The 112,674-nt window shown below is 47.5% G+C and overlaps 28 protein-coding genes across 28 annotated transcripts; 11 read left to right on the forward strand and 17 right to left on the reverse strand.

Moving 5' to 3' along the window:
- Positions 1-19,396: 19,396 nt before the first annotated feature.
- Positions 19,397-20,101, reverse strand: F5J12DRAFT_783040 (uncharacterized protein; the record flags this gene model as incomplete). Its single annotated transcript, XM_051742813.1, has 4 exons — positions 19,397-19,483; positions 19,536-19,592; positions 19,824-19,856; positions 19,907-20,101. The coding sequence occupies 4 exons, from the start codon at positions 20,099-20,101 to the stop codon at positions 19,397-19,399; spliced, it is 372 nt and encodes a 123-aa protein (XP_051599748.1).
- A 1,007-nt stretch (positions 20,102-21,108) lies between these two features.
- On the forward strand, positions 21,109-23,438 carry F5J12DRAFT_783041 (uncharacterized protein; the record flags this gene model as incomplete). Its single annotated transcript, XM_051742814.1, has 4 exons — positions 21,109-21,300; positions 21,486-21,638; positions 21,696-21,801; positions 22,039-23,438. 4 exons carry the CDS (start codon positions 21,109-21,111, stop codon positions 23,436-23,438), a joined length of 1,851 nt encoding a protein of 616 aa, XP_051599749.1.
- Positions 23,439-26,039: 2,601 nt separating this feature from the next.
- On the forward strand, positions 26,040-28,166 carry F5J12DRAFT_905740 (cytochrome P450; the record flags this gene model as incomplete). The annotated part of the gene is made up of 11 exons (XM_051748705.1): positions 26,040-26,232; positions 26,287-26,622; positions 26,673-26,813; positions 26,865-26,980; positions 27,033-27,138; positions 27,193-27,206; positions 27,255-27,444; positions 27,493-27,571; positions 27,632-27,757; positions 27,866-28,024; positions 28,085-28,166. 11 exons carry the CDS (start codon positions 26,040-26,042, stop codon positions 28,164-28,166), a joined length of 1,542 nt encoding a protein of 513 aa, XP_051599750.1.
- A 278-nt stretch (positions 28,167-28,444) lies between these two features.
- Positions 28,445-30,562, reverse strand: F5J12DRAFT_905741 (uncharacterized protein; the record flags this gene model as incomplete). The annotated part of the gene is made up of 7 exons (XM_051748706.1): positions 28,445-28,763; positions 28,897-29,135; positions 29,212-29,354; positions 29,389-29,649; positions 29,760-29,854; positions 30,015-30,296; positions 30,360-30,562. 7 exons carry the CDS (start codon positions 30,560-30,562, stop codon positions 28,445-28,447), a joined length of 1,542 nt encoding a protein of 513 aa, XP_051599751.1.
- A 763-nt stretch (positions 30,563-31,325) lies between these two features.
- On the forward strand, positions 31,326-34,028 carry F5J12DRAFT_113425 (GH3 auxin-responsive promoter). The gene is made up of 9 exons (XM_051737997.1): positions 31,326-32,091; positions 32,143-32,179; positions 32,228-32,469; positions 32,544-32,687; positions 32,747-32,929; positions 32,985-33,122; positions 33,177-33,184; positions 33,243-33,409; positions 33,470-34,028. Exons 1-9 carry the CDS (start codon positions 31,474-31,476, stop codon positions 33,748-33,750), a joined length of 1,818 nt encoding a protein of 605 aa, XP_051599752.1. The 5' UTR covers positions 31,326-31,473; the 3' UTR covers positions 33,751-34,028.
- Positions 34,029-34,099: 71 nt separating this feature from the next.
- Positions 34,100-34,513, reverse strand: F5J12DRAFT_721151 (uncharacterized protein; the record flags this gene model as incomplete). The annotated part of the gene is made up of 3 exons (XM_051741292.1): positions 34,100-34,166; positions 34,231-34,245; positions 34,320-34,513. 3 exons carry the CDS (start codon positions 34,511-34,513, stop codon positions 34,100-34,102), a joined length of 276 nt encoding a protein of 91 aa, XP_051599753.1.
- Positions 34,514-34,614: 101 nt separating this feature from the next.
- F5J12DRAFT_113447 (uncharacterized protein) lies at positions 34,615-36,019 on the forward strand. The gene is made up of 3 exons (XM_051737998.1): positions 34,615-35,615; positions 35,743-35,900; positions 35,951-36,019. The coding sequence occupies exon 1, from the start codon at positions 34,753-34,755 to the stop codon at positions 35,566-35,568; it is 816 nt and encodes a 271-aa protein (XP_051599754.1). The 5' UTR covers positions 34,615-34,752; the 3' UTR covers positions 35,569-35,615; positions 35,743-35,900; positions 35,951-36,019.
- A 288-nt stretch (positions 36,020-36,307) lies between these two features.
- On the reverse strand, positions 36,308-36,800 carry F5J12DRAFT_721193 (Cyanovirin-N; the record flags this gene model as incomplete). The annotated part of the gene is made up of 3 exons (XM_051741297.1): positions 36,308-36,348; positions 36,411-36,517; positions 36,589-36,800. The coding sequence occupies 3 exons, from the start codon at positions 36,798-36,800 to the stop codon at positions 36,308-36,310; spliced, it is 360 nt and encodes a 119-aa protein (XP_051599755.1).
- Positions 36,801-39,544: 2,744 nt separating this feature from the next.
- F5J12DRAFT_927585 (uncharacterized protein) lies at positions 39,545-40,112 on the reverse strand (the record flags this gene model as incomplete). The annotated part of the gene is made up of 4 exons (XM_051749414.1): positions 39,545-39,627; positions 39,736-39,843; positions 39,900-39,929; positions 39,977-40,112. 4 exons carry the CDS (start codon positions 40,110-40,112, stop codon positions 39,545-39,547), a joined length of 357 nt encoding a protein of 118 aa, XP_051599756.1.
- Positions 40,113-42,001: 1,889 nt separating this feature from the next.
- On the reverse strand, positions 42,002-42,814 carry F5J12DRAFT_833400 (Cyanovirin-N). The gene is made up of 3 exons (XM_051745805.1): positions 42,429-42,814; positions 42,269-42,375; positions 42,002-42,207 (listed from the first exon to the last, which is right to left on the reverse strand). The coding sequence occupies exons 1-3, from the start codon at positions 42,638-42,640 to the stop codon at positions 42,164-42,166; spliced, it is 363 nt and encodes a 120-aa protein (XP_051599757.1). The 5' UTR covers positions 42,641-42,814; the 3' UTR covers positions 42,002-42,163.
- Positions 42,815-44,967: 2,153 nt separating this feature from the next.
- On the reverse strand, positions 44,968-46,513 carry F5J12DRAFT_921232 (uncharacterized protein). The gene is made up of 3 exons (XM_051749287.1): positions 46,102-46,513; positions 45,860-46,040; positions 44,968-45,800 (listed from the first exon to the last, which is right to left on the reverse strand). The coding sequence occupies exons 1-3, from the start codon at positions 46,456-46,458 to the stop codon at positions 45,235-45,237; spliced, it is 1,104 nt and encodes a 367-aa protein (XP_051599758.1). The 5' UTR covers positions 46,459-46,513; the 3' UTR covers positions 44,968-45,234.
- Positions 46,514-47,254: 741 nt separating this feature from the next.
- Positions 47,255-50,020, forward strand: F5J12DRAFT_833407 (uncharacterized protein). Its single transcript, XM_051745806.1, has 4 exons — positions 47,255-47,534; positions 47,601-47,977; positions 48,079-49,777; positions 49,855-50,020. The coding sequence occupies exons 2-4, from the start codon at positions 47,619-47,621 to the stop codon at positions 49,879-49,881; spliced, it is 2,085 nt and encodes a 694-aa protein (XP_051599759.1). The 5' UTR covers positions 47,255-47,534; positions 47,601-47,618; the 3' UTR covers positions 49,882-50,020.
- A 47-nt stretch (positions 50,021-50,067) lies between these two features.
- F5J12DRAFT_113583 (uncharacterized protein) lies at positions 50,068-54,874 on the reverse strand. Its single transcript, XM_051737999.1, has 3 exons — positions 54,427-54,874; positions 52,409-54,355; positions 50,068-52,355 (listed from the first exon to the last, which is right to left on the reverse strand). The coding sequence occupies exons 1-3, from the start codon at positions 54,817-54,819 to the stop codon at positions 50,211-50,213; spliced, it is 4,485 nt and encodes a 1,494-aa protein (XP_051599760.1). The 5' UTR covers positions 54,820-54,874; the 3' UTR covers positions 50,068-50,210.
- A 482-nt stretch (positions 54,875-55,356) lies between these two features.
- Positions 55,357-56,561, reverse strand: F5J12DRAFT_113656 (uncharacterized protein). Its single transcript, XM_051738001.1, has 6 exons — positions 56,299-56,561; positions 56,220-56,252; positions 56,051-56,164; positions 55,933-55,989; positions 55,419-55,852; position 55,357 (listed from the first exon to the last, which is right to left on the reverse strand). The coding sequence occupies exons 1-5, from the start codon at positions 56,362-56,364 to the stop codon at positions 55,523-55,525; spliced, it is 600 nt and encodes a 199-aa protein (XP_051599761.1). The 5' UTR covers positions 56,365-56,561; the 3' UTR covers position 55,357; positions 55,419-55,522.
- On the reverse strand, positions 56,502-57,590 carry F5J12DRAFT_833432 (uncharacterized protein). Its single transcript, XM_051745807.1, has 6 exons — positions 57,321-57,590; positions 57,157-57,264; positions 56,977-57,103; positions 56,853-56,911; positions 56,753-56,791; positions 56,502-56,689 (listed from the first exon to the last, which is right to left on the reverse strand). Exons 1-6 carry the CDS (start codon positions 57,556-57,558, stop codon positions 56,526-56,528), a joined length of 735 nt encoding a protein of 244 aa, XP_051599762.1. The 5' UTR covers positions 57,559-57,590; the 3' UTR covers positions 56,502-56,525.
- Positions 57,591-57,696: 106 nt separating this feature from the next.
- On the forward strand, positions 57,697-58,520 carry F5J12DRAFT_113690 (60S ribosomal protein L44). The gene is made up of 7 exons (XM_051738002.1): positions 57,697-57,764; positions 57,824-57,837; positions 57,899-57,929; positions 57,993-58,113; positions 58,176-58,261; positions 58,313-58,361; positions 58,421-58,520. Exons 1-7 carry the CDS (start codon positions 57,748-57,750, stop codon positions 58,421-58,423), a joined length of 321 nt encoding a protein of 106 aa, XP_051599763.1. The 5' UTR covers positions 57,697-57,747; the 3' UTR covers positions 58,424-58,520.
- Positions 58,239-60,322, forward strand: F5J12DRAFT_833441 (uncharacterized protein). The gene is given in 9 exon segments (XM_051745808.1): positions 58,239-58,507; positions 58,518-58,856; positions 58,918-58,954; positions 59,005-59,044; positions 59,095-59,257; positions 59,310-59,513; positions 59,572-59,672; positions 59,726-59,788; positions 59,841-60,322. The coding sequence occupies 8 exon segments, from the start codon at positions 58,700-58,702 to the stop codon at positions 60,192-60,194; spliced, it is 1,119 nt and encodes a 372-aa protein (XP_051599764.1). The 5' UTR covers positions 58,239-58,507; positions 58,518-58,699; the 3' UTR covers positions 60,195-60,322.
- Positions 60,323-60,492: 170 nt separating this feature from the next.
- On the reverse strand, positions 60,493-61,189 carry F5J12DRAFT_692144 (ribonuclease-III-like-domain-containing protein; the record flags this gene model as incomplete). Its single annotated transcript, XM_051740397.1, has 3 exons — positions 60,493-60,621; positions 60,674-61,002; positions 61,063-61,189. Coding segments are annotated over 3 exons (585 nt in total), but the record flags the coding sequence as incomplete, so codon positions are not given.
- A 309-nt stretch (positions 61,190-61,498) lies between these two features.
- F5J12DRAFT_913247 (kinase-like domain-containing protein) lies at positions 61,499-64,921 on the forward strand. Its single transcript, XM_051749088.1, has 14 exons — positions 61,499-61,761; positions 61,811-61,981; positions 62,033-62,110; positions 62,163-62,372; positions 62,425-62,634; positions 62,685-62,993; positions 63,043-63,213; positions 63,265-63,342; positions 63,395-63,604; positions 63,657-63,866; positions 63,924-64,015; positions 64,066-64,099; positions 64,156-64,352; positions 64,402-64,921. The coding sequence occupies exons 1-14, from the start codon at positions 61,552-61,554 to the stop codon at positions 64,841-64,843; spliced, it is 2,622 nt and encodes an 873-aa protein (XP_051599766.1). The 5' UTR covers positions 61,499-61,551; the 3' UTR covers positions 64,844-64,921.
- Positions 64,922-65,291: 370 nt separating this feature from the next.
- On the forward strand, positions 65,292-70,476 carry F5J12DRAFT_940055 (kinase-like domain-containing protein). The gene is made up of 20 exons (XM_051749675.1): positions 65,292-65,661; positions 65,713-65,883; positions 65,934-66,011; positions 66,065-66,265; positions 66,317-66,526; positions 66,578-66,886; positions 66,936-67,106; positions 67,158-67,235; positions 67,288-67,497; positions 67,551-67,760; positions 67,812-68,120; positions 68,170-68,340; positions 68,392-68,469; positions 68,522-68,731; positions 68,778-68,987; positions 69,045-69,054; positions 69,120-69,138; positions 69,198-69,231; positions 69,284-69,480; positions 69,531-70,476. The coding sequence occupies exons 1-20, from the start codon at positions 65,464-65,466 to the stop codon at positions 70,006-70,008; spliced, it is 3,552 nt and encodes a 1,183-aa protein (XP_051599767.1). The 5' UTR covers positions 65,292-65,463; the 3' UTR covers positions 70,009-70,476.
- Positions 70,477-73,506: 3,030 nt separating this feature from the next.
- Positions 73,507-74,667, reverse strand: F5J12DRAFT_833482 (uncharacterized protein). Its single transcript, XM_051745809.1, has 4 exons — positions 74,292-74,667; positions 73,895-74,243; positions 73,789-73,842; positions 73,507-73,697 (listed from the first exon to the last, which is right to left on the reverse strand). Exons 1-4 carry the CDS (start codon positions 74,305-74,307, stop codon positions 73,637-73,639), a joined length of 480 nt encoding a protein of 159 aa, XP_051599768.1. The 5' UTR covers positions 74,308-74,667; the 3' UTR covers positions 73,507-73,636.
- F5J12DRAFT_114090 (uncharacterized protein) lies at positions 74,506-76,126 on the forward strand. Its single transcript, XM_051738004.1, has one exon. It carries the CDS (start codon positions 74,704-74,706, stop codon positions 75,637-75,639), a length of 936 nt encoding a protein of 311 aa, XP_051599769.1. The 5' UTR covers positions 74,506-74,703; the 3' UTR covers positions 75,640-76,126.
- F5J12DRAFT_833487 (uncharacterized protein) lies at positions 76,103-78,879 on the reverse strand. Its single transcript, XM_051745810.1, has 5 exons — positions 78,792-78,879; positions 78,591-78,766; positions 77,396-78,538; positions 76,909-77,342; positions 76,103-76,856 (listed from the first exon to the last, which is right to left on the reverse strand). The coding sequence occupies exons 1-5, from the start codon at positions 78,856-78,858 to the stop codon at positions 76,298-76,300; spliced, it is 2,379 nt and encodes a 792-aa protein (XP_051599770.1). The 5' UTR covers positions 78,859-78,879; the 3' UTR covers positions 76,103-76,297.
- Positions 78,880-78,923: 44 nt separating this feature from the next.
- Positions 78,924-79,894, reverse strand: F5J12DRAFT_833489 (uncharacterized protein). Its single transcript, XM_051745811.1, has 2 exons — positions 79,485-79,894; positions 78,924-79,403 (listed from the first exon to the last, which is right to left on the reverse strand). Exons 1-2 carry the CDS (start codon positions 79,776-79,778, stop codon positions 79,221-79,223), a joined length of 477 nt encoding a protein of 158 aa, XP_051599771.1. The 5' UTR covers positions 79,779-79,894; the 3' UTR covers positions 78,924-79,220.
- Positions 79,895-80,928: 1,034 nt separating this feature from the next.
- On the reverse strand, positions 80,929-81,540 carry F5J12DRAFT_721328 (uncharacterized protein; the record flags this gene model as incomplete). Its single annotated transcript, XM_051741306.1, has 1 exon — positions 80,929-81,540. The coding sequence occupies one exon, from the start codon at positions 81,538-81,540 to the stop codon at positions 80,929-80,931; it is 612 nt and encodes a 203-aa protein (XP_051599772.1).
- Positions 81,541-83,772: 2,232 nt separating this feature from the next.
- F5J12DRAFT_833504 (S-adenosyl-L-homocysteine hydrolase) lies at positions 83,773-86,039 on the forward strand. The gene is given in 11 exon segments (XM_051745812.1): positions 83,773-83,887; positions 83,940-83,986; positions 84,040-84,079; positions 84,208-84,299; positions 84,352-84,386; positions 84,438-84,492; positions 84,512-84,617; positions 84,671-84,906; positions 84,958-85,169; positions 85,218-85,367; positions 85,420-86,039. 11 exon segments carry the CDS (start codon positions 83,869-83,871, stop codon positions 85,706-85,708), a joined length of 1,281 nt encoding a protein of 426 aa, XP_051599773.1. The 5' UTR covers positions 83,773-83,868; the 3' UTR covers positions 85,709-86,039.
- Positions 86,040-100,044: 14,005 nt separating this feature from the next.
- Positions 100,045-100,549, reverse strand: F5J12DRAFT_783059 (uncharacterized protein; the record flags this gene model as incomplete). Its single annotated transcript, XM_051742815.1, has 2 exons — positions 100,045-100,395; positions 100,493-100,549. 2 exons carry the CDS (start codon positions 100,547-100,549, stop codon positions 100,045-100,047), a joined length of 408 nt encoding a protein of 135 aa, XP_051599774.1.
- A 2,570-nt stretch (positions 100,550-103,119) lies between these two features.
- F5J12DRAFT_783060 (uncharacterized protein) lies at positions 103,120-104,012 on the reverse strand (the record flags this gene model as incomplete). Its single annotated transcript, XM_051742816.1, has 3 exons — positions 103,120-103,325; positions 103,573-103,714; positions 103,761-104,012. The coding sequence occupies 3 exons, from the start codon at positions 104,010-104,012 to the stop codon at positions 103,120-103,122; spliced, it is 600 nt and encodes a 199-aa protein (XP_051599775.1).
- Between the last annotated feature and the right edge of the window lie 8,662 nt (positions 104,013-112,674).

The raw sequence follows: 112,674 nt of genomic DNA on the forward strand, positions 1-112,674 counted from the left end.
CTAGTAACTCCCTGTCATAGATATCATAGTTCCATTCAGCAGGGTTAAACAATTGGGAGAGGAAGGCACAAGGTTGCCATTGACCATTTGAATCTTCTTGAAGGAGAACACCTCCTGTTGCATACTTGGATGCATCGGTAGTTATGGCAAATGGTTGAGATGTGTCAGGCATTCAAAGAGTCAGTTGTGCCATGAAGACCTGTTTCAGGATATCAAAGGCAGTTTGGCACTTCTTCAACCAGTCCCAAGTGACTGTTTTCTTGGTGAGGTTGATCAAGGGTCAGGCAATGTCTGAGTAGTATGGGACAAATCTTCTATAGAAGTTTGTGAATCCTAAAAAGGATCTCACATCTTTGACCTTTTTTGGGATGGGCCATTCAGCAATGCCTTGGACTTTGACAGGATCCATGACTATGGTATTTTCCTTGATAATCATTCCAAGGTATTCAACCTTGGTTAGATCAAAGTGACACTTCTCTAGCTTGAGAGGAAGTGACAGTTCTTTCATTTGTTCAAGAACTTGGCAAGTTCTTTGTTTGTGTTCTTCAGGATCAGTGGAAAAGATGAGGAGATCATGCATGTAGATGATCAACCATCCTTCAGCAATCATGTCTCAGAATGAGTCATTCATGAATCACTGGAAGGTGGCGGGGGAGTTACATAACCCAAAGAACTTAACAGTCAGTTTGAAGAGGCCCTTATGTGTGATGAATGTGGCTTTCCACTGGTCTCCTTCCTTGATACAGATGTTGTTATAGCCTGGTCATACATCCATTTTTGTGAAGATAGATACTCCTTTGAGTTTATCAATGAGATCTGAAATGAGGGGGAGTGGATAAGTGTCCTTTACAGTGTTCTTGTGCAGATATTGATAATCTTGGCAGGGATGAAGGGAGCCATCTTTCTTTCCTACAAAGAAGAAGGGTGCAGCCTGAGGGGACTTTGAGGGGCAGATCTTTCCTTCTCGAAGATTCTCTTCAAAGAACTTTTTGGAGGACTCTCTTTCAGAGGGAGAGAGTGGGTATGCTTTAGCCACCTTGGGGACAAAGTCCTCAACCAGGTTGATAACATGATCATAGGGTTGTGATGGAGGGAGAACTCCATTGGAGGGTTTTTTGAAGACTGAGCCAAACTCTTTGTAGTCTTCTGGAAGGATAGCCTTCAGTTTTTTTTTATGTTCTTCTTGGGCCAATTCAGTGGCCATAGTGATCTTTTGAAGAAGACTATTGTTTGGATTAATCTTCTTTGCTTCTTCTATGAGTTTTCCAACCAACATCACGAAGTGTGCACAGATGGTTTCATCTTCTGATTCCTCATAATCCAAGAACTTGTTTATCCCTTTCTTTTCAGTAGGGGACACAAGATTTACAACAGGTTCTTCAACCCCAATAGAAAGGATGTTATGTCTCAACTCCTTTGACCTGTCAGTCTTTTCATCAATGGATAGGGTACCCATTCTCCAGTCAATGACAGGGTTGTTCTCCTGGAGCCAAGGGAGGCCCAGAATAATGTTCTCCATTCCACAGTTGATGACATGGAAGAAGGTTTGATGGACGATTCCTTTGACCCTAAAGTACAGGGTGGTGGAGAACAGGATTTTTCCTTTGGAATTCTGGGTTCCATCCACATTCTTTGCAATGATTGGTTCGGTGAGCCATTGGGTAGGAATTCGATGCTTTCACACAAATCCCCAATTGATGCAGGAGATTTCAGTTCCTGAATCAACCAATGTGGTGGTTTTGATGACTTTCTCAGTTGTTTTCAATGCATAGAGGGAGATTGGAATTTGCATAGTACAATCTGGAGTAGAAGATACTAGTACAGGCACAATGAAAACAGGACTGTCCTTCGTTTTGGGAACTTCTGGCATCAATGCAGAGTTCCCTTTTAAAAATCCTTTCCAAGTGCTCTAGCAATGTTTACTAGAGCAATAGATGGGCCAGCAACTTTTTCTTCATTGTCACTTTCTTCAACTTCCACAATTTTGCAGATCTTTTTCACCTTTTTCTGAGGGGTTTTCCCTTTTTCAGGACATCCTTGAGAGAGATGTCCTTTGTTTCCACAGCTGAAACATCTTCCTTCTTTGATGTGACAGTCTCTTTCTTCTTTGGAGAGTCTGACTCCATCCATGTCCATAGTGTTTGGATCTTTTTCTTTGACAAGGTTGTTCTTGGGGTAGAATGTCCTCTTTTCTTTCTTTCCTGAAAGTTCATTTACCTTTCTCCACTTTGCATCAAACTTTTGTGCCTGGGTGTACCACTCTGTGATCTTGGTAGGGGTGGTTTCCATCATATGGATTTGGTTTGCAATGAAGGGTTTGAGTCCTTGTGAGAAGAACTCAATCAATGCAATGTCTTCCATGATGGTTGAGTTGGTGGCAGCAGGTTCTGAAATCAGTGATGTATTGTTCCACTGATTCTTTTTGTTTCATGGTGTGTAGTTTGGTAATAGCTGCACTGGCAGTGTCAGATGAGGTGAAAGAACTTTTAAAGTCTTTCATAAAATCAGCAAAGGAGCCAAAACTTGGGGGGTTCTTTTCCAGAGAAGTTTTCTGGAAGGTAGCTGCCCAGGAATGAGCAACGCCTTTCTTCATATATGACAAGGTGTAGACAACCTTTTTTGTGTCATTGTTGTAAATTTCTTCATTTACTAAGAGATAGGTCTGTACAGAGTACAGCCAACTCATAGCATTCTTTTGGTCACCATCAAAATCAGATGGGGCACGAATCTTCAATTCAGTGGCTTTGGTGGTGCAATAGTGCTGACTGTTGCCTTTGATGATGAACCAGACATTGTATTCAGTGGTGGAGGCAGGAGTGTAGGGAAAGTGGTGGTGGGTACTGGTGGGATGGGAGTACTGAGTGTTGCAAGGGACTGGGTAAAGAGATTCAAGAGGATACCAGAAGTAAATTCTCTATCTGGTTGTTCGGGTTCATTGGAGGAGGTATCAGTGATAGTGCTCTCCTGTTCTTTGTCAGATGATGATTCTTCATGAGTGGGCCACAATGGTGCCCAACATCGATTATTTCAGGGGTTTGTGGTGATGCACTAAACAGTGACCTGTTTGGCCAAAGGCTAGCAGACTTGAGCTTTTGTTATGCTTGACCAAAGTCAAGATGTAGGGAGAGCTCAAACACAGTCTAAGGTTTCTACTGAGCAAATGGCTGCAGTAACCTCTGTAAATGACAGAGGATTTGGGGGCAATGCCAGTAAGAGTGGTCTGGGTTAGGGACACTGAGGGCGAAAGTTCTGAGAACACTGCATATGATTGAGCAACTCAAGTCTGGGTCTACCAGGACTTGAGCTGACAGACTAAATACTGTACAAGAAACAGACCATGAGGTGTCCACATGTAACAAGGTAACTACACCATTGGTTGAACAATGATGACACATGTTCTACACATGTATCAAGAGGATAATGCTAGTAGTGGACATAAGGAGCCATCAGATCAAAGGGAAGATGGCTCAAAAAGGAAAGATAGTCCAATGGACTGAACCACGAGGTAAATGTTTAGGAGAAAAGAGTAAACAAGGGTGAAACATAACAACTTTACCATTTAGCTCTATCGATGTCAATACCTTAACACATGTCAGGGCATAAATACAAATGCAACTACACTGGCCTTGCACAATGCATGGTGCTGCCTTCTTATTACTGCTCAATCCCTGCCCACACATTCCCTTCCTGCTGCAACATTACCTGGGCGCTTTGCCTGGATTATGATGGTGAATTTGGATGCTATATTAGCTGATGAAGGTGAAACAAGATGTTTGGTATCAATATAAGTATGGATATGATTAGGCAAGCCAACTGACAGCCCAGATGCAAACCAGGAGCTAATCTGCCTTTGGGCAGGATCCTGTCAAAGAGATCAGCCTGATTGGATATTTCAGTCACTTCATGGAGGTCTGAACAAATTCCTTGGCATGACCACACTAGTACTAAAATGCATTGAGACCAAACAAGGGTACAAAAAAACTTAGTAGCCAACCATCTATTATCCATCATTATACATCATACCACATCATACTCCATACCACATCATACTCCATGGAGTCCCAGTACAAATCAGACACCTGGGATCAGATGGAAAGAGATGATGCTGATGGTGAGCAAGACATAGAACCATCAGATGTGGGGGAAAGGGAGGAAGAAATGTTTGAAGTGGAAGAGTTGGAGATCCTTGGGTGCTGACACCAGGAATGGAGGCAAGCAGGGAAGAAGAAGAAGCCTGCAGTTCTGCTATCCATATGGGAGGAGATGCAGTGATTGGACAGGAACAAGGAGTTGAGAGGGAGCAAAGTCCAGACCAAGTGCAAGGTATGCTCTAAAAGTTCTGATTCAGATGCTCACAATTCAAAGCACCCTTGTAGCTAATACAAGATTGGTTGAAAAAGCCCCTCCATTCAAAGAAGCCCCATATTACCCTTAGATCCAGTTACAAATACTCTGTGTGGGCAGTGGTTCATGAATTGTACCAAGAGCAAATACAGGAGAAGCTTGCAAAAATGAAAGTAGAGGAAGGCAATACCCATGGAAGCAAGCAGATCCAACAGCATCAGAATGCATTGACAGCTTTTATTCAGGATGACCTGACAGAGGAACAATTGGCTGCAGCTGAAGATATAGTGGAAGGGTGGAATGGGAGGGAATGCCCTGTGCCAGAGACAAATGCAAGGTGCAATTGTATGAGGTCAACTTCCTAGTCTTCAATTTATCCTGGTTCCCAGGAATGCAGCCAAGTATGGGTACAAGTATGTCTGAAACTTTGTGATGGAGATGTGGAGGTATTGCAGAATGCACATAGTGTGTATGGCTGGGTGGAAAAATGAGGAGGGAACTATACAGGCATGCATGTGAGTCCACCATATTCTCCTCTAGGCCTAGGTAAGACTCATGCAATGACAGTATGGACTTCAATAATGAAATCACAGATGGAATCCCCTTCAATGATGTCTGCACACTGGAAGGAAGCTGGTGAGAGTACCTTGGGGAAACATTTGAGGAACCAGGAACACCACCCAAGCATGATGGCAAGTCAAGTCCCAAATGTGCTCAGAAAAAGACAGCAGCCAAAGCAACAAGGACTGGCAAGGTTGACTCCATGACATTGGTGAAAAATGCTGATGGAGAGATTTGGATAGGAGAAATCACAGGCCTTAGCTGGGACCAACTACAAAAAATGGTTTGCAGATTTGTGACTGCTCACTACCATGAGTGGCCAGAGTATTTAGTGTCCTCAATCTCTAATGAGTGCTATCAGGATTAGCATGTGGAAATCCCTCATCAGCAGTGCCATTCAAGAATTTTGGTCATCATCAAGCAGAAATGATAGCAGCCTGCCATCTTCCTGAAGGATTTACCTTTGACCACAACCCAAGTCACATGTGGATGACAACAGCTACCCAGCTGCTGTCCTTTTGGCACAAGTGACAGGAATCCCATCCAAATGATGTGTTTGGATTTCAGAAATGGATCAATCAATCTGGCAAGCTGCAGCCACTGGTGGATAGAACTTTGGTACCCCTCCAGGTTGTGAGGCAGTGGAAATACCAGAAGACACCTGCCCCCAAATGAAAAAAGAATCCTGGAAGGAAAAATGTCAAGGGCAAGGGTAGAGTGCAGGAAGAGGGAGTGGCAGATGATAGTGCAGATGATAGTCCAGACAACAGCACAGATGACAGTTTGGATGATCACAGTGAGGCTGAGGTGAGTGATGTTGGAACAGATGGTCCCTCCACTAAAAAGGTGCACCATGTGTGATTTTCATGCATGACAGATCAGCACTAATGCAATTCTGGTCTTCAGGTATCTGGCAGGAGGCAAAACCATGCCAAGACACTATTCCCTTCTCATTCCTGCTCAAATTCTCCACCAGCTGATGGTTCCCATAGTGAGTGGCTCTCTGCACCTCCAGCCCATGCAAATACCCTGGTGCATCATCCATGAAATAAAGTGCTAACTGACTATAATGGGTGGGAAAGCAATGGCCATGATTCCAATGATTAAGCTGATGAAGACACTTATTTGCACACCCTATCCAATTCAAAGAAATCAGCAACATCCCTGAATAGTGAAGCTTCCCACTGTAACTTGTATTCACAGCAAACCCTGATCTGCACTCAGGGAACAAGTACACAACTGAACTACAGGACCACTCAGAATATGCAGATGAAGATGGATTGGAGAGCATTCCTTTCACTGACCACCCAACTGAGGAGGGGTCAATGAGCAGAAAAAAAGGCAGAAAGCTGAAACCCACCCTGAAGTGCACACACCAGGCAAGTTCAGTCATGTTGAATCAGCTGTTATGGCTAACAAGTTTGTGCTGTATATTAAGCAGGCTCTGTCAGAATTGAGTGAGCCAGACATGAATCAACATCAACCTGGGGCCAAATACTCATCCAAGTCCAACCATAATGGATCTGTGACCACCAATGCAGCATCTGCAAATGTGAAACAGGGTGTCCATGGGAGCACCTGGAAGTCACCTCATGTCAGAAAGGCCCCTGCAAGGCCAGATGCAGATGTTCCATCTCCTGATGCAAAGAGATTGTGCAAGCAAACAGGCAGCAATCAGAAGCAGAAGTAGTTGTCAAATCCCTCAACCAGTCAGAGTGGAAACCTTTTTTGGAACTTGTGTATGGTCTATAGAGGGCTTAGCCTAGTGTGACACATTAGAATACAAGTGTATGGCATGTATGGTAGCTCATGACACCATGGTGGTTGTGAGAGGCATCTTTGATATCAGAGAGAGGGATAGTTAAGCAGGACAGTTGAGCAGGCCAATTGAGCAGAGAGCTGAGTGGGACAGGTCTATGTATTGGCCATGTGGAGGTGACTGGTAGCTATCTATGTAGGGAGATATTGCTGCTCATCTTCCATGTATTGCTGTTACCCAAAATTTGGCTCCATCTGCCATTGTCCAACCTTGCTGAACCAAATATGGCTGTGTCCGCCATTGTCCAACCTTGCTTCCCACAGTGTGAATGATATTCTCGCCATTGTTCCTACAAGTTTAAATCTTGATTGATCATCAACCTATCAGTGAACCCATCATTGTCAAATATGTCTGCCAAACAGTTCTGCAAAGTTCGTTTCCATCATCAAGGTGAGGTTGTCTTCATTGTTGGATCCAGTGACCTAAGCCATCCACAGCTAATGTAAGACCAATTGAGCCAAGGCAATCTAGCTCCCATGTGAAGCAGTCCAAAAATCTGGAGGAGATGCTAGTACAACTGTGTGAGTTGCAAGAGCCAACCCCTCCACCAATTGTCTCAAGTGGAAGGGCAGATATGGCAGGGTCAAACATGGATATTGCAGCCAGTGAGTGAACATGATTTCTCTCCAAGCTAAACAACAAATGTTCTTTCACTATAGATTCATGCAAAAGCTTGCTGGATCAGTTCCTGCAGGAAAGGGAGCCAACCACTCTGGCAGAGGGTGGGGTGGAATCACAGCTGGTGAGTTGGCACAATTGCCCTTCAAGCTAATGAACAAACTAATTTTCTAGTAATAGATCCACATGACAACTTGATGAATTGGTTCCTGAATGAATGGGAACCAACTGCTCCCCCAGCAGATGGTATGAATGTGGATCTACTTGAGCAATTGCTGAATTCACGGGAACCATCAGCACCACCAGTCACACACAAGAAATTAAACAGGATGGATGGGTCTTCAACACCTGCACAAGACATTACTATGCAGGTCGATTTTCTGGCAGACTTGCAGAATGTGTGGGAACCATCTCCTCTGCCCATCACCCACAAATCATCAAATCTGAGGGACCAATCTCCTCGACCTGATTCTCTGACTAACCTGCTTGCTCAATTGCAGGATATGAGGGAACCAACACCTCCCTCACTCATTTTAAATGTACCTGTCAAATCTTTTGACTTGGCAGCAGATGAGGACAATGGCACAAACTGTTTGACTTTTGGCATGCCTGAACGATCAGAGCTGAGGGATCTTTTCAAAGAAATATGCAATAGTGAGCATATATTTGGTTCTATTCATGTGATTGGTGATATCCATTGATTATGTAGGTGAACTTCCATCTGCACAGCAATCTCTTCAAATGGAACAATGGGGATTGACACCTGTTCCATGTTGTAATCAAGGTATGGGCATGAGCTTAATCTGATACACCTTTGACATTGATAATTTTAGTCCTGCACACCTTACATGCCACTGGTATCTCACTACCATGGAAACACCACTCCCAGCAACATGCCATTTGATCCCACCCTCAATAGGCACCTTGTGTGGGCTGTGAATGCCATTGTGAGAGAATTGGGCACAGCTGCAAGGGACCAGTATGGTGCAGCCTCTCAGGGCCTTCAACTCATCAATATGCTTGATTTGATGGAAGTTGTTCATTATCCACATTCTGCCTTTGAAAATTGTCCCAAGCCATTCATCACCAGCCAATCACACCCATCTCACCAGTCTGTGGTAGAGATGGATATCCTCTACTTGGCATGCCAGATTGAGGTGGCCTCTGTACATCCAAAGCAGACTGCTGATATCATGGGATGGCCTGCACATTGGTTTGCAAACCTAGCAATGGACTTGGTAGGTTTTACATCAATTTTTCACAATGTGGGACTGATACATAATTCCTTCAGAATCAGCTTAATAGCTTGATTCTGGTGACAGTGTTGCATGACAGTTATACTCCTCCCCTCCCAGCATGCTACCATGTGTACCTCAGACACCAAGATGATGAAGTTAGCTTCCACAATCAAATGCAGCTAATTCCCCTTAGTGCATTTTGCATAATCAACAATATCAGCACCATCATCCCACATTGGACCCCACATGCAGCTGATCCCAATTCCAGCTTTGCATTCCCTTGGTGGCTATATCATTCTGAGGAATACACAGCAGATTCCCAAAGATTGCAAGACAAGGGATTGTTTTGGGATTTTTTTAAGGTATGCCACATATTCTTGTCACTGCAAATAGTTGATGATGGCCCAGGGCTTTTGGCCATTGCCTGAGGTGCCAATCACAGACTGTCTTGATGGCCATATTGAGGAGCAGGTAAACTACTGCATTGAAAATATTCAGAAATATGCTGATGTTGTCAACAGTCAGGGTCAACAAATTGACCATTTCTACACTAGGTGGTGAGCATTGCACAGGTTGTTGGGCATGCCACTTCAATAGTTTACATGTTTTTGACTGTGGAGTTGGTTGTATATACATTGCTGTGAATGTCAATCATTTATGAGATACTGCCCATTTGCATGATGTCTGAACCCCCACCCATCCACATGATGTCTGACAATCCACCCATCTGCATGATGGCCTGAGTAGGTTTACTTTTTTTGCAGTTTATGATGCACACCCTTTAGCTCTGAGTACCTGCCCAATCTATGATGTTGAAGCACCCAGCCATTTGCAAAATCTTGGCAACACCACCCATCCAAAGTTTGAGAGCCAGCATATCCTAATAACATACAAGACCTGCATCACCTACTAAATCTTACATTAAATTTTGCAGCTTCAAATCAACAGTTCTCCAGTTGCAACTGGTCTAGGTAGTAGGTCATCCATCAGCAGTGATTGACACATGGGAACATGCACTGACTGATGTACATTGGCATGCATGTAGTATGCCAGGCATGCTCTGTCACCATCTACAGCTCCCACCCCATGCTCCAATGCTGAACCTGAAAATGCAATGACCATCCCTGGGTTGTAGCACAGCCACAGATTCAATGTTGGAATGACAAAGTCCAAGGGTGGGTAGTCACCCACAGTTACCAGCATGCCACACCATGGATCCTGTCCATTGATATCCCTGTGGTAACAAGTTGCCTGATTCACCATCACAGACATGCTGCTATATGTGGAGCTCCATATCAGCAGTATGGAGCTCATATCCAAATCTGCCCACTGTTCCACCTGTTCACCAAGGTGGATCAATGCTTCCCTGTCATCTGCATACATTTGCAGATGGATGACATGCAGGATCACAGATAACAGGGCATTGGTGTCAGACATTTGGTCAACCCATTCCCTTGTAGAAGTGTTTTCTGTCCTGGATTTGAGCAGCTGTGAGGCTTCCAGGAAGCCATTTTGGGGCTTCAAGACAGATGAGCACTTTATTCACAAGGCAAGAAATGATCACCCACCCCATGACCCTGTTGAAACCATGTGGGTGACAGGTTGATGGCACCTTTCAACTCAGCATTATCACAGAAATATGACTTGTCTGTCCACCATGCCTGTGGGGAAGCCTTTATGCTCTCCTGCAGTGGTTCCCTCAGAAGATGAAGGCAGTTCCATACATTGGCCTGCCATTGCATTAAGTCAGTAGAATATGAGATTCTGCATTCCCTTACCCTTCTTTTTGGGCTGAGAGTGTCTGGCAAATACCAAATGCAGATGGTGTTTGAGTTGGTCACCAGAATGGATGGCTCAGTCACTTCCACATATCTCTCAGCAGCTTCTGCATTGCAGGTTTTTCCACCCTGATTTTTCCCAATGTTGACTGCAGAAAGATGAAAACTTCCATCACACTATTATGATGGACTTACTTTAGCAACAATAGGCCTGTGAGATTACTGACGATATGTGATCCACTTCACATAACACCAGAAATGGAATCGATATATCTGGAAGGGTGCAAGGTCTGCTGAATACCTCCTCTTGAAATCTGGCTTTCATGTATGATGTAATGCAGTCTGTTAGTTCCATTCACCATCCATGGGGGGGTTTTAGATGTGTCTTGCATAGTATTCATGCTTGGAGTGGATGAGGTCAGAGTTGTATAGTGGGCAAGCTGCTTGCAGCTTGTTGGAAAATTATGGCATGTCAGGATGCTTGCCTCAATATTTTACTGTGATCCAATCAATATGTTGTGACACTATACATGCTATTGGTGTTAGGCCTGTCTTATGTTGCAACAGGGGTGGATCTTACTAGACAGACCCATCCTTGTTTTATGGTGATATAAAAGATATTACTGAAGGGCCCATCCATACATTATGACCATATAAATAATACTGCTGAAGGGCCCATCCTTATGTTATGACTGCATAAATGATACTGCTGAAGGGCCCTTCCATATGTTGTGACACTATAAATGATATTACTGATGGGCCCATCTTTATGTTGTGACAGGGGTGCATCTTACTAGATGGGCCCATCTATGTGTTGTGACACTGTAAATGATACTACTGACAGGCCCATCTTTATGTTGCAACAGGCATACATGTTGCTATTGATGGGCCCATCCATGTGTTGTGACCATGTAATTGATATTACTGATGGGCCTGTCTTATGTTGTGACAGGGGTGTATCTTACTAGACAGGCCCATCCATCTGTTGTGACAATGTAATTGATAATACTGACTGGCCTGTCTTTATGTTGTGACATGGGTGCATCTTACTAAATGGGCCCATCCATGTGTTGTGACCCTGTAAATGATATATATTGAAGGGCCTGTCTTTATGTTGCAACAGGTACATCTTACTATGGATGGGCCTGCCCATGTGTTGTGATGGTATAAATGGTATTACAGAAGGGCCCATCCATATGTTGTGATGCTATAAATGACATTACTGACAGGCCCATCTTTATGTTGTGGCAGGGATGCATCTTACTAGATGGGCCTGTCTATGTGTTGTGATGCTGTCAATGATATTACTGACAGGCCCATCCTTATGTTGCAACAGGTGCACATCTTGCTATGGATGGGCCTGTCTATATGTTGTGACAGGGGTATATTATCCCAAAGACAGGCCCTTCCATATGTTGCCAACTCCATAATCTATCATAGAGGGGCCCCTCTTTATGTTGTGACCCTATAAAGCATATGACAGGCAGGCCTGTTCATATGTTGTGACCTTCTTCATGATACAATAGGTGGGCCCATCCTGATATTGTGACTGGGGTGCACCCTACCATGGACAGGCCTGTCCATGTCTTACAGTAGCTCAGCATACTTACTTGGTCATGGGCCCATCTATATGTTGCAGCATCCTTACCCTCCACATGCCCTCCCATATGTTGTGGAATTGTGCTTACAGGCCCATACATATGTTGCTCTCACTATAGGCCCTCAGGCCTGTCCATGTGTCATGGCTAATCTATTTAGACAGGCCCATTGCAGGGTCTATAAGTGTTGGCATTTTGGCACACAGGCTACCTATACATTGTGACTAAATGGACTACATGGGGTCCAGCATCCATTCATCTTCTCCTGTGTAACTTGTCAACAACTTGCACTAGGAGCACCTGCTATCACAGTTCCCCCCCCACATTAGATTCTTCCACCCTCCAGGTTCTGCAGAGGTACACCACCACTCACTCTTTATTTGTCTTTGGTGTTGGTTTTGTTTGGTTTTCACCAGCTTTCCACACTTTGACTCACACTGAGGGTAAACCCATACTTCACATAGACCCTTAATAAAGTCTCAGCTATCAAAGCTGCTGAATGAATTACTGAGGGACATTGAAAGTGTGAGCAAGAGGGGCTCTCTGATGTCTTCTTATTCAGCTACATATCTAAGTACAGTAATTTATATACAGTACAGGGGTGTTGCCTATGGAAAACAAGGTGCAAACACTTGGTAAGTGATTGGTAAGGGATAAGTAAGGAATGTAAGCAGTGGGTAATCATCTTAGAAAGCATTGGTGAGCATTGGTAAGGATAAGTAAGCCAAAAAGTGAAGAATCAGTAAGCAAAGTCAAAAGATTGGTAAGTATTGGTAATAGGTGAGTCAAGGATAGTCAGAATTTCAAAGTATGAGTCAAGCATTGTCAGAAACAGAGTAAGCACACTGGAATTGCATTAGGGGGAGGGTGTGCACATCACATCTTGAAGGAATTGCTTCTAGGCCAGGGTGGGATGACAGAGAGGCAGTGCTGATCTGATGCCAATATCGGACATCCAAAAGGGGATGGCAGGTGTCAGGCATCAGAAGGGGTCAAGCTTTGGGGGTCTGTGGGATGACAGGAGCATAGGGGATCACAACTTTCCCCCCCCAACTGTCCTCTCATTGAAGCAAATAAAAACTTCATGAATGAGGCTCTGTTGGAAGAGAGGATGAAGGAGGAGCATCTTCTGCTGTATCTTGCAACAAGGAGGTGAGATGTGATCAGGGAGAGTGGAGAACAGTAGATTATACTGTAGCTGTCACAATTTTGAAAGGATGATGGATGAGATTGGTATGAAGACATTGCAGGGAGCAGGGAGGAAGGATCCTGTTATGATACATACTTTCTTCCCTTTTCTTTCCTTTTCTTTTTGTCTTATCTAATCTCTTTATCTTATCTAATCTCTTTGGACTCAGTCCAGACTCTGGTCTGGACCTCACCTTGCACTTACCTCATGCCTGTCTTCTGGAATGTTCTGCTCCACAGTGATGTCATCATGACATCACTATGATGTCACAGACCTCATGTATGCCTCACCATTGCTGCATGTACCTTACTATAAGTACCATTGCTCAATCACCCAACTAGCTCTAAGCTAGTTCATTTGGGTCTATGAGTCCTAAAGTTGCCTGCTTCTAAAGCTGTCTCCTCTCTTCTTCTCTTTACTTCTCCTCTTGGTTCTTGGTGCAAGCCTACAACAAACCCTGTTGTTAGGTCTTGTCACAGATCCATATGCTTCTTGGACTGGAGAGACTGAAATGTTGGAACATAAAGTGCCCCTGTGGTACTTGACCACTGTGCGATGTTTTGGCTGCTTACATAAGCTGAAATAGCACACATACTTGTAGTATTTTCTACTAGTATTCCCTCAGTAGTTTGTTCACTACTGAGGGTAAGTCCATTCATATTACAAGTATTCTACTATACTGACATCCTGTAGTAGCCTACAGGTATATCTAATATATCAGTAGTTTGTTCACTACTAAGGTAGCCTACAGATATTTCTACATGAAATGACCACATAAGACCTTTCTAACCAAATGACAGACCTAAGGCAACCAAAGCACATCCTCCTAGAGTTCATACTGACAAAAAGAATGTGCTGTCCAAGCTGGATGGGCTGAGAGGGGGCCACCAAGGATGGGATGTACCAGGATGCTTCAGGACAGAAGCTAGTAGGAATTCCTGGTAAATATATGTAGCCATGGTTTCTAGCAAAGGGGACAAGTGAAATGATTGATGTGGAGGTGGCAATATCAGAAGAATTAGCAAAATGTGCAACACTTGGAGGGAGTGCTGTAGAGATGTGTGGAGTGCACAGATCCTTCCCAATTTTGGAAGGTAGGATCAGATGGCTGACCACTATAAGCAAGTGTGGGAATGGTGTCAATACCTGCAGAAATAGTGGCAATATGTTGAAAACTGGAATGCTGTACACAGGCACTTGAGAATTTTTATTGGCACTTAACTTGCTTCCTTCTTTTTTCTTTGGCATTGATGACTCATTCTTGTGTGAAGGATGACTGCTAACATTCTTGGCTGTCATTCTATGCATGAAGGCTATAGTCTTCATCTCCAGTCATCAACAGTATCCATGTCCACATCACCAAACACCTTTAATGTGTGTCAAGTTCAGGCCTATGCTGACCAACTCCAACACTAGACAAGGTCTGGGGAGAGGTATGGAAACAAGTCTGACACAGAAGCACAGAACTCCAACTGGCAGAGTGTTGGCAGGGACAAAGTCTGCCAAGACAGAGGTGGAGTGGAATGAGGGCATTGGGTTTAGCTTGTGTGCTACCCCCTTGCATGATCTCAGCCCTTGTATTTCAAAGGTAGAGACCGGATGGACAGTCAGAGATAACTCCAACAGACAGAAGATGGAGAGAGAAGGAGTAGGAACTAAGTTGATATTTGTACTGAGGAACAGTGGAGTATGGTACATGCTTTTATACTACTACAGAGGTACAGTAATCAGAATCAGAACTGACATATGGGGACTCATAAATTTTCAAGTAAAAACTTCCTAGACAATGAATGAAGGGAAGGCAGAAAACATGCAATGGGTAACATAGAACAAACAAAAAAGGAAACAGTCTAGGTGCTGGACCATGCAGTGTGCATGCTGCAGAGTACCTGACTGTGTGCTGTCAAGGAGAAGTCCAAAAGGAGGTCACATGACCCTTCAGGGAATGGTCTGTATGGTCAAATGGTAGACCAGTGCAAGTCTGACAGCAGTTGGAGCAGAGAAGGTTCATAAATGACAGAGGGTGGGTGGAGTTGGTGCAGAGTGAGTGAATAACCAGCAGAGCAAGGTGCAGAGTAAGTGAGGACCTAGGATAAACACATGGTTGTGACCGTGTGTGACACCAGGTTGGACTCAACTGAGATGACACTTCACAATAGCACTGCTTTGCAGTGCTAACCATGCTAGACTGACTGGAGGTAGAGTTTTGGTGAAACCAAGGCCAGACTGAATGAGTGTGAGGCCAAGTCCAGCCAGGGTCAAGACATGGCTATGACAAAATGCCACTGTCCATGACAGACACACACCCAATTATGCAGCTTAATGTCATCTGCCTGACATTCAAAAGCATGATGAACACAATACCCCAAAGAAATGACTGCCCCCTAAAGGTGCAAAAACCCATGTGACTGGAACAGTCAGTCCAGTGTGATCATTGCTCACAAAGAGTTTGGAGACCTGGGCCTAATAGCATCCAGGAATTTTTCCATCCCTCATGCCCTCAAAAAGTTACTTCTCACTATTTCACCAGTCAGCATCAGTAAACCACTTTGTGTGCTGGCAGCCCTAGGGAATCTGTCCAGTGCTGGACAGCTCTGGACAGCTCTGGCCAGCAAAAGTGATTTACTGATGAGGGACAAAAGTGTTGCAATGCACCTTTTAGAAAGAATTCAATGTATCTCAGGATGAATGGATTTGTTTGGAATATACCTTAGTGTTCTGGAAAGCTGGGAGTCACCTCTTTCCAATGGTATATATGTCATGATTCCCTATGTAGAATAGGCTGAGCCACATCATTGATGCACACATTGCAAACATTGCAACAGTTTTGTTCTTCACTGTAGCCTGACAGGCTAACAGCTCACATTTGCCTGATTCTCTGCCTAGGTTCATAGATACATTTGGAACACTAGCACATTGTGCAAACCACTGAGCCTGCTTCTCTATCTAGTCACAATACCAATAAGATATGCATCAGAGTGCTCAGAAAACAAATGTTCAATGCTAATACCACATCTACAAAAACTGTAGCATAATTGGTTGATGCAGTTCACACATATGGGTTGGGCACTCAGCAATGGCATTGATTGTAATCATACATTCAGGAACACAGGGTTTCATAACACTAATAGCAAATGGCAGCTTCATTCATTGGCTGAAGGTGAATGGGTTCATGGAAGTAGCAACAGATTCAGGGAGGGTGTAGTAGTTCAGAAGGCAACAACACGCAGGTCCTGCATATAGGTAATAGCAAGAAATAGCTAGATGCTCAAAAGATAAAATGCACAACCTGTGGATGGAATAGAAGGACAAGGGTCAGCAAAGACCAAATGCTCCTGAAGTGAGAGCACGCACTTCCTGTAGGTGGGGAATAGCAGGACGAGGATCAGCCAATGGCCAAATGGTCGCAAGGTGAAAAGACTGACTTCCTACGGATGGAGAATAGCAGGACAAGGTTCAGCAAACGGCCCCAGGCCCAAAAGGTCAGATCACACACCTCCTTTGGAGGGGGAATCGTAGGACAAGGGCTAGCAAAGGCCAGATGCTCGCAAGTCGAGAACACGCACTCCCTGTGCATGGCGAATAGGAGGACAAGGAGTAAGGAAACGGGCAAGCGCTCGAGAAGCGAGATCACGCACTAGCTTTGGACGGGGAATAGCAGAGCAAGGGTTAGCGAAGGCTAGATGCTCTGAAGGTGCAAACACGCACTTCCTTTGGGTGGAGAATAGCAGGGGCAAAGGTAAGGAAACGGCCAAACACTCGAAAGGTGATAAGACACACCTCCTGTGGACGGGGAACAGCAGGAAAGGGGTAAGGAATGGCCAGACACTGGAAAGGTGAGAACACGCACATCCTGTAGATGGGGAATACCAGGAAAGGTTCAGCAAATGGCCAGATGCCCGGAAGGTGAGAACACGCACTGCCTTTGGATGGGGAATAGCAGAGCAAGGGTCAGCAAACGCCAAGACGATCGAAAGTGGAGAACACGGACACGCTGTGGGTGGGAAATAGCAGGAAAAGAGTAAGGAAACGACCCAAGACTCGAACACTGAGAACACGCACTTGCTGCGTATGGGGAATACCAGGGAAATGTTCAGGAAATGGCAAGAGGTTCCGAAGGCGAAAATACATACATACTATTGGATGGGTAATAGCCGCGCAAGGGTCAGTAACGGGCAGATGCTCCCAAGGTAAGACTACGCACTGCCTGTGTATGGGGATTACTAGGGCAAGGGTCAGCAAACGGCCAGACAATCAAAGGGTAAGAACACCCACTTCCTTTGGGTGGGGAATAACAAGAAAGGCTCAGCACACGCCCAGATGCTCAAATATTGACAACACGCACTTCCTGTGGATGGGGAATAGCAGGGGAAGGTTCAACAAATTGCCTGAAGCTCGGAAAGTGAGGACACGCACTTCCTGTGGATGAGAGAGCTCAGCACGGGCCAGATGCTTCGAAGGAGAAAACGCGCACCTCCTTTGGATGGGGAATAGCAGGTCAAAAATCAGCAATCGGCCCGATGCTCGAAAGGGGAGAACACGCACTTCCTGTGGATGGGAAATAGTAGGCAAAGTTCAGCAAACAGCCAGATGCTCGAAAGGCGAGAAAACTGACTCCCTATAAATGGGGGATAGTAGCCAAGGTTCAGCAAGTGCCCAGATGCTCGAAAGATGAGAAAGCGCACTTGATACTCCCACTTATATAATCTCCGCAGACCCACCCCTGCATCTGCAAAACTACACGAGCAAGTGAGCAGGTTATACCACTCCCTGTTTAGAATTTCTCCATTTAGCTTCGCTTGTGAATTATGAGAAGTGTATGGCTTATTTACCACGGCCTTATCAAGATCCTAGCACCAATGTCATCTTATCAGTGTTGTCATTGGAGACAAGAACACTGATTATCATGTGTAGTACTAGTCATCATAGATTGTTACAAGCTTATGTACACTGGGAGTAGTGTTCTATGAGTTCCCTTCCATGCGCCAAAATGCTAGCAGTAAATTCCAAGAAATGGTCTAGTGTAGTAATAGGTCCCTTCGCTCCTAAGGTCCTGAATATGTCGAAGGGCATTATTGTAGTGAGGTTCATATACATCTGCCTCGAACTCGGCCTCACAGCCCCTGACGAGGTTTGTGAGCCCCCACCGAATGATGGTGACAGTGAAGGTGATAAGATGATCGAGATTTTCTGTGTCAGGGGGGATGACAGAGGACAGTTTGCGACAAAGCAAGAATACGGCTTCAGTGAATGATGGTGCTCACAGCATGGCAGTTGAAGAAGCCAGTCACCATTTGTCCTGTTGGAAGCTACCAAAAACATTAATCTGCCATAAAGTTGCACATGGGGAAAGACATACCAGAACCTCTTTGTTGACAAAATCCCATCTGACAAGGAGGGGTTCCACACTGGTTCTCCATGTCTCAGCAATCCAAGTCATATGTGGTGCATTAATGGGCACATGCAAGTTATATGAATCCTTGAGAGTTAATTCGAGTGATGGCCTTGAATGTACTGGTGACCTTGTGAAGCATGTGTTTTGCATTATCACAGAATGTCTTCATATTTTTCTTTGAATCCAACCAAGTTTCTACTCCATGTCAGGTAATGAGTCATTCCTGGTATCTGGTACTCACTGCCTGAGGACCTGAATACACCTTCCACAAGATGAATTGCTAAGTCTTCAATATACTTGGAATCAGCAGTCATCTGTATTGGTCACTCCATCATGAAGTATCAACAAAGTTCTTTCTTGGCTTCATCCTTGAAGTGCTTCATGATGTAGTCAGGGATACATGTAGTTGTGGTTGGCTGGAGATCAATGGGGACTAATGCCAGGGCATTGGCTGCAGGGGGATCGTCAGTAGGGAGGACAGGTAAATGGATGTGCTTGGTCAGCTGGGTTGAGTTTTGAACTGGTTGTTCCCTATCCAGAATGATGTGAATACAGTCAAATTCCTCACCTCTGGCAACTTCCCCCCACTGGTTTGGCCTGTCCCCTGCCATCACAACATGAGCAGAAAATACTCTGTCACATGGCATCCATGACTGTGTACTGCAGGTGGAAATCACCAGTTCCAGGTGATGTGGGTTTTCAGGTAAGTTGTTTGATCTCACGAGGTGTGAAGATTGATGATGGATCGAACAGAGATGTGGGAGTATAGCTGATATCCATAGACAGGCAGGTGATAGATGTTTGCTGATGGGGGATGATACATGGTATTTATTGTGCTAACATTGTAACAATCAATTCAAGTGTCAAGCTCTGGGGGAACATGGTGGCTGATGTCAAGACCATCATGACTTCCTTCACCTTGGTCAGTCAATTCCAAGTATCCCTGTAATAGAATGTTTGTTAGTTAGTGAATCAGTGGGTCTATCAAAGCTTACCTTGTCTCTGAAAATTGGCCAATCCATGGTGGTGGGAGCAATGGAAGAGGGAAGAAACTGGATTGAGGCACACAAGATATCATTTGATCATCATATATCAAATGGAGGGTAAATAGTACATTTGAGGCACTACATAGCCACATTTTTGAATGTGTGAATGGCAGAGCTACTGCAAGGTGATCAGCTAATGTTCGTAAATAAAATGTGCAGGCCTCACCTTTCATTTCTGAGTCATCAGTTATGCACTATCTACTGGACCCATAAGGCCATCCTTGCTGTCATTCACACCTGACTCTGCATATCTGTCACCAGCATTGCAATCTGATGAGCCATCAAATTCACTTGATGAGTTGCGAAACACAGCATTGCACTTCCTCTTCAAGTTGATCAAGCTGGGTGTTCATAGTCTGAAATGTCATAATATCCTCATTGTATGCCTCATGGCTGAAGGCTAGGAAGTTCTCTGCATCATCTATTTCCACTGCATGATCCAGATCCACATCACCTTGTCCATCCCCCAGATACTCCCCATACTTCTTATGGTCAGCTTGATAGATATATTTCATAAAATTGCTGTAGTGCTCAGCTTCCCTGAGCTCCCAGGCTGACGACAGCGCTCAATAGCACCTAGTCTCATGACCTGCATGTTTCATCAAGACTGCCTCTTTTATCACCACATCTGGAAGGTCATTGATACTGTTGTGAAAAAGGAATTTCCACTGTGATGCAATGAATTAGGATTCCATGATGTTAGAAAGAGCAAGGGAGTAATACATCTCTAGCATTGTTCAGGTGAATAACTCCTGCTCCCCCTCTCAGAGACTTCCTCACAAAGCAGAGCTCCAAAGCCTCCCCAATGTCTGGCTTGGGATAAGGTGAAAACTTTATGCAAGCAATCTTTGCAGTCTGTGGACCCCTCCCTGTGGTTCTCTCTGGGGCCATAGTGGTGTTGGGAGTGTCCTCAGGGCTGCCAGGTGACAATGGAGCAATGCTTGAGGGCAGGGGGGAGGAAAGCTGACTGCTGAGTGGGGCTGGATAAGTGCTGCATGAAAGAGGTGATGAGGGCTGAGTGCTACATGGGGAGGACCCAAGGGGTTTGCAAAAACTGGATTGCATTGATACAGGAGTCATGGGGGGTTCAGCTTGAATCATAAGAGGCAGTACTTCCTTGATCTGTGGCTGGCTCTGGTGGGCAATTGCAGAGGTGCAAGTTGGTCAGAGTTTGAAGGACTTAGCAAAATTTCTACACTCATGAGCCACAGACTGGTCATGGAGTCTGTCTGTCTTCGAGTTACAATGGCAGAGACAGGATACATACTGCCAGAACTGGCTCATATCTCAGAAGTTCCAAATCCTGGAAGGTTCATATCGATGATATTGACTCAGGTTTCTACTTACAAGAGTTCTAGATATCAGTGTCCAAACATAGCTTGCAAAGTGTTCTTCGAGACCCATGATATGTTGATCCAGCATATCAGGACGTGTTATCCACTCATTCCATTTCATTCCTTGATAGCACAAGATGCTCGTCTAGCTTCATTTGGTTGATCTTCGCACTCAAGGGCTAGGTACCATGAACAGTCAGGGTATACTTTTCGGGAATGAACTAAATACATTCAAGCAGTTTCACAATGGTCCTTTAAACCAAGAGCAAGAGATCAATGTGTACTATCCATTTCAGTCTCAGGCAGAATGGTCTTTAGCCAAGTTTCTCATGGAGAACCTCACACAAACTCAGATCAAGAGATTCCTTGCTTTGCCCTGGGTACTACCAGTTTTACCTCAATAAAACCATATCTCACTTATTTTCCTTAGTTCCATGATAATCCCTAGCCATCCTTTACTTCAGTAGAAGAATTGCATGGGTGGATGGATACCCTTCCCTCAGGGCCAAAGTGGTGGAGTACTGTTCTAGAAGTCAAACGTTACAAAACAACTGATTCTATCCAGCTGATTTGGTGTGATGCAGAGGAGGTTGCAAGGTCCTTGTTTGGAAACCCTATCTTTGGTGCCAATATGATGTTTGACCCTATTCTGATCACCAATGCTCTTGGACAGGAGTACAGTGAATGGTTCTCAGCATGCAAAGCCCATCACATCCAAGTATGTTCATAGAGCGATACAACTTCACTACAGAAACTAACAATGGTCTTCTGTTAGGATTCCCTTCCGGAGGGTGCCACAATTGTACCTATTCTTGCTGCATCTGACAAGACTCCTGTGACAAGGATGACTGGAGGACTAGAAATGCATCCCCTCTTAATCAGTATCAGCAATATTCCAGGGAACATCCACATGGCAGCCACCTCACATTCATGATGATGTGTCACATTCATGCCAATACCAAAGTTTGATGTCCCTAAGGGAATCCAAACAATCCTGCAAATGCACATCTGGCACAAATGTGTTGATATTGTCACTGCAGGCCTGAAATGTGTTGCAGAGATTGGAACCATGATGCCAGACCCCCATGGATACTAATGCTATTGTTTCACACCACTAGTGGCATGGACTGCTCACCTCCCTGAACAGCTAATGATTGCATGCATCTCCAAAAGTGCTTCCCCTGTCATGGAAGCAACCCATAAGCAGTTCAGCAACAGTCACTCCCATTCATCTCGTACAGGCAATCTCACTCTCCAGCACATCAAACAAGTTGCATGGGGTACTCACCTGTGGAATAATCTGAGCTGCTTTCAAAGAGAGGTGAAGATGATACAGCTTAGCAGTGTCCACCTTCCATTTTGGAGAAACTGGCCATTTGCAGACCCCTCCATCTTCCTTCTGCCCAAAATCCTTCATACATGCCACAAGTTTTTCTTCAACCATGTCCTCTCATGGTGTAGAGAGTTACTTGAGGATGACCTCAATGTGCAATTCAAGTGTCACTACAAATGCATTGCAGTGAGGCACTTTGTGGGTGGTGTTTCACACATCAAGCAAATGACAGGCAGAGAACACTATGACATCCAGCATACCATTGTTCCCATGATTGCTGGTTGTGTACCTCCATGGTTCCTCCATGCCATACATGCTATTATCAGTTTCATATACCAGGCACAGAGTCCCATACACACAGATGTTTCCATGAAGGAAATGGAATCATCACTTCAGGAGTTCCATGTGCACAAGGATGCCATTATTGAGGCAAATGCCAGAAAGACAAGATCAGCTGGTACCAAAAATGACTTCCACATTCCAAAGTTGGAGCTTTTTCACAGCTTTGCAGCAGCAATTCATAATAACGGTGGACTAATACAATATACTGCAGATGTCAGCAAACACCTTCTTATCACCCATTGCAAGCGTCCATTCGAACATACTAATAAGAATAAAGACTTCATGGAACAAGTCATCCAATTACTTGATTGCAAAGAATCTATGCAGCAGTTTGATGTATACTCATTGATACACTCAAGTAACATACCCCTCATCAATGCTGTTTCCATGGAAGAGGAAGAAATTGCTGCAACAGATCCAACATTCACATGGGTAGGGCATGTCCTACCTGAGGAGCAATGGCAACTCCATGGTCCCCACCCAGTCTGCAATTACTTTGCTTATGGCATTCTCACCAATCATACTCAAACTGCCCTCCATGTCATGTCACATTCAGATGAAACTAATCTGTTGCTGAACAACATCACTGAACAATATCAGCTCCCCTACTTTCAAGACTGTTATTTAGAATTTCTTCAATTGCATTCCCTTGACCTCCAGTTTGACATTTGTACTTCTGATCACATTGCTGTGTGGCATAAGCTCCATGTTCAGCTGCACTCCACATTCCATGATTCTATGATTCTTCCAAGTCAAGTTGTTCAGGCATTGCACCCCTCTCAGGATTTCCCATATGGAATCTATGATATTGTTTTAATCAGCCCCTCAAATGACAGTGCATAGCTTTCACATGTGCATTGATCTGTATTAATACATGTACCACATACAGCTGCCAGTTATGTTGCACAAGTTCACACTATTTTCCAGCCTTGTGCATGTCCACACTCCAAGGTCAAAACCCCTCCATATCTCAACCATCCCCTTGTTCATCTACAGCCCTTCCATGTTATTGCCACCCCACAGCAGCAACCTGAGCTGCAGATGTGGACCCTGGAAAGGTGCTTCTCCCATATGGAGGAAGGTGGAGAGATGTGAGAGGGACTGGTCATGCCCATTACTTGGATCTCACATGCACTAGAGCTTGTCCCCATTTTTGGTTCTGAAAAGGTGCTGCCTAGCATATCATCTGCTACATCACAAGAGCTTTACCACCACTTTTTCCTCAATCACTTCACAGACAAAGAGATATTCAACACATTCCATGGGGGGGCTCATTTTGCTAGTAATTCTGATGGGGTAGCATAGTAGGTACACTATGATGTATTAGAATCCTACAAACCATGATCAGTTTGACTGCATCTGGATAAGATCACTGTCATAATCATAGTAATTGTTATCACTAGTACCATTATCATGTTAGGTAGACAATCTCTGTCCTCCAGATGGACTTTTGACCAATCAGATGCATTTCTCACATGGAATGTAAGTATTGTAAATGATTAGGCACCGGTAATCCAAGCGGCCCACTTGTTCGAACTGCAGATGTGGTTCCTTAACCATTAATGTATTAACCAGATTTGAGTCTTGGCAGGCTTCCCAGATATGCCCGGGCATGCCTTTCGCATCAGAGGGGCTACAGTGCTTTTACTTCAGGGGGTTCCACCTGACATCATCACTACTCAAGGCAGATAGAAGTCCCAAGCATTTTTAGATTATTGGTGTCAAATCAGTAGCATTCTCCCTCTGTTCATCTCTTCTGCTGCTGATTTCACCCATCTCCTTCCCCTTGATACAGTGATAGACAATTTCGCTCGTCGTACCAACTTGCGCACATCGCTTCTCGCTCTTAAATTCGTCATACCTACGATGCGCATGCACAGTATTTTCGACTGGTCGGGATGTTATTGTTGTGGTTCTGATCTCAGCTCCGGTGTGTAGGGTGGCTCGAGGCCACTTTAGTTGTGAGCTTAGCTCTGTCTTGGTCGGTCTTGTGGCCTCTTCTCGTCTCCTTCCACTCGCCCGCTCTTACACGCTCAGAAAGCCGCACCGCATCTTTCCGCGCACTCATTTTTTCGATTCCTTTCTTCATCTGATCACGTGACTCCCTTTTCTTCATCTCAACCGCTTCTTGGTCACGTGATCTACTTTCAGTGCCATCTCGGCATCTCGGCACGATCGCTCGAGTCGGCCTGGTGTCACGCGGCTTTCCCCCAACACACTAGATCACACTCACCTTGTGATCTACGAAGTATATTCTCTTCTACGTCTTTCTCTAGACTCTACCTCAGATTCTACATCTTCTCGTATCACTTCTCTATCACTGTCACTTTCGATTCACCTAGCTACGAAAGGTGGGTAAGTCCGTGGAAAGGATTACATCATCATGTTATCCACGACGCGACTCATGCAATTGCGAACTTCTTGCTAAATGAATGGCCTAGCACTCGGTATCTTCTATGCGGACACTGCCTGCACGGAATATGTACCAAAAAGTGGAAAGACGGTGGACAGAACCACGATAACACCAACGATGCCCCCCCGCAATGGCTAAAAATGTTGAACCAATGAGATGAGTTCAGGTTACATACTGTCGCACTTTTTTCGACAACCGCACCTTTTCGGCACACTGCTCTGATTGAACGTTCACACTCCAACATCACATCAAACCCCTCTTGCCTGATTGGCGTAACGGCCTTATTTTTCTGGTGCACCCCTACCTGTCGAAACTGCAACCTAAAAGGTTTAGTGCGCACGCACATAACGAAACTGCGGCCTAAAAGGTTTAGGTATGTACATCCCTTTGTCACCGTCATCGGAGGAGACGATCCTCCGTGTCTGGGTCCCCAGCCCTGTAATGGTACTCACACGTTTGAGGTGAACTTTGTCATCTTCATCATCACTATCAAGCAGACAGTTCTTTCCAGACAAAAGCTTCTCCCACACCGGTCAACGAGCGTCTAGGAGTAGTGCGTGTAGAGTGAAATCTTATTCAAATAACAGGAAAGAGGAATTGACGGTCCCTCAGCTCAACCATTCGCGTGTGTAGCGCCATAGTCGAGAGGGAACGACTGTTTCCCATGAAGTTTTTGGTCCGTCTACGAGAGACTATTGAGCACCTAAATCAACCTATGATATCTGCGAACCGCCGGGGCTCACTCAACATACGTGTTTGACTCAGACAAATTTCCGGTTCAGTTAAGACATGTCAATGCTATTTTGTTAGTAAGTATGACCTATGACTCTCGGAGTCTGACGTCCTCCGAGATCAGTGGGACTAGTACTAAAGAGAAGGAGGTAAGGGAAAAACGAAAATCTCGGTCCTCCGCGGAGAACATATAACAGCTATGTACACTTTCCCGCCCTTCTTTCTTCTCATTCATCAGCTCTTGAATCGCTCCTCTCCCCCATTGACCTCAAAGTTTGTGCAACTCGTCTCCTCCAAACATGACCACTTCCATGTCATGGCTAGATCTCTGGCTGGCTGGTACTGCCATTTATCTCATTAAATGCATCGTATCAAAGAAGAACACACACCCCTTCCCCCCAGGCCCAAAACCCCTTCCCCTCCTCGGTAACCTTCTGGACATGCCTTTCGAAAAACAGTGGCTTGCATTCTCTGATTGGGCTGAGAAGTTCGGTGAGTATATCCTTCACACCTTTGGTCCTCGAAATCTCATCATTACCTTTACAGGTACCATGATATACTTGAAGATATTTGGCCAACATATCATTGTCCTCGACTCTGCAAATGCTGCCGTCGAAGTGCTTGAAAAGAACAGCTCAATCTATTCTGACCGTCCCGTCTTTCCCATGGGTGGCGAGCTAGTTGGATGGAAGGAAGGCCTTGTCCTCATGCCCTATGGAGACAAGTTCCGCGAACACCGCCGGAACTTCCACCGTGTCCTTGGCAACCGCGCTGCTGTTTCTGTATACCATCCTATCGAGGAGGCGGAGACCCATAAGTTTTTGCAACGCGTCCTGGCCAAGCCTGCTGACTTGAATGCCTACCTGCGCATGCACATTAAATGTGATATGCCTTGCTTTTGTCCTGTCTTAACTTTCGCTTCAGGACTGCAGGGGCTATTATTTTGCGTATTTCACATGGGTATTGTATCCAGGAAGGTGGTGATCCTCTCGTGGACCTTGCTGGGAAGGTCTTAGATGACTTCGCCCAATACACTGCTGTAGGTACCTTCATGGTCGATAGGATCCCTGCTCGTGAGTCATCATCCAAGTATGCAAGTATGGTCAATTGACTTGTTTTTCCAGTGGCGTATCTTCCAGAGTGGTTCCCTGGTGCTGGCTTCAAACGCAAAGCAAGAGAGTCGCGTGTAGAGCTCCACGATATGTTTAACCAGTCATTCGAGTTTGTCAAGGAGCAGATGGTAAATCAACCGATAGAGAGATGCCATTGACCTCACTTACTATGCCAACCAGGCTGCTGGAGTTGCTCGTAAATCAGTCGCCTCAGACCTGTTGGAACGCAAAACATCGACTGAAGAAGAGCACGGTATCAAGTGGTCAGCTGGGGTGATGTTTGCCGGTACATTATCAGTGGCTTCCGCATTGTTATAGTGCTTACACCCTGATGTTACAGGCGGTACAGATACAGTAAGTGACATATTTCATGCGTAGGGCAAACGGACAGACATTCCGCAGACTGTTGCTGCGAACCTCGCATTCTTCTTGGCCATGACACTCTACCCGGAAGCTCAAAAGAAAGCTCAGGCAGAGATAGATGCCGTTATTGGTTCTGACCGTCTCCCCACTCTTGCAGATCGTGAATCTCTGCCTTATGTTGATGCTCTTGCCAAAGAAGTCCTCCGTTGGCATGTTGTCGTTCCCGTCGGTACGTCTCACTAATGATCTCACTGCCAATACCATTGATTTTGTTTAGTATTACGTTGCTCGACTGTTGACGACATTCATAACGGCTACTATATTCCCAAAGGAACTCTGGTGGCAAGCAATGTCTAGTACGTCTTCCATCGCAGGCGGCCACCGCCCACAATAATGAAACATGGCCTTCTCCATAGTCGCATGCTGCATGATCCCTTGACCTACCCCGATCCCATGGAATTTAATCCCGATCGCTTCCTTCCCGGGGAGGGTAAGTCATTACAAACTGATCCGCGCAACATGTGCTTCGGCTTTGGGCGACGGTGAGATCGGTCAGATAACTCGGTTTTCATTCGCTTGCTTACGTCGTCTCTTCTAGCATCTGTCCTGGTCGGTGTCGTCTCTGCGCAGCTTTCTGTGGTTAAACGAAGGTTAATGAATGAATTTGAAATACCTACAGGCATGCACCTTGCCGACACTTCGGTGTGGATCATGGTAGCCATGTCACTTGCTATCTTTGATATCTCGAAGGTGGTTGAGAACGGACTTGAGGTCATTCCGGAAATTAATCCCATGAGTGGTGCCATCAGGTTAGTATGCGTCTTTTTTTCCCACAAGTTTCTGTATCTGATGATCCCTTTTTTCCGTAGTCACCCCAAGCCATTCAAGTGTTCAATCAGAGCCCGATCTGCGAAGGCTACTGAGCTCATCCAACAGGATCCTCACTACTGATTTTCAGGACGGCGTGTGTCTGAGAGGCAATCGTACTGTCCGTTACGGGTGAAGCCCATCTATACATTCATTCATGGATACGTCGGTTCGGTTCGCAGGTTGACTTGAGTGGCTAGGTGGCTGTAGAATATGCGGGTATTGGTTAACGAATAATGAAATAAACGATAGGCACCAAAGAGTATCATTCCTGTCGTCCACGGTATCTGCTGTAGTTGTACATTCCTTTGTCACCTTAGAGCTTGGACTACCAGTTCCAATTCCAATTGTCATCATCATCGTCAAAGGAGATGGCCCTCCTGCGTTTGGCTCCCTGACCCCGCTACGGCGCCGGTCTTGTCCTTGACAGAGTCAGGTACCATTACGCGTCCGATCCGAACTGTGTCATTATCGTCATCATCGTCAAGGAGACTGTTCGTCCTTAGAGTCCCCGTGTCCCTATTTGCACTCACGTTAGAGTAGGGAGCGCGAGGGGACGATATTGGATTTGAAGTGGGCGAGAGGGCGGACACTGTAGATGGGGATGGAGAGAGCGCAGATATAATGGAGTGTGAAACATCTGCAAGTAAGACAGATGCGCGTTTCTGACCCTTGGTAAGCCTGTTTTTCGACAGGGGAAACAGTCGAGTCAGTCTACATTGCTGAGAGAGCAGACACAAGAGTAGAGACCAAAGAAGAAAGCGAAGAAACAGAACTGCGCAGATGATTAAGCATCGAAAACGAGAAAACTTACGTATCAGCACCTTGGATTTCTCCCAGTTTCTTCCCCACGCTTCCCATCCATGATGAGACTGGATTGCCAACGCTTGCGCCCATCGTGAGCGAGCCCAGCCCAGGGACTGATGACGGTGGCGGAAGCGCAGGTGCCAGCGTAGTGCGTCGTGATTGTTTATCTGCCGTAGTATTCGTAGGGATTGAAGGTGACGTGGCGGTCTGCCTCAGTACGGGAGCTGCAGAACTCAAATATTGCACCTGGGAAGGTGCAGTCTGCGACTATGGTTGTGCTTAGGAATTCGTGGCCCAAGTCGATACCTGTCACTAGATTAACAGGTGTCGGAGGGTCCTTCGGAAGCGATCGGGCAGGCCGTCTATGCAGGCTGCCACTTCTTCGAATTGTAGAGATTGCGTCGGTGCTGCTCGACCGTACGGCGTCGACGTGGGTGCTCCCATTTGCAACTTCAGCCTCGCAAACTAAGGACATTGAGCTCATTGAGAAACGGCCTACTGCTGAATCCGGATAAAGCACCCGCCGAAGAGGAACTGCTTCCGTCCTGAAAATGTGTGGCAATATGTTGTGATGATTCCGTGTTGGTACCTCCTCCCAGATCACTAAGTCCAAGAGTGATCCTGCGAACGCCTTCTTTGATTCCATCCAGGGCCGTGCTTCCAAGAACAGCGTTCGTACTAGACGTAGAGACCAGATTCTCGTATCCACTACCTGCCATTGGCAGAGTGCGATTGATGATTCGTTCCCACTTGCGTTTCACTGGAAGGAGACGGTGTCAGCATACCGTTTACACATGCAAGTTGTGGTAGTCAAGAGACGATAACGATGAAGGAGTCGCCTACACTACAATGCGACGCTAGAGCACTCACGTTCTGCAAGTTCATTCTCGTGAACAGCCAGCTGCTCACGTAGTTCGAGACATTTTCGTTCTTTTTGCGCGATGAAGTGCAACAGATCAGCGTGCCTGGTTTCAATGAAGGTGTGAGTTGTAGGGCCACAGGAACGCACGCATTAAATCGCGACCAGAGTTAATGATACAACGAAAGCAAAGGCTGCCAGCATCCTTTGTCGGCTCTCGGATAGAAGCGAACAGGTAGGCAATATTAAACTTTTAAAAGACTCACTTCTCGATGAGCGTCAGTGGCTCTCTCTCCTTGGCGTCAACCCCGTCCGGCGAGCTTACACTCACCCCGCAGGGGCGCGAGCAAGGGCTTATTGCGAGGCTCGCCCTCTCCCCACCTCCATTTTCATCTTCAAGTAATTCACTGCGAGTGGATGGACTAGGCGTCGAGTTCAGCCCAGCTCGGCTAGAACTTGGTCGATGTCTTTGCCCACCCCTTTCCCAAGGTGAGGGTGAAGAGGGTGTAAAGTACGCTATAGAAGATTGTCTCCTCTTAGCTTTTATACTAGCGGGGGTGATAGTTCCATGGCCGCTCTCTTTCACCGGTGGGGCGGGAGATGTAGTATACCACGAGTCGTCCCGGCACTCGCTTTGCACCGAGACAGATTCAATCGAAGAGTTCCTCGCAGCTCTTGGTGCTCTGATTGCCTTTAGTCGTATGCGCGTCGTCGTGATGTTTCCAGCAGTAGAAACCGGCGAGGTTGGTGGAGACGGAAGGGCAGTGCACGCATTAGATGTCTCCGTAGATGAATGAGTGCCAGGTGCAGTCATGGACGTCGTTGAGCTGGCTGTTTTGCAGTGGTAGACAGACGATGACGGCAGGACTCCGCGACTATTACTCTAACGATTCTCAGCAAAAAAGACTTCGCTTGTCGCAGTCTCGTGTTCGACGCTGAAGCGGACAGCTGACAACGGTGGACTTGAACCAGGTTGGTAGTGTTGCCAGTAGTAATCGACCGGCCTGCAGCCGTTGGCAACTTTCCAAATTCCGGGTAGCAACGGGACTCCAACATGAGTGTTCAACCGGAACCTTTCTCAACTGCGTCTCCCTCAGTAGGCCGCAGCATCGCCCCACCGGACGGGCAGAAATTTTAATGGACAGATCCTGCTTGTCGTCAGCCCCTCGCGAACCAGTGTGCGGTCGCGTAGCATTGGTACACAGCGTTCATCAAGGGCCCATCTTCGTGAGTGTTCAGTGGGCATTTAATTGTTCCCATGTCAGTTCCTAATACATCGAGGTATCTTACGGAGGCCACATAGCCCCCGCATCTCACTTTGCGAGCCTTCAAACTTGCATCACATAGTTATAAGGATGCGACAATCCTGTGATCGGATCGGAAGCGTGGCTGCGAATGAGAGTCTCATTGCGATCAAGGTTTCTTCTGTCCCAGAGCCAGCACTAGGCGGTGGTTGGTAAATGTTTCCTTTGCTTTGGACAAGAACAGCTGTCCATGTGATGAAACACTGCATAAACCAGCGATCAATCATCTGCGTCAGGTCCATCACACTATGACATTGTGGCGGCGGTGCTGTGGTCTGCTCGATGGCTAAGTAGGTTCACTTTCCGGACATCAACGAACCTGTGCCCCTTTCGAAATGGATGATCTCTATAAATGTGGATGCCTCTACGTTGAACCGGATCCAACTACCCTTCCCTTCTCTTTCAAGCGTTGATCGCTATTATGTTCACCACCGACGAGTTCCCCCCGCAGCCAATCTCCTCCCTCACTGCAGAGCTCGTGGGGAGTCTCAAAGAGCGCACGCAGGAAGTGCTCTCGTACCTCGTCAAGACCAACTCTATTTCAGCATACTTTAACGACGCGGACTCTCTTTCCGACTTCCGGAACGTGCTCGGTCTGACGACCCAAGGACAGCTGGACAGTGACCTATTGTCTAAACCCGATGAGCTGTTGGGGGCCTACCACGACAATGTCTCGCTGACCGAGTACAGCGATTATCAGCCCTTTATTTCCCGCTTCTTCGAAGAGCCATGCAAGGCATCTGCTGTCGAGAATCTCATGGCTCCCGGGATGCCCTTTTTTATTGTTCACTCCACTGGCACATCCGGCGCAATACCCAAGAGCTATCCTAAGTATCGTCACCCAGAGCACATGTCTACATCCACATCACACGTGATGAAGGCATCTAACCCTGTGAGCAAGAATGGGGGGAAGAACTGCATAGTGTATTCTCTCGTTAGCCGCCAAGTGGTTACTGCGTTGAACGTTGATGGCGAAGTGGACCGGTGCATGCCTGTCTGCATTATGTCTACGGGAACCGTCCGTATGTTTAATGATATGGTAAATGTGCTCCATCATGAGTCTCGAGCTTTGAAATGAACGTTTCGTCAGGTTGTCGACAGGGACCCCTTTTACCAAACGCTAAAGCGTGGGTTACATCCATCCATCTTAGTGTGTTGACTGACCCGTCTTGCAGTCCCAAATAATTCTTCACCGCTAGCAGTCTCGTACATTCCTGATTACAGGTCAATGTTGTTTGTGCATGCGCTATTTGCCGTGCAGGAGCGCCAACTTGAGTTGATTAACGCCATGTTCACAACTGTACTTCGCGACTTCTGCCACACTATCGGAAACAACTGGAACACCATCCTCGATTGCATCGAGACAGGCAAAGTCCCGGATTTGGAGGGCATTGATCATGTAAGGGAAAGCCTTGAGGTGGGTGAAGATTTTTATTTTTATGTATTGCTATCCCGCGCGAAACCGTTGCTTAATACACGACTGTCATACAGCGCTACTTTAAAGCCGACCCGAAACGGACCGCCGAGCTACGGGCTATTGAGACAAATGCACCAGGATGGTTCACCAAGGTCTGGCCTGGTTTGCACACCGCCTTCGCTATCTCGAGCGGGCCGTTCGTCATGCCTGTCCCTGAGGTCAGCCATGGCGCTATGAGTTGATTTACTTGGGTATTGATTTTAAAAAATTCACGCAGATTCGGAAGTACATTGGGCCAGACATTCCATTGAACACTCTTGGAATTACCTGCAGTGAAGCCTTTCTGGCTCTTCCGTATGATCAACGAGACCCGAGTCTGTACAAGGTAGTGGGGTCTGATGAGATCATTGAATTTTTGCCCGAGGACGCTCCCGAAGAGTCGCGAAATGTGATCCAAACAGTGCGCGTCGAGTCCTCTTTGCATGAATAGAAGCTGACTGTCATCGTTGCTATAGTGGAAGGTCGAAGTTGGGAAGAGATACGAAGTCATTCTAACGACTAGAGATGGTTTGTGGCGGTTCCGTTTGAACGATATTGTGGAAGTTGTTGGTTTTGATCCTCGTGACGGACAACCCATCATTCACTATGTCCAAGTACGCGTAGATTTACTTTCTTGAAAGTCCTTTCCGCTCACTCAAGTTTTCCAGCGCCGAGAGTAGGCTCATAGCACTTTTATACTAGCGATGGTTGTGCTGACACCTTTCTTCACCCAGTGGTGGCTTACGGATTGCTAATGAACTAACCACCGAGGATCAACTTCGTCAGGTGGTACTGTCTGCATCCGAGTTACTTGGGAATGTCTCCGAGTTCTGCGCCGCTGCGGATTATCGGAAGACTCTTCCGCGATATGCTTTCTTTGCCGAATTGCAGGGCGATATTCGTGAGTGTCTCGCGCCACTCTTCTGATTCCAGATGTTCCTGACAGAGCGTCCGATTAAAGCCACTTCTGTATCAAGTGCAGTCACCCAAGTGCAAGCCGCCCTTTTCGAGCAGAACGACAACTACCGCACAGAAACTCTCGCTGGTAAAATTGGCACTCCTGTGATCCGTGTGGTGCGACAAGGCACATTTGGCGAATACAGAGAATGGAAGGTTCGCAAGGACAATATTGCTGCAGGACAGATCAAAGTGCCAACTGTGGTATTTAATCACGAAGTATTGGAGTTCCTGGAGGAGAGGGTGATCGAAGAATTCTCAGTACTTACTACTGCAACATCTTGAGCCTCATTAGTGCAATGGACTTGGAACACCTAGGTAGCAACTTATTCGTTATATAACAATCGTCTCAGTTATCTTGAAGGTCTCTCTTCCTTCGGAGTGGGAAATAGCCAAGCTGTAAAATCTTTGTGTGAATTGGTAGGGCATTTCAAAGGTGGATACTTCGGGAAGCTTCAGGTTGACCTAGTTCTCCATGCAAGTCACTTCCTCAGTAGGAACGCTCTGTCGGATGTATTTTGTCCCCGGTGAGTAATTCGGCACTGTCTAGGAGCCGGTGTGAAGTTAAGTAGGAAACAGCGAGTCCATCTATGCGGTATCACATGTCCAGTCTACCAGAGGCACGACATGATGTTCAGTGATGTGATGATCCTCCACCATCCTTCTCTGCTTCACTAATAAAGTGCTTGATACTGTCGAACCTACCCCGTTAGAAAACCCACGCTCTAGTCACCGACGAGAGGTGCATAATGCGAAAAGACTTACAATTCTTCTTCCTCTCTAAATCGGTTGATTTTACCAAATAGCTGCCAGTGAGCAATGTGTGGAAATGACGGTCAGGTTATATGACGCACTTCGATGCAGCTTTTATGGGAGTAGCTTCGTTTACTCTCTGGGATATGGTCTTTCCAGCTGCGCTGGCATCCTTCTTGCCGCCCAAGGAACAGTAGGTGAGAAGACCGGTTGCAACGAGTGTACCAACACTGAGGTACTCAGTTTTGATGGCACGACCGAAGATGACGCTATATGGACAGGTGGGCTGGGTCATCGACGAGCATGGCAAGCAATAAGGGACTTACTAGGACATGACAGTGGAGAACGGACACTGGTTCGGTTTGTTGAGGAAAAACCCACTAGTGCGACTCGGAGCCGGGAAGTTCCGGGTATTAGTGACCTCTCTTTTTTGTTGACCCCCCCTGAGTGAGTCTCTGCTAATACACAAGGGCGTCGCGCACATAGTAGTTCGGCGCCGAGTTCACTGGCGACGTGGCCAGTGTGTTCGTTTAGATGCGCTCATTTTATCGTTCGTTCTCTCAACTCTCTGCTGTTCACAAAGGCAATGCTTTCGAGCGTCGATCCCAGCAGCTCCTGCAGGATCACTTCTCCATGCTCCTCCGTCGTGTTGGCGGCAAATCAGATGGAGGAATAGATCTCTTAGGCTGGTGGTGGCTTCCTCTTTTCCCTGCGGATGCGATGCCCCAAGGTGACGCGTCCCAAACGTACCCAGATACTTCTCGTCGACGTCTACGTGTCCTTGCACAGTGCAAGGCGGAGAAGAAGAAATTTGGCCCCAATTATGTTCGAGAAATGGAGGGTGTTTGGCATACTCATGCATACCCTCCTGCACCGCGCTTTACATCATTCCTCCAACCACTTACTGGACCTGGTTCACATTCACATACGGCTGCAGTGGATGCGCAACTCCACAAACAGAGTTTCGAGGAACACCCACATCGATGTGTAGCTGTTTTGATATCCGAGAGTCCCTTCACTAAGAGCACACTTCGCAGCGCACTCTCTTCTACCGTTCCATTTTTACTCCTCCACCTCCCACCTCCCTACGTCGCGCATGCATTTCCTGACAATCTGTCAGACTCTACCAGTGGATCGTCCGCGGCACCACCCCCGCTTATAGGCGCTGCTTATCCTAACCCTCCACTTGTGCAGCTTATCGCGCCTTTGGAAATCAGATGGGAGAGACCAAACCGGCCCATCAATGGACTGTCACCGGAGATGGTATCTGAGGGAAGCGGGCGACCTGGCCTCTGGTTGGGCATTCAACGAATTGCTAGTTGGACTACCGACCAGCTCGCGGACATGTAACAGTACAACTCAGTTGGTTAGTCCCGTGGTAGACGTGCCCACTGTCAGTATGTGCTCCCCTTGCTGCGAATTCGTGGCATGTGAGTGCCCTATTCAATGTCCCCTTGAGATAGCCTAATATACTCACTTCCAGGACCACGTTGAGACGCCTTTCACGCCTGGATCCCAACCCAGTGGGAATAGCACTAATCACCCTCTTTGGAAGAAAATGTGCGGTGCTGAAGTGGAGTTTCATGCAAATTCGGGAGAGCATCACACTCGATTACCCTGGTCGCGGCGGGAACCAAATTTGAGGGTCCCCCCAGAGTAACCGACAGCCCCGTTTTTCTACTGTGAGTTCTAGTTTGGATGCTCTTTGCTACTAAGCTCACCCACTCTAAAGCCTGCCTCTGTTCACCTAGTTTGCACTACAACCATATGTAGTATGTCATCTCGGCAATGCTGACATGCGAGCAACTCAACGTGCGTTACCGGAGGTCACGATTGAAATAATAGCGGTTTATGAAAATTTACACCTTGCGGCAAGCCTATCAGGGCATGCCATGAAGAATCTGTTGGAAAGTTTCCCCCATCCGACTGCGTGAATGCCCTATTCATTACAAGATTTTACGGCCCAAGATTTCCAAAATCGTATTCAACAAGTTTACGCAGGTACATATTGAAATTTATCCTGAACACCAGTGCGCCGCACGCTTTCCTATGGCTTTGCGTTCACACAGACAGCATGTTTCATGCCCAACTAACAGACCAGAACCCCGTTACTATTCCCAATACAGTTATCTGTTCATGGTGGAGGTGGAGGTCAGCTTTGTTCCGGTTTGAACCCGAATTGAACAACATACTGAGGTTGACCGATGCCGAGTCGGTGCCGCCGTTGCCATTTCCGCATACGCAGTCCAGATTAGTTCCGGAGAGGTAGCAGTTTTCACAGGTATCTGCATAGTTTCCGCTGTGCGCGTAAATGAATGGAGGGAGGGAGGGTAAGTCACCCGCACTCCAGCTCGAGTTCCAATTCCTTACTTCGCGGAAACGCACTGCAACGCTCCATGGTCATTCGTGACGCATTGATTCACGTCGATGCTTGTGGACTGGTCACTGCCACTTTCCGTTCGACAGGTCGCGAAGAATTCAGTGTTTTCCAGGTAATAGTTGTAACAAGAGGCAGCGAAGTCCCCAGCAGTACACAGGGTAGCTGCAGCCACAAAAGAGAGTGAAACGACGAGGAGCCGCATGGTGTCTTGAACTGTGTTCCAAGTCGAACGAGACCTTTATATCCTCTTGCCCCCCCTTCCCCTTCCTCCGGTCGGCTGTTCTGTAACCTGTGAGAAACTCTATTTATACCCTTGCTTCTTTGATGTCTGATGTCGAGCCCGGATTTCAGGGAATAATAGTTTCCAGTTGCAGCTGGGCAGCATTCCAACTAGCTGTAACAAGTATCACGACTTACGATTGGTATACCTCTTCCATGCAAGTGCTGAGTCACTGCCATTCTGAAACATCGCGTACATATATTGTACATGGTGATCGAACGGCTTTACGCTCGAAATGAACCGCTAGTACTCGATATGTCAGGTCCTTGGACTGGTCATGTGGCCGTCCAGCTCTGAATCAGAAATTATGGAAACACTAACTCTTGATTGACTTTTTTAATTTTCTGTGAATGCCTCGTGCAGGTCCCATGGATTAGCCAGGAAACTATTTTACTTACCGTCTGCAGGTAACTTATACTATTCCTTGAACACTGTAGCCGGATTCCCTTGTTCCTGTTCTGGCACCAAGCATGCTTCCAGTACGGTGAGCATCCATGTTGTATGACAAGAACAAGGTTTCGGGTACCAACCTCCCTCTCTGTTAGTCAACCCCCCTGACTGTATATCAGTTGACCTCAGCGTAATAGCCAGCAACTTGGCAAGAGCGTCGCGTAGTTCGGCGACGAGTTCACATTTGCAGTGTATCTATTCAGATACGCTTCCTTTATTGTTCGTTCTCTCAACTGTCTACTGTTTACGAAGGGAATGCTTTCGGACGTCGATCGCGGCAGCTCCTGCAGGATTTATATGGTGTAACATCTGCAATTTATTCCCGCGCGTTTTTCCCAGCTGGCCGCTCTGTGCTGCACATTTGGGTACCCTTGCCTGCACTTTGTACCCTATCGCTTTTTTTTTCTACCAGACATTACCAGCCTCCTCATGATTGCAACGCTAGCGACATAAAGATCACCATCTCGGTCGAGCTTGATCTACATCATGAAGATAACTGTATTACTGCTAAGGTCATGGATTGGGCACCAGACGCGAAACGTTGCGAAATCTTTCAAATCTTCAATTTTTTTCACTTGGCCCCAGCTACATCCTCGTTATGTTTTATTACAATAAGAAGTGACAAATTGAGTGTAGCAGAAATAACACGACTGGAAGGGGCTCCCAGATCCTACAGAGTAGGGTTGGTTTGCTGGTGAGGTTTCCCCTGATGATGGCAATGTTTCATGTTGCACAGCTTCCACAACCTCTTCATGGCTGCAGAGACATTTTTGCAGTGTCCCTTTTTGCACGCGCTGTCCCACGATTCCGACAGGACTTCCAATAATTTTTCTAATCCTACGTGGCAATGACTTGGTTTAGATGCAGATCTATACTGTTTGGTTGAGTGAATTTCCATGTCATGTTCTGCAACCACTAAATTTGTGACAGCAAGCAAGAGAGAAACAAAAAAATAAAGCGGGAATGAAAATAAAATCGCAATGCGCAGTACATAACACGTGGGAATAAATGTGTAGGTGTAGATGTTATGCCATGTAGGATCATTTTTCTATGCTCCTCCGTCGTGTCAGATGGGGAGTAATTCTCTTAGGCTGTTAGTGGATTCCTCTTTGCGCTGCAGATGCGATGCCCCAGGGTAATGCGTCGCAAACGTATGCGGATAGTTTACCTCGCCGACGTTTGCGCGTCCTTTCACAGTGCAAGGCGGGGGAGAAGAAATTTGGCTCTAATTACGTCCGAGAATTCAAGGATACTGGACCTAGATGCGCCACTCCACGAACAAAGTTTCGAGGAACACCCACATCGATTTGTAGCTCTTTGGATATTCGAGAGACTCTTCACTAAGAGTTCACTCTGCAGCATACTCATTACCGTTCCATTTTTACTCCTTTATTCCCTCCTTATGTCGTGTACGCATTTACTGATCTTTTGTCAGACTCTATCAGTGGATCATCCACGGCACCACCTCCGCTTATAGGCGTTGCTTATCCTAACCCTCCTCTCGTCCAGCCCATAGCCTTAGCTCCTTTGGAAATCAGACGGAAGAGTCCAAATTGGCTAATCATGGCTTTCGTCAGAGATGGTATCCGAGGGGCGCGGGCGATCTGACCTCTGTTTGGACGGTCGAAGAATCGCTAGCTGGTCCGCACACCAACTTGCGGACCTGTAGCGGTGCAACTCAGCTGGTCCATCCCAGACGTGTCAGTGCTTTGCCGAGAATTCGTGGCGTCCTATTACATGTCCCTCCAGGATAAACTCATATGTTAATCCCTGGACCATACGCGTTTCGCGCTTGGATCCGAAGCTAACTGAGCGGGCAGACAGAACGAATTACCCTCTCTGGAATCACGGCAGGAACCAAATTTGAAAGTACTGCACTCCTCCCCCAGAGTAACCCAGCCCTGTACTTCTACTGTGAGCTGTAGTCTGCATGGTCTTCGCTGCGAAGCTCACTCACTCTAAAACCTGCCTCAACTTGCGTTGTTTGTAGTGCAACCGTGTAGTATAACGATCTCGGCAATGTGGACATACGAATAGTCTACGTTACCGGAGATCACGATTGAAATAACATTGGTTCACGAAAATTTACACCTTGCAGCAAGCCTATCAGGGCATGCCATGAAGAGTTTGTTGGAAAGTCCTTCCCATTCGATTGCCATAAATATTCGCTCATGTGTTTTTTTTGCCCAAGATCCCCAAAGTCATATTCAACTAGTTTACATAGGTACACATTGAAATTCTTCCTTCACACCACCATGCCGCGCGCTTTCTACGGCTTTGCGTTCACACAGACAATATACTTCATGCACAGATCAGAACCCCGTTACTATTGGTCAGACAATTATCTGTTCGTGGTGGAGTTGTTTTTCAGCTTTGTAATAGGTTTGAACTAGATCAAACAACGTACTCAAGTTGACCGAAGACGAGTCGGTGCCAGCCGTTGCCATTGCCGCATGTGCAGTCCAGATCAGTTCCAGAGAGGTAGCAGTTTTCACAGGAAGCTGAGTAGCCTCCGCTGTATACGTAAATTAGTGGAGGGCGTAAATCATCCGCGCTCCACTAATAACTTACCTCGAGGAAACGCACTCCAACGCCCCAGATCTATTCACGACGCAGTTATCCTAAGTCGATGCTCGTGGACTGGTCACTGCCACTGTCGGTCCGACAGGTCGCGAAGAATTCGGTATTTTCCAGGTAATAGCTGAAGCAGCTGGCACCGAAGTTCTGAGCAGCACACAGGGTAGCTGCAGCCGCAAGTGAGAGTGAAACGATGAGGAACCGCATAGTTTCTTGCAGACTGTTCCAACCCAGACGAGACCTTTATATCCTCTCCCCCCCTCCCTCCCCTCCTTACCCTGGTCAGCTGTTCCGTGACCTATGAGAAATTCTAATTATATCCTTGCGATTCTGATGCAGTCACATGCATATAGAGCTCAGATTCTGGGGGTAACGATTTCCAGTTGCGGCTGGGCGTTCCGTACTAGCTGTTGTGTAGTGAATATCGTGACTGACGAGTGGTATGCCTCTTCGGTGGAAGTGCGGAGTCACCGCCAATTTGAAACATCTCGTACGTACATTTTGCACGGTGATCGAACGGCTTACATTTAAAATGGGCGCCTGATACCAGGTCATGAAAGCACAAAGTTCTCGATGGCTATTTTTATTTCTTGTGAATACCTTGTGCAAGTACCATGGGTTGCGGTGATATCGTTCGTTTCCGAAGGGTGGGTATGGAGCACCCGTTTTCGGGTTAACTTTCTTGTTTAGACTTAGGACCTCACATATCAGGTCTCGTGGGGAGGAAGTGGGGATATACCAAATCTTCCCCCCCGGGAAACTTCCGATTCTCGGACACCATTTTACTTCCCGTCTGCAAATAACTTGTGCTATTCCTCGAGCACCGCGCCCGGTATCCCTTCCTCATGTACTGGCACTGAGAAAGCTTCCAGAACGTTGAGTATCTTTGCTATATGATAAGGGCGAAGTTCCGGGTAGCGATGTCCCTCTCTGTTTGTCGACCCCCTGACTGTGTATTAGGCAAGAGCATTGCGTAGTTGGGCAACGATTTCGCACTTGTAGTGTGTCCATTCAGATGCGCTCATTTTATCGTTCGTTCTCTCGACTGTCTGCTGTTCACAAGGGCAATGCTTGCGAACGTCGATCTCAGCAGCTCCTACAGGATCACTCTCCTGCACCGCGCTTTACGTCATCCCCTCACCGCCTATCGAACCTGGTTCACGTGCACATCTGACAGCGGTGTAGGTGCAACTCCATGAACAAAGCTTCAAGGAACACCCACATCGATGTGTAGCTCTTTTGATATTCGAGAGTCCCTTCATTAAGACCACATTCCGTAGCCCACTCTCTTCTATAGTTCCATTTTACTGCCCTATCTCCCTCCTTGTTTCGTGCACGCATTTCTTGATGCCCTGTCAGACTCTACCAGTGGATCCACCACGGCACCACCTCGGCTTATAGGCGATGCTTATCCTAACCCTCCCCTCGTCCAGTTCATAGCGCCTTTGGAAATCGCATGGGAGAGGCCAAATTGGTTGATCGATGGACTTTCATCGAAGATGGTAGCCGAGGAAAGCTGTCGAGCTGGCCTGTAGTTGAACGGGTCGACGAATTGCTAGCTGGACTACAAGCCAAGTTGCGAACATGTAGCAGTGCAACTCAGCCGGTCCATCCCAGACGTGTCAGTACTTGCTTTGCCGAGAATTCGCGCCATCACGTTCCGTGTCCTTCCAAGATAAACTTATACGTTAATCCCAGGACCATACACTTCTCTGAAAATACTGTCAGAGATGCATTTTGCGCTTGGATCCGAAGCCAACTTCGCGGACAGACATAGCTAACTACCCTCTCTGGGACGGCGGAAGGAACCAAATCTAAACGTGCTATACCCGTCCCTCAGGGTAAGCAACAGCTATGTACTTTTACTGTGAGGGCTAGTCTGAGTGGTCTTTGCTGCGAAGCTCATCCACCCTAAAGCCTGCCTCTACCTACCTCGTTTGTACTGCAACCATATATAGTATGGCGATCTCGGAAGTGCGGACCTACGAATAGCCCCTGTTACCGGAGGTCACAATCAAAATAACAAAGATTCACGAAAATTTACACCTTGCAGTAAGCCTATCAGGCGTGCCATGAAGAATTTGTTAGAAAGTCCTCCCCACTCAACTGCCATAAACGTTCGCCCATCCCGAGATTTTACAGGCCAAGATTTCCAAAATCGTATTCAACAAGTTTACATAGGTACACATTGAAATTCGTCCTGCACACCACCGCGCCGCGCGCTTTCCACGGCTTTGTGTTCACACTGATAAAATGCTTCACGCACAGACCAGAACTCCATTACTATTGGTTAGGCAGTTATCTGTTCATGATGGAGGTGTTTTTCAGCTCTGTATTGTCTTGGACCATATTGAACAACATACTCAAGTTAACCGACGCCGAGTCGGTGCCGCCACTGCCATTGCCGCATGTGCAGTCCAGATCAGTTCCAGAGAGGGAGCAGTCTTCACAGGAAGCTGAGTAGCCTCCGCTGTGTGCGTAAGTTAGTGGGGATAATTCATCCGCACTCCACTGATAACTTACCTCGAGGAAACGCACTCCAACGCCCCAGATCTATTCACGACGCAGTTATTCAAGTCGATGCTCGTGGACTGGTCGCTGCCGCTGTCGGTCCGACAGGTTGCGAAGAATTCGGTATTTTCCAGGTAATAGCTGAAGCAACTGGCATCGAAGTCTTGAGCAGCACACAGGGTAACTGCAGCCACAAGTGAGAGTGAAACGACGAGGAATCGCATGGTTTCTTGCAGACTGTGTTCCAAGCCAAACGAGACCTTTATATCCCCTCGCCCCCTCCTCCTTAATCTGGTCAGCTGTTCCACGACCTGTAAGAAGTTCTAATTATACCCTTGCTTGTCTAATGTAGTCACATATGTATGGATCCCGGATTCTGAGAGTGATGGTTCTAGTTGCGGGTAGGCGCACTGTACTAACTGTTGTGTAGTAAGTACTGTGACTTATGAAGTCACTACCATTCTGAAACACTTCGTACGTACATTGTGCACGGTGACTGAACGGCTCTACCTCTGAAATAAACGCCTCATACTTGTCGGATTCGTGGTGGGCCCCCGGACTAGTCATGCGGCCGACCCAACTCTGAATCAGAAGTCATGGAAGCACAAAGTTCTCAACCGGATATTTTTATCTTCTGTGAATACCTTGCACAACAGAGATTTATTCGTGTTTCAGTACCTGGGCTTGTATGTGGGATAGAACTTGAAACGAAGTACAAAGTATGGTTTAATCGACTAAACTTCAAGTTTAACCCATAAAATGTAACAAAACTTTGAAATTTTTGCTTAGAACCATGCTTGATCATCATATCTCAAGTTGAGTACCACATTAGAAGTCGATTCACATCCACAAAGGTCTGTGGTGTTGTGCAAGCCACATGGATCGGGGTTATATCATCCGTTTCCAAAGGGTGGGCATGGAATATCCATCTTCAGATTATCCTTCCTGTTCGGACCTACATATATCAGACCCTGAGGGAGGAAGTGGGGATATATCAAACCTTCCCCCCCAGGATACTTCTGATTCCCGGTTACCATTTTACTTACCGTCTGCAAATAACTTGTACTACTCCTCGGTCACCGCAGCCGGTGTCCCTTTCTCACGTACTGGCACCAAGCATGCTCAGCATCAGTGTTATGTGACAAGAACATACCGATACATTGGCCAATATTACCCCCCTCCTCCGGAAGGATACTTTGGCAGGACAGTCAAACCTCATACCAGCGCGCCGTAACGTTCTCCAGAATTAACGCAAATTAAGTAAAACTCATAACAGTAATTTCGGCCGGGCGTGTTGCGAGATACCTTCGTCGCTGATTCGGGCCGTGTGTTCTGGTGACCGGTGGCCTCATTAGAACCGTCTGGTCACCAGTCTAGAGGCCGTGCTTGCCACGACCTCAGTGCAGCTGCCTCGTCGTGGGGTGACCAGTTCTTCACGAAGAAAATTAGCGTCGAGCTTTCAACCAAAGGAAATAAATACAGATACTGGTACTAAGGGGTCCACGACCAGGTGTAAACCCGAAGGTCTGCTGACAGAACTGTTAGGTTGGTGAGAAGTTAAGAACACCACAAGGGAAAGTGCCATCAAACTAACAACAACAACAGAAAATCAGATACTGATGACCAGGAAGACCCGAAGGTTCTGCTGATAAAAACCCTTAGGTCAGTTGGCATACCGAGTCATTAATTGTAATTACCGTCAGGTGGGGCGAACGTGAAGGCGAGGGACCACATGATAACTTTGATGTTTGCCAAATATTGAATAGTCAGAAGTTTCATGCCAGGCCAACGATCTTATCACGATTGCATCATCGGGGGGAATGCATCCCCGTAAGTGCGACTGCATTATGGTGACACGAGTTGTATACCATAAGCCCTCCGGGCACTCCTGGATGTTCTTGATCAGCGATGACAAGCACGTACACGAACCACCGTCACCTCCCCATGTCACGTACTTTTCCAGTGCACACACACAGAACCTGTCACTGTAAAGAGCTTCCCACCGATCAGCCACTGGTCACACAACGTCAAGCGCGGGGTAAGCATTGAAAAGGCTGTCGGCGCAGACGAAGTCCATAACAGTGGTGCCGTGAAACCGAAAAATCCAATCCTTCAATTTCATAGCACCACTGTTGAGAGCCACCGTCCAAGTTAACGTCCTAGCAGGGCAAAACACAACGTCCAATAGCAGGGGAGCAGCAGATGGAAAGATGTGCATATCCGTCAACGAGCTACGGTCAACAGTGCCCCATCGAAACATATCCCCCACAAGCCGACTACAAAGAGCTGGGGGGAGAAGGGAAACGTCCGGACCGAGTGTGCTGCGAGAACACGGGAACCGGGCCGCTAGAAACACAAACACCAGGCCAGCAACCTGCGCGGTGGGTTAATTCGCTACGTGCCTGAGAACGCTTGTAACCTTGCCAGTGAGCTCATTGATTTGGTGTTCTAACAAAGAGTATAATCGGTTCACGGGGGGAGATGCGTCGTCGTAAACGTGAGCTGCTAGTTGCATAACCATAACTTACACATGAATGGAAGAAAGGTATGACAGATGGTTGGCTGGCAACTGGGCCCTATACCATACAACAAGAATCGCGAGTGCCTCGCTCACAAGAAAATTAATAAAGACAGATGAGGCGTACGGTAGTAGCTACGTGACTGGCAACACCCGTAGATATTACTCGTACAGAACAACATGACGGGAAAAAAGCGGAAATAATCGAGAAGAAACATAAAAGCGTGGAGACAGACACGACGTTAAAAAAAGACATATACATCATGACACTCGTGGCGTGGGTGAAGACACTGCTCGGGTTTACGCACTGGCTGGCTTTGCGCACACCCTGCGGTGTTCTTCCCAATCCTTCTTCTGGTGCTCTGGGGAACAATATTTGACGAGTCTGCACTTGCTGCATACAAGGCCGTTTTTAGTGGTGCCACTATTGCATTCCCTATTGCTGTTGCTCTGAGAACCCTCGCTGCTCGTTTCACCGTCGCCCTGCCGTGTATCCTCACTGAAGGAAGCGGTGCAGTCGACCCAATTGCACATTTCCTTGGCCCTAACTCTCTTTCCATACTTTCCACCACGTTTAACGGATAAAACGACTGCTCCTTCGAGGCCGCGTCGAGGGAAGCGGATCATTTCGCAATCGTCGTTGCAGCAGGGGTTTGGACATCCGCTGGGGAAATCGTAAAAGATATCTTCTGCGGGTACGAAGAGCGAGTGTGTGAACAGGATTTGGGAATATGAAGTAGTTTGATGGGAGAATAAAATGATAAAGGGAGGGCGTTTTTCGTACAGGATTGCACGGAAGGCGAGGTCGATCTGAGGGAAACACGGAGTACGTCTCTGTCTGAGCAGTGTGTGGGTGAGACGCATGTCTATGACACTGGGATGAGACAAGGGGATAGAAAGGAAAATGGAAAGGGGAGAAACATACGTTCGTATTGGATTTGGCTTTCTCTGCTTGGTTTACATTTCTTTCCGTAGGCATAACGGCAGACCAGTTTGAAATAGTCGGTGATGTCGTCCATCTCCTGCTTCTTCACATCTGTGACTATGATGTACACGTCGTCACAGCCATGATCATGCATCCCCCTGAGAATCATGAGTTCGGGTAACTGTAGGAGCCGAATGCGATGCCGAGTTAACGGTGAGCAAGGAGAGTGAATATTGAATTACCATGGTGAACACGACGGGCATCATGGAGAGTTTCCTGTCTTGCATGGATCGGTGGTGGTAAACGTGAGTTGTCCAGGTGCGGTCGAGGGGAATGAGTCTGCTGGTGTCGACGGTGCGACAGAAAATATTCTCGGGGACGAAATCGCCCTTGTTCCAAGCGATGACCTGGCGTTTTAGAGTGTTTGCAGCGTGCTTGCGCTGTCTTATGTTTTGGAACCATTCCCAGTACGCGTCGTTGCGGTGTTCCAGCCACTTGTCGATGAGGATGTCAGTAGCGTCGTGGTCGAGAGTCTTGCAGACCAGTTCACTCATTCCGAGGGTTGGTTGGGACAGAGCAGAGTAATGGCCGGCGCCCATCGTCTGCGAGGATGCCTTGCGTTGAGATATCGAAGAAACGTTACGGCAAGATGAGTTTACTACACTAGGCGATTACTTAGGGACCTGCAATTGTCCTCTGCCACGAATAGGCCTGCCCTAAACAACGTGCTCAGCATACCATCAAAGTTGTCATCTATGGAAGCTTGTTCCCATCACAAGCACTTGGTCGATTGTCTTTTTGACTCCTCCAGCAGCTCCATGAACAGCTTGCCCCAGATTACCAGGCTGCCTCATGGGAGGCTGAACCGATACTGGAATTTCTCTGGCTCGCTAGTATCGAATCAGCTGACATGCTTTAGGTGCATGGTGTAGTGAGACATTTCCACTGCAGGAAGCCATCTTATATCCGCCCTAGGCGAGGTCGCCATCAGGGAGATTCGCGACGGGGACGCGGAGAGCCAGGCGTCGCTCCGCTCCTCGGATGGATGATTCGAGGTACGGTCGACTCAGAAGAAGAGATCTGGCGCCTACCAGAAGTATTCCTGCCATGCTGGGCGTAGCATCTCTGGCACACACTACCAAATACATAGCGTCGGCTTGCAGCCTCGATTCACGGGGACAAAGTACCTTCTGCGACGAATTTAACTGAGCAGCACCGTATTGTAATGCTCTCCTGGGCGAGGGCGTGAGAGAAGCCCAAAGCGTGGTTAATTGTGATCTTCGCTATCACTCCGCGCTGAGCTGTGGGTCCAGAGGCGTTCCTTTTGACATTTCCTGAATGATAAGTTGCATCGTGTTAACTTGCCAGTCACAATTGCTGGGTGTAAATATAAGGACGGTCGTCAGCTTGGCTGTGTTGGACTCCCGTGGAGTACTGGAGGAGAGCACTAGTGTCCGTTCCATTTTCTTGGAACATCCTAGCCAGCACTGCTCGGGTACCTGTCTGGTCATCGGCAACGGCGAAGAACGGGTCAATTGTCCCTTTTCTTCACAATTGGAGGGGGCGTATTAATACGTTTTGAGAACCTCCGACCATTGTCTACTGGAACACATCCAAGCCCTCCTCGCCCGTTGCTACATACACACAAACCGCTGTTGGCCAGCTCGCCTGCCAGGTAATAATAAGAGTCCTCCTATCCCCGATCGTCTCTCTTATGGTGTCGCTTTTTCGTCGCTCGCAGCGCAGTAGCGCCCCCGCCATGTCCTCACAACCCGCACAAGGATGGCATCCGAACCCACAGCTGATGCAACAGCAAGCCCAACCACTTCACATGCCACCCGCTGGTTGGACCGGTAGTTGGCCCCCCGCCGCCGGATTCCCTCCTGGATATCCAGGCCCGCCTCCGATGCCTCACGGCGCCCCCTCGCGCTGGAATGCCGGCTCCTGGCAATACAACCCCCACATGCAAAACGGACAACAACCATGGGCACCCGGAATGGGCTGGGGCATGCCCCCCAATTACAACCCATACAAACGTGTTCCCCGCCCGGCCTCTCCGAGTTATTGGAAAACTGAACTCACCAATAATGGCTTGGGATTGGAAGGTATGGTAAAGAGGTGCGTTGGGGTTGTGATTGACGCCTCTTACTATATCACTCCATGCTTATTTTTTTTGATGGTACGCTAACGAAATGAAAATTATATTATGGCGCTTGCAGAGAGAGAAAGGAGGATCAAGATAGCGATGAACCTCACACACCCTGGATATGGAGTCCACCTAGTCTGCTAGCAGATGGCGAGGATCGTCCACGGCCGGAACGCACCTTCGATCTTCGTCGTGAAGGCTCTTCATCATCAGGTATTCATCATGCTCGCGCTGCCTCAACGCCTGTGCGAGAACCTGCCACCAATGCGGACAGAAGGGCGGCTTCGTACGATACACCGATCAATCGGTCGTTTGACAATACGACCGCCAACAGCACACCCGTGCGCCCTACCACTACTTCTCAACCGTACTATCACACCCCCGACAGAGTTACTCCGTCGCGTGGAGAATATATTTATCGCTCTAACAGTACCCCTCACGAGACTCATCACACGACCGCTCCAGGACGCCAATCAACTGAACCTGCGCGCAGGTCCTCCAGCCACCAGCGATCTTCATCAACCGGGCCATCATCATCATCTCACCACCACTCAACGTTGACCCGTGGGGAGTCGTTCAGCACCGGTCGCTCAAATGGACATGCACCCCCGGGAAACCAATACCCGGCTCCGACAACTGCAACCACTTCAGCGTCAAGCACGGCCAACGGGCGTGCTGCCCAACCACTAATGTACACTCAAGAACCAGACTCCTATTCCTCCAGGGCGGAGCTCCAACCTACGTTTTCAGCTAATATCGTGCGAACGCCAGTCCACTACCAATCACCCCGTCGCAGCACGGACGAAGGAAGACATGCATCTCGTTCACCTTCCAGACACGGCCCTCCGCCTAGCTCAAACCAAGGCCGAGGAGTCCCCTCTGCACAACCTCTGATGAGGCACTCATCCATGCCAACGGCGACTTCGTCTCGCGACCCTTACTCGAACTTTGCAGAAGACATGTCCAGTGGATTGCCCCCCGTCTCTTCAGCCCCTCGCTCGTCTAGAAGCACAGGTCCCTTAACGCGCAGTCGCACCGAACCATCTGTCGGGCTGAACTTGACCACGATACCCGAGACCGTCTCTTCAACTTCCAGTGGAGACCAATTTTTTGCGCCTCTCGCTGAACCGTTCTCGTCATCTGACGAATCATCGCCCGATCCGTCGCCTCGCTTGGGAAACAGGCGGTCACCGTACTCGAACGATCCGTCTCCCAACCGTTCTCCACGTGCTCGGCACAACCGGTCACCTTACGGTACCGGACGTTCTCCGGGAGAACCACGGCAAGATGAGCACCGCCCTTCTCCGTACTCCAGTAGACCCTCACCAGATCCCTCCCCGCGGCATCATGACTCCCGTCGATCATCATCCCACTCCAACGGACCTTCGCCACGCACACCAAATAATCCGTCCCCGCAGCACCGCCCATCGCCTTACTCCAACAGCAGACGTGAGAATCCACTCCCAGCTCCGCCAATGGAGCGCCCCACCCTCTCAGGGTCACAGCCTCCGGTGCAAGAATCCCCACCGGCAAACTGGTCCCGCAGGGTGCGCTACGGGTTTTGGAACAGGCGCGGCGACCACCTCACGCCGAACTTGTACGTCGTTTACGCGCCGGAAGATCGTGCGTATCCTTCCGAGCTCCGGAACTATCCAGATGAGAGGGGAGGGTTCCAGGATCATCATGGGACGTTCATTCCCGCGGCGGACCGCCCGGAGCTGCCTGCTTCTCTGCCCCAGCGCGGACGACCGCCAGCGCAGCCTTACGATAGTGTGAGTCCCACCATACTTGGATGTGTTCTGGCGTTGCACGCCACTAACTTCCTTTTTTTGGCCTGTTGCTCGTCTAGTTTGTGGTGTACAAATATTTCCCATGATATCGCTCACATGAGTATGGGCGCTTCCCATGGGAGTAAATGAAGAAGTTGACCATTTATATGCTTTATTTAACGACAATACACGGGCCGAAAGAACGACCAACTTGTCGAGCAGATCATGTAGGGAGAAGTAGGGAGAGATATTGATTCCAGATTGTGATTCTGTATAAGTAGTGCATAAATACGCATGAGGCATGAACACTTATCCAGACAATGTGATAGTGCACAAAGAAAGGATCGCGAGTGAAACACCGAGAGGGCAATATGAGACAGTGAAAGAAGCAGAAAGAAAGAAAGAGAAGTACATGAAAGTAGCGAGAAACCTGGCATTATAGGCCGATACCACCATGTTTGTTACGCATGTGGTCGTATATACCTTCGCCTCTGGGGAACACTGCAAGGCACTCCCAACATATGTGCGACTGACACCGGATGCAGGTCATATGGTTGCATCCCTCACTGCGCTCGATCGGAACCCTACACACAGGACAGTCCTTGACGTCATTATCCGACCGCCATTGCCAGAACAATTTATCATCCGCTGCATCACGCTCCTCACATGTCATGCCGTCGTGGTACTCTATGTGACACGCAGGGCATATGTGCGTGAGGCACGATGGGCATTGGAGGACAGTGTTGCGTGGCGCAGAACGGTAGATCTGGATGCAGTCGGGGACCGGGCAGTGATGGAATTCGTCGGGTCGGCTGTGCACATGTGTCCAGAATGCTGCATCAATGACGGCATTGAACTCGGCTGCAGTAAGAAGCTCTCGTGCGAGGCTGAGCGGGATGCGTTCCGAACAGCACGCGTCGTTACCGAGGCAGGTAAGTGGGAACGTTTTGTTGTCGACGGCTGATGACAGATATCCGACGAGACAACCTCGGCACCACTGGTGACCGCACGGGAGGAAGGTGGGTAGGACCGGGTCGTTGAAGCAGACGGGACATATGGCACCCGATTGAGAGGGTTCCACTCCTTGTCGGCTTTGGGCGTCCTGTACCGCCTTGCACGCAATACGGAAGGTTTGCTCGTTTCCACGGACGATAAGAGCGCGTTTGCCGTAATGGAGGTAGCAATTCTCTGCGCCAAAGGTTTCTTGAAGCCTGGTCAGGTCTTCGCTGAGGAACAAACCAAGCGTTCGGCCCGGAAGAGGTATATCCCACAACAGTTGCGATTGGACCTCCACGATCTTGCGGACGATCTCCTGCTTTACAAGGTGACGGCGTGTGATCGTGCCCATGACAGTCACGATGCGACTAGATCCGCGAACTTGAACATCGACACCAGGGTATTCCCTTTGTAGCTGATGGATGAACGACAAACCGGTAGGGCCGGTCAGGAAGTCGTCCCAAACGGGCTTCTTGTTGAACATGACAGTGTCCCCACGAAGAAGCTGTTCGAACTCGTACTTTAGATGACTAAGAAGAAGGGAGTCTTCGCATGACACTCTAATGAACACCGGGCCATCCGCCATGCCGTTGATATCCCCCTTCTCGCTCAATGTAATTCCGGGACCGTATCGTTGCGACCACGACCGACGCAACCACGTCAGGTCATCTTGTAATTTGCGGTATACGGTGCACGGGAGGGTGTAAGACATGCTGAGAACATGTCGCACAGAAATCGGTGTGCGACCCAAGAACGCGAAATTTTGGCCGTCGAGAGAGTCTTGGGCATGGCGGGCCTCCGCATGACTCGAGAACCTAACCCAGGCCTTGACCGCTCCATCCCTGTACGGAGGAGGGAGATCATCGAAACTGATAACTGTCCCATAGTTTTCTAGTATCGAACGCAGAGTCTGCATCGCGCGTTCGATAGACGTATAGTTGGGACGCTCCAACATGATCGATTCTATATCCCCTCCCAAATTTCGAATATCTTGTTCTGTTGTTTCGGATGGTAGGTGTCTGAATACGACGTTGTATGCGCCAACAGCAGGAAGCCCGTCGTACAAATCGGCAGTTACGAGGCTATCCCCCATTCGGGTATTGGAAACGGAGTCCATGACAGCCCGCGCGCCTTTGAGGGTGGCGTAACCACCATAGCCCATACGGTGAGGTGACTGCCACGCCACACAGACATCGGTGTCAGTGACGACCATGTTTCCCTTCTTGAAGTTGTTAATGGACAACCTAGCCATCAAGTGCTGATCGTGAAACTCTTGTCCGTGCAGGGCTGTAGCAGCCTTCATGGCCTCAGCAGGGGACGAAAACTGCGCTTTGATGACCAACGATTTTTTCGTAGTACTTTCCGGGACGATGAGCGAATCCACATGACCATACTGCGATAGCAATCCCCTGATGACGTTTGACGATATTCCAGGCGCAACATTTCCTAGATGAACCCATCGGCTCTCGAAGCCTGTGATTACCTCTTGAACCTCAAAGCCTCTGTCCAATCTGACTTTGATGTGGTCAGCAATCACCGTACCAAAGAGTGGCTCCAGAGATGGGGCTGGCTTGTCAAGTGCTTTCTGTAAACAAGGGAATCAACACTCGTATGTGCACGATTCTCAACGAAACCTACTGCGTGTGCATGACGACAGACGCGCCATTTACACTGTCCCCTCAGCCAATCTTGGCACGTGACATCCAAATCGTGTACAAAGGGACAAAAGTACCTCTGGCATATATCCTGCCGCCATTTGGCACAGGTCTCTGGCTGCCTGCGATGCAGATATGGACAAGGAGATCTTCTGCAAGTACCTTGTAGCCAATCCAGGCACGTTTCTGGAAGCCTCTCCTGGACAGGTATCCGTGGGGGTCTAATGTTAACGTCGGAAGTGCGCGGCGGGACCGAACGGGAGTCAAGTGTTGGTGGAACGGTGTCGTTGGAGCATCCGTTTAGCTTGGGGTTGTCGAATGTGGAGGGCTGGGCGGAAATGCGCGCACGCATGGGAGGGGGATGAGAAGAGGGCGCGCCGTTTGGGCGCGAATAGCCGTTGGCCGGCGACTCGCCGTGGCCATCCGGCGTACCCTTGGCCTGCTGAAGGCTCTGTCTAGGTATAACACTACTTTTTCTCGGCTCAGCAGGTGCACGGCACTCTTGACCAACATGGGATGACACGCCGTTGGGGCGTGAGTGGCCGTTAGCCGGTGACTCACCGTGGCCATCCAGCGTACCTTTGGCGTGCTGAGGGCTCGGTCTAGATGTAGCACTACTTTTTCTCGGTTCAGCAGGAGTTGTGCGGTATTCTTGAGTAACATGAGATAACACGCCGTTCGGGCGTGAGTGACCGTTGGCCGGCGACCCGTCGTGGCCATCCAGCGCACCTTTGGCCTGCTGGAGGCTCGATCTGGGTAAAGCACCACTATTTACTGGTTCAACAGGTGGTATGCGACATCCTTGAGTAACATGAGATGCCGCGCCGTCCGCGCATGAGTGGCGGTTTCTTGGTTCAGCAGGATTTGTGCGGCATTCTTCAGCAACATGAGATGACGCGCCATTTGGGCGTGAGTGGCCATTGGCCGGCGACTCGCCGTGGCGATCCGAGGTACTTTTGGCCTGCTGAGGGCTCGGTCTAGATGTGGCGCTACTTTTGCTTGGTTCAGCAGGAGTTGTCTGGCATTCTTGAACAACAGAGGACGACACGCCGTTCGGGCGTGAGTGGCCGTTGGCCAGCAACTCGCGGGAGCCATCCGGCGTGCCTTTGGCCTGCTGAAGGCTCGGTCTGGGTAAAGCACTACCACTTTTTACTGGTTCAACAGGTGTTATGCGACAATCTCGGGAAACATGAAATGACGCGCCGTTCGGACGTGAGTTGCTGTTGGCTGGCGACTCGCGGCGGCCATCCAGCGTACCTTTGGCCTGCTGAGGGCTCGGTCTGGGTATAACGCTACTTTCTCTTGGTTCGGCAGAAGTTGTGAAGGATTCCCGAGCAACCTCGGTTGGCTTGGAAGGAGCGTTGGATATGGTGCAGTGATTCATCAACCAATCGATGGAAAGTGAAGTTTTCTTCTCGGACGAACACGAAGAAGGCACCTTGCACGCATCCTCCGAAACGTCCACGGAAGTCTCAGGCTTCTGCTCATGTAAAAACGGGCAGGGGGAGTTATTGCAGGAACCTTTCAACCAAGCCCCACAGGGGAAGGTCGGTTGCGCGTGTTGGAATGGGCAGATATATTTATTGCATCTACCCATCGTCAACCAAACCAAACACGCCCCGGGTTGGAGTTCGTGCAAGTATCGACAAGGAGACTTGGTACACCTGCCCATTAGCCAATGCTCACAAGTCTCGGCACGCCGACCGCGAGGTGGTAACTGTTGTTCCGGTTTGGGAGGAAGGTGCGCCGAATGAGGGGGCTCGGCACGAGGAGACTGACACGGCGCAGAGGGAGGAACTTTGACGCAGATCGATGTTGGTTCCGGGGAAGCCATATAGCTGCGCACCGACGACGAATTGTGTTGCTCGAAAGCCGAATAGTCGAGCGGGATACTATCTTGCGGCTGTACATGTGGCACGCTCTGGATCTTCTGTGCATACAAGACCAACAGAATAGTCAATTAACAGATAGCGATGGGTGCGTGTCGTAGTATGTACATACCCTAACACCTCTCGTATGTGTATATCTCCCTCTTGGTCTACCCTTCGCTCGAGCAAGCGATGGTGGCGTCACACGAGGAGCCACAGGAAGTTTAATGGCGACGTCCTCACTTGGGAAAGACACTGCAGACGACGAAGAAGACGACGACTGCGACTGCTGGATGGGTGGTGGCGACACCGTCTGATGTGCTGTGGTACTGATGGTGGATGCTACTGCTGGTTTACGTGCTGGTTTTGGGGGAAGGCCAGGTGGTGTTAACGGGACGTTTGGAAGAACTGTCATCATCTTCGCGGTAGACGATGGCTGGTTGAGGATAGTGATGTCGTTGCTGCCTCCTTGAGGCCCCAGCTGAACCGGGAACTTATTTTGGGGGTGGGAGAATTGCGCTGGCATAACTCATCGATGAGTTATGCAGGGCAGGAGGTGGCACCAGCCAGCGTGACAGATTTGTTCCGGATATAAACACCCCCTAATGCCAGCTTAAGGGTCCTCGCACGGACCTGTCACCCAATTCGCAACGGGGAAGATCATCCGCCTATACACTTTTTGAAATAAGAGCTATCTACCCATGGAACACTGACCGAGCGCAATCCGATTGCGGTCTAAGGTAAAAACATGCGTAACAAACAGGGATTTTCGCGACGCCACCATTGGCTGGCAAAACCTGGGCAGTGGGCAAATCTAATTACCCGCCGCCGCATCACCATGTTGCATGGTCAATTGTTCTACAAAGTCGATCAGGTATGCGTGAATATCGAGGTCGAAACGAACGTCTTGAGATGCGCGGGTCGGGTGTCAACTTTACCGCGTCCGTGTTCGCTTTGACGTCGTCCATAGTAATGTATGCGTCCCTTGGAGACCCGCACGTCACGTCCGTGAACTTGCGGTGGTAGGTAAACCAGCGTCTAGCGTTGGTCAGGAGTAAAGCGCTCTGGGCAGAGGGTCATTGCTCAGGTTGGCGCTTTCGCGGGCTTAGGGTAGGGTGTGTTTACCGTAAACATGGAAACAGAGAAGCAGAGAACTCGCCACACGCCGTCGATAACATTGAAGAGAAGATCCAGTGGCCACGTGGTTGTCGAACCAATCGGCAATACTCCTAAGAAGGCGAGCTTCTTAGAAGGGGCAGAATGGAGGGCGACAACGACGAACCAGGGAGAAAAAGCTGGACAGCAGAGACAAGTACGGACCTCCACCAATCTGCAGTGTCATGTCCTCTTTGCAGATTTTGCATTAGTACCGTCGTAGTCTGGTTGATCGATTCCAGTTCATCGTGCGTCGTTTGGGTAAGTTGGTGCACAGCATCCATCAAACGGAGCGTGGACGAATGAATATCCTCCTGGAGTACGCGAGTATCTCGGGCTTGCGAGACGAACAACTCCATTGATCCGGAGGCGTCTGATACTAAGCCAATCAGCTCCTGGGCCGACTGCGGAGGAGCGCCATTATGATGAAGGCAACGAGAAATCAATCGTAGTGCTCAATTTAGACAGAACGATCGTATCATACGTTCTGCAACACACCAATGCCATCAGCGAGAATGTCTAGTTGGAAATGAACATGATCCTGGAAAGCGGGAACCACGGCAGTTGTTGAAACCGTCCATCACCGTCCATAATTAACGCACCGCCACGTCCAAGTTCCTGAGGCTCTCATGTTTGATGATACCAAGAGCTGTGTTCAGCTCCGAGATGATGGATGATCGCACCGATGGCACGAGAGCAACAAACGCTTCCGAATGCTGGCGGGATTAAAACATCACATCGCTTCACAGGAAGGGTTAGTGTAGCGCCTACCTCACGTCCGATGTCAGCCAGTATCCTACGTAACTGATGGCCATGAAAAAAAAGAGTGGTGTATCGCAATCAAAGGTACCTCTGTTGTGGTTTCGGCGTGGTTTGTGCGACCGAGATCCTGTACCTCCTGAAGAAAACTGTGCATCTCTGCAAAAAACTAACCGGGGTAAGCCAGAGCGCATTTGTCCAGACTACGCACCTACCGACTGCACGTTCCCGTTAATTGCTGTTGTCATCGAATCTGATCTGTCGCGCAAGTTACTCGACGCCGTCTTCAGCGCCTGCAAAATAATTTCCAAATCCTGTTCAAATAGGAGGGCGAGAGCTTGCAAGAAATATTAGCGGCTCTACCTGATTAGTTTGCGTCCAGAGTTGCTGTGCTGTCATGGCGCTTTTCTCCCTTTCGTTGAGAAATTTAAGTAATGCTAGCTTTTCCGAAGTGATATTCCTGTACACGTCCTTTGCTATGTCTTTCGACAATTGTGTCGACCAGTTTACGTATAGATGCGGTTTCTGATTAAGTCCCCACTTACCGATGTCCAACCAACGTCTCAATGCAAAACAGAGCTGCGCTGATTGGCCACCATCATTGGAACGCAAACGTCATCTGTCGCGCGCGACTGTCCAACTTACGAAGTTCACGGAGATATCCCGAGTAACTTGACCAAAATTGAGCACTCCTGGACAATGCTCTGTCATGCGATAACGACAGTGAGTGGCGCTGTGGCAAATGATGGAATGAAAAACCGATGTGTACTCTACACATGCTGATTGAGCAAAACTGTCCGGCGGCCTCTGCTGTCCCTTGGAAAATGCCGCACATTCCATGGGTGGCGCGTAGTGACGAGCAGTGGCCAATTCGCACAGGGTCATGGAAATAGCGGCTTGTATGCGGGGCGTTGAACATAGCATGTGCAAGAAAATGGGCATACGGTACCTTGTATGCGCTCTTGTTCGTCCATATGGGACTCTTCACAGCGCGTTTTTACCCTTGACATGGCATCCTGGAAGCAATCTGCTTTCCGGTGGTAAGAGCCAAGAGCATCTGCGAGCGCCTCAAAGATTATGTGCGCAGCAGCGAGCAACCGATTAGTACTTTACTTTTTCCACTGAAGAGGGTAGCCAGTTCTGGATCTGACAGCTCCTTGAAGGCTGTACCACCTATTGGAATTCCGCATAAGCTCTGGGAGATTGTAAACGGCGTACTATCTTGCAAGTCATGTGCGGTGCTGTCCGCATAGCCATCGACTGATTCAGTGTCTCGTAGTGTATTCGACCACGACCATGCAAGACAGGACGCGGCATGCAATGCAATGAGCGAGGCGACACTAGTGAACATGACCAATATTAGCCTCTAGCAAAAGCGAGAAGACAGACAGGGGTAAAGTGACGCCGCAACATGCCGATGCGGAGATTCGTCTGAGTCTGAACCTTAATTGATGATCTGTACAGTATCAACGGGATTACCGGGTTAGGTAAACACATCGACGACCCGCATATCAAGCCATCCCCCGACGACCCCAACGCGATGGTGAACATTCCCAAGTGAGTGTCGGCAGCGTTTCTATTTCAACCAAGTAGCTGATGAGCGGCTGACATTGCAGGACTCGACGGACGTGTGAGTGATGACCCTTGTGTAGACGTGATCGCGAATGGTCCTCAGACTAGCCTGCTCGTAGACTGCAAGGGCAAGACGTGCAAGAAACACACGTGCGTATACATTCGTGCTTAAAGTTTTATCCTACGAGATCCTAAATCCCGTGGTCCTGGCAGCCCACACAAGGTCACCCAATACAAAAAGGGCAAAGATTCGCTCTTTGCACAGGGAAAGCGCCGTTACGACCGTAAGCAATCAGGTTATGGTGGTCAGACGAAGCCCGTGTTCCACAAAAAGGCGAGTTTCTGCGCGATGTTGAATGTATTATGCGGAGACTGATGTATGTGTTCGACGTGTAGGCTAAGACCACCAAGAAGGTTGTCCTCAGATTAGAGTGTACTGTCTGCAAGTACAAGATGCAACTAGCATTGAAGCGTTGCAAACAGTTCGTGTTGCTTGCTTTGCTAACTCGTACATCGTCTTAACACTCGTCCAGCTTCGAGCTTGGTGGTGAGAAGAAGACCAAGGGTGCTGCCCTCACTTTCGTGCGTTCTGTTTTTACCTTTTGTATCGTTCTTTCGACTCACCTATGTATATCTCTTAGTGAGCGTTTGGAGTCTCGCCTTTCATATGCCTTTGCTATGTATCCTAGTGCCATCATGATCATCAATGCAAATGTTATGCAGGATTCCACATCTGTTCAGTTGACATAGTGTCATGTGAGACAATGTTTCAGAGAGGAGTGTGAAAGTGGAACAGAATTATCCGTAGCGGTTATTTTTGATTGCTAAGATTATATTGGCCCCGTGCCTTTCACTCTTCGCTTGCTGTCTCCCAACTCTCGTTTTACTCTCTTGTCTGGCTCTTTAGCACATACATAGTCATGTTTTTACCAACCCTCGTCTCTCTTTTATTACTTTCTGCGTCGACCGCCGTCAGTGCGAGGTCGTGTGTCGCCTTTGATGTCAACTGGAACTTGCTTGCGTTCAACCTTGATGGCAAGGACTGGAATGCTGGTACCCAGGACTCATGGACCGGCAGTAAGCTCTTCTTTTTCCCCTGCCCCGGCACTTTTCGAAGGTTGACCGACATGTAATGCAGGTGGTAAAGCCACTGACATCACTACCACCGGCCGACCGTACGCATTCGGCGTGTTCTCCGCTTGGTTGTACCTGACAGCTTTTGTAGGCCATTCAATGACGCCAACACGACTTGCTATCTCTCCCAGGTATGTAGTCTGCCCTGGGATGGCTTGAAAGGCGTTAAAAGTTCTCCCAGTACACCAATGCTATCTACGTGTTGAACGGAGACACTTCTAGCCCTTCATCTGTATACATCTACGATGCTACTGCAAAATCTTGGACAACACAAGCCGTTACTGCTGGATCCTTCGACCCCTCTTCGTTTGACGCTATCCTGGACCACGATACTAACGTCTTCTGTATGTCTTCTACCCGCACGTGTGCGTGACTTGGTTTCACCGTTCCACCCAGATGCGCTCTCGCACGACAGCCTGTTCTCCTTGGACATGGGTCTCCTCAAGGCTGCTAACAGTACTCCACTGAGCTGGACCGACACCGAAACTGCTCCATACCCGTCCGACTACCAGCCCGTGATGGCCCTTGCTCAAAACCACATCCACTTCTTGGACGTTCCCGGAGTTCCTGCTGGTTCGGCGGACATTTTCGTGATTCACTGTATGAAGTCCCCCCGATTTAATTACCTGGCTGTTCTGAAGGTGATGTCCCCCGACAGACTCGTACTTCCAGCCCGAATCCCAGGCGTACCCTCTTCCGAACGGCAGTGCCTTCCCTGCCACTTTCGGTCAGGCCACATCGTTCTTCCAACCCAGTGATGTATGTGTGCGGTCCTCTTTTTCTTCACATCTTCCTTGACTAGTCTTGTATAGGTCCAGCAGGAGTTTGCCTTCATTCCCCAGGATTCGTCGGCTGTTTACGTCATCAACGTGGAGGTAGGCTCGTGTTACACGGTGTTAATCAGACATCTGACGTGCTGGCACCCAGACCAACACTACACAAGCTCTGGCTGGCCCCACCTACCAGGACCCTGATGCCACTTACTTTGCCAGTGTGACTGCCTTGGTGCAGTTGACCAGTAATGGCACTGTCTCTTTCCTTCCTTACCAAGAAGGTAACACTAGCGTCAACGCTGCGGCCACCTGGTCTCAGGTTAGCGTCCTTTCGTCTGTTGCTCCTCCCTCGACCACTACTACCTCGTCTACCGCTACCGGAACGAAGGGCGGCGCGAGTGCCACAGGTTCTTCATCCTCTGGCTCCAACGGTGCCTTGTCAATCACCAACATCCACTCGGGCTTGATGCTCGGTGCTGCCCTGGGCGCAGTGGCTTTCCTCTTCTGATCGATAGTGACAATTTGAGATTCTGTTTCCGTTGCATACGGACTGCTTGGTTATTGATTCTTACGTCCACGGACTATACTAGCTTCGCTGACACCATAGTCGTTTGGTCTGTGGTAGCCCACCTGCTAACTATAACTAACCCATATACCTTTATACTTTCTCTTACCTGGATTTTGTGCGTGTAACCGCCTTATCTGTTGTGACCGCATGAAGTCTGAGTGAGTCTAGCATGTAAATATTAGATTAGGCAAGTATAATCCACACAAAGTCACTGCTTCAGTTCCTTGGCCTCCAATCCGCCGCCCATTCGTTCGCTGATGCTCAGGGCTTTTGCATGGAACTCCATTGGAACACCGCCGTGTTGGTTGGGTAAAAGTATATGGGGTAAAATCCGAGTGTGAAATAGCCGGTGAGCAACGGAACCACCCTACGTATATCTTAGGTGTTGCAGCTCGCCGGTATGGGGAGAAGGAACATACAAATTGATGATATACACCTCCAACCACAGCTTGAACAGCCTCACCCATGACTTTATAAAGCCCCACGCTCCTGACGATCCCAGGATTCGCAGACAAGGCACGTGTCAATTCAGCATCGGGTAGGTGTTCTTGTGCAGCCTCGATTGCGTTGCGAGGGATAGTAGGGACCCAGCGGAGGACTTTTCCCAATGACCATTGGGGTGCGACGTGCTCTCCGAGCACGTATGAGTTTAGTGCACGTTCTGCCAATGCGTCATAGTTGTAGTCGGCACTTGCTTTTGCGGAGTCGTGGACGAAGAGGAGGTAGTAGGATTCCAATACCCGACGACCTAATGCACGACGAGTTAGGGACGAGAGTATCGAAATGAAATAAAATAAAATGCGCGTACCGATAAATGCGAGACGGCCATTGTGGCCGTGAACAGCTTCTGGATGACTTCCATGAGTGAGAATACGTCTTGCGAGTTCAGGGCGGAACTGGAGCGGTGAAAAGACAGTGTTTAAGTGAGCTGCGAGTGGCGAGTCGGCTGTAGTTGTCGCGCTGCTGGCCGCCGTACTTGATCTCGCTGCATGGATATATATTGTCATCAAAAGCCAGTTCAACGCCATGGTTGTTGTTTTACTGACCTATCCGTGTCCGTGGTGGTGCTAGCACCGAACCCTTCAGCGTACACGACGTGTTCCGCAGCGACGTCTGCAGAGTTCGAGACAGCCGCGACATCTCTCAACTGCCAGACCAGAAAGAGCACCTGCAGCAAAAACATACCAGGTCGCGTCACGTGATGCGACGTCGGCCCAAACACTTCTCGATTTGAACTAGCAACACAACACTATTAGTCAAGTACTGTACTTCTTGGACACCGACCGGCTGTCACGCCATGGAATCTCGTGATGTTCTCCGTGAACTGGCTTCAAGGGCCAGCCGCTATGCCATCAACCTTGACGATCAGATAGAACGAGGACCGTGGCCGTGCTATCTTGGAGGATATTCTCAGGTATTCCGTGGAGCTTTGCGGTCAGATGGAAGTTCTGTGGCAATAAAAATGCCCTTGTGCGGCGTTGGGATGGGCGATAAGAGTACTATCAAGGTAGTGGCTCTAGTTATTGTGTGCTTGTTCCATAGTAATCGCTACCCAGCGTATCCTCAACGAAGCACACACCCGGTCGAAACTGAAGCACCCGAATGTCCTCAGGATCCTTGGAATAACCACCGATTTCGACTTCACAGTATCAATAATAACTCCATGGATGGAAGGAGGCAACGCCCACACTTATGTACAGGATCCAGACATCGATCCTCGTCCTCTTGTAAGTTGAAATGTGCGACTTACCCCACATATCTGATTTGGTGCGGTTCAGATTAAAGACGTTGCTCTCGGGATTCGCTACCTGCATAGTCATCCAGAAGGTCCGATAATACATGGTGACTTGAAAGGGGTAGGTTTCATTGCTCACAAAGATGTTAACTCGCGTAATGGTTGTGAAACAGGACAATGTGCTGATCGCCTCTGATGGTCACGCTGTTCTTACAGGCTTCGGACTTTCTGTCCTGGAGAATTCCACATTCAGCATGACCTTGAACTGTCAATTTGGGGGCTCATTACGTTGGATGGCTCCGGAGATGGTAAATGCCTTGAGTTCCGGAGACCCCCAATTCACCCTGGAAGGTGACATCTGGGCTTTTGGCATGACGATGTTGGTGCGCCGGGACCTTTCTCTTTGTGTTCAAGCTCGTCAAACTGTTTTTGCAGGAACTCTTCACCCGGAAATTTCCCTACTGTAACCTCAACTATCCCAGTTCCGTTATATACCGGATAACGATGGGTTCCCCGGAACGACCATCCAGCGAGGATACTTGTCATCGCATGACAGATAACTGGTGGGACCTATGCTCGCATTGCTTGAGGATGGAGCCGTCTCTGCGAGCCAGGGTGCCGTACGTTGTCGAATGGATCAAGCAGGTAGGATGCATGCTTTTAACCACAGATATAACAATGATCGACTTTTCTAGCTCAAGTTTCCACTTCGTCCGTGTGATGTTCCTATTGAAGCCGAATCCGACGCCACCTGGCCAACCCAACATGATGTTACCCAGTTCAACCAGTCAAACTACAGTGCACCCTCAGACGTGCCTCGCCAACTTGTTGAGCGGGCCTACAAATATGTCTCCAACCTTGACGACCAGATAGAACGAGGACCATCACCGTACTATCGTGGAGCAAGAACTCTGATATACCGTGGAAAATTGCTATCAGATGGAAGGACTGTGGCAATAAAAACTCCCCAGGGAGTTGGGATGGACGATGAGGGTATTATCAAGGTAATGGTTTTAGTTAGTATGTACTTCTCTCATAGTGATTGTCACCCAGCAAATCCTCAAGGAAGCATACATCGGGTCGAAACTGAAGCACCCAAACATCCTCAGCATCCTCGGAATAACCACCAGATTCGACTTCACAGTATCAATAATAACTCCGTGGATGGAAGGAGGCAACGCCCACACTTATGTACAGGATCCAGACATCGATCCTCGTCCTCTTGTAAGTTGAAATGTGCAACATACCCCACATATCTGATTTGGTGCGGTTCAGATAAAAGACATTGCTCTTGGACTCCGCTACCTACATACTCATCCGAAAGGCCCGATAATACATCGTGACTTGAGAGGGGTGGGTCTCGTTGTTCACAAACTTGTCAAGTCGCGTAATGTTTGTCACACAGCAAAATGTACTGATCGCCTCTGATGGGCGGGCTGTTCTTACAGACTTCGGACTTTCTGTCCTGGAGAATTCCTCATTTAGCATGACCGTAAACCGTCAATTTGGGGGTTCATTACGTTGGATGGCTCCAGAGATGGTAAATACCTTGGGTTCCCAAGACCCCGGATTCACCCTGGAAGGTGACATCTGGGCTTTTGGCATGACGGCGTTGGTGCGGCAGGACCTTTCTCTTTGTGTTCAAGCTCGTCAGACCGTTTTTGCAGGAACTCTTCACCCGGAAATTTCCCTACTGTAGCCTCACCAATCTCAGTTCCATTCAATTTCGGATACTCAAAGGGCCACCAGAACGACCATCCAGGGAGGATACTTGTTATCGTATGACAGATGAGTGGTGGAACCTATGTTTGCGCTGCTTCAGGGTGGACCCGTCTTCACGCATCAGTATAGAGAACGTCGTAGAAGCAACTAGGGAGGTCAGTACATGTCCTTTAAATTGCACAGAATGGAGGTCAATGATATCATCTTGCCAGCTTCCACCTAGTGCGTGTGTAGTACTTATAATGAGATCGAAACTGAACAGAAACCATGGCTTGGTTCAACCAGGATACGACATTGTTATCGTGTACGTGTCATGTGTGCAAGTTTTGGAATCCTGACTCCATTCGTTCTCAGAGTAATGGGACCTACGGGATCAGGAAAAAGCAACGTAAGCCAACGAAATTTCGTACCATGTACCAGATTCCTTGACAACGTTCTTTGTAGTTCGTCAACAAACTCACGGGTTGTGAAGGGGAGCATGGCGCAGATGAACCCATTTCTCTAACGCGAGGCATTCGGGAGTTTGTATTGGACGTCTCTCGTAACAAACGCTATGTATTTGTGGACATGCCGGGGTTCAACAATGCTTTCAAATCGGACCAAGATATTCTTGGAAGGGTCGCTGAATGGTTACGAAACAAGTAAGTCTTCGTCCCTCCACCCTACCCCACTTGTACACATACATAACAGGTATTTGCAACACGTGAAGATTACAGGGGTTATCTACACACATCGCACAACCGACAATCGCATGCCTACCTCAGTGCGTGAAAACCTCGCAAAGTTCTGTGAGTTGTGCGGGGAAAACGCTGTACAGTATGTGCGATTGGTGACTACAAGGTGGGATAAAGCAAGTGATGCAGGAAAAGTACCGAGCTGGGTCTCGCTGTTCGAGGGGGACTGGTGGAAACCTCCTACCGCAGCAGGTGCCCGACATGAACAATTCCTTAATACCCAGAACTCAGCATTGACTATCGTAAATGGATTGGTGGGGCAAGACGCTCAACTGAGCCCTGAAGAGGTGAGAGGCGCAGACATGCAGATGAAAGAAATTAGTGTTACGGGTACAAGGATATCGTCAATTCCTCAGTGGTTTAGCTCGTGGTTTTCTGCGAGGAGTTCTATAGTCTAGACGCTGAGAGTATAGAACATGCCCAAGTGCGAAGTTCAATATTTGATTGATGGCACTGCCTCCGGCTTTCCAATATTCCAGGACGCGGAACAGTCCTGGTCTGTTTTCATCCTTGGTTCTGCAAGGTCGTACCGGACCGAATGCCGGGCTTGCCGATAACGTCCACAGCCAAGAGAACGCTCGGCGGACAGGTCGTCGTCATATGCAGCAGACTCGCGAAGATCGTCGAGCGCGTCGAACGCGAGAAGTAGTAAATGACGGTGTCGAGGGCAACGACGTATTTCCACCTCATCGGCTGTTTGAAGCTCTCTTCAAAAACTTTTAACAGACGACAGCTGCGACTTTTAACTCAACTCTAGTAGCACGTGGACAGCCAATCCTACTTCAGAGTATCCCTTACTGATGCATTCTTCATTACGACTATGTGTTCGAGTACATTTATCGGTAATTTTCTCCGTTTGATAGACTTACTGTCATTCGAACTAAGGAATACCGTACAAGGCACACTTCAAACAAACCCACTTGATTGATAAGGAATCAAAAGAATACATGCTGTGCCGCGTCCTGGTTTGCCCGGAGGGCCGGTGTATACTTCTTGGACATCGACCAGCTGTTGTGCCATGGGCTCGGAAGAAATTCTCCGTGAACTGGCTTCGAAGGCGAGCAGCTATGCTATCAACCTTGGCGGAAAGATAGAACGAGACGCCACACCATTCGCCCGCGGGGCTCATGCCCTGGTGTACCGTGGGACCTTGCACCCACACGGAAGAATCGTGGCGGTAAAAACTGCTCTCCATTCTGATGAGGAAGCCATTAAGGTACATAGTGACTTTGGATGAGCATTGTTTCCTTCATTGATTGTCATCCAGCAGGTAGCTCGGGAGGCGCTTATAGCGTCGGAGATGCAGCATCCAAATGTCCTTCCGCTACTTGGAATAACGACAGATTTCGATCTCACGATATCCCTAGTAACTGTTCTGATGGAAGGAGGCGACGCTCATCGCTACGTACGACAACGGGACAGGGATCCTCGTCCTCTTGTAGGTTGACAGGCGCTTTTTTTCGTATATGTATTTGATGTGCGATTCAGGTCAGGGACATTGCTCGAGGACTTCATTACCTACATACTCATCCAACAGGCCCGATAATTCACGGTGACTTGAAAGGGGTATGCACCGTTGTTGAGGACGTAGGAAGTTCGACTGATTTCCCGTGCAATAGTATAATGTACTGGTTTCCGCCGACGGCCAGGCTATTCTTACGGACTTTGGATACTCTGAACTTCCCAATTCGTCGGTTACCATGATCCCAAAGCCTCCATATGGAGGTACGCTGAAGTGGAAAGCTCCGGAGTTGATAGATACGGTGTCTGCGCAAATTACGGTGGAAAGTGACATTTGGGCTTTTGGGATGACAGTGTTGGTATGTCAAGGTGCCTTTTCATTGTGACCAAGCTTGCCTATTTTTTTGCAGGAGCTCTTCACAGCAAAAACGCCGTACCCTAATTTGACCGGACCCTTGGCTATTGCGGCTCGCATTCTCCGGGAGCCACCAGGACGGCCATCTAACGAGGATACCTGTTCTCGTATGACAGATGAATGGTGGGACCTATGCTCGCGTTGCTTGAGGATGGATCCGTGTTTGCGTGCCAGGATGTGGTGTGTTGTTGAACAGATCGAACAGGTATGCATCCTTGCTTTTAACTACAGATATAATAATGATCGATTTCTCTAGCTCAAGTTTCCGCTTCGTCCGTGTGATGTTCCTGTGGAAGCTGAAACCAACGCCACCTGGCCAATCCAATGTGATGTCACCCAGTTCAACCAGTTGAACTGCAGTGCATTCTTAGACGTGCCTCATCAACACGCTGAACGTGCCAGTAGATATGTCTCCAACCTTGACGATCAGATAGAACGAGGACCATTGCCGTATTATCGTGGAGGATATTCTCTGATATACCGTGGAAAATTGCTATCAGATGGAAGGACCGTGGCAATAAAAACTCCCCAGGGCGCCGGGATGGAAGATGAGAGTATTATCAAGGTAATGGTTCTGATTAGTATGTGCTTCTCCCATGGTGATTGTCACCCAGGAACTTCTCACGGAAGCATACGTCTGGTCGAAACTGAAGCACCCGAATATCCTCAGCATCCTTGGAATAACCACCAGATTCGACTTCACAGTATCAATAATAACTCCGTGGATGGAAGGAGGCAACGCCAATCGTTATGTGCAAGATCCAGGCATCGATCCTCGTCCTCTTGTAGGTTGAAATATGTAACCTTCTCCATATATTTGATTGGGTGCGGTTCAGATTAAAGACATTGCTCTTGGACTCCGCTACCTACATAGTCACCCGAACGGTCCAATAATTCACGGTGACTTGAACGGGGTAGGTCTCATTGCTCACAAACTTGTCAACTAGCATAATGTTTGTGAGGCAGGAAAATGTGCTGATCACCTCTGATGGTCGCGCTGTTCTTGCTGACTTCAGATTTTCTGTCCTTCCCGACTTCTCGTTCAGCATATCAGTGACACGACCCGGAGGGGGTTCACTGAGATGGATGGCTCCGGAGATGGTACGGATGTTGACTTTCGATGACCCGAAGCCCACCGTAGAAGGCGACATGTGGGCTTTTGGAATGACGATGTTGGTGCGTCTGGAAGTTTTCTATTTGTGTCCAAGCCCGTCAAACCATTTTTGCAGGAACTCTTCACCCGGAAACTTCCCTACTTTAACCTGATCCATCTTAATTCCATTCAATCCCGAATTCTCTTGAGGCCGCCAGAACGGCCATCTAACGAGGATACCTGTTCTCGTATGACAGATGAATGGTGGGACCTATGCTCGCGTTGCTTGAGGATGGATCCTTGTTTGCGTGCCAGGATGCAGTGTGTTGTTGAACAGATCGAACAGGTATGCATCCTTGCTTTTAACTACAGATATAATAATGACCGACTTCTCTAGCTCAAATTTCCACTTAGTCCGCGTGGTTTTCCTATGGAAGCTGAAACTAAGCTCACCCGGCCAATCCAACGTGATGTCACCCAGTCCAACCGGTCAAACTACAATACATTCTTAGACGTGCCTCACCAACATGCTGAACGGGCCAGCAGATATGTCTCCAACCTTGACGATCAGATAGAACGAGGACCATCGCCATACTATCGCGGAGCAAGAACTCTGATATACCGTGGAAAATTGCTATCAGATGGAAGGACTGTGGCAATAAAAACTCCCCAGGGCGTCGGGATGGACGATGAGGGTATTATCAAGGTAAGGGTTCTAGTTACTATGTACTTCTCCCATAGTGATTGTCACCCAGCGAATCCTGAAGGAAGCATACATGGGGTCGAAACTGAAACACCCGAACATCCTCAGCATCCTCGGAATAACCACCAGATTCGACTTCACAGTATCAACAGTAACTCCGTGGATGGAAGGAGGCAACGCCCACACTTATGTACAGGATCCAGACATCGATCCTCGTCCTCTTGTAAGTTGAAATGTGCAACATACCCCACATATCTGATTAGGTGCGGTTCAGATAAAAGACATTGCTCTTGGACTCCGCTACCTACATAGTCATCCGAACGGTCCGATAATATATCGTGACTTGAGAGGGGTAGGTCTCGTTGCTTGCAAACTTGTCAAGTCGCGTAATGTTTGTCACACAGCAAAATGTACTGATCGCCTCTGATGGGCGGGCTGTTCTTACAGACTTCGGACTTTCTGTCCTGGAGAATTCCTCATTTAGCATGACCGTAAACCGTCAATTTGGGGGTTCATTACATTGGATGGCTCCGGAGATGGTAAATACCTTGAGTTCCCAAGACCCCAGCTTCACCTTGGCAAGTGACATCTGGGCTTTTGGGATGACGGCGTTGGTGCGTTAGTACCTGTCCCTTTTTGATCAAAGCCATATTTTTGCAGGAACTCTTCACCCGAAAACTTCCCTACTGTAACCTCACCGATCTCAGTTCCATTCAATTTCGGATACTCAAAGGGCCACCAGAACGACCATCCAGGGAGGATACTTGTTATCGTTTGACAGATGAGTGGTGGGACCTATGCTCTCGTTGCTTGAGGATGGACCCGTCTTCGCGCATCAGAGCGGAGGATGTCGTGAAAGCTACTAGGAAGGTCAGTACATGTGCTTTAAAGTGCGCAGAATTGTAGCCGATGATATCACCCCACCAGCTTCCACCAAGTGCGTGCACGGTACTTCTTAATAAGGTCGGAACTAAAACAGCAGCTCTGGTCTTGCTGAATTAGGGAATGACATTGTTATTGTGTACGCAACACATGACTTACTCGAAAGTTTCTTGATATTAACTTCTTGCACCCGCTCAGAGTGATGGGTCCTGCGCGGTCGGGCATAAGTAACGTAGGTTACAAAATTCTCGAGCCTAATTCTTCGCTAATTTGCTTGATAATAGTTCGTCAATAAGCTCGCAGGCTGCGAGGGGGGGCCTGAGGCAGACAAGTTGGTTCCTCATGCCCATGGCATTCGGGAACTTACATTTGACTTCCCTCGCGGAAAACGCTATGTGCTTGTTGACACACCGGGATTTGCCAACACTTACTGGCGAACTCAAAATATCCTTCGCGAGGTCGCTAACTGGCTACATAAGAAGTACGCATTGTATCTACAAACGCCCTCTTGCTCACGTAGATATACAACAGGTACCCACAAGACGTAAAGGTTACGGGGGTTGTTTACACACACAGTATAACCGATCACCACATGTCTGACAAAGTTCGCGAGAACCTCGACCAATTCAGTCGGCTATGCGGCGACAAAGCTGCACAACACGTGCGGTTGGTGACTACTAGGTGGGATGAAAAAGAGGATAATGAAACACTACCAATTTGGGTGCCGCAACTGGGGGAACGGTTACCCATTGCCGCAAATGTGCATCACGAACGATTTTTCAATACCCGGCGGTCTGCTTTAGATATCGTAAATGGTTTGGTCGGGGAAGATGCCGTTTTGACTGAAGAAAGATTGCTAGAGGCGGAGAGGCAATTGCACGAGATTAATGCTACAAGGCCATTCTACTCTCGATTCTTTCAGCCCTTGCGGCAGATGAAGGAAATCTTTAGGACCCTTAGGTCTTTAGGCAATTCTCGCAGTAGCAAGAAAGCTGTGTGGAACAGGTGAAGTGACAACACAGCAGCACCGCTCACTGCCCTCGTGATGTATATAGGGACTTGATGTACTTGTACTCTTCTCAACTCTGTCGGCCCGCTCTCCCACTTGCTTCTTTTAGCTTCCTTTCTAACTTCCTTATCGCCACTAACATGCATATGTTCTAAAATCTCCAGCTCATCATCAGAGCGTTCCCCCTTGCAGTGAAACTTGAGCGATCGTACCGCATGCACGATTTCACTCAAACCAAGAAAGGGGTGCCCACCTTTGTGGCAGCACCTTGCCCATGGTGCGGGATTGGTCCCCAGATCGAACTTCGACTTAGATGAATTCTGGGACTGTCGGCACATGACCACAACCTGGAATACGTCTTGGGAGTTCTGGCGCGAACTGGAGGGGAGAAAAGACAGTGCTCATGTGGGCTGCGATTGGCGAGTCTATGTAGTTGTCACGCTGGTTACCGTACTCTATCTCGTTGCAATATACTGATATTCGTCAAAAACTAGTTCATAGCAGTGGCTATTTACTGACCTGTCTGTGCCCGTAGGGGTGCTAGCATCGAGCCCTTTAGCGTACACGACATGTTCCGCAGTGACGTCTGCAGAGCCCGAGACACCCGTGACCTCTCTCAACTCCATAGGCCAGAAAGACACTTCGCAGCAAAAACACAGCGGGGGTCACGTCACCCGTGATACGACGCCAATTCAGGGGACGCGACCCAAAATCAAGATGCAAGCGACTCATAAAAGATTCCAATTCATGATGGGCAGAATGATGGCCACATGTCGGTGCGCTTCCACTACCTGCGGACCAGCGGTCAATCCTGGATTACCTACATACTGTACAGGACCCGCGTTGAATGATTGGCATGAGAACGATCGGATCCAGGAACCAAGAATATTCCCTCACCGAGTCATCGCTTTGACCCATAAGGCTGCGCAGACTTGCAGCACTTATCTTTTTTAAGGTTAAAACAGCCGGTCACTCTCATGAAACGTCAAAACATGCAACGGTGGCTATGCATACCTACAGCTTAGCACATGTTCGCATTGCAAATCTCGTTCCTGCTCAGAAGGTATGAGTACTAGTCAAAATAGGCAACTTTTTAGTTGTCGTTCACCGGGCCCAACGTGCGCGTGAGTCCTTGGGTGTGTATCGCATTCTTGATGGGATGTGCTGTTACCAACTGCTGCCAGACAAACACGCACACCTCGGCCATCGGTATAGCGACACTTACAACACGTGGAATAATATTTGTACCATGCATACAGTCTGTGGCGCGTCTCCCGAATACTCCAGTTAATTATGATAGTCGTGAAACCTAGGTAGGTACATACGAAGTATAACACCAAACACACTGCCCTGCAGTTACAGACCAAAGCTCTCAACAAAGTATTAGGACAAAAAAAATCGATCATTCATTTGCTCCCTTGCGGTGAATTAAGTTGGTCCAGCCCCTCAAAATACTTATTAAGATCTTTCACGCCACATCCGCTACTCCTCCGTGGTTGAACCGCAGATCTCACCTGTTCACGCGCGTGCTTGCTTGGTGACCAGTGTCTCAAGTCGGCGAGGCGCCGTAGGCGTACGAGAACAGGTATCATCGACTTCTTGGGAAGGCTAGCAAGTCTCAGATGGATTTGCTTCTTTGGGAGCAGGGGTTTTGGTCCAGCTGGACGGGGCAGTGTGATAACTGGCGCTCTTGGGTCTGCCCTGAGTCTCAGGCATGTAGGCAGTGGCCCAGGTCCCCTTTCACTTGACTTTGCGGTTCAAACATCGCGGCGAGTCGTGCTACTTCCGGCATCTGCATAGGTTGGTGATGTGACGGCAAGGGCCTGTTGAAGAAGGCATCCATAACACGGTAAACGATCAAAATTGCAGAATTCTGCTTTGTCATGCCGCGAGGCCACGCGAGCCGCAGCAGACAACCGTTGTTGTCGTCTGATGAGAATCTCCAACCTCAACATCAAGTTTGGTCTGTGATGTGACGTTACCAATTGTAGGAACAAAAAATATCATGGTCATTTACCTAGACCGTTGTGGTCCAAAGCTGTGTAGCGCCTCGGTCCCTCCGACCTCCGCGGCAAACCTATCCAAGACTCAATCCTTGGAAATCTTATCGGATGGCTCCAGAAGTTCCGTCGGGTGATGGAGTGATGCGCCAGCCGTTAGTTGTTCAGCAACGAGACACTTCTCCAAATGTTTCCAGTGTTTCCGGCTCCACTGTCCGCTTCTTTCGCGATCAGATTGTTCTACGAGGATGCTATCTTGGGTGCTACGCCAGATGTCAAGTAGTGTTGTGTCCGCAGAAGGTGCGGAAAGACTATATCTGTCCATGTGCACCGCCTTTCCCTCAGATCCGTGTAAGGATTAATGATGCCTGCATTCCCAAGGGTTTTACGCCGCTTGCACTAGGAAGATGACTGTACATCAGATTTATCACACTGCAGACCGGCAACATACCTGCGAGCTTGAGCGCATTCGGTCTCGTGTTTGGCTTTGAATTCGTCGAAGACAGCCTCAATGTGCTCATCTTCGTTTTTGTATTAGTCCACTGATTCCCGAGTGGCATTAAGTAGTTGGGCGAGCCGTTTATGGTCGGATTCAAAACGTCGAACCGTGCTCTTGGAGTCAGAGAGCTGTGACCGAAGTTCCTGCAGAGTGACCTCTAGGTTCTAATTTTCCTCTTTGAACTTGTCTGACACGAGGTCAGGCAATTAGAATACAGAGTTACGAAAAACACACCCAATGAGCTCTGTTCATGTGCACGGGGTGCCGTACGTAGAGACTCAACAGTCTTCTCGATTTCCTCCTTCATGTCCTCAATAGCCTTGCCCCTCTCGCCTAGGAGGCTGTGCAGTCTGCGGACTTCAATAGGCAGGCCGCTACCAAAAAAGCGAATTTGTAAAGACCACCTCAGTCACAGGTGACATGAGGTGTGAAAGGGAGCCAGACTCACCGACATCGTCTGCTCGATGCGCAGCATTCTGGGTACGTCGAGAATGGGCTGCTGATGAAGCCGGAATTTTCGAGCGTTCTGATTCGTCGCGTTGTATACCTTTGGTAGGGAGCGAATACAGAAGTCAGCGCGACTTGGCAAGTGTAAGGGGGTACTGGCTGCCATCCTGAATCGGAGTACTAACCCGCCTTCCCCACCTCAGCAACCTCACAGGCGGCCACCACAGAAAGGTGAATGACCTGCACATCAGCATTCCCCTCGTCAGGGCAACGTCACTGTCGTCATCGGGAACGTATCTTCCGGTGGCTCATTCTCGTCCGTGCACATAATCTAAGCCTCAGGTTTGCGCTTACAGTCCATACGCATTGCCTTCTCACGGTGGAGGGAACCTTCGAGGCTGTTGAGCATGTTGCAAGTCTTCGATATCCTTGCCAGAGTGGTTGGCGGCTTGCAAGGGACGGGATGGTGATGGGTCAGAAAGATGTCTGCAACGTGCTCGAAATTCTCTGGTTGGAAGACGGAGTAACTCTTGGGAGTGCCAATAGACGATTGGTTGGATTCGTCGGCATAAAGGATCAGGCCAAACCGTTCTTGATATCCGGTAGACTCGACTAGCACAAATACAACATGCTATGTACGGGTAATGATATCTCGACAGAGATTGGCACATACTTGGACATCCTACCAATAATCTCCAGTCCAGGGCTCGCCATAAAAACGTTCATAGCCGACAGCGTTGTGTCTGTTAAGTCGTTGTGCATCCCAATTGAAGTGCAGACCGAGGAATGGATTTTAGTATGGAGTGCCCACTCCCACAATGAGCGAACGTGTACTTCGAACATACGTCCCTCCTGTTTGTACGGTGCCCTGTCTTCGACCGTGGAGAACTATTCAAAGAGGTAGTACGAATGGCGACGAATGAGTATTTCAAAATCTTACCGGACTGAGTTCCATCGCAGCTGCATTACACGTTTGCGAAGCTCCTCATCATTCTTGAGCGTGACTCCATGGACGGCTCCTTGTGTGACACGAGCAATGAAATCCAGCAGAGATTTGACGTTGCTGATCGAGCAGTGCAGCAAGTGCAATTTCTGCAATCTAGAAGCACCCAATGCGCAAAATGGGGGCCAGGGTGTTTCATCAACCGGGGATGCAGACCTCTCGTTGCGAGCGCGGAATTCTTCATAAGGCTGATAAAGTGGTGGTCGACCACTTCTCGGATGAAATTGAATTTTGAATTCAGGAATTTCTGTCACATTAAAGCATGTGGGACTTGGCATCGACACGTCTGAGGGAATTATGAGCACTGCAGGAACGCACCGAGATGGATACGTACCTGAGGCTTGAAGCATGTCACTCGCCTTATTGTGTTCGTCCCACAATCATCTCGACTGCAGCCGTAGTTTGTCTGAGACTAGAACCACCACATAGATGGAAATCAGAGTCACCGGGTTCATCGATGAAAAAAAAAACCTGTAACCGTATAGTGAGCTTCGGGCACTCGATGCTGCGATTTGAGTTCCGATACTTGAGTCCGTCTGCGCCACGAACCAATTGAAATATCTCTTTGATTCCCTTCGTACCGACGTCCGAAAGCTACACACTCCTTCTCATCTTTGCATTTTCAACTCACCTTGTGCTGCTTGAAACTAGTTTTCTGTTGCGGCGATGGAGAACCGCGTGATGGATCACGTGACGTCATACCCCAGTCCACAGGACGCGACCCAAAGTCAAACGGACTAATAACAATGAGTACTACTATGTCCAAAGTCAAATCCCGCTACCAGTCAACACCAAAAGATTCGTCGCCGTCCTCGTCTTCGTTTATACATGACAACAGCCCACGACCAGCCAAACGGCCTCGTCTCACACCGTCATCATCATCCACATCGGCTAAAGACTCCACGCCACCAACCGATATTGACTCGGCGCGCAAAGCCTCTGCTCTCCGCGTTCTAAACGTATGGTCACAACTCGCAGAAAGGTATAACAAGCGTATGGACGAGGACGACATCATCGATTTATACAGCGGGGCTATCATCAAGGACAGAGGCGTCCTTAGGAGCGCAAATGTAGCCTATGACATCGGTCGCTTTGCTGGGGACGACGAACAGGAGATCAGCGAAGACGAACCAGAAGAGGACGAGGACGCGGACGAGTTGGACATGCTACCGCGCAGAGAGGCTTCCAGCGATAACTTTGAGACGCTGCTAAGTGGCATGCTACCACTTTCTGCCACTACAGACGCAGACGATCTCAGCGATTTTTTGGAAGCAGAAAGACAGAGAAGGCGATTGGTTGGAGGAGATGGTGATGATGACGAGGATGATGTTGAAGAAGAGGGAGTCTCGCCGCTGCCAGTGACCAGGTCGCCCGAACGGACACCCGCTGGGAAAGGGCGCAGTTCCAAGGTGCGGATTGAGGGGAGAAATGAGGAACAGGACGACTCAGGGGAAGAGGAATCATCTGAAGACGAACTAGCGGTATGGGGTAGTATAGAATCGTCTCCTGTGCGCCCGCGATCAACGCCAAAGTCGAGCGCGCGCGATGCTGCGGTCGACCTCGAAGTTATTGAGATCACGGACTCAGACTCCGATAAGGAGTTTTCTCTACTTCTCAAAGGGCCCCCGCGGAAACGGACGCTTGTAGGGTGCACGCGACTCATAAAAGATTCCAATTCATGACGGGCAGAATGGCGGTCGCCACTATCTGCGAACTAACGGACAATTCATGGATTGCCTACATACTGTTTCAGGCCCGTGTTGAATGATTGGCATGAGAGCGATCGGATTTAGGGGCCCAAGAATGCTTCCCTCACCGAGTCATCGCTTTGACCCATAAGGCTGCGTGGACTTACCTCTATTAAGGTTAAAGCAGCCGGTGACTCTCATGAAACGCCAAAACACGCAACAGTGGCTATGTATACTTACAGCTTAGCACACGTTCGCATTGCAAATCTCGTTCCTGCTCGAGGGGCCTATGAGTACTAATCAAAATAGCCAAGTTTTAAGTCGTCGTTTACCTGGCCTAACGTGAGTCCTTGAGTGTGTATCGCATTATTGATGGGATGTGTTGTTACCAGCTGCTGCCGGACAGATACGCACGCCTCGGCCATCAGTTGGACCCTAATTACAAAGAGACATGGATATTATGAATAGCGACACCTGCGACGCATCGAATAATATTTGTGCCATACAATCATTCTGTAGCGTGTCTCCTGAATACTCCACTGATTATGATAGTTCCGAAACCTAGGTAGGTACATAGTACAACACCAAACACACTGCCCTGCAGTTGTAGACCAAAGATATCAACAAAATACTAGGTCAAAAAATCGATCATTCATTTGCTCCCTTGCAATGAATTAAGTTGGTCCAGCCCCTCAAAACATTTAATGAGGTCCTTCACACCACCTCCGCCACTACTCCGCGGTTGAATCGCAGATCTCACTTGTTCACGCGCGTGCTTGCTTGGTGACCAGTGTCTCAAGTCGACGAGGCGCCGAGGGCGTACGAGAACAGGTATCATCGACTTCTTTGGAAGACTAGCGTGTCTCAGATGGACTTGCTCTTTGGGAGGCGGAGGTTTTGGTCCAGCGGGGCGGGACGGCGTGGTAATTGGCGCTCTCGGGTCCGCCCTGGGTCTCGGGCACGTAGGCAGTGGCCTAGGTCCCCGTTCACTCGACTTTGCAGTCCACGCATCGCGGAGAGTCGTGCTACTTCCGGCATCCGCATAGGTTGATGATGTGACGGCAATGGCCTGTTGAAGAAGGCTTTCATAAGGTGGTGCACGGTCAAAATTGCTAAATTCCGCTTTGTCATGCCGCGAGGGCGCGCGAGCCGCAGTAGACAACCGTTGTTGTCGTCTGATGAGAATCTCCAACCTCAGCATCAAGTTTGGTCTGTGATGTGACGTTACCAATTGTAGGAACAAAAAATATCATGGACATTTACCTAGACCACTGTGGTCCAAAGCTGTGTAACGCCTCGGTCCCTCCAACCTCCGCGACAAACCTGTCCAGGACTCGATCCTTGGAAATCTTATCGAATGGGGCGAGAAGTTCCGCCGGGTGATGGAGTGATGCGCCAACCGTCAGTCGTTCAGCGACGAGGCACTTGTCCAAATGTTTCCAGTGTTTCCGGCTCCACTGTCCACTTCTTTCGCGATCAGATTGATCCACGAGGACGCTATCTTCGGTGCTGCGCCAGATGTCATGTAGTGTTGTGTCCGCAGAAGGTGTGGGAAGCCTATATCCGTCCATGGTGCGCCGCCTTTCCTTCAAATCCGTGTAAGGTTTGATGATGCCTGCATTCCCGAAGGTTTTACGCCGCTTGCGCTTGGAAGGTTTGGGACTGCTAGATGCTGCCATAATGCAGTCGTAGTCATGCTGAAATTATTAATGTGAGTATTGATCTAGCGGAGTGAAGGCTCCTGATGTACCAGATTCAATATGGCCGCAGCATGGGCAGCTGTCTGAGGGTCTCCACTGGTGACCTTTACAACATCAGCCTCAACTCCCTCGTCACCATCCGAGGAATCATCCACTCCCTCATCTGCTCGAGCGGGTGGCGGAGGCGCTGAAGTTTCGGCCACTGGGAAGAATACATTCTCGTTCGGTTTACTACGTGCTTGCGTGTCCGGATGCTGGTCATTATCCTCGAGTATATCTTCCTCCGTCATATCGGACAGGGGAAGAGACCTCTCCAGGATTTCGCTGTAAGGGAACGGACTAAGGGGTCTCCCCCATGACTCCATCTTCTCTCTAGTCCCACTAGTCGGGGGATCTGCCTTGGTAGGAATCTTAAACATTTTGTACTTTCCCGTGTACTCGCCGGTGAGATTAAAGCCGTCGTCATCTGAATCGCTCCATCCATCGTCGTTGATTTGGTCATGTGCCTCTAGAATAGTGGGGGCAGGAAGCACATCCGAGTCTGTAAGATCCCCAAAGTCATTCACACGGCCTCCCGACAGACGCGCGGCGAAAGACGTAGGCGGATCAGTGAATTGATGGTTGAAAGATGGGGAAGAAGAGAAAGATGGGGTATAGCGGGAACGAAGAGGTGGATTCTTTGAAGGGCGGTTGCCCGATAGGAGGATCGGGTCCTCACCCGGAGAGGGAGGCCGTGGGCGTTGAGTGAGATCGATTTCTGGTGGTTCGCTCTTCACAGGTGGAGATACCTGTTTAACCTTGGACAACGCGTTCCGTCTAATCGACTTTGCTGTTGGTGTCTCGATGGGAGGTCTGACGACTTCTATCTCTCTTGGAGGCGTGAACCTCTCACCGGGAGGTTCATACGCTGGAGTGATGGATCGGGACCGCATTCGGCATTTGCGACTCGGACACTCGCCAAGTGGCAAGTAGTTAACATTGACGTTGTTCGCATGGACTGATTTGTAGAGAATTCGTTTCGCACGGCTCCCGCACATGCACGTAGTTGCTTTCTTGGGAGATGGAGAGCGTAGATCAGAGGCTGACGGAGTCGCCCGTTTACGCTTCTCGGACCTTGATGCTGTCTGTCGCGTAGGGGTAGAGGGTTGTGGATTGAACGCACGTGTCCGGGCAATGGCACTCAGACATTTGGACTAGCCACCATAAGTCCTGTTCGTCTGATAGAAAATATTGTCAGCTACTCACCGGTGACTTCCGATGGTGTTTCGAAGGACTAAACGCTTCATCTTCTGCCAGAACCTGGCTTGAAGGAGGTGTCAACAAGCCAGGGTTGAAGCGGCTGCCTCTGCGTGTTGGCGAATCGGCAGGAGGAGATGGGAGTTGTTGTCTCGCAGACTTGGCGGGTGACTTTCGTTGCATTCCTGAGAGTAGGGTTACGAGTTTTACGATTCATTGCGTGCTGGCCAGTATCACTGCCATCAGCCAAAGCTGGTCCGTGCTCGGGTTGGTCCATGATCTCCTCAGCTAATAGAGGAACAACCACTGGGCACGTGGAAACTCAACGCACGAATCACGTGACGGAAAAATCACAGCGACGTAATAGTCAACCTCAGTTGGACTGTCAAGTACTAGTACTGGTAGATCAGACATCCCCAAAAATGCATTTCCTAAAGTTGTCCCGATAGGAATAGTATTGCTCTACTGGCTCCAAGGAAAAGGAATACAAATAAGGTAGTCATGGCGGTCGTAACAGGTCGTAAGTAGTCGTGAGTCGTGAGGCCAGTCGTAAGTCTAGAAGGAGACCGAAAGAAACCACGGAAGAACGAGAAAATTCGGGTCGAAGAGGGAAGGATTGAGAGGTGAATCAGCGGCTGGTCATGAAAAGGATGCATCGGGCTTTGGCGATCGCGGTACCACTGTGCTCTCACTCTGACCGCGAGGTCTGCTAAATGTGTCCGATGGGTGCCGTGAAGATCGCCTGGATGCCAGCAAAGAGTCGTCATGCGAGCGCGAAAAGAAATCATCTTCGCCTTCGTAGGGTGACGTCCCCGAATTTATCTGCAAAATAGTAATCGCGATTAGAAGCTCCCCTTGGACTTCGAAAAAAATAAATGCCCAACACGTCACGAGAATACTAACCCATTGCTTAAGAACGTCAGCGACACTCGACACTTCCTCAGCAGTAAATGTCACATCGGTCCCCTTCTCCGCGTGTAACCTCATCAGCTCACTCAGCGACCGACCTCCCCTCCCCCCACAAGTCCGGCCCGGAGTATCCTCTGTGCCATTTCCCGGAAACACCACTGAATTCCGCGGTGTTGCACTCGAAGCAACGCGTCCATTCGGAGGGGGGTGAATGTCACTCTCGGAGCGATCCCAGTCCGCCGACGTAAGTGAAAGGGATGAAAGCGTAAACATTTCTTTGCCAGACATGCTTAATTATTAGGTCGTCAATATTAACGTGGCAGGAATGGTGGATTACAGGTCCCAGAGAGACGTTCAGGGAGAGACGTGGTTCTGGTGGAGTGGTTTCACACGATCGTCGGACGCAAACTTTTTAGCGCCAAACCAACCCTGAGTGAAACCTAATAAGCGCTCAAAAAGCTGCTCTTGGTCCCTTGGAACGTTTATTTGGAACTCCTTTAGCTCAGGTGCCATACCCAACCACCAATCAAAGCTCGTCATTTGTCCTGCATGGGAACACACTGTCAGTGTCAGATTTTGTGCCGCATCTCTCGCCAGACAAATGTATTGAACAAGATACCGTCGACTAAACTGTTTAGTACGGCTACTTTTCTAGGGAAAGCTCGGAGCTTAGCAAGTGTTGATGTCGATTCACGCAGGCGTTCAATCGCGATTAGGATAGCTTTTCCTTCTGACACCATCTACTTAGTCAGACGCTGACTACGTGTATTCAAGCGTCATCATCATCGTTGGTTTCGTCTGGGCTGTGGAGGGACTTACTAACACCGTTGGTACCCGAGCCAATAGCTTCCAGCAAAAGCAGGGTTTCGTATGTACGTACAGCAAGAAAACGAACTTACCTAGTCTAGATACCAGATCCGTCCAATGAGGCAAAAGCCGTCGATCGACAGCTTACCACTCGAGTTCCATGGACAGGTTGGTATCCGGACTAGCACTTACTTGGGAGGAACGAGGAAGACTTCGGGACTCTGCACACATGGGATTCGGCACTGCCACTCCATCACGTGGATCCCGGAGCAGAAATTACCCCGACAGCTCAGGACCATTCCGTCGGCCATATCCACCGAACGTCAGTGCCACTGCGTGCCAAGTTACTCTTTAAAATTTAAGTACAGGTGCTGCATACTTAGTGTGTACATTGTTCAAGGAAAACCGACAGAATCAACAACGATACGTAAAGTACTATCAAACTACTGCAATGCACAGACGAGATGTTACAATACATGCTTTGAAATAAAAATGTGTCTATCATCTATCGTAGATATCCGGGATGGGGTGTGGTTGCTAAGCGCATTAAGCACGCTGCACCGGAGGGATCATAAATAATGCAAACATGTCATGATGTTCCGAGACCCGAGCGCAGTTACAACAGCCTCAATCAGCGACGCTCCTCCGTTCGATTCTTCCTGACGTTCATAGCGCCTTGGGCAAGCTTTCTTTCCCACAGGGCATTCCCCTCCCCCTCGACCCACTCACCCGTTTTTGGGTCCCGCTCGAAGTCACCATCTTGGTATCCGTACCGAGTTTGCAGTAGACGGAATAGTGGGTTGCGCAATGCGGGATCCATGCGGACACTCTCTCCCGGATGATAGCTTCCAACGCCGTGTCGAGACAGACTTTCCTCGAAGAGTGCCTCCTCAAACGTGCATCCACAGTTGAGGTAACCAGGGGGGGCCATGCGAGGAGGATATGTCCTGCGTTCTCGTCTGGAATCATGCCATGCACAGAGTGCATTCCCCGCGCGGTTGAGAGAGCACAATAGGCGCACGCGAGCATCTGTCCTTGCCCTCCACGAAGGCAGTATAGAGGGTGGTGTTGGTGTCGTTTGCGTACGGGGGAGGGTAGACATGGAAGGTCCCTGGGTTAGTGACGGCATCGCGGAACCGCCCGCCAACTCCCGCTCTAAGTCTTGAATGCGCAGACGACCGTGCTCGTTAACGATCTCAAGCTCCTTTATTCTCCTTTGTAATAGATTGATTTCTTCTTGCATAGTCATGATATCTTGCGAACTAGCCGGGTATTGTGAAACTTGGCCTGCATACGGGGAAGCATGGGGTAGAGGCCTGGACGAGGGACCAGCTTGATTGTGATAACTCCTTGAGCTAGATCCTGACACAATGGAGCCTGAGCGGGTGTGGCCGGAGTGCATCGCTGACTGAGGGCGTGGCACCATGCCAGTGGGGTCTTGCATGAAAGGATGCATATTCCGATATGTACCACCTAACACAGGCCCAACGTCCATGTTCGAAGTGGCCGACTGAGGGCGGAGGTCGACCGCTGGATTGCCCTGGCAGTTCCAAGTCAGAATGCCACAGAGATGACTGTTATCGCGACTTACATAGGTGCCAGCAGAAGGATACGAAGAGGAGCCAGCATGCGTGGTGCTGGTCGAGTATGACGTTGGGCCAGGGGCTCCCCTACCGGTGGAGTATGGGGTCATAGAGTGCTGGCGATCTGACATTGATTCAAATGCTTCCGCTCTCAAGTGCGGTAAGGAACAGGCTCGGGGAAACGAAGTGAAAAAAAGCCAAGTTTTGGTGGGCACTCCTGAGGATTATTTAACGTCCGCTAGACATGCGTGGATGCGGCTGGCTGTGTCTATCACACGAGCCTATGATTGTCCTAGCATCTCCCTCATCATAAGTCAAACAGGCGACCAGACAGCCACTGCAATAATTGAAATATCGAACAGGAACGGACAAGGGTGGCATCAATGCTAAACATGCTGGCATACGCGTGTTAATAATGCAAGGGGTCAGTCGCGTAGGGAAGATCACCAAGAGACTCACAGCCTGTGTACTGGGGAACTTCACAACCGGCTGTACGATTGAAGAGTCTGATTCAGGTCGATAGCTACGCATCAAACTCTTTTGATCGGTCCCCTTTGGGCGATGTCCTGCGTTGTCGCTGAGTGTCAGCGCGGCGCCGGCTGTGTTACCTGCGGGTACGACGGGACGGTGAATATCATGATAGCCGAGAAAGTCCGGAGGCACAGATTCGTCGTTAAAGGCATGTTGCGAACGTCGGCAAGGACACATTGTCACCTGTATATAAGTACTCGCGGCAAGTGTGGAGCTGCTCAGTGCCAGTGAACGCCCTACCTCATGTCTTACCTCTGCTTTCTGTATGTTCCCAGAAGCGCCAACAGCGACACCATTGTCCTCGAGGGATCAGTCAGGCCCACGATCGCTGTGGGATGGCCCGACGCGGCGGCCATTTTGGATAGGAACCTTACAAACGGGAAATGACACATGGGGGGATGATTACTCCTGCCCCCACAATTATGTACTACCCAACGCAGGGTTTCTGCTGTTTTCTGCTGTTATCTGATGGCAGCCAGCGCTAGGGACCCACCAACCTCCCGAACCTTGATCGTCCGTATAGCAAAAAGCATTATTTTCGTGAAATTTGGAATAACTACACGAATTCGAGTGTTTTCATACCGGGTCTTTTGGAAGCTAGCGGAAAGAGGCCTTGTCTACAAGCCAGCGCCAAAAACCTTCATGAAAATATACTAAAATGGACGTACCTAGCAGCTGCGAACTCCGAGATCAAGATGCGTCTAAGAGGTATTGCCCAATTTTGTCATAGGCATCACGCCCAGTCGGCAATGCGCGTATTTCTACCACCGCCCATTGCACAGCTGTGCTACCGGAGCGGAGCGTGGATTTGCCAACGATTGTGATGCCCCTATACCAACCTTCTAACAGAATTGGGGTAAGTTTCCCTACGATCTGCTGCCGTGTGGAACGTACATATTCATCCTGGCACGATGAAGTCTCTCTTACCAATGTTTCAAGTCTAGCACTGCAGCAGATTTCCAGGACTCGGACTTCTGAGAATGCCATGCAGTGTTTTCTTTACACAACTCTGCTCCAAACTTTTTATACTACGGAATGATTACGGCTATGCTTCCATTACAGTACGTTGGCCACTAGAGTAGATCTCTAAACATGCCTGTCAACTTATACAGTTTATATTTTGACGAATAGGGATGTGACTGTGGATTATTTGTCTCATAGTAAGGTATTCCGCACTTCCTGGACCAGTGAAAGTGATATTCTTCTCGTGGAACCGCCCGGAGCAGCTCTTTCACCACACAAGACAGTGTCCGTAGGGCACCTTGTGAAATTTCCGAGACTTGTCTGAGAAGAATGTCTTGCACTTCGGGTCTCTGTATGAGATATATTCCCACGACCCATGCTTCTTATGGGCCACGTGCAGCCACCAGATAAAAAGCTGGCCATCGATCTCTCACCGAAGCCGCCCTTCTCTTCCACACCTTTCATCACCCCAAATTCTTTTTCCCCCCTCAAAAATGGTCTACAAGGTCGCCGGTAGGTTTGATAGTCATTTGTACAAAGACATTCTCTCAAGCCTAGGTTGTAGACATTTCTCTTGCTGCCTTCGGTCGCAAGGAGATCGAGATTGCGGAGGTACGCAGTCTTGTTGTCTCTTACAGATCTTAGATAGTTTATCATCTCGTTAGCATGAAATGCCAGGACTCATGTTCATGAGGTCCAAAGTAGGTTCCCCATCCTCATTTCGGAGAGTACTTACCCTGACTGTGTTGACAGTATGGTGCCTCCAAGCCTCTGGCTGGCGCCCGCATCGCAGGCTGTCTTCACATGTGTGTTAACTTGTCCCATCTCGACAGCTTTCGCTGACTTGTTCGGCAGGACCATTCAGACCGCTGTCCTGATCGAAACCTTGACTGCCCTTGGAGCCGAAGTTACTTGGTCATCTTGTGTAAGTCTGTTCCAGGATGGGTGACAGCATCGTGTAACTAAAAGCATACTAGAACATCTTCTCCACGCAAGATCACGCTGCTGCTGCGTAAGATCAACATTCGGACTTGCTACTTCGGTGACTGATGCCGCTAATTAGTATTGCAGCAACTGGCGTTCCCGTGTTCGCCTGGAAGGGCGAGACAGAGGAGGAAGTACCAGTGGTGCATCGAGCAAACCGTTGCTGGCTTCGCCGGTGGAAAACCACTGAACATGATCTTGGACGATGGAGGTGACTTGACCACACTTGTTCACGAAAAATATCCGCAGTACTTGGCAGGTGTGTTACTAGAAATGGTTAAATTTATTGATCTTAATCTTAATCCATTGCAGGCATCAGAGGTCTTTCTGAGGAGACCACCACGGGTGTCCACCACCTCTACAAAGCCTTCCGGGAGGGCAAACTCAAGGTTCCCGCTATCAACGTTAATGACTCGGTTACCAAGTCCAAGTTCGACAACTACTACGGATGCCGGGAGTCTCTTGTTGACGGTATCAAGCGTGCCACGGACGTTATGCTGGCTGGTAAAGTCGCTGTAGTCGCCGGCTATGGTGATGTTGGCAAGGGGGTGTGTATATTGACGCCAGGATCTGGTATCCTGTTCTGATGGTATCCCTAGTGTGCCGAGTCTCTCCGTTCGTATGGTGCACGAGTCATCATCACGGAGATCGACCCCATTAATGCGCTTCAGGCTGCGATGGCTGGTTACGAGGTCACTACCATGGAGGACGCGGCCTCTCGCGCCAACGTCTTCGTTACTACCACGGGCAACCGCGACATCATCACGGCGAAGCACTTCACCCTCATGCCCGAGGATGCCATCGTCAGCAAGTGAGTTGATTTGGTGATCGTCTGCACGTTTCTTAACTGGGTGAATAGCATTGGACACTTCGATGTTGAAATTGATGTTGCTTGGCTGAAGGCCAACGCAACCCAGGTAGTGAACATCAAACCACAGGTCGATCGCTTTACTATGCCTTCTGGCCGTCACATCATCCTCCTTGCTGAGGGTCGGCTTGTTAACTTGGGGTGAGTATACTTGCTGCCGTCGTTTGTCAATGGGAATTTAACTGCAGCGTAGTTGTGCTACTGGCCACCCGTCCTTCGTCATGTCCTGCTCCTTCACCAATCAGGTGTTGGCACAGATTGCTCTGTACACAACGCCCGAGAAATTCCCTCTCGGTGTTCATATGTTACCTAAGGAGCTCGACGAGGAGGTCGCGCGTGCCCATCTCGCTCAGCTCAACGTCAAGTTGACCGAGCTTACTCCCGAGCAGTCCAAGTATCTTGATATCCCCGCCCAGGGACCATACAAGCCCCTCCACTACAGGCAAGTACTTCTGCCTAGTCCTCTGATACCAACCACTTAAACATTCTTCAGGTACTAAGCGCATTATTGCACGATGGCCTCAACGTGCCCTCGCCAAGCGTAAGAGGAACGGGACCTTCAACGCCCTTCTGAATAGAAGTATATATTGATGAGTCTCAACGCTCTCATGGGGGGGATGCATGCCGGCGCGCTGGTGCGCCGTGACTGTCGTGACTGGGCCCTTCGGTGGGTTTGTCCGTCGCACGGTATTCCCATATTCGGTTAGGTAGCCTACCACAGTGTATCTTGGGCCTCAACGTGCCCTGCTTATCTTGAGATTAAGGGTGTTTGTCTGAAAGATAATGCGAGTTCCTTGAATATCAACTTTCGTGACATCGACCAGGTGTGCAAATGACCCCATGCAGGGTAAAATGTTCAAGAGCTTGCCATTGCAACTTTCTGTGATATTTGATAGCTTCACTGGGTTTCCAGTATAGTACATGGCAAGGAAAAGGTGACCCCTGCCATTTACAGCAGTTTGCACCTCCAAGGGCAGGGGCCAAACATGACAAAAACTCAGAAACCACTGTCACTGTTGAAACTACATGTCGAGTTCACACCCAAATAAGGAAATAGAACTATGCCCGAAGGCAGGATGTGTTGGAGTTGATGGTCACATGCTCAATGCACCTGTACTTATAGAGCTGTTTGCTTTAGTTTACACCTCAGTTGTTGTGTTTACAATGCTGGGGTGAGTATGGTAGCCCCTGAGGATGTGCACACTCACTTACATCATGTAGCATGTCTGATAAGGTATTGTTAATGTAGTCATTGTGTCTATGATGCTGATTGTGTCTGATAAGTCTTACAACTGGTTATGAGCCCTTCTCAAACTGACTAAATCACACATGTGCACAAAAACACACTCCTGACTCCAGTTTGCCTGTCCTGCAGTGTATATACTTCTAACACATTTTATCACTACCCCTGGTGTTCCAGATGACTCTCATTGTCAGAAAAATCTAGGTACCATTACATGCCATTGTACATAATTGTAATGGGGTGTTTTTGCTTCAGGCATGACAGTGGGTCACCATGGGGGGAGATCTAATTGACAATGGCTTTGTCATCCAAGGGGTCAATAGTATATATCTTGGGGGTGTTATAACCATGTCTGGTAATGTCACAGTTATGGTGCCTGATGGTGATGTCATTGATATGCATGATTAAGCACATGACACCATTGTTGAGTACACAAGTACATACAATACTGCAGACACCATTACCATGCATGGCCATGCTTCACCACCTATTATAATCTTCATGTTTTCATTTTCATTTTTTGGGTTCCTATTTTTGCTATTGTTGAGAACCATGGATTCAATCAACTATGGGACTAACACACTACATGTATGAAATAATGTACTAGTGGTGCAGATGAGTATACAGTGAACACTGAGGTTGCAAATGACAGCACTTCTATGCCCAACAATGGTTAGATGGAACTGACTGTGGTTGATTGAGAAAGCCACCTACCTCACCAAGCCTTGAGGGCTATCAGTGCACTGTAATAGTTTGGGAAGGGATGAACACTGGGCATGGATGGGCAAGGTGAAGGCACAGAGGAGGCAGGAGGTCATGGGGCATCTAGGTATCAGGGGTGGAATACAACAGGTGTGGACCTCAGGATGGTGTTGCATGTGAGGAGGTGATGAGGTACATGTGGGGGGATGACACTGTCTGCATAAAATAAAGTTCAGTCACTTGGAAGTGCAGTGTTCTGGTGGGGCCAACAACAGAGAAGAGCAAGCAGATTGGTTGCTGTTGCTGGAGATCTCAGCATCCTCAACATGTCCTTAGTGACATGGAACTTACCTAGCAGTGGGACTTGGGAGAACAAGTAATGAATTGGTAGGGTCATTGTTGATGGCAACAATGGTCAAGTCTTAGTGCATGGTGGGGGTGCAGTGGAGGAAGCTGAGGAGGTGGATGGCATAGAGTAAGACAGAGATGCCTCTGGAGTATTGGGAGGGATGGAATATGAAGGTGGCAGAACATATGTGGACTGTGGGAGGGGTACAACTGTGGCATGGTCATAGTGAACAGGCATGGTTGTGGTGAATGGGCATGGCTGTGGCTGCAGATCAAGAGTATTAAAAATTAGCTGAAAAATACTGCTCCATCCTAACATAGACTGGCATCTTAGTAATCACCAAAGATGGTAATATAATATCATTGGCATAATCATGTCAAAGGTCTGCTATGTCACACTGCAAATTAAATGTTGAGCATGTCCTTGCCATGTTGGACAGTATTGATTGCATAATTAACCCCCAAGTACTATAATGTGGTGCTCCAACATACAAACTGCTGCCCCCAGTTGATGTTGAATCTCATGTTTCATAATGGTATTTGGGTCTGCAGTTTGCAAAATATTCTGAATGGCACACTCCAGGTCAACATTGCATGGCACTGTCACACACCAAAGGTATTGTGGACATTGTTACAGCTGACTCTGCCTAACTTGTTGATGAGTTGCACACAATGCCATGAGTGGAGGTGAAGACTATGGTCCTCATGTGTAGAAGGATTGCTGGATGTTAGCAGTCATCCTTCACACAAGAACAAGTCATCAGTGATAGAGAGAAAAGAGGAAGCAAGTTAAGCACCCATCAAAAGTTTTTAGTGCTCATGTACAGAATTCCAGTTTTCATTGTATCTCCACCATTTCTGAAGATATTGACTCTGTTCCCACACTCACTTAAAGTACTCAGCCACACAATCCTGCCTTCCAAGTTTGGAAAGGATCCTCACACCCTACACATTTCTACAGCACTCCATCCATCAGATGCTCATTTTGCTAAGTCTGTCAGATATGGCCACCTCTATGTTGATCATCTTGCTTATCTCCTTTGCCAATGACAGTGGCTACATATATCTGCCAGGCATCCCTACTAGCTTCTGTCCTGAAGCCCCCTGGTACATCCCATCATTGTCAGCCCTGTCTCATCCCATGCAGCTTGGTCAGCATGTTCTCCTTGTCAGTATGACTTCCAGAAGGACATTCTTGGTTGCCTCAGGTCTGTCACTCAATGAGAAAGGTCTTATGTGGTTGTTTTGGTCTCCCCACTTGATGAAGCATATGCATCCTTCTTCCCTGCTCCCTGCAATGTCTTTATTCCAATCTTGTCCATCATTCTCCCCACATTGTGACAGCTGCAGTATAATCTACTGTTCTCCACCCTCCCTGATCACATCCATGATGAGTATGACATGCATCTTGCCTTCTTACTGCAAGATCCAGCAGAAGATGTCCCCCCCTCTCCCTCTCCTCCATCAGAGCCCCATTCATGAGGTGTTTTGTTAACTTTGCTGAGAGGATGAATGGGTGGGAGACATGATCATCTATGCTCCCATTACCCCACAGACCCCCAATGCCCAAGCCCTTTGTGTTATGTTTCACCCCTGTTTCCTCTTTTCTTCTCACATTTACCTTGTGTTTGATCCATTGGACTGTCTTTCCTTTCTGAGCCATCTTCTTGTTGATCCAACAGCTCTCTATTTCCACCACTAGCATTATCTTCTTGTTACATGTGTAAAATGCATGTTGCCATTGTCCAACCAATGGTGTAACTACCTTGTTACATACAGATGCCTCATGGTCTGCCTCTTGTACAGTATTTAGTCTGTTGGCTTTTGTCCTGGAAACCCCAGACTTGAGCTGCTCAATTATATGCAGCATTCTCAGAACTTTGCCCTCAGTATCCCTAACCTGGACCACTCTTACTGGCATTGCCCCAAAATCCTCTGTTGTTTACAGAGGTTTCTGCAGCCATTGCTCAGTAGAAATCAATAGTCTGCATTTGAGCTCTCCCTATGTCTTGACTTTGGTCGAGTGTAACAAAAGCTCATGTTGGCTAGCCTTTGGCCAAATCAGTCACTGTTTAGTGCACCACCATGAACCCCCAAAACAATTGACATTGGGTGCCATTGTGACCCACTCATGAAGAATTGTCATCTGATGAAGAACAGGAGAGCACTGTCACCAACACCTCCTCCAATGAACCAGAACAACTGGATAGAGGATTTACCTCAGGTATCCTCTCAAACCTCTTTACCCAGTCCCTTGCTACACTCAGTACTCCCATCCCACCAGTACCTGCCACCACTTTTCCTACACCCCTGCCTCTACCACTGAATATGATGTCCAGTTCATCATCAAAGGCAATGGTCAGTGCTGTTGCCACCAAAGCCACTGAATTAAAGATTGGTGCCCCATCTGATTTTGATGGCAACCAGAAGAACACCATGAGCTGGCTGTATTCTGTACAGACCTATCTCTTGGTAAATGAAGAGATTTATGACAGTGACACCAAAAAGGTTGTCTACACTTTGTTGTATATGAAGAAAGGTGTTGCCCACTCCTGGGCAGCTACCTTCCAGAAAACCTCTCTGGAAAAGAACCCCCTGAGTTTTAGCACCTTCACCAATTTTATGAAAGACATTAAAAGTTCTTTCACCTCCTCCAACACTGCCAGTGCTGCTATTACCAAGTTATTCACCATGAAACAGAAAGAATCAGTGGAGCAATATATCACTGATTTCAGAACCACTTCTGCTGACTCAACCATCACAGAAGATATCACATTGATCAAGTTCTTCTCACAAGGACTCAAACCCTTCATTGTGAACCAAATCCACATGATGGAAACCACTCCCACCAAGATCACTGAGTGGTACACCCAAGCACAAAAGTTCGATGCAAAGTGGAGGAAGGTAAATGAACTTTCCAGAAAGAAAGAAAAGAGGACGTTCTATCCTAAGAATAACCTCACTGAAGAAAAAGATCCTAACACCATGGATGTGGATGGAGTGAGACTCTCCAAGGAAGAAAGAGACCATCACATCAAAGAAGGAAGATGTTTTGGTTGTGGAAACAAAGGACACCTCTCTCAAGAATGTCCTGAGAAAGGGAAAACTCCCCAGAAGAAAGTAAAGAAAATCTGCCACATTGTGGAGGTTGAAGAAAGCAACAATGAAGAAAAAGTCACTGGTCCATCTGTTGCTCTTGTAAATTTTGTGAGAGCACTCAGAATGGATTTTTGAAAGGGAACTCTGCATTGATGCCAGATGTTCCTGAGACTAAGGACAGTTCTATTTCTGTTGCACCTGTACTAGTATCTTCTACTCCAGATTGTACTATGCAAATTCTGATTTCCCTCTACACATCAGAAAGAACTGAAAAAGTTGTCAAAACTGCTGCACTGGTTGATTCTGGTGCAGAAATCTCTTGTATTGATTGGGGATTTGTACAAAAACATTGAATCCCTACTCAATGGCTTGCCAAACCCATCCTCACTAAAAATGTGGATGGTACCCAGAACTCCAAGGGAAAGATCCTGTTTTCCACCACTCTCTACTTTAGGGTTGAAGGGGTTGTCCATCAAGCCTTCTTCCATGTCATCAACTGTGGAACAGAAAACATTATCCTGGGCCTCCCTTGGCTCCAAGAGAATAACTCCATCATTGACTGGAGAATGGGAACCCTCTCCATTGATGAAAAGACCAATAGGTCTAAAGAGTTGAGATGCAACATCTCTTCTGTTGCAGTTGAAGAACCTACCATAAATCTTGTGTCCCCAACTGAGAAGAAAGGGATAAACAAGTTTATGGACTATGAAGAACCTGAAGATGAAACCATCCATGCACATTTCATGATGTCAGTTGGAAAACTCATAGAAGAAGCAAAGAAGATTAATCTGAACAATAGTCTTCTTCGAAAAATCACCATGGCAACTGAATTGGCCCAAGAAGGACACAAAAAGAAACTGAAAGCTGTCCTTCCAGAAGACTACAAAGACTTTGCCTCAGTCTTCGAGAAACCTTCTGATGGGGTCCTTCCCCCATCATGACCATATGATCATGCTATCAACCTTGCTGAGGACTTCATCCCCAAGGTGGCTAAAGCATACCTGCTCTCTCCTTCTGAAAGAGAGTCTGCCAAAAAGTTCATTGAAGAAAATCTTTGAGAAGGGAAGATCTGCCCCTCGAAGTCCCCTCAAGCTGCACCCTTCTTCTTTGTAGGAAAGAAAGATGGCTCCCTCTGCCCCTACCAAGACTACTGATATCTGAACAAGAATACAGTGAAGGATGCCTATCCCCTTCCCCTCATTTCAGATCTTGTTGATAAACTCAAGGGAGCATCTATCTTTACAAAAATGGATGTATGATTGGGCTATAACAATGTCCATATCAAAGAAGGAGACCAATGGAAAGCCACATTCATCATGCACAAAGGGCTTTTTGAACCAACCATCATGTTCTTTGGGCTGTGTAACTCCCCTGCCACCTTTCAGTGCTTTATGAATGACTCATTCCAAGACATGATTGCTGAAGGATGGCTGATTGTCTATATGGATGACCTTCTCATCTTTTTTACTGACCCTGAAGAACATAAATGCAGAACTTGTTGAGTTCTTGAATGAATGAAGGAACTGTCACTTCCTCTCAAGTTAGAAAAGTGTCATTTTGATCTGACTGAGGTTGAATACCCTGGGATGATCATCAAGGAAAACACCATCACCATGGACCCTGTCAAGGTTCAAGGCATTGCTGAATGGCCCATCCCAAAGAAGGTCAAGGACACAAGGTCCTTTTTAGGATTCACAAACTTCTACAGAAGATTCATCCTGTACTACTTGGACATTGCCTGACCTCTGATTGACCTCACAAAGAAAACAGTCACTTGGGAATGGTCAAAGAAATGCCAAACCACCTTTGATAGACTAAAGAAAATATTCATGGTGCAACTGACTCTCCAAATGCCCAACATGTCTCAGCCATTCACCATCACTACTGATGCATCCAAGTATGCAACTGGAGGTGTTCTCCTTCAAGAAGACTCAAATGGCCAATGGCAACCCTGTGCCTTCCTCTCCCAGTCATTTAACCCCACTGAACAAAACTATGACATCTATGATAGAGAGTTACTGGGAGTTATTTGAGGTTTGAAAGCCTGGAGACACTATCTCCATGGCTCTACATTTCCAGTCAAGGTGTTCACAGACCATAAAAACTTGACCTACTTCAAAGTGCCCCAAAACCTAAATCATTGCCAGGCATGCTGGCTACTTGACCTTGCAGACTTCGATCTGCAACTAGAACACATACCAGGGAAGGACCTAGCCACCCCTGATGCATTGTCACACCAACCTGACCATATCCCTGAAGATGATGAAGACAACAAAGGAGTTATCCTCCTTCCACAGACAATGTTTGTTAATCTCATTGACATGAACCTTACCCAGAAGGTTGCAACTTCTTCCATGGAAGATCCTGTTGTCCAAACTGCACTTCATGCTATAGAAAATGTCGACATGCCACTCCCATTCAAATCTCACCTGTCTGACTGGCAATTTGATAATGGAGTGTTACTCTACAGAAATTGGGTTTATATCCTGGATGACTTGTCCCTCCACAGAACCATGGTGTCCAACCACCATGATCACCCTTCTGCTGGACATCCTGGTGTCCTGAAAACTCATCTTGTCTGAGTTCTGGTGGCCTGGACTTGCTTCCTTTGTCTGCAAATATGTTGAAGGCTGTGCCATGTGCCAGCAGAACAAGGTTAACACCCACCTGATGACACTGCCCCTTATGCCCATACCCTCAACCTCAACTTGCCCCTTCCAACAGGTCTCTTGTGATCTGATCACTGACCTTCCCCTTTCACAAGGCTATGACTCTCTCTTGGTCATGGTAGACCATGGGCTTACAAAGGGGGTAATTTTAACACCCATGAAGAAAACTGCCTCTGCTGCCAATATTGCAACCCTCTTTTTCAAGAAGGTCTACTCCCATTTTGGGCTGTATGACAAAATTATATCAGATAGAGGACCTCAGTTTGCTTCCACCTTTGCTAAAGAACTTGCCTCCCTCCTTGGATACTCCCTCACCCTGTCTATGGTGTATCATCCTCAGATGGATGGAGAAACAGAACATGTTAACCAGGAGGTAGAAACTTATCTCCAAATCTTCTGCCAGAATGATCCTGCTTCTTGGGTGGATAACCTCCCCATGGCAGAATTCACACATAATCACCATCCTCATTCCATCACACATCAATCCCCATTCTACCTCATGTATGGGCATGAGCCAAAATCCCTTCCATCACTTATCACAGAAATCCACCTTCCTGCCACTGAGTCCAGACTTGATGAACTCCAAAAAGCTAGAGAAGAAGCCCTAGCAGCACATGATCTAGCCAGAAATGTAATGAAGAACTGCTTGTCATGACCTTTCTCCCCATTCCAGAAAGGAGATAAGGTCTGGCTTGAAGCCTGGAAGTTAAAATGCTCCCACAAAAATAGAAAAGTTGCTCCTAAATGAGAAGGACCCTTTGTCATTTCTGAAGTCCTATCTCTGATCACCTATTGCCTCACAATTCCTGCATGATGGAAGATACATAACATCTTCCATGCTTCCCTCCTATCACCCTATTGCAAAAATGACATCCACAGACTGAACTTCCTGGCTCCACCCCCTGATTTGATAAATGAAGAAGAAGAGGATGAGGTAGAGGCAATGGTTGGCCATAAAAGGTCTGGCCATGGACATGCCTTCTTAATCAAATGGAAGGGCTACCCCTCTTCTGAAAACTCATGGCAAAAAGAAATTCACCTTGAACACCTGGATGATACACTTTCTGCATATAAGAAACAATTCCCCAGAGACTTTCCCTCTCAAAAACAACCCACTCAACAAACTACTCATACTGTCAGAAGACTCTCTGTCAAAATGCCTCCTTGTCAATACACTTACCCTTGTGAACCCTCCCGCCATCACACTCCATTTGCTTGCTGGCAATGACAGCCCACCAGCGATCAGATGATTGCCTCCTACCGACTCTTCATTGCTGATCCCACCACTGTCAGCACCATCTACCACGAGGTTGATGAAAACTCCCCCCTTGACCTTGTGTATCACACTACCATCCAAGCCCTTTGGCTTGAAGAACTGTCTAGATATGTAAACTGACAGAACCCTCTCCTGTCCCCTGCTCGCACTATCCTTAATGAAGTCACCTATGAGCAGGTTCCCCTACTCCTTGACTTTTTGATATCTTAGGAGGAGCCGATCTTATTTACAACATCCACCAGTATCCAACGTTGATTGCCCCTCCCCCTCCTGGGTCTAGAAGACCTTCAACTGCTACCTCCCCTCCAGTTTCCTCCATGTCATCCTCCCCTCCTGCATCATCACTGTCATCCTCTCGTTCCTCCCACTTGTCTCACTCTCTCTGAAGAGCTGATCAACCTCATGCCTGTTGTCTGTCAGGTGTCAATCCACAACCTTGTGAGTCTCACAACTCTCTGTCTGAAGTAGACCCTGAGACTGCCTTTGGTGTCTCTAGAGCTGAGCTCAACTACACTCTGAATATCGTTGAGACTCTTGCCCAACTACCCCCATCCCCTGTTTTGAATGCTATGGCTGAGGCTGATCACCCTCTTACTCCTTCCAATCCACATTATCACCAAATGTGTTATGTCTGTCATTGTCTCAGGAACATCTGTGTCAACTGTGGACTTTATAAATGTCCCCTTTGTCATGCCACTTGCCCTGGGAATGCTCAAGCCCAATGCCTGTTGTTGCGCCCTTGTCATGCCTTACAAGAAAGAATCTCCACTCCAGGAGTGGTAGACAATCATACCCTCATTGGGAGTGAGGATGACAATTTATATGACAACAACTTTGACTTTGATGACTCTGCCATTAGCAATATGACCAGAGAACCTTACAGAGAGTAATTGAAGTCAGAGACTTCAAGACTAGAAAGGGGGTAATGTTACATTTCACCCCTGTTTCCTCTTTTCTTCTTGTGTTTACCTTGTGTTTGATCCATTGGACTGTCTTTCCTTTCTGAGCTGTCTTCTCATTGATCTGACAGCTCCCTATTTCCACCACTAGTGTTATCTTCTCATTACATGTGTAAAACACATGTTGCCATTGTCCAACCAATGGCATAACTACCTTGTTACATATGGATGCCTCATGGTCTGTCTCTTGTACAGTATTTAGTCTGTTGGCTCTAGTCTTGGAAACCCCAGATTTGAGCTACTCAATTATATGCAACATTCTCAGAACTTCACCCTCAGTGTCCCTAACCTGGACCACTCTTACTGGCATTGCCCCAAAATCCTCTGTTGTTTACAGAGGTTGCTGCAGCCATTGCTCAGTAGAAATCAATAGTCTGCATTTGAGCTCTCCCTATGTCTTGACTTCAGTTGAGCATAACACTTCGACACCTAACTCATGTCATCCTTTTCTGGATTTAATACTTCCCCATCTGGAAACACTGTCCATCTGTCATCCCATCTTTGATCCAGTGATGTCTCTACTGAGATCTGACATGCATTGCCATCCCCTAATGTGATACCAGTGCACTTACTCAGTTTCTGACATTGTTTGACTCATACTGTGATATTTTGACTGTCCTTGACTCATTTGTTGTCAATACTTACCAATCTTCTTTGCTTGCTTACTTTTCATTTCTTGCTTACTCATCATGATTACTCATTGCTTACAGTCCTTACTCATTACTTACCAAGTGTTTGTGCCTCATTTTTGTCATAGGCTGCACTCCCCCTACAGTATATCTGTACTTAGCTACAAAGAAATCAAGAAGCCAGACAGTTCAGAAGTAATCTTCTCAGAATTAACTTGTTGTCAACAGTTGAGGCTCAACAGAAGGGTCTATCTGTCATCACTCATAATCTGTGGTAGTTGAGGCTCCATTAAGGGTCTATCTACCACCATTCATTATCTGCAGCCTCATCCTTGCTTAGTCAGCATTCTTGATTAGTCATCCATTCACTCCTGTGCAACTTGACATCAACATCTGCCAGGAGTCCTTTCTGCTGAATACCTTTGCTCCATTCAGCATCCCTCACCTTCCCATTACTTGCTCATTCACTCCTGTGTAACTCATTGTTGACTTGTGCTAGGAGCACTTTCCATCAAAAAACCCCATATTAGATTTTTCTGCCCTCCAGGTTCCACAGAGGTACACCACCACTCACTCTTTATTTGTCTTTTGTGTTGGTTTTGGTTGGTTTTACCACCTTTCCACACTTTGACTCACACCATCAGTAATGTCATTTAATAGTGTCACAACATATGAATGGGCCCTTCAGCAGTATCATTTATATCATCACAACATCAGGAAATTAACACTTTACTATTTTTGACCTTTTTGTGACTTTTTTTGACTTTTTTGTGACTATTGCAACTATTTGTGACTTTTTGGCAAGGAACCTACTATCTGTACTTTTTTTTTGACCATATACAGCATTTTGAAGAATGAAAAGAGAACAGATTCTATTGAGACAACTAAGTGATGATATATCTAAGCCAAGGAGACTAGAAAATGTCTGAAAATTCAGAGATATTGAGCCATTGGTGTGATGCACACTGTCTGAGAGAAAAATCACAATATCTCTTTGAACCTCCATCAATTTGAATGTATGTGGTATCTACTGAAAGCTATGAATTAGGTGGTTTGAACAAGACAAAAATCAGCAAGAAAAGTGCAGCCATGCCTGCAGGATATGGGTAATGATAGTAGATTCCTTCCCAAAAAGTCACATTAGTCACAAAAAGTCAAAAATAGTAAAGTGTTATTTTCCTGATGAACATATGGATGGGCCCATCAGTAATATTGTTTAATAGTGTCATGACATAAGGATGGTCCCTTCAGTAGTATTATTTATATTGTTGCAACATATGGACAGTGTGAGTCAAAGTGTGGTTCAGTGGTGTAAACCAACCAAAACCAACACAAAAGACAATAAAAGCAAGTGGTGGTGTGCCTATGCAGTACCTAGAGGGTGGAAGGTCTTATTTGGGCAGGTTTTTGTGAGTTACAACACTCAAAGACAAGTGCTGAGGGTTGGGGGTGCTCCTGACAAAGAAGGAGCAGGAATGCAAGAGATTGTGATGGGGTAGACTGCTGTCAGCCTACAGAAGGATGGATGATGACTTAATTTGATGTCCTAAGCTATTCTGAGCTCAGGGAGGACTTGGAGCAAAGAATATTGATGATAGGTGATGATAAGTGAAGTAGATGATAGTTAGACTCTTAATAAAGCCTCAACTACCAAAGCTGATGAATGAATTACTGAGAGACAAGGAAATGCAAACAAGAGGGGTTATCTGATGTCTTATTCCTTGTCAGCTATCTAAGTACAGTGATATATATACAGTACATGGGTGTTTCCTATGGAAAACAAGGTGCAAACACTTGGTACATGATTTGTAGCTGATAAGTAAGGAATGTAAGCAGTGGGTAACCAACTTAGACAGCATTGGTGAGCACTGGGAAGGATAAATAAGCCAAAAAGGGAAGAATCAGTAAGCAAAGTCAAAAGATTGTTAAGTATTGGCAATAGGTGAGTCAAGGACAGTCAGAGTATCAAAAGTATGAGTCAAGCATTGTCAGAAACTGAGTAAGTGCACTGGAATCACATTAGGGGGAGGCTGTGCATATCACATCTCAAAGGGATTGCTTCTAGGCCAAAGTGGGATGACAGTCTCACTCAAATGTTCTATAATTTTGTTGGGCATTGCTAAACTTCTTTGACATGAAGCCTGCCAGTCAGCAGGTCTTCCACTCAGGCCCTTGTCCATGTAGTGCACCCACTCCATACAGTGATGCATTACAAATGAGCTATACTGGCTCCTCACATGAAATGTCCTATCTGGTCTCTAAAGATCAGTCATGTGACATTGAAATGTTGCAGGGGTGTTACAATCCCCCTGCTGGCTGACCTGACTTATAAAAGTCCTGCAAATCATTGAGAAGGCTGTCTTCCAGACATCTTCAGGTTCAATACATATGTGTTTGTATGCATTCAACATCAATCTTGGAGCAATACTTCACCCTTGCCACATCCATCCTGACCTGATCTTGTTCAGAAAAGGGAGTTACATCCCTTATCATCTTTTCATTTCTTTTGTGACAGTTGATGACTGTCACAGCAAGCATTTTAGGATTTTCTTTGCACAAACATGGGGAAAAAATTCTTTTAAAAGATACTCTATTTTATCACATGCTCTCTGCTTAAACAAGTGGAAATAATCTTATGTATTGAATGGCTTTTCTGACAGAAAACATGGCACAGTGGATTTCCAATGTTCTACTGGTGAAAAACAATTACTATGACCCACCACCAAAAACCAAAAACAATCATCAGAAAAAAATAGTACTGGTTTCTGCATGTTATGTAATGGATTAATCAAATGTTGCACCATGAAATAATTTAAACACACTGGTCATTAGAGAACATGTGATGCTACACAGAACATCACAAGTAAATGATAAATGATTTGTATGTGATAATACTAATAAACTTTAACCAAGTCTTTCAATGCTGACCCACAAAACATCAGATTATTGGCTCATTGTTTACTTCATAAACATGACATTTAAAACAATATTTGTTATGTGCAAAAACATGCTACTGAGATTCCATGTTAACATGCTAAATATTTTCAATCAAATCACACTTTTTTGTCTCCCAGAGAACATGATAAATAAAGAGTGTATTAAAGTGTCCTGTTGTACCACAGAACATGATAAGTGGCATCTGTAACCATCAATGGTATCACTGCTTGTCCTTGTCCTTGCTCAACCACCCCATCACATGCTGTCACATGATCTTATCTCATGGAATAAACCTCAGTCAGTCATGATATGTGCCACCTGACTTTTTATACTTGAGTATTCTGTGTCCTTTGTTGTTTTTTCTTGAAAAAACACATTGATGACACACATTATAATGTTCTGTGGTAGAACAGGATAGTCCAAAATCCATGGTTGCCCTGACTGACTAGAGAAAGAGTAGCCTCTGATAGCACCCCCACCAGTCATGAATGTCCCCAGTTCACTTTTGAAAGTGAAAGAGTACAAGGCAGTTCATGCAAGAAATGGGGAGTTCAGCACTGTATTTGCAGTAGGCAGCAGTCTGGACAATAACTGAACAGCTCAAAACCTTCACAACACCTCTACATATAACATGCTTACTTCACAGTTTATAATGCTCCATGGTAGAACAGGATATTGATATTTTATTACACTATTTATTTATCATGTTCTGTGGTACAGTTGTGGATAGAAAAACATGATGATTTTTATTCTGGATTCCCATGACTTTTGGGCAGAAACTAACAATTGATTCAGATGCTACAGGTGAAAATACATCAAAAAACAGTAGTTCAAATGTTATTAACCCTATATAAGGTAGGATTAAGAACCACTTCAATGAACATCATGGCTTTCTGTGAGACCTGATGGATGTCAGGACCCTTCTTGTATCCTGTGGGGCATCTGAGTGACTGCTTTCATTGGGCAGCACACTTTGCTTTTCTCAGAGGTAACCAAGTCTCACCAAGAGGGTCATCACCAGCACTAACAGCAAGGTTGACCAACTGAGCACAGAGATCAGCCTCACCAACACCCATGAGTTGGAATGTGGCAGCATCATGTTCAAGCTCATCCTCTGACTCACTCTCACTGGCTGTGAACTTCAAACTGTCAAGTACATTGGTGCATTTCCACTCCAGTTTTTCATCTTCTGCCTCAGGGCTGGGAGCATGAGACCATCTCCTCATGCATTTGCTTGTGTGCTGATCCTTGTCAGATTTGGGTGTATCAGGGAATGATACATTGCCTGTTTCAACAACAGCTGAGGTCTGGTTATGCAGACAAGCCATGTTGCATGTTACAATTGGTTTTCAAGGCAGCCACAGGGCATTCCAGTGTCTATGAGCAATTCACATGACCACAAACCTCAGACTTTCTCAATTTTTTCTGCTTGTCACTAGTGTGACAGCTGTACCCTGACATTGTGATCATACTGCACTAGGCTAATGCTACTTATTCCACTTTTTTTCCAGGATTTTTACAAACTCTTTTGGAGACTGGCCACATTTTTGGGTCAAAATTTTGAAAACTTAGTATAACAAAAATTGGCTCATGCAGATTGCATTGTTATGTCCTAGATATGCCTAGTACACATTTTTGTCTGTCCACAACTGTCAAATGAGATATTTTGTGCATGACAGACCCACCATGGTCCTCATCAGAAGAACTGGATGAGTCATTTTATCAGTGATACATTGTACTTTTGTATGCATTTCATCTTTTATTTTAGGATATAATTGTAGGATCTGTAGATAGACCTCAGTATGCTGACAAGCTACTGAGGGACTAAGTGCACAGCACAGCAAGCAGCAAGAGGCCTGATGATGCAGCTAGGGCAGAGATGCTGAAAGATTGGAAAAACAAGTCAAGCACACTAGAAGGGAGTGGTCAGCTTGTCACCTATGAAACAATGTCAAAGAGAGACAAACTTGGATCTGTGCACAAGGCAGTCATGCCCACAAATGAACCTAAATGGCTCAGAACCTTCACAACACCTCTACATATAACATGCCTACTTCACAGTTGTTCTGTGGTAGAACAGGCTATTTTAATACATTATTTATTTATCATGTTTTCTGGGAGATAAGATACTGTAATTTGACCTAGAACATTTGGCATGCTCTCAGTACCATGTTCTTGTACATAAAAATTGTAGTTTAGCATGTTATGTTTTTAGAGAAAACATTGAACTGCTGTTCTTTTTTTTTTTCAGGTGAATATTGAAAGACTTGGCCAAATGTTTTTATTATTGTTGCATACAAAACATATATCATTTAATTTTGATGTTCTATGTAACATTACATGTTCTTCAATGATCAGTGTGTTTAAATTATTTTGTGGTAAAGTATTTGATTAATGTATTGCATAGCATGTAGAAAACAGTACTAATGATTTTTTTGATGATTGTTTTTGGTTTTTGGTGGTGGGTCATGGTAATTGTTTTTCACCAATAAAACATTGGAAATCCGCTGTGTCATGTTTTCTGTCAGAAAAACTGTTCAAAATTCAACATTATTGCCACTTGTTTCAGCAGAGAACATGAGATAAAACAAAGTATCTTTCAAAGATTTCTTCCCCTATGCTTGTACAAAGAAAATTGTAAAATGCTTGCTGTGTGTTCACAGTTTACCATTCTTCATTGGTATGCACAACATAGGTGCAGCTTGTGGGATGCTTTTTAGTACCCACCACTCTGCATCTCTATATTTATATTGGCAGATTTTATCTGATAACTGTTGCTTCAGCACATCAGTGCAGCAAGGCAAGTGGTACAAGTACCACTTGTTCTTGTTGATCAGGGGAATCTGGTGGTTTATCTCCCATAAGGGAGGTAACTTTGGCTCAACACCTTCAAACCTTCTTCTAAACTTTTCAAACCACCACTCCCTGAGGAGAGGTATTTCCTTATCCTCTAATGCTCTTTTTTGTATTGGTTTTATCACCACAAGCATGGGCTCACTCTTTGACTCTATTCCTGGTTTCCCTCTCCCCTGCAAGCCCTCATGAGGTTGTGAAAGCCTTGCAGGGCATGCTAGTCATTTGGCAGAGGAGGAAGACACCTTGGGGGGATGCAATCATCCCTCTGTAGCAACCTCAGGCTCTGTGAGCATGAGTATTTTCTCTGCAGTGATGGTCATCAACTTTTCAGTGAAGTCGAGTACCACCTGATGCCATCTAAGGGAAGGGATTCCTAATATGCAGTTGTAGCAATCAATATTGGCTACATCAAAGTAAAATTCAGTTTCATGGTGACCAATCTTGATCATGGAGTCCTCCATGCATGATCTTCAACCAGCTGCCAATGCAGCCTAACTGCTGCATAAGCTGCTGATTGAGTGTGAAAACTTTCATCTTTGTGACTTTGGTGAAAGCCAGGCTCATGAAGTTTCCAGTGCTCCTGGTGTCAATCATTGTGTAGGCTTTGTAGCCATTTATAATGGTATTCACTGTCATGCACATGTGCATTTCTGGTGTTACTTGTGGGTGATTCCCCAGCTCTGGCTTAGTATGCATTGCATATTGAAGGGCACATGTGATTGGCTTTGTTATAGGCTGCAAATCCATCACAGCCATGTGCAGGTCTTCCTGAACTTGAACTCATTCAATGATCATGTCACCATGTGGTGTCTCTACCACTGTCTTGTCAGGGTATACCCTGATTCTGTTGTTATTAGGATTGGGGTGACTTATGTGATGTTCAGTCACACATAGTTGGTCATACAACTCCACAGGAATAATATTCCTGTCTTGCATGGCCATTCATAGGTGTTGGATGTCACACAATGCCTGTACCCATTGGACCTTGAGGGACCTTATGTGATTTGCCATCACATGTATTGCACAATGAGTGTGCTCAATGATGTGAGTTGGGCAAGGAACTGCAGTGAAACTGCTAGAGAGGGTTCTCCCTTGCCCATGGCTTCATCAACATGGTCCATATGTAATTGACACCCAGGGCATTGCTCTGTGTGAGCTGCCCCATAGATGGGTGACTAGTCCCATCTCCCACATGTAGGTGATCCTTCTATCATTTCAAGCCAACTGGCTAACTCAGGGTCCAAATCCATATTGTCCTCACTTATTCTAAGTGAGGCATTGCAGACTTCCCTGTCATCTTCCTTGGGACTGGACAAATGCTCCACAGTCCCATCCCTGTTTACCCACACCATTCCCCATGGTGTTTCAATTACCACTGCATCTGGGTACATACAGACATTGGGTGATATAATTCCTTGCAGCTGCAGGCCATCCAGGCACTTAGATCTGGTGTTTCCATCAGGGCATGTCTACCATCATCTCTACCTCTTTCATGTTCTCATCACACATGTTCCTTGGCATTCACAAGGACCCTTATTAGGGATGCATTTCTGCTCAGTAGCCCTTCAGCTACATGACTGACACAGTGACTGCATTCATCACATGCAAACTCATGTATGGCTCCATACAGGTCTGACTGATCCCATCATTCAGATTCAAGCATTGTGCCTGAGTGATGCCATCACTTGAGGTATTCACCTCAGAGCTACCCTCCAACTCTGGAGGGTTATCCTCTACCATGGGAGCATTGTCTTCTGAGGGTAACCCCTCCTCTTGATCATGCACACATATGAACATGCAATAGACAACCTCTTACTTCTAAGGGTTCATCTTCAGGGTGCATTGCACCAAAGTAGGCTACTGGCTTGTCCTCCTTGTCCTCCTTGGAGTACATCTCAAAGGTGTTGGGCTTGCCTTCCTCACAGGCATTCTTGCACTCTGCATCTTCTTGGACATTAACTACAAACAGTTGTGGCCTTTCTGCACTCTTGCCTTTGTCCTTCCAAGGAAGGGGGCACTTCAGGGCTACATGGCCCTCCTTATTGCAATTGAAGCAGGTAATACCCATCAGGTATTTTTGGGGCTGCTTTCCCTCATCATGTGAGCAATCCTGCTATTGATGATAAGGTCAATGGTCTGAGCCATCCTTTTTCATGAATCTGTCACCCCTTGATGGGAGATTCATCTTCTTTTGATAAAGGGTGTCCCCTTTCTTTTTGTATTTAAATCCTTCATTAGTTGAAGAGTGATGATCACTCTTCCTTCCATGTGGGTACAAGCCACTTCATCCCTGGGAGGTTCTCCCTCTGGAGCTGGCATGGCTTGTCCTCATATTCATGGTGATGGCCTTCTGTTCCATTTCCATGTGATGTACTTCTTTGAGGATTTCCTCAACTGTTGAGTGCTTGGCAGAAATTCTGCAGGCCTTGAATGCACTCTTTTTTATCACATGTGACAATCCCCACAAGAACTTCCTCCTGAATGAGTAATTGTCCAGAGGTTGCACCATCTGGTGCTTGTGATGGTTTAGGTCATTATAGAATACAAGGGCTCCCTTTCCATGTTTGTACCTAGCATGATCAAACTGATTGGCTGCATTCTGCACCAATGCTTCATGGACAAATCTCTTGAATAGTCCATAAATCAGGTCTTTGAAAGACCAATCCTGAATCTGATGATTTGGGGATTGACATTGACCTCTTGGTCATACCATTGGGAGGCTAACCCCTCCAAGCATGCATGTATAGCACCCTGTCTGCATTGTGGTCTGGGCCTGTCACTTTGAACATATGGAAGTACTTGAGTAGCTGGCCCAGCCAGTTATCAAACTCTTTGAGGTCATCCTGATTCCATACATATGGTGAATGATGTCTGAGCTTCACCCAGACAGGTGCACTGGTCAGTTTGGCATGCTGGGGGCAAGACCAGTCATAAGGCTTCCACCTCTGCCTGGGGCACTATAGCTTCACCCTGTGAGTAGTCACCCTGGGGTTAGGTACCCCTGTGTTTAATGATGTTCTCATTTGTCTGAGTATATTTCTCTTGAGGCAGATCTATCCTGCAGAATGGGAGGTGTTATGCCTGAGCAGAGTGACTTCATCAAATGGACTAGGCATGATGTGTGTGAGGGGAATTCTCTGGGCTGAACTTGTCATAACCTCTATGGCTCAGTTACTGCAAAGGTCCAAAAGAGGTTTGCTCCTTCTGGTGAGTTCTTCTGAGATCACATGGAGGAGGGAATGAGGATGAAAGCAGATGGATAAAGCTGAGTTTCAAGAAATCAAAAAACTGAGGATACAGGACAAAGTACTCAAGATTATATACCAGTAAACAATGAGTACTGTACCAGTCACAACAGACATGTCACAATGCATATCCACAGTAATCAACAAAGCAATCAGACAAATAAATAAGTCAAAGGGAGTCATATGGTGTCATATGATGGGGATAGGCAAGGGAATGAAGGCTATACTGGCTGTGCAATCAATGCACAGTGAGGAGCCTGACACTGGAGCATGGGAGTAACATATAAGTAACATATACAAGTCAGAAAGGGGGAACATAATGTGTCATCCATCAGAGGGCAGTGGAACACTGGATCTTCCTGGGAATAATGCTTGATGGGGACCAGTAAGTCTTCAACAGCTGGAGATCCAAGTTCACTGTGTAGCATACAAACCCCTAGGACAGCGATGATTATGAGGGATGCAATGAGGCATGTGATGCACATGACCACAAGAAGTCGAAAAAGGAAATACCCCTGATGTGGGCATAACATCACCTCCCCTCTAAGGTCCTCAGACCCTTGAGGACAAGCCAGGCATGTTAGTGGGGTGCGAGGAAAGGGGTCAGCAAGTAGTATAGATGTGGGAGCGAGTGCAACTAGCAATGGGCAATGATGGCAATGGAGATGGCAGTTCCTCGAGTGCCAGAGTAAAATGGGAGCCATGTCCATTGCAACATGACCAATGGCCCAGGTAATGACACTGGAAACAGGCATGTTCAAAGAAAGGGTGTCCAGATGGGACAGGGGTCTGCCCTCCGAGGTAAAACTGAAGTTGATCAAGAGGGACAGGGATGAAGGGAGCTGCAGGGAGAGGGTTGGTGGTGTGGATGGTGTTGTGGTAGTGCTTGTGCATTCCAGCCCAAGCAACATCCTGGAGCAAAACCTCCCAAGTGGAGTTGTGAATCCCAGTACCCAACCATTGACCAACCTCCTTATACAAGGCCCCTCTGTCAACATATGTGAGTTCTAGGGCACACCACTCATCAGTCTTCTTCTGATCCATGACCTCTTCCTTTGAAGCTGATGGTTCCTCTCACTTCAGATGGATGCGATCAAGAAGGCAAGAACTGGGCAGGGCAAGGAACTTGCCAATCTGTTGTTGAAGGAGATGGTGATAAGCCCCACCAGTGATGGCTTCTAAAAGCTCTGAAGACCTGCACTCCAACATGTTGATCATTATTACTTCTGACAAGGGGGTGGTGCCACCAAGTTTCTGGGTGTGAATCTTGGAGACAATGCAATTGATCACATCTGTCACTCTGTAGATCTCAGACAGCATCCCAAAATACCTAACTTGTTCTGGTGTGCACCTGTCAATGTGGTCCCCATTGTGGAAGAGGTCAAGTGACCTAACAACATCCAGGTAATCAGTTGCTGAGACTGGTAGTCTTGGCTTGTCATCCCAGGCAAGGGCTGCGGTGGCAAGGAGGTCAAGGGCTGCACAGTGTGAGCCATCAGAGTAGGTGGAGAAGGTGGTGTGTAAGTTGGCAGGTTCAGGAGCATTGGGGTGACTGCCTGCAGCTGGCTGCTTATTGGAGTCACCATCAGCTCACACCTTTCCCTTTCCCTTTCCTTGCTGGTTACTGTCCCTGCTGGTGGAGACTCTGGCCTTGGGGATGGGAACCCTCTTGACTGAAAAGGATGCATATGGATGCAGTCTGAGAGGACAGGTGAGAGGGGGCAAAGTTGCATGAAGCTGCAAGACAGGGGACGAAGGGTAGGTGTCAAAAAGGCCAGAGGTGGTCATTGGAGGTGAGGTTGGGGCATAGATGGTGATGGGAGGGATGAAAAGGTCATCCCTGTCGGCTGCAGGGTCATAAAGGGATTCTGCAGCAGGGAGGTCAGTGTAGTCATTCTCAGTGTTAACAGAGTGAGGGGAGTCCATTTAGTTTCAAAGGTGGTGAGTGAGTTTGTACTGGTTGAGGGCCTCTGAAGCATGGTCCTTTATATGTTCTTTGGGTTCCCAGGTATTTGACAAATGCAGGAACCCTTTCCATTTGACCAGATATTTTTGCTTACCTCACTGCCCTTTGACCTTGTGATTAATTATTGACTTGACCTCCCATTCAGTCTCATCATCAACCAGTTCCAGCAGCAGTGCTGTGGGCACAGCTCCATAAGTGTTGTTTTCAGTAAACAGGAAGATGTGAGAGGCATGAAACACCAGATGAACCTTCCAGGTGGGTGGGAGTTCCAATCGGAAAGCCACTGGGGACACGATCTGAGTCACCTTAAATGGCCTGAGATGTCTGGGCACAATCTTTTTGCACTGGTTTTTGATATGAAGATGGCTGGTGTCCAGGAGAACATGATCCCCAACCTTGGGCAGCACATAAGACCCTTTTGAGCATGAGTGCATCAAATCTTGTGCCTTTTTGTGTGTGAGGATGGCAACATCTTGGTTCAAGGCCAACCTTTCCAACTGTTTGTCAACTGAGGGTACTGTGGTAAGGCATTTTTCAGGGTAGGGAGATGGGTCATATCCCAGGAGTAGCAAAAAAGGGGTCATCTGATGGACAGAGTGGACTCAGGAATTGTGTGCAAACTCAGTGGATGGTGGTTTAGTGGCCCAAGAGTTCAGTGCTTCAGCACAATACAACTGAAGATATCCCTCCACTTCTTGGTTGACATGTTCACTCTCTCCATTAGTTTGTGGGTGGTACCCTGTTGAGAGTTTAGGGGTAACCCCTATCGCCTTATAGAGCTCCTTCATAAAGGAAGAAGTGAACTGTGGTCCCCAATCTGAGATTACTGATTCAGGAATGCCAAAACAGGAATAAATGAAACAATGGAAGAGTCGGGTGACCCTGATGGAGTCAATTGTTTTATGACATGGAACAAACAGGGCAGCCTTTGTAAGACCCTGATCAACAACTGTGAGAATTGAGTCATATTTTCATTCTCCTGAGACAGGGAGATCCATAACAAGATCCATGGATATTTGTCAGAATGGGAAGGCTGTTTTTGGGGTTTTGTTCAGAACAATGGGCAGTGTAGGTGGGTGAGTCATGACCTTTGTGGTTTGACACAGGTGGCAACCTGAGACATAAGCCTTGCTGTCCTTTCCCATACCTTCCCACCAGACTTCCTTTCGCATTTTTGCAAGCATTGCTTTCTGTCCAGGGTGACCTGCTGACTCATGGTCATGATACAAATGCATGCAATGGCAGTGGTCCTTGGGTGGGATGTAAAGCCTTGTCATTCCAAATATTTTAGTTCCATCCTTGTCAACAGTTACATTATCTTTCAGTTCAGGGCCTGTAGAGTCCTTTGGCATGTGGTTCTTGACCTGTTCATACAGGTCTGTGGATATCACATAGATTCCTGGTGCTCCTTTGTTGTGGTTCCTCAAAGGGCAAGTGGCAGGCAGCCTATTCTCTTTTGGTTTTTCCTCAGATGGGTGAGAATATGGCTTTGGGGTCAATTTGCTATGTGACAGTCATGCCAGAAGATGTCCAACATGAGTGAGACAGTTGATTTTTGACTGTTTTTGTATTTTTGTAAGTGAAAAAGTCAGTGAAACAAGGTGAATTTGGGAATCCACCCCCTCCAGAAGCCAAAGCTCTGTCAGAAGGATTGTGGCCACAGGGGTGGGCTCCTCAAGCATCCCCTTATGGGACAAAGTGTCAGCAGGTACCTGCAGGTGACTGGCCTGCCAGGAAAAACAAATAGGGTAGGACTGGATAGTAGCAGCCCACTGAGCCTGCTGCAGAGTGAGTTGCTGTGGCTCTTGGTAATACTCTAGGTTTTTATGATCAGTGAACACGACAGTGGGTTTGACTGGAGAGAGAAGGTAGGGGTGGAAGGCCTTGAGAGTGTGAATGACAGCAAGCATCTTGAGGTCATAGACCTGGTAGCACTGCTTGGCCCTGACCAGTGATTGGGAAAGATAGGAACAGGGGTTCCACTCATTGTCAGTACCCTTCTGGGTGAGTACTGCACCAGTTCTGAGTTTCAAAGCATCTGTGAACAGTGTGAAGGGCTTTGAAAAGTCTAGAATAGTGAGGACCAGAGAAGAGCATAACAAAGACTTGAGCTTCTGGAACATGGCATCTCATTCCAGGGTCCACTGGTATGACACCCCCTTCTTCATAAGGTCATGCAGGGGTCATGCAATGCTTGAAAAGGAAGGGATGAACTTGTGGTAGAAGTTGCAGAATCTGAGGAAGTGACAAAGCCCAGCAAGATTTTCAGGGGCTTCCCACATAGAAATGGTGTCAGTCTTTGTCAGTGAAGTTTCCATATGCCCTTTTCTGATTATCATTCCAAGGAATTCTACTTCTTCAGCTTCAAAACAACACTTGCTAATCTTGAGGCACAGGTCTTCCTTTTCACAAATCTTCAGAAACTCCCACACATGCTGTTGTAATTCTTCTAGAGTTTTGGCATGGACTATGACATCATCCATGTACCCAACTTGTTTTCCTCTTTGAGATTTGAAGGTATGATCCATATATCTCTGGAAGGAAGGAGGTGAGTTACGCTGTCCAAAAAACATTACTGTCAGCTTGAACAATCCTCGAGGGGTGATGAATGCCCCTTTCCATTCATCTCCTTCCTTGACATGAAGATTAGTAAATCCCCAACAAATGTCAAACTTAGCATAATATTTTGATTCAACCAACTCATCAAACAATGCCTGGGCATTAGGCAGTGGATGAGCATCTTGAACAGTAAACAAATTCAAATTGCAATAGTCTTGAATTAACTGCTTCTTTCCATCTTTCTTCACCATGAAGAACACAGGAGCTGCTTGAGGCAAGGTTGACAGTCAAACCTTGTTGCATTTTAGGTTTTCATCAAGGAATTCATCTAAAACCTTCAGTTTGTCTGGCAACATAGGGTATACTGCTGCTTTCTTGGGTTTGAAGTCATCCTTCAACCAGATCTCATGGTCCAGTCCTGGTTGGTGCTTTGGCAGCAGAATGTTGTCCTTTGCAAACACCTTGGAAAATTCCTTGTATCATTCCAGAAGAGTTACCTCTTCCTTACTTGAGGCTAGGGTGGCTTCAAATTCCATGGACAAAGTTGTTTTATTAACCTCCACTGTTAGTGGGGTACCAGTGGTGGCACTTCTGGAAAGAGTCCAGAAGATTCCTTTGCACTTTCTGTGTCCAGTGACCCTACCTGTGAAACTTTAGTCTTCTTGTTGGGATATACAAACCCATCATCCCAGCAAGTTATCTTGCTGGTCTCCCAGTTCATGCATGGCTTGAACTCCTTGAGGAAGGGCATCCTGAGAAGAACATGTTCTTTACCCACAAGGGGTCTGATGTAACATTTGACCCATACTATGTGCTCCTTGATTTCCATCTTGAGGGTTACCTTGCATGTGACCCATTCTTCATCTTTTCCAGTGAATGAGGTGGTCTTGAACTTCTTCTTGACATGGTACATCAGGATCCAGAGTTTCTGTACCATTCATTCCAAGATGAGGGAAACTTCTGTGCCTGAGTCAATTCAGGCCCAAATTCCTGCTTTGTAGTCTGGTAAAATGACAAGTCCAAGAGGGGAATGAATTTGCATATTCAATTCATCATCTATAGAAGTACATTTAGCACACAACACTGAAATGGGACTGACTGATGCAGGAGATTCATCAGTCCCCTTTGAAAACCCAACAGCTTCTTTTCCTCATTGTTCACTTCCCTGTCACCCACATATGCAGTCTTGGTACTGTCTTCAGTGATCATGATGCAAACATTGGAAAGTTGCTGCTTGACTTTCACTTTAGAGTCATGCTTGATGTGACTGTCAGCTCCACAATTGAAGTACTTAATATCTGATCTGGAATGGAAAATGTTCCATTTATGTTTGTCAACATCCATTGCATCAGGATCTTGGGAACCTCCATGGTAATGAATATATTTGCATTCATACTGAAATTCCTTCCCTTCCAGGATGTCCTTTGTAGTGATCACAGTTCAAGCTTCTCCCATGCACTGTATCCACTTGATTACCATGGTTGGCACATGTCCAGAATTGAGAACCCAGTCACAATATTCCTTATTCAAGCCTTTCCCAAAGAAGATCCCTGCTTCATGCAATTCTTCTTTAAGTTGAGCCTTGTTTACAAGTCCAGTGAACTCAGCAATGTATGCTTCAAGTTCTTGTTTGCCTTGGGAGATGTCTGAAAGGCATAGGATTGCAAGGGCAGTCTGGTCACCAGACTCAAAGGTAGCCTTCAACCTTTTGACAAACCTCTGAAAGGTATCCATATAGTAAATCATACCATCAAGTAGCTGATTTTTGTTTTGATAGTTTTTGGCAAAAGAGACTGCAGTGCCTTTGGTCATATAAGTGAGCACAAATGAAGTCTTGAGGGACTCTATGTTATAGATGCATCTGTTCAGGTTCAAGTATCCTTTGACCTGCATAATCCAGGTCTGAAGCCCATTGTGGCTTCCATCATATTCTCCCAGACACCCAATATTAAACTCCTGACCTCCATTGGGTGGGTGGCTTGAGTAGTCATCATCATCATTGGCTTTGGCTTTCCCCTTACTGTTACCTCCAGTGGGTAACTCTGGGGGTATGGCCTTTCTGAAGTTCCTGTGATACCAATCTCATAAAGCCAAGTCCATAGGCATTCCTGTTGGGAATGGATTGCTCACCATTGTGTGCATAGCCTTTTGAAGCTCTTCTGGCATAGCAATCCTTTGTTCTTCCAACCTTTGTCTCAGTTCCTCTTCTGAAATGGTCCTCAGGGGCATTTCAGGAACTGACTCTCCATGACCAATAGTCATGGACATCTTGTTTCTATTGGCTTCTTGTTCTTCTTTGAGGACTGATCTGAATGAAGTCTTGGACTTCTGATCATCTTCTTCTTCTGAACTAAGCACAATCTCTGATTCCCTAAAATGGGATAGATAAGATAACTGGGGGTTGGTCACAGTAACCAAAGGTCCTAGTCTTCTGAGTAGGATGGGTGGTAGTGGCAGATTTCTGCCAAGCCCAAGGGGGTTAGAGCGAGGAGGGACTGGTGGCCTTTGTTTCTGCAGGTTAGACACTTTTATGAATAGTGCAAATGAAGGCTGGGGGAGGATTTATTTCTCAAAAGAAACCTGTCAGTGTGAGGTCTAGGGAGGCAATCTATTAAAGCCTAATGGCTACCTGTGGACCTATGGATTTGATTGAGGGTAAAGGGGTGCTTCTCGATCTTGATTGACAAGCAGGACGAAGGCAAGTTAGTTCTTACACATAGGGGAACTGATGAGCCTTTGGAGAGTAAGTGGTTTGTTGAGGTTCAGTAACCAGGGACAAGTTGACTTTTGCAAAGAGGTCAATGAGTCCTGAAAGCTGCACAGAGTTTTTCAATTTTGTTATGCCCAAGCAGAGTGACTTCATCAAATGGACTAGGCACAATGTGCACAAGGGGAATTCTCCAGGCCAAACTTGTCATAACCCCTATGTCTCAGTTACTGCAAAGGTCCAACAGAGGTTC

The sequence above is a fragment of the Pisolithus orientalis genome, assembly GCF_024613125.1.
Source record: "Pisolithus orientalis strain OTSU chromosome Unknown F5J12scaffold_15, whole genome shotgun sequence".
Lineage (NCBI taxonomy): Eukaryota > Fungi > Basidiomycota > Agaricomycetes > Boletales > Pisolithaceae > Pisolithus > Pisolithus orientalis.

Bases quoted from the DNA above. Each gene is read 5' to 3' on its own strand.
- F5J12DRAFT_940055 (XM_051749675.1), top strand. From the start codon at position 65,464: ATGGGCTCGGAAGAAATTCTCCGTGAACTGGCTTCGAAGGCGAGCAGC. The intron at 67,498-67,550 runs GTGCGTCTGGAA...CCATTTTTGCAG, and splicing joins CTTTTGGAATGACGATGTTG to GAACTCTTCACCCGGAAACT. The intron at 68,470-68,521 runs GTAGGTCTCGTT...TTTGTCACACAG, and splicing joins TATATCGTGACTTGAGAGGG to CAAAATGTACTGATCGCCTC.
- F5J12DRAFT_113656 (XM_051738001.1), bottom strand. From the start codon at position 56,364: ATGCACAGTTTTCTTCAGGAGGTACAGGATCTCGGTCGCACAAACCAC. The intron at 56,253-56,298 runs GTACCTTTGATT...CATGGCCATCAG, and splicing joins ACGCCGAAACCACAACAGAG to TTACGTAGGATACTGGCTGA. The intron at 56,165-56,219 runs GTAGGCGCTACA...TAATCCCGCCAG, and splicing joins TGGCTGACATCGGACGTGAG to CATTCGGAAGCGTTTGTTGC.
- F5J12DRAFT_833407 (XM_051745806.1), top strand. From the start codon at position 47,619: ATGTCCTCACAACCCGCACAAGGATGGCATCCGAACCCACAGCTGATG. The intron at 47,978-48,078 runs GTGCGTTGGGGT...TGGCGCTTGCAG, and splicing joins TTGGAAGGTATGGTAAAGAG to AGAGAGAAAGGAGGATCAAG. The intron at 49,778-49,854 runs GTGAGTCCCACC...TTGCTCGTCTAG, and splicing joins CAGCGCAGCCTTACGATAGT to TTTGTGGTGTACAAATATTT.
- F5J12DRAFT_113425 (XM_051737997.1), top strand. From the start codon at position 31,474: ATGTTCACCACCGACGAGTTCCCCCCGCAGCCAATCTCCTCCCTCACT. The intron at 32,092-32,142 runs GTAAATGTGCTC...ACGTTTCGTCAG, and splicing joins TCCGTATGTTTAATGATATG to GTTGTCGACAGGGACCCCTT. The intron at 32,930-32,984 runs GTGCGCGTCGAG...TCGTTGCTATAG, and splicing joins CGCGAAATGTGATCCAAACA to TGGAAGGTCGAAGTTGGGAA.
- F5J12DRAFT_114090 (XM_051738004.1), top strand. From the start codon at position 74,704: ATGAGTACTACTATGTCCAAAGTCAAATCCCGCTACCAGTCAACACCA.
- F5J12DRAFT_833504 (XM_051745812.1), top strand. The intron at 84,387-84,437 runs GTAAGATCAACA...GCCGCTAATTAG, and splicing joins CAAGATCACGCTGCTGCTGC to TATTGCAGCAACTGGCGTTC. The intron at 85,368-85,419 runs GTGAGTATACTT...ACTGCAGCGTAG, and splicing joins GGTCGGCTTGTTAACTTGGG to TTGTGCTACTGGCCACCCGT.
- F5J12DRAFT_913247 (XM_051749088.1), top strand. From the start codon at position 61,552: ATGGAATCTCGTGATGTTCTCCGTGAACTGGCTTCAAGGGCCAGCCGC. The intron at 61,762-61,810 runs GTAGTGGCTCTA...ATCGCTACCCAG, and splicing joins GCGATAAGAGTACTATCAAG to CGTATCCTCAACGAAGCACA. The intron at 63,214-63,264 runs GTAAGTTGAAAT...GGTGCGGTTCAG, and splicing joins ACATCGATCCTCGTCCTCTT to ATAAAAGACATTGCTCTTGG.
- F5J12DRAFT_833489 (XM_051745811.1), bottom strand. From the start codon at position 79,778: ATGTCTGGCAAAGAAATGTTTACGCTTTCATCCCTTTCACTTACGTCG. The intron at 79,404-79,484 runs GTTAGTATTCTC...ACTATTTTGCAG, and splicing joins CTGACGTTCTTAAGCAATGG to ATAAATTCGGGGACGTCACC.
- F5J12DRAFT_833482 (XM_051745809.1), bottom strand. The intron at 73,843-73,894 runs GTAAGATTTTGA...CTCTTTGAATAG, and splicing joins CTGCGATGGAACTCAGTCCG to TTCTCCACGGTCGAAGACAG. The intron at 73,698-73,788 runs GTACACGTTCGC...ACGACTTAACAG, and splicing joins AGGAGGGACGTATGTTCGAA to ACACAACGCTGTCGGCTATG.
- F5J12DRAFT_113690 (XM_051738002.1), top strand. The intron at 58,114-58,175 runs GCGAGTTTCTGC...TTCGACGTGTAG, and splicing joins AGCCCGTGTTCCACAAAAAG to GCTAAGACCACCAAGAAGGT. The intron at 58,262-58,312 runs GTTCGTGTTGCT...ACACTCGTCCAG, and splicing joins GCATTGAAGCGTTGCAAACA to CTTCGAGCTTGGTGGTGAGA.
- F5J12DRAFT_833441 (XM_051745808.1), top strand. From the start codon at position 58,700: ATGTTTTTACCAACCCTCGTCTCTCTTTTATTACTTTCTGCGTCGACC. The intron at 59,045-59,094 runs GTATGTAGTCTG...AAGTTCTCCCAG, and splicing joins CGACTTGCTATCTCTCCCAG to TACACCAATGCTATCTACGT. The intron at 59,789-59,840 runs GTAGGCTCGTGT...GCTGGCACCCAG, and splicing joins TTTACGTCATCAACGTGGAG to ACCAACACTACACAAGCTCT.
- F5J12DRAFT_833400 (XM_051745805.1), bottom strand. From the start codon at position 42,640: ATGCGATTCCTCGTCGTTTCACTCTCACTTGTGGCTGCAGTTACCCTG. The intron at 42,376-42,428 runs GTAAGTTATCAG...TTACGCACACAG, and splicing joins TTGGAGTGCGTTTCCTCGAG to CGGAGGCTACTCAGCTTCCT. The intron at 42,208-42,268 runs GTATGTTGTTCA...CATCATGAACAG, and splicing joins CTCGGCGTCGGTTAACTTGA to ATAACTGCCTAACCAATAGT.
- F5J12DRAFT_833487 (XM_051745810.1), bottom strand. From the start codon at position 78,858: ATGGACCAACCCGAGCACGGACCAGCTTTGGCTGATGGCAGTGATACT. The intron at 78,767-78,791 runs GTAAAACTCGTA...CCCTACTCTCAG, and splicing joins TGGCCAGCACGCAATGAATC to GAATGCAACGAAAGTCACCC. The intron at 78,539-78,590 runs GTGAGTAGCTGA...TATGGTGGCTAG, and splicing joins AACACCATCGGAAGTCACCG to TCCAAATGTCTGAGTGCCAT.
- F5J12DRAFT_113447 (XM_051737998.1), top strand. From the start codon at position 34,753: ATGCGCTCATTTTATCGTTCGTTCTCTCAACTCTCTGCTGTTCACAAA.
- F5J12DRAFT_921232 (XM_051749287.1), bottom strand. From the start codon at position 46,458: ATGGGCGCCGGCCATTACTCTGCTCTGTCCCAACCAACCCTCGGAATG. The intron at 46,041-46,101 runs GTAATTCAATAT...CGGCTCCTACAG, and splicing joins TGCCCGTCGTGTTCACCATG to TTACCCGAACTCATGATTCT. The intron at 45,801-45,859 runs GTATGTTTCTCC...CCAGTGTCATAG, and splicing joins AAGCCAAATCCAATACGAAC to ACATGCGTCTCACCCACACA.
- F5J12DRAFT_833432 (XM_051745807.1), bottom strand. From the start codon at position 57,558: ATGTTCACTAGTGTCGCCTCGCTCATTGCATTGCATGCCGCGTCCTGT. The intron at 57,265-57,320 runs GTAAAGTACTAA...AGGCGCTCGCAG, and splicing joins TACCCTCTTCAGTGGAAAAA to ATGCTCTTGGCTCTTACCAC. The intron at 56,792-56,852 runs GTAAGTTGGACA...GTGGCCAATCAG, and splicing joins GGGATATCTCCGTGAACTTC to CGCAGCTCTGTTTTGCATTG.
- F5J12DRAFT_113583 (XM_051737999.1), bottom strand. From the start codon at position 54,819: ATGCCAGCGCAATTCTCCCACCCCCAAAATAAGTTCCCGGTTCAGCTG. The intron at 54,356-54,426 runs GTATGTACATAC...TTGTATGCACAG, and splicing joins CACATACGAGAGGTGTTAGG to AAGATCCAGAGCGTGCCACA. The intron at 52,356-52,408 runs GTAGGTTTCGTT...CCTTGTTTACAG, and splicing joins TCTGTCGTCATGCACACGCA to AAAGCACTTGACAAGCCAGC.